The following is a 144,179-nucleotide window of genomic DNA, read 5'->3' on the forward strand; positions in this document are numbered from 1 at the left end:
TTTCACAAATTAAAATCTCTTGTGCCGAAAATGTCCACCATTACGTTGAATAAGCATTTCAAATATTCCCATGTTGTAATAGCACACCGTATTAACAAAAAAATAGCATGACTAATGAAAACAGCACGCCAGAGAGAAATACAAAAATAAAATGAGCGAATGTCCTACACATCCCTTCACAAATGACAAAATATGTAAGTAAAAAGCATTTATCATAAGAATAATACATACCAACGATGCAACATCAATGAGATGTATGCAGGAGCAGCTAATTTCCAACATGTACTGTCCAAGTATCTTTACTCTGTGACTGCTAACACTTCCTGAGTAAAGTTTTAATACAAAATTGACAAGACACTACCTGCTGTACAACAAAGTGCCAGTAGGTGGCAGTGTTGCACTTCTAATGCTCCTACTTATACAAAGTACCATAAAATTAACTAAATCAACTGCTTTTTCTTAAATAAAACCTTAAAACCAAACTTTTACAACCAGACCAGAACAATGCATTTAACTTTTTTTTTCTTCTGGTAACTCTCTTAGATACACAACTTTTTGTTTGTGAAGCACTGCATCACTTCTAGGTGAAGTATGTATAAAAATTGCTATTTTCAAAGCACCGGAATCTTTGTACACTGTAGTATTCCTGTAACCTGTCACGTTACAGTTGAAACGACAGGATATGACATATGACGTACGGAAGTACTTGAGGTCAGAGATGTCATGGGGATGCCCCGATGGAGTTCATTGACGACTGACGATTTGAGTAAACTGCCTCATTCATTATACCATAATGTAACGTGCATGGATAAGTAGACATGTTGGTCGCTGGCTGACGGGTCTGACCCTTTAGTCAAGCGGTTAGCGATGTCTCCCGCGGTGCGGGCGATACGGGTTTGCGTCCCGGCCGCGGCAGTTCCTGTGGTTGCCCCCCGAATTCGCTACAATATCAAAGAATATGACATGGTGTCGGAGTAGTTGATCGAACTCACGTCAAAGAGAGAGAAGATGGATTCCCAAGACGTTTAAACTGGACACAGGTGCTGATGTAAACACAATACCGAGAGACGTTTACGACAGGGACTGTAAAGATGTAGATCTAAGACCAGTAGAAATAAAACTCAGTGCATATGGTGGTCAAGCACTGCATGTGACAGGGATGTGTGACCTAGAGTGCAAGTGCAAAGGCACTACTGTCATGCGAGAGTTCTACATAGTCAGTACACAGGGCCCACCTGTCCTAGGCCTGCAAGCCTGCCTAGACACAGGCTTAGTCAAACTGGTGCTATCTGTCGATGCTGCACAAAATGAACATACTAACATTAGGGCTGAGTACTCTGATGTGTTTAAGGGCATTGGACAGTTCCCAGGAGAATTCACAATCCACCTGAAACTGGATGCAATACCAGTGGTGTACCCTCCACAACGGATTCCACACAAGCTTCGCAACCATTTGAAAGAAGAGCTGGATGAGATGGAAGGAGCTGGAGTCATCCAGAAGGTAACAGAACCTACAGAATGGGTAAATACACTGGTGGTTGTTGAAAAACCCAGCACTAGCAGACTGAGAATATGCCTTGATCCCAAAGACCTGAATCAGGCAATACAAAGACCACATTACCCAATGCCTACATTAGATGACATCACACCGAAACTGGCTGGAGCATAATATTTCAGTGTGCTTGATGCACGGTCAGGCTACTGGGTGATCAAACTAACAGAAGAGTCTTCAATGTTGACAACCTTTAACACTGTGGTTGGCCGGTACAGGTTTCTCCGCCTTCCTTTTGGTGTCATTTCAGCACAGGACAAGTTCCAGAGGAGGATTGATGAGACCTATGAGGGCCTCAGTGGCATTGCAGCCATCATTGACAACTTTCTGGTGTATGGCAGCACAAAAGAGGAGCACGACACAAACCTACGGGCCATGCTGCAGAAAACGAAGGAAAGAGGGGTAAAGTTAAACCCAGATAAATGTGTCATCTGTGTTCCAGAGGTTAAATACTTCGGACACAGGCTGAGTCGTCAAGGCATCAAACCAGACCCAGGCAAGGTGGAAGCCATCAGAGATATGGAGCGACCTCAGAACAAGGCAGAGCTTGAGACAATACTGGGGATGACCAACTACCTGGCTAGATTCGTACCCAGATTGTCAGAGGTTAATGCACCACTACGTAAACTACTGAAGGAAAGCAATGAAATAGGATGCAACACATGACACGGCGTTCCAGAACATGAAAGATCTCATTGTACAGGAACCAGGTCCAATCCTCATGTACTTTGATCCAGAAAAGGAACTGACACTACAAGTTGATGCATCCAAGAGTGGCCTCGGAGCAGTGCTCCTACAGGAAGGTAAGCCAGCTGCATACACCTCAAAGTCACTAAATCAGTCTGAAGAAAACTACGCTCAAATTGAGAAGGAGCTCTGCGCGATCCTCTTTGGGTGTAAGCGCTTTCACCAATATGTGTATGGTCACCACGTAGTCATCGAATCTGACCACAAGCCTCTCGAATCGATACTGAGGAAACCCCTTGCAGCAGCACCAGTCAGACTTCAACGCATGATATGCAAAGATATGACATCACTATCATGCACCGCCCTGGAAAAGACATTCCAGTCGCAGACACGTTGTCCAGGAAGTCAGTCGTCACCGACGACACCAATCTGAGTGAAGGCATGGATGCCCAAGTACACATGCTCATGAGTAACCTACCTGTGAGTGACAGCAAGCTTACGGAAATCTAGGCAGTTACATCCCAAGATGCGCAGCTCACCCTGTTGAAACAGGTAACTCAGGAAGTGTCCACCCAGTGTTGCTGAATATTGGAATCACAGGGACGAGATCACAGAAATCAATGGTGTGTTGTTCAAAGGTGAGAAAATTGTCATTCCGCACACACTACAAGAAGAAATGCTAAGACGCATACACACAGGACACGTGGGAGTAGAAAAGAGTAAACAAAGAGCTAGAGACATTCTATTTTGGCCTGGCATGAATGCACAGATAGAATATGTAGCGGAGAGATGTCCCATGTGCATAGAGCGCCGCAGCTCAAACACGAAAGAACCAATGATATCACACCCTATTCCTGAGAGGCCATGGAAGGTTGTGGGTACGGACTTGTTCACCTCTGAAGGGCAAGACTACATGGTAGTTGTAGATTACTACAGTAGATACTTTGAGATCGAAAGACTACATCACACTACTTCATCTGTAGTCATCCACAAAATGAAGGCCATATTTGCTAGACAAGGAATACTTGAGAGAGTTATCAGTGTTAATGGTCCTTGTTACAGCTCCAGGGAGTTCAAGAGCTTTGCAGAAGCATAGGAGTTTAACCACATCACTTCTAGCCCCCACTATGCACAGAGTAACGGCCTTGCAGAGAGAACCGTCCAGACAGCCAAGATGATACTGGACAAAGCCAGAGCAGAAAGAAAGGATCCATACCTCAGCTTGCTGAAGTACTGCAACACTCCAGTCGATGGCCTGAAGTCACCAGCCCAGCTGCTAATGAGTCAACGACTGAAGTCAGTACTTCCCACCACAGGTTAACAACTCCAGCCACAAGTTGTATGTCAAAAGGCTGTGCGTGCCAGGAGAGTACAGTGTCAGCACAGACAGAAGCAATACTATGACCTCAGTGCAAGACCACTGTCAACACTAGTGTGGTGACACAGTCCACATCCAACTGCTAAACGGACATTGGAAACCTGCCACTGTGACAGAGCCTGCAGACACAGAGAGATCCTACAGCATCCACACTGATGAGGGTCAAGCCTATCGTTGCAATCATCATCACCTGCTACAGCCAAAGGACAACACTACACACACAAGCTGTGAAGTACAGCCAGAACGAAATGATGGTACAGAACAAGGGACGTCAACACTGGACACTACATCTTCAGACACGTACACTACCAGGTTTGGATGTGCAGTTAACCCAAGAAAGGTCCTTGACCTGTAAATGTAAAGGGTGTAGGCGGATCGCTGCCCTTTTGGACAAATGTCCAAAAAAAAAAGTTAAAGTTTACTATTACCTGCTTATCGTGCTTATGTTGTATTTTGAATTGCACTGACCATACTGAACGCAAGATTTGAATATGATACTTACCTCTTTATCCTACCTACTTACTTAAAAGGTATACCTCGTTCGAGTGTTTTGTTTATCATAAGCTGAAAAGAAAATAGCATTGTTATGTTTTCACTGTTGTCTTGAAATATTTACAGGGTTTTAAAAAATGTGCACGTTTAGAATAATGCACTTATGTCATAACATGGTTTACTTACTGGGGCAGAAGAAATGTGATTGATGCCAAATGCACTGTATGTTATGAAGGCATTTTATTTTAAGAAGGGAGATGTAGTATTCCTGTAACCTATTACGTTAGAGTTGATATGACAGGATATGACATATGACGTATGGAAGTACTTGAGGTCAGTGATGTCATGGGGATGCCCCGATGGAGTTCATTAAAGACAAATTTGAGTAAACTGCCTCATTCATTATACCATATCAACGAATATGACATACAATATCCATTTTACTGTCTTTGCGGCATTGCTGCAAAAACAGTAAAATGTATCGCCCTGATATAGATTTCCTGAAGTTTTTTACATGCGTTGACTAGTTGTTCACAAAAAGCAGTTATTGCGGCTTTCCCTTTGATTGCTGTCTCTGCTGTGCACACGATGCTCGTGAGGGAGCTCCATACATAAACCAGTATGAAGACCTTGGTCAGTCAGAGCCATCCTGACTCGGTTATTTCATTCGGGCACTGGGATTTCTCAGGGGCTGGATAGGCTGAAAACAGAGCCTGTGGCAGACAGAGACCAGACGTTTGATCTCAGAGCGTTGGTAGTGATTGCTGATAGCATGTAATGACAATTTCGTACCTACATCATGTTTAATTGGTGTACTCCCATGACATTTTTGTGTTTAAACTGACTGTAGTTTTCTGATGTGGGAAGATGGCGGTTCGAATTCACATTCACAGCGGCCTCATCCAGTACTAGTGTGGGAAGATGGCGGTTCGAATTCACATTCACAGCGGCCTCAGCCAGTACCGTCGATGCATGTCTTTGTCCACGTCTGCGTCTAAGTTTGTATCTTCGTTTGTTGGCTGGGAGAGCTGGCACTGGATCGGCTGGGAGAGCTTGGTCTGCTGCGCTGCGCGCCCAGGGACCGCGGCCTTGCCCGGAGCTGCACCCAAGGAGGAAACACCGAGGGCAGTCTCACAGGACGCAGAAGCGGGGCAGGCTATGCTAACTGCTAGCCCATGCAGACCGGCAGTTCCGATAACACCGAGGGTGGTCTGACGGCGGCCTCACCTGGCGTTGACTGTGGTGTTTTTGATGTCATCGTGAGGAGTGCGGGGAGGTGTGTCAAGGGTGTCTGGCTGGGAGAGCTGGTGCTGGATCAGCTGGGAGAGCTTGGTCTGCTTCGTCCGGTGGGCCCGGAGACCACCGTCCCTGCGTGGAGCTGCGCCCAAGGAGGAAACACCGAGGGCGGTCTGACTGGACGCGTAATCGGGGCAGGCTAGGCTAACTGCTAGCCCATGCAGACCGGTGGTTCATCCACAGTCATCCTGGCTGGTGTTTGTTCACTTGGACAGTGATTTTATTTTATTTTTTTTGGTTTGGTTATATGTGTTAGTTTGGATATGTGTGTTCTTGTAGTTCTTTGGATGTGTTTTGTCTGTGTGTTGCACTGCTGTGGGCTGGGGAAACACCATTTCGTTTCATTTCATGTGCGCAAGTACATGAGGTGAAATAACTGTGTTCCTGACCGTGTGTGTGTGTGTGTGTGTGTGTGTGTGTGTGTGTGTGTGTGTGTGTGTGTGTGTGTGTGTGTGTGTGTGTGCGCGCGCACCAACTCCTGACCTCTCCAGTATGGGGCGCTGTTGACGTATCCATGTCAGCTGAATGCGGCATCCATGCATGTCTAGGCTAGGCCTCTTAAAGCAAGGCCTGCTGCCGCCGCTGCCACTGACATGCCTGTATTGACTGATGATCGTCTTCTTTATAATACACTACTGTCTGCCTGCCTATTTACTTTATGCGATTTTTTTTTAGTTTGGTTAAATAATCAGTAGTCTTGTGAAATAGGCACATCAAAACATCAAATTAAGATTGTTTTGAATAAGTGGACTTTGGGTTAAATTATAAATAGAATCATCATAGTATCAGTACTTATAGTATCATAGTAGAGATACTGAATAGTCTTCCACAGAGAATTGGAAATACAATTAATTATTACTAAAACTAGGAAATTTGACCATATTACACCAATTCTTGCCTCCCTTCATTGGCTTCCTGTCCATGTTAGATCAGAATACAAGGTGCTTCTGCTGATTTATAAAATCCTAAATGGGCTTGCCCCATCCTACCTGTCTGATCTCCTTAAACCTTACATGCCATCTCGAGCACATCGCTCTCAAAATACAGGGCTCCTGTGTGTACCCAAAGTTAAAAAGAAGTCAGCTGGTGGCAGGGCCTTTTCCTATCGGGCTCCATTGTTGTGGAATAACCTGCCTGCTGCCATCAGACAATCAGAGTCTGTTGAGTCCTTTAAATCCAAACTTAAAACTCATCTTTTTGCCTTAGCTTACAATTAGTTGCCTTTAAGTTGAGTGCTTCACAACCTGTACTGCATGGTGGGCCGGCTTCTGTCTCAATGAATTTACCAACCACTGTTCTGCTGACCAGATTATAGCGTATTGATTATAGATTATAGCATATAGATTATCGAGTATAGATTATAAATATAGAGTATAGAGTATATATTATAAATATAGATTAGAGTATAGAATATAGAGTACAGATTATAAATATAGATAGAGTGTAGATTATAAATATAGATTATAGAGTATATATTATAGGATATGGTTTATAGAGTCTAGATTATAGGATATAGATTATAGAGTGTAGATTATGAATATATAGAGTCTAGATTATAGGATAGAGATTATAGAGTATAGATTATGACTAGCTGATGACTTGTTAATGATTGATTATGACTAATGACTACTGCAAACTGTTGTCTTGTCTCACGTCTTTTCTCTCTCTCTGAATGATGCCTTCTCCTTTCTCTTTTTCTGTGTGTGAATGGTGTCACGTGAGTCTCCCTTGTGTGGACGTGCAGTCGGTTCTCCTCCCGGGTCTCCGTGGTGATGGTGGTCACCCCTTGGACGCTGCCTGCCATTCCCCTCATCACATTTTCTTTTTATACATCTCATAAATCCATATAATTTTTCTCTTTTTTCTACATGGTGATGCTGGTCATATGGCTTGGGTCCTGGACTGTTCCGGTGGCGTGTGGACGCTGCTTGGCATCCTGCACATCATATTCTTCATATATCTCATAATTCCATTATAATTGTGTTATCCTCTTTCAATGTTGTGTAAATTGTGTAAACACAACATCATTGCACGCTGTCCGTCGTGGAGAGAGATCCTCCTCTGTTGCTCTCCCTGAGCTTTCCTCCTGTTGTTCTCCCTGTTAAAGGTTTTAGGGAGGTGTTCCCTATCCGATGAGAGGGTCTACGGACAGGGTGCTGTGTTGCTGTAAAGCCCCTGAGGCACATCTGTGATTTGTGATATTGGGCTACTCAAATAAAACTGACTCGACTTGACTTATCATATTGAAGTAGTCCAGCGCTTCCACAGGAGAATTCTGCATGTCTAGTCTGTAGTTTTAGCAGAATTCCAGTTGCCAGACAGTTTTGCATTCTTTTGGAAAGGACTTGTTTATTTCTCTTCGATGAAGCATAGAAAGCAGAAACAATACAACCCTTTGCGTTGGTAAATTTTCTGATGGCATTTAGCAATACACAAGATGTCATAACAATCCTTGTGCCACACTCCTGGTGAAAACGCCCATAGATTAAATCATTTAATTCTTAATGTTTGACCCAAAAACAAACAAAACAAAACAAAAAGTTGCAATTTCAGCTTTTATACAGTTGCAATTTAAAAGGTACTGGAGTAAAATGAGTTCAAAATTAGGATAACTGAAGTTAAAGAACAGTACGCACTATCATTTTCAGTTTAAATGAGATTCTTTAAGTTTCTACAGTTTTGGCACAAATAGGGTCATCCCAGAGAGTTGAACCAGTTCATCTGGACTCCCAAGTGTTCATGTGGACCACCTCCACTGCTGCATCCATAGCAACGCATGTGAAGAGAGACGGCTCATCATGAGAGACCGTTGTGTCAACCTCCTCCATAATGGTGCCCCTCACCTTGTCCACAGCATCCACAGTGTTGTGAATGTGGTGTTCGTTACTGCCTCCCAGCGGGTTCAGAACACATGCCAGAAACTTAGAGAGGTTACAGGTCACTGACTTAATCATACTAACAACAGGCCGTAATGGCACACCCTGTCTATGTATTTTAGGTAAACCATACAGAGTAGGTGTAGCGCCCCCTGGGTATAATTTTTAGTACAACATTCTGTCAATAGCATTGTCCTGTTCTAACAGCTTCAGACCATCCGTCACCTTTTTCTCGTCAGAACACCCTGGATCTGGTTTCAGGGGCTCATAAGTATTTGTGTTGCTAAGTAATGTCAGAACTTTCTCATAATGGTCTGTCTGGTTTAATATAACACCGCATCTGCCTTTGTCCGCCGGAAGGATGATGATGTTGTTGTCCTTAGCGAGAGTCGTGAGAGCTCTCCTCTCGTCTCTGCTGATGTTGGACGGTGGCGGCTTGGTGTTGCTGAGGCGGGCTGGAACTAGTCTGCAGTTGCTCCACTTGCGAGTCACGGTGACGTGGTTACGGACCACTGAGTGCATTTATAAGGGTTGGGGATACCTGCAGTCAGCCGAGACGGACGAAGTGACTTGGTTAAGTGATGGAAGGTTTTTCCCACTAAACGTCCTGTCCAGATGAACTGATTCAGCTTTCTGGGGTTTCCTCCGCTGGATTATGGAGCGTGCATCACGACACATTAGGGTCACTTGCTTGGATCTGGATGAATGCTATGATGCCTGATAATTTTACCTAACACATTATTTTAAGGTGTAGAGGATAAGGTGACTGGAAGGAGGGGGACAATTCATGTAGATTTACAGCTTCAAGACATTTAAGACATGGATCAGTTTTACCGTAGACTGCTCTACTTGTTTATACCACACGTGTAAACATGCTAAGATCACAAAGTCCAATAAATGTGGACCTCGGCGTCATCTGGAATCCACACCAGGAACATCACCAGGGTCCCAATCAGTTACCCTACCAGCTAGTTTGTTCAGCAAGTAGCAACAAGTGTAATAATATAATATGATAACATACAACATTTTAAGAACACTGGTTAATGGTCTTATTTGTGAGCTCATGTTAAGCTCTGATAGGACAGCCAAAGAAGCCACGCTCATCCGGGGGCCCTCCGCCGCCCAGCACAAACGCATCTCACAACAAAATGCTCCCTGGACTCGTTTCTGCTAAAACCACTGCTTATTCACCATTCAGGTGCTGGAGATAATGTCACGTCCTTATGTTTAACTCATGTCCATTACTAGTAAATATGAATCTAATTCCAGAGAAAACAGCAACACAGCCTCCATTTCAAGAAACACGCCGTGTCTGTAGTTTGAAGGCACATTGCTTAGTTATGTTGTCATTTCTAACAAGTTTGGACAGAAGAATGAACTATCTCAGCATGTCTTTCATCCCAGCTATCAGGTGTCTGTAATCTTTCATCCCAAGTATCAGGTGTCTGTAATCTTTCATCCCAAGTATCAGGTGTCTGTAATCTTTCATCCCAACTATCAGGTGTCTGTAATCTTTCATCCCAGCTATCAGGTGTCTGTAATCTTTCATCCCAGCTATCAGGTGTCTCTAATCTTTCATCCCAGCTATCAGGTGTCTGTAATCTTTCATCCCAACTATCAGATGTCTGTAATCTTTCATCCCAGCTATCAGGTGTCTGTAATCTTTCATCCCAGCTATCAGGTGTCTGTAATCTTTCATCCCAGCTATCAGGTGTCTGTAATCGTGGACAAACTTAAGCGTCATGTAGTGTGGTTGCAGGCTTGGAAAAGGCAGGAGAGTGTAAATAGAAAGAGTGAGCAGTCTTTTGTACTGCAGGTGTGTTAGTAACATGCATTTGGCCATCTTGTCCAAGACCAAATGAGTAAGCCAAATTATACCAGTCCTCTAGCTAATGTCACCAGAGAAAGTATGGATGAAAGTCTGGATTCTTCCCTTCGTCATCGCTCCATCTTTGGTATGGTGTACCTGTAGTTCAGCAGTGCTACGATCCGTAACTGTATGCTAATGAAGCTGAGGGTCAAAGAGGAAACACTTGTTTAGACAATCACATTCGTACAAACCAAGCAGCTAAAAGCAAGACAATATCAAGTAGTATGTATCATGACAACCATCACAAGACACAACACACCACTTCAGGACTATTCTGCAGTCAGATATATGTATTCATTATTATTATTATTGCTATTATTATTATTATTGTTAATATCTGTATTATTGTTATTGTTATTATTGTTATTATTATCGTTGTTGTCACTTTAAAGACAGCTCAGCATTCAAAAGTAGATAATTTCTCCCTCATCACTCTAACAATAAAAATAAAATTCAAAACGTGGGTGTTATTTAGTGCAGTCATTGGCATTGTTTTCCTTACAGTAATATTGTTGTTGAATCAACTCAAGACAAATAACAGGGGCTCCTAAGAAGTTTTTGAATTTTAACAGATTGTTCCCCAGGGAACTAAACATTTCAAACCTGGCTGTATTCTTTTGATGGCAACGGGCCTCATTCATCAATCGTTCATATGTACAAATTTGTTCTTACACACTCATGGAATTTTTCTAGCGCTCAAGATTATCTGACAGTCAGAAGCAAAGCCCGATGGTTATTTGTATTCCCTTCCCCTTGTCTCTACCTCTTGCAACGACCAGTCACCCAGGCTTGCAAAGACATCAGCATTAGCCAATCGGTGTCTAAATTCAGGGGTTACCCAAGTTCTACACTGGTCTCTGACACAAACTTCAGGGCAAAAAAATTCCATGGATGTGTAAGAACACATTTGTACATACGAACAACTGATGAATGAGGCCCAATGATCCTAAGCTCAAGGAGACTTACAGTGCATGCTGATTAGCTGGCTGTTGATCTTCTGAAATATAATACAGATACTGCCTGTCCTCTCATTTTCTCCTCATTTCACAAACACACTCTTGAAGAACCCCTCTTTAAAAACGAGGGCACACAGTGCCTTTGATTTGAAGCGTCACTCTCCTGATTCTGTGCTAGTGGTCAGCTCCCCCTTGTGGACAATCTTCAACCTGCAATACGTTTGTGTCAGGTCCACAAGGTGCTTCGCATATAAAATCAGCCCCCCCCCCACCCACCCGTTGATGCAGTTGACAATTGGCTTTCTGTTCTAGGACAGTGGTGCCCAACCCTGCTCCTGGAGAGCTACCCTGCTGCCGATTTTCACTCCAACCCTGATTTAACACATCTGATTCAATTAATCAAGGTCTTGGTCAGTAGTTAGTTAGTAGAATCAGGTGTGTTAAATTAGGGTTGGAGTGAAAAACGGCAGGATGGTAGCTCTCCAGGAGCAGGGTTGGGCACCATTGTTCTAGGAGTTTGGCTGGCATAATCTACACCTACATTAGCAGAGTTCCCCTAGGTAGGATCCTAGACCAGCAGTGGGCAATCTTATCCAGAAAGGGCCAGTGTGGGTGAAGGTTTTTTGTTCCAACCAAGCAGTTACACACCTGTGTCTCCTAATGAAGTTCTTCAGCAAAGACTCTACTGGTTGATAAGTGGGATCAGGTGTGTTACTGCTTGGCTGGAACAAAAACTTCCACCCACACTGGCCCTTTCTGGATAAGGTGCCCACTCCTATACCCAATCATGTACTCTCTCTGTATATTCCCTCACACCTCTGGGCGCACGCGCTTCCGGTCTCACCATCCCACTTCTGACACCAATATAGCGAATTCGGAGGGGGGGGGGCAGCCGGAAACCGCCGGGACGCGAACCCGGGTCTCCCGCACCACCGGCGACTACGTTAACCAGTCGACTAAAGGGTCCGACCCGTTAGCCAAGGGCTAGCGAGTCTAGTCATTCATGATCGTTACTATATATATATAATCCAGTGAGTTGAGTAAATTCTTTGAGATAGTACAAGCCTGTTTCATGCCATCAGTATGATTTCTACCCCACCATTGGTTGCAGTGCATCGTAACAACCTATCCCATTGGTTGTAATAGTTCAAATGTTCCCTCCTCTGATAAGTTGCTATCCACCGAAATCAGGAGCGTGACACGGGGCAACGTAAACTGTGTGTTTTCTTTGTTGAATTACTTTAGCAGCTGATGAGTGCACGATGTACGAAACAAGCTTGTACGTTATCCAAAGGGATTGAATCAAGTGCAAATTGACTTGGTTATATATCCGTGAAGACGTTTCGCCTCTCATCCAAGAGGCTTCCTCAGTTCTTGCCTTTCTGACTAGACCAAACTAGTCTGACTGGCTGCTGATGAGACTCAGATTTATCCTCTTTGGAGTCAGCTTCTGTCTTCCTGTCTTTGTAAAGAACAACAGTTTGCCCTTCTTGGACTTTGACGTCCACATTGGGGAACACAGGAGCCTCCACATTGGGGTTTACAGGAAACCTACACACACAGAACAATATCTACTTTTCGACTCAATCCCACCCTCTGGAACACAACCTGGGCGTCATCAGAACTCTGCAACACAGAGCTGACAATGTGCCCAGCAGCACTCAGGCCCAACGAGAAGAACACAAACACCTGAGGGAAGCTCTAAAAACCTGCGGCTACCCCAGTTGGACCTTTTTGAAAACTGCAACACCTCCAAAAAGATCAACCGGGTGAGCGATGAGGAGAAAAGGAACAGAAGGAATAACATACATCCCGTATGTTTCTGGGGTCTCCGAGAAACTCAGGAGAATTTTTAACAAACACCGCATCCCGGTGTACTTCAAACCCAGCAACACACTCCGACAAAAACTGGTTCATCCCAAAGACCGTGTACCACACACCCGGGAAATAAATCTGGTGTATGCTGTACAATGCAATGAGGATTGCACTGACCTATACATAGGAGAAACCAAACAACCACTACACAAACGGATGGCCCAACACAGAAGGCCAAACTCCTCAGGACAAGACTCAGCAGTCTATCTACACCTAAAGGAGAAGACACACTCCTTCGAGGACAGCAACGTACACATTTTGGACAGAGACGATAGATGGTTTGAAAGAGGGGTGAAGGAAGCCATCTATGCGAAACTGGAAAAACCATCCCTCAACAGAGGAGGAGGTCTACGACACCACCTATCTCCCACTTACAATGCCGTCCTTTCATCTCTACCCAGGAGACTCAAGAAGCCTAGCCTCCAAGAACAACAGTCGGTCACTAATGGCTCCAACGACTCATGACCACTGAATGGAGCACTAACGAAGTCGAAACTAACACCCCCAACGACTGTCGTTGCTAAACATCGGAACACAAAAGAGCCATGGACATCCATAGCTCCGATAACGACTCCAAAGAGGCTAAATATCTGAGTTTCATCAGCAGCCAGTCAGACTATCTTGGTCTAGTCAGAAAGGCACGAACTGAGGAAGCCTCTTGGATGGGAGGCGAAACGTCCTCACGGATATATACCAAGTCCAGTTGCACTTGATTCAGTTCCTTTGGATAACCATGACCTGGATGAATGAGAAAATTCACAGACATGCTTGTACGGTTTTTTCCCTATATCTGTATTTATTTTCTGCTCCTCATTTGTTGAGCACTTTTATCAACACCATTGACGGTTTCCGAAACCCCCCCCCCGCTATATATCAGCCACTAGGAGGCAATGCCCCCCCCTGCAAGCTCCGTGTATGACATTGTGCATAAGCGTAGCAAGTCTTGAACACACAAGAGGACTTATAATGAATTATAACCCAAATCGTTCGGTTTAACCCAAGTCAGGTTTATATATTTAAAGTAACCTTTAAATACTTGTTCCATGCTTTACTGTTATGTGGACTGTATGCAGTTTTACTGTAGTTGCTAATGAGACCTAAATATCTCGCACACACACCTAGGGACAATTTAGTCTGGCTGATTCACCTGACCTACATGTCTTTGGGTCTGTGGGAGGAAACCGGAGCCCCCGGAGAAAACCCACGCAGACATGGGGAGAACATGCAAACTCCACACACAGGACGACCCGGTACGACCTCCTAGGTTGGACTACCCCACGGCTCGAACCCAGAACTTTCCTGTTGTGAGGCGACCACGCTAACTACTGTGCCACCATGCCGCCCCTTAATGCAGCCTGAGATCTGCTGTCCACAGGTCCAGATACATGACTAGAGTAGATCTGGATGTTGGAGCCCCCAGGCTTTGTGTCTGAATGCCCTTCGCTGGGAGCTCGTGTTAGCATATTCTGTGTCCTCTTCTCACACTCTGTTTCAGTGGTGCCTATGTGCCATGGAGGGCTGTGTGTATGTAGGTTTCATTCCAGCCCAACAACACTCCAGCTGGTTCCGCTGAGTAGTCCTCCCCTCTATGGTGCATGTTCATCAGTGAAACTAGCACGCGTAACATGGGGCTGAAATGAAAACCTGCATACACAGCCCCCCATATGACTGGGAACCACTGAACTACTCGGAAAGACCGGCATTTTGTAAGCCTTCATTTACCTTCTCTTTCCCTGTTTATCTGCTCTTTTTTCCCTTTACTATGACATTTGTGTAGCACTCAGTAGCAATGACTTTGAAAGGTGCTATATTATTATTGTTTTTATTGTTATTATAACTAGAACTACTCACTCGAGTGAAACTGGGCAGTGCAACAGAGGCCCTCTCCCCATGACGTCCAGTAGATGGGGGAAACACAAATCCTGGTGGAAGGGGGCAGGTGTGTAAGGCGAGTTGAGAGGGAAGTGGGTGGCAAATAGAGGGAGGAGCGCTGGCCGGGGAGAGAACCACTGTGGTCTTCTTCTCCTGCCCATGTGAGCCAGAAGCCTCTGAGACCGTCAGCACTGCCCTTCCAGTCAACCTGGACTGAGTCACTGTCAACTGTGGTCAACTGGAGGTCCGTCAACGCTGGTGTCACTGGACGTGGAGGAAATTGGAAGGGCGTAAAGGGAAGTGATGTTGAAGTGACAGAGAGAAGAAGGACAACGACGAATACAGGAAAATATCACAAATCAACAGCTGAAATAGAATCTGGGTTTTGGATTAAGTGTAATAGACAGATACTATGACAGTGTAACTGCCCCAGCCCCCATGGGACCCTCAGGAATGCTCCATGTAGTATGTCAAGTTTTGTTTTTTTTTGTGTTTTTTTTGTGTTTTTCCCCCCCTTTTCTCCCAAAATATACTAGACCAATTACCCCACTCTTCCAAGCCATCCCAGTCACTGCTCCTCCCCCTCTGCTGATCCAAGGAGGGCTGCAGACTACCACATGCCTCCTCCGATACATGTGGAGTCGCCAGCCGTTTCTTTTCACCTGACAGTGAGGAGTTTCGCCAGGGGGATGTAGTGCGTGGGAGGATCACACTATCCCCTCCCCCCTGAACAGGCGACCAGAGGAGGCGCTAGTGCAGCGACCAGGACACATACCCACATCTGGCTTCCTACCTGCAGACACTGCCAATTATGTCTGTAGGGACGCCTGACCAAGCCAGAGGTAACACCGGGATTCAAACCAGCGATCCCCGTGTTGGTAGGCAACGGAAGAGACCGCCACGCCACCCGGACGACCTAGTATGTCAACTTTGAGCAGAGTTGATAGCAATGATCTGACATTTAGACAGAAAATGATTTGGCTGTACCCCCATTCTTTTTCAGGTATAGACTGGGGTCAGTGTCTCAGTAAATGAGTCCTGATCACTGTTCTAGGCTTTCACGAGCCATTGCACAGCTCACCTTCCTGAGTGCACGCTCTCACTGACATGGCCTTCTCCTTCCCAGAAAAGTGCAAGGCACTTACAGTGACCAGGTAGGTGGTGTTTGGCTGAAGGTTCTGCAGTAGTGTGGAGTTCTGTCCTGCACCCACCACTATTGTGTGGAGTTTACCCCTCGGTAGGACAGAGTACTCCACCTGGTAACTTCTGACCAAGTCTGGCTGGAGAGGACCCCAGCTCACCCTCACGCTGGTCATCTTGGACTCTGAGACAGTGACTGTAGCTGGGCTCAGTACCTCTGACAGGAGAAGAGGAGGAATGAGGTAGAAATATTGAGGAAGTAAGGCAATGAAATAGAAGATGTATAGTGAAAAGAAGACCACATTTCTACCAATATTTCTGCACAAGGCATTTTATTAAACAGATTAAACTATCTGATTAGATTGTAGTAAAAGTGTAAGCACAAAGTTATGACAGTCATGCCAAAATCTACATGTAATATGTAAACCTACCTGGCTTTGTTGTGAAGGTGACAGAAAGCGGATTCAGTACGTGTTCATTTGACTGTGGGGTTAGTGTTGCTGTGTAGGTGCTGTCAGGACTCAAGCCTGTGAGCTTGACAGTGCTGGAATTTGAAGGTCGAGTTAGTCTTTGATAATGACCTCCACTGGTGCTTGGACTGGTATCAGTTCTACTTACTGCACCATCACCCCTTCCTCCTGTTGGCACGAGCCCAAAACGGATCTCGTAATAACCCCTGAGACCAGATAAAACTGGTCGCCACTGAAGCATAGCAGAGTTGGTGGAGATGTCTTGAACTTGGAGTCGCTCAGCCCGGATTATCTCTATTGATGAAAGAGGAGAAAAACACCAATATCTGAAGAATATGCACGAGTTTAGACTTCATATGATAACATGAATTCACGTGTTTTGCGGATGAAAGTTCACCTGGCACCGTTATAAAATGGTAAGATATAGAATTAAAGTGTTGCAGAGAAAAAATTAATAAGAGAGGACAGGAGAACATGGTACATCACACATCATGATACATATACATATATACATCATGATACATCACGATACATATATGTAACCCTGGTTAAATATATCAAGCCTTAAAAATGCAGAGAATAAATAATGTCATATTATTGGGAAAATAAATTCATTTAAGAGAGAAGGTTAAAATCATATAAATAGTTTTAAAAAGTAATTTCATAGAGTTTCATAATATTGAATAGTAATGTGTGTTTTACTATTTACAAGGTTTATGCTCATACGTCATAAATTCATATTTGAGCATAGTTTATTTGAATCACACATGGTCCAGCATGTGTTGTTAAGTTTAACAACCTAACCTGATTTAATCCAAATGTCATTCATTCTTTTTCTTTAGTGTAATTCGTGTATCCTAAATTATTAACCAATCTGATAGTGTGTTCAGAGGAAAAGGGGTGGGGCTTGCGGCCCCAATACTTGGTTTCCTGGGTGACGGTGGCAGACAGCAGCTGGACATGATAGAGTGAACCCGTCATTTTTGACATTGATCGTGAACTTAGTATACAGACTGTCTGGGGATTGACGACCAGTTAATTTCATCGTGTGTTTGTGTATATTGTTTCTACTAAAGGTAACTATGCAGTTTATATCCACTATTATTTGCTATGACTACTCGTTATAGTTAAGAAATGTGTGTTTTAGCTAATCGCTAGCCGCGATTAGCCTAGCATAGCAACGTTAGCTGTGTGTGTCGCTTTCGTATGTTGGCTGCCCGAGACCGGTAGCTTAGCTATATTTTATTCAAAAGGAGTCGGACAAGGTGAACGGTGAGCAGGCAAGACCTCCGTGGACAACACTGAAACGTTCTCCCGGCTGCCGTGCTACCTTGGACGGCCCTGCTGTTTCCTCGACGTGGCCTTGGTTCTCGCTCATCCTCTGGTGCTCGCTGCGCGAGCGGTTACCCTGATTCCCGCCATCGTTGCCCCTCTCCCCGGGCGCGGGGACTCGTGAGTACGACCCTCCATTCCTGCGCGTGCATTGTGTGTATACTTGGCAGTGACCAAGCGAAGTGGCCATAACATTTTGTAGGCCCCACCGCTCCCAAGCTACATGTCAGGCCTGCAACCTACCCCTAACAGTCTGGGTAGAAGTTGGACTGTGTCGTCGTTGCATCGTGTGAGTGTGTGTGCGAGTGTGTGGGCCCACTTTATTAATTTGTGTCGTTGAAAGTTGGTAATAGAGTCTAATTGGAGACTCCACTTTATTATTTTTCTAGGTTTTGAACCTACATGGCATAAAGCCATGCATTCTGTTTACATACAAATCCTACTATTGTGATTTCATATCTATATTATCATTGTCTACAATTCTTCATTTCATTTCATATTGCTTGTTAAATAAATATCTATATGTTGGTACATTTTAAGTTAAAGGTGTTGTGTCACATATTTAAGAAATAGATAATTAATGTAATTCATAAGGTAAACAGGAAGTCCTAATTCATGTTACTTCCTTTTAGTCATGGAGGCACCGCCAATATTTACAGTTTATTTACAGCATTAGGACATTTTGGTAACCAGTTGATAAGGTAAGAGCGCCATTTATTTAGATCATAAACCAGGGCCCGCCCATATTAGTAACAGACTGCAGATTTTATTTAGATAAATATGGGACAGGTGTTACATATATATACATCATGATACATCACACATCATGATGCATATATATTCATCATGATGCATCATGATACATCGTGATAAATCACACATCATGATACATCATGATACATCATGATAAATCAGACATGATACATCATGATACATCATGATACATCATACATCATGATACATATATATACATCATGACACACATATACACTACCGTTCAAAAGTTTGGGATCACCCAAACAATTTCGTGTTTTCCATGAAAAGTCACACTTATTCACCAGCATATGTTGTGAAATGAATAGAAAATAGAGTCAAGACATTGACAAGGTTAGAAATAATGATTTGTATTTGAAATAAGATTTTTTTTACATCAAACTTTGCTTTCGTCAAAGAATCCTCCATTTGCAGCAATTACAGCATTGCAGACCTTTGGCATTCTAGCTGTTAATTTGTTGAGGTAATCTGGAGAAATTGCACCCCACGCTTCCAGAAGCAGCTCCCACAAGTTGGATTGGTTGGATGGGCACTTCTTGCGTACCATACGGTCAAGCTGCTCCCACAACAGCTCAATGGGGTTCAGATCTGGTGACTGCGCTGGCCACTCAATTACCGATAGAATACCAGCTGCCCGCTTCTGCTCTAAATAGTTCTTGCACAATTTGGAGGTGTGTTTAGGGTCATTGTCCTGTTGTAGGATGAAATTGGCTCCAATCAAGCGCTGTCCACTGGGTATGGCATGGCGTTGCAAAATGGAGTGATAGCCTTCCTTATTCAGAATCCCTTTTACCCTGTACAAATCTCCCACCTTACCAGCACCAAAGCAACCCCAGACCATCACATTACCTCCACCATGCTTAACAGATGGCGTCAGGCATTCTTCCAGCATCTTTTCATTTGTTCTGCGTCTCACAAACGTTCTTCTTTGTGATCCAAACACCTCAAACTTGGATTCATCCGTCCACAACACTTTTTTCCAGTCTTCCTCTGTCCAATGTCTTTGTTCTTTTGCCCATCTTAATCTTTTTCTTTTATTGGTCAGTCTCAGATATGGCTTTTTCTTTGCCACTCTGCCCTGAAGCCCAGAATCCCGCAGCCGCCTCTTCACTGTAGATGTTGACACTGGTGTTTTGCGGGTACTATTTAATGAAGATGCCAGTTGGGGACCTGTGAGGCGTCTGTTTCTCAAACTAGAGACTCTAATGTACTTATCTTCTTGCTCAGTTGTGCAACGCGGCCTCCCACTTCTTTTTCTACTCTGGTTAGAGCCTGTTTGTGCTGTCCTCTGAAGGGAGTAGTACACACCGGTGTAGGAAATCTTCAATTTCTTAGCAATTTCTCGCATGGAATAGCCTTCATTTCTAAGAACAAGAATAGACTGTCGAGTTTCAGATGAAAGTTCTCTTTTTCTGGCCATTTTGAGCGTGTAATTGACCCCACAAATGTGATGCTCCAGAAACTCAATCTGCTCAAAGGAAGGTCAGTTTCGTAGCTTCTGTAACGAGCTAAACTGTTTTCGGATGTGTGAACATGATTGCACAAGGGTTTTCTAATCATCAATTAGCCTTCTGAGCCAATGGGCAAACACATTGTACCATTAGAACACTGGAGTGATAGTTGCTTGAAATGGGCCTCTATACACCTATGTAGATATTGCACCAAAAACCAGACATTTGCAGCTAGAATAGTCATTTACCACATTAGCAATGTATAGAGTGTATTTCTTTAAAGTTAAGACTAGTTTAAAGTTATCTTCATTGAACAGTACAGTGCTTTTCCTTCAAAAATATGGACATTTCAATGTGATCCCAAACTTTTGAACGGTAGTGTATATATATATATATATATATATGTATATGTATATATATATATATATATATATATATATATATATATATACACTGTGTCTATTCTTATACTATTTTGTTTCTCTCTCCGCAATAAGCATATATGGTGGTGCAACATTCCTCATCTCTCAAATGGAAAGGCCAGTTCACCCCTCCCTTCCGCTTTCTCTCTTTCACTCCTTTATTGTGTGCTCCCCAAGCCCTTGCTTCCCCTCCTTCTCTTTCTACCTCCAACACCAAGCCAGTGTGTCCCTCCCTCCTCTGCTGCTCTTTCTTGGCTGGCGTGGTGGGTTGTAACTTTGCCTGTGTTTGGTTAAGCAACATGGAGCGTGGTGGTGAGGGGAAAGAGCTCCGTCTTCTGCCTTTCCTCTGCCCATCTCTTCTGATGTGAACACAGTGTCACAACTACAGCAGCTCTCCTGGTGTTGGTCTGCTCATCGTTGCTTGTTTCTCGCTCCCTTTTTCCTCCTCGTATTCACAAAAGCCTGTCCCCTCACTTCCAGTCTCTGCTGCTTACATGCCAAAGGCGTTTGCTGTAAAGGTTTTAATGACAGGGTGACTGTGTTGTTCCAGGGAGGGGGATGGTGAGGAGTCTCTGCTACAGCCTGTTTGTATGTCTCTACACAACATGTGTGTATGTCTCTACAGGAAATGTGTGTATGTCTCTACACAACATGTGTGTATGTCTCTACAGGATATGTGTATATGTGTCTACAGGATATGTGTCTATGTCTCTACACAACATGTGTGGATGTCGATAAAGGACATGTGTGTCTGTCTCTACACAACATTGTGTGTATGTCTCTACAGGATATGTGTGTATGTCTCTACACAACATGTGTGTATGTCTCTACAGGATATGTGTGTATGTCTCTACACAACATGTGTGTATGTCTCTACAGGATATGTGTGACTGTGTCTACAGGATATGTGTGTATGTCTCTACAGGATATGTGTGTCTGTCTTTACATGACATTGTGTGTATGTCTCTACAGGATATGTGTGTCTGTCTCTACAGGACATGTGTGTCTGTCTCTACAGGACATGTGTGTATGTCTCTACAGGATATGTGTGTCTGTCTCTACAGGATAGATGTGTCTGTCTCTACAGGATAGATGTGTCTGTCTCTACAGGACATGTGTGTATGTCTCTACAGGATAGATGTGTATGTCTCTACAGGACATGTGTGTATGTCTCTACAGGATATGTGTGTGTCTCTACAGGATAGATGTGTCTGTCTCTACAGGATATGTGTGTCTGTCTCTACAGGATAGATGTGTCTGTCTCTACAGGATATGTGTGTCTGTCTCTACAGGATAGATGTGTCTGTCTCTACAGGACATGTGTATGTCTCTACAGGATAGATGTGTATGTCTCTACAGGACATGTGTGTATGTCTCTACAGGAGCATCACATTTGTGGGGTCAATTAAACGCTCAAAATGGCCAGAAAAAGAGAACTTTCATCTGAAACTCGACAGTCTATTCTTGTTCTTAGAAATGAAGGCTATTCCATGCGAGAAATTGCTAAGAAATTGAAGATTTCCTACACCGGTGTGTACTACTCCCTTCAGAGGACAGCACAAACAGGCTCTAACAGGTACTATTTAATGAAGATGCCAGTTGGGGACCTGTGAGGCGTCTGTTTCTCAAACTAGAGACTCTAATGTACTTATCTTCTTGCTCAGTTGTGCAACGCGGCCTCCCACTTCTTTTTCTACTCTGGTTAGAGCCTGTTTGTGCTGTCCTCTGAAGGGAGTAGTACACACCGGTGTAGGAAATCTTCAATTTCTTAGCAATTTCTCGCATGGAATAGCCTTCATTTCTAAGAACAAGAATAGACTGTCGAGTTTCAGATGAAAGTTCTCTTTTTCTGGCCATTTTGAGCGTTTAATTGACCCCACAAATGTGATGCTCCAGAAACTCAATCTGCTCAAAGAAGTGCCCATCCAACCAATCCAACTTGTGGGAGCTGCTTCTGGAAGCGTGGGGTGCAATTTCTCCAGATTACCTCAACAAATTAACAGCTAGAATGCCAAAGGTCTGCAATGCTGTAATTGCTGCAAATGGAGGATTCTTTGACGAAAGCAAAGTTTGATGTAAAAAAAATCTTATTTCAAATACAAATCATTATTTCTAACCTTGTCAATGTCTTGACTCTATTTTCTATTCATTTCACAACATATGGTGGTGAATAAGTGTGACTTTTCATGGAAAACACAAAATTGTTTGGGTGATCCCAAACTTTTGAACGGTAGTGTATATACATCATGATACATCATGCCTATCTTCCCACAGCCTGCCATTCACAAAGACAAACAGATTTGGGTGTCCAAATGCATTTATCTATTTTTTTCCTCTGTTTTGAAAAATTTCCCCCTTTTTCTTCCCAATTGTACCTGGCCAATTACCCCACTCTTCTGAGCCGTCCCGGTCGCTACTCCACCCCCTTTGCTGATCCAGGGAGGGCTGCAGACTACCACATGCCTCCTCTGATACATGTGGCGTCACCAGCCGCTTCTTTTCAGCTGACAGTGAGGAGTTTCACCAGGGGGATGTAGCACATGGGAGGATCATGCTATACCCCCAGTTCCCCCTCCCACCCCCGAACAGGAGCCCCAGCCGACCAGAGGAGGCGCTAGTGCAGTGACTAGGACACATACCCACGTCTGGCTTCCCACCCGCAGACACGGCCAATTGTGTCTGTAGGGACGCCTGACCAAGCTGGAGGTAACACGGGGATTCGAACCGACGATCCCCGTGTTGGCAGGCAACGGAATATACTTATACCGCCATGCCACTCGGATGCCCCAAAATGCATTTATTAACCCTGAAATAAGATGGCTTGAAAAAGCCAAAGCAATCAGGTCAAGGCCCAGTTAAAAAAAAACGAGCTGTAGATATCAGAATGTTCTGAGGACAGAATCTTCATGCACTCAGCAAAACAAATGGGTAATTTCTCCCGTGTTACAGACAACCTATTTATACTCTATACACGTCCTATAGCTATGTTTTGTGAGGTGCCCCCCAAGTCGTAGCGCTGTCACCCCATTTGGCTTAAGAAGCAGGCTGCCTAGCCAGCTTTGCTCTATATATAATATATATGAATGTCTGGCATAGTGGGGAAGCACAGCAGGGGAGTTGACTCATTAATCCATTAATAGACCTCCTATCTCATTACAGTGAGTTTAACACGACAAGTACACTACTGGTGTCGTCCCACTGGCTCCAATGTCTTCAGGAGTATATGTGGAGTTAAAGTCACACATTTTGGTATGAAAAACGAGCATGTAGCTTGCACACATGGTTGTTTGAATAGAAGATAATTCAGGGAAACAAATTTAAATTTGTATAATGGAGCCAGATCAAATTAACATTGCTGTCCTTCCTTAAAGAATTTTAAACATAAATGTTTAATTAATAGCAACATTAAATTTGACATTGATAATGACATACCTTTGTTATATTTTGAGACAGTTATAATATTTTTATGATAACACATTTTGAGGAATATATTGGGCAAATAATAGAAATGATACATAGTACAGGTTGTTTAAATGCAAATAACTTGCACTCAAGAGACCCTGTCAAGTATATCAGTTAGTTGTAATCCTGAAAATAAGACAAATAAGATGGTATTAAGTGGATTTTATCATTTTAAGGCATAATCAATTCTGAACCTCACAGCACTGTGACTGCACAGTACATACCAGTTCATACTTACCAATGATAGCATCCCGGAGGTCATCTGTGATGATACTCATATCATCAATGTCCACAAAGTAGAGGTGGTACTCCACAGGTGGGGTTACTACCTGTCGCAACACCTGGTAGTTCCCATGTCCAGTTGACACTACAAGCACAGCCACACCCCTCTCACGTAGCTCAGCCATGGATCCGATCACATTGCCTGGTTTAACCCCATCCGTCAACCACACCAGCACTCTTGGTAGCTCTGCTCTGGCCCCTCCTGCTCCCCCAGGTGTGAGGAGCAAGTCCTTAGCTATTGCCAGAGCTGCCCCTGTGTTTGTGTCCCCCCTCAGGGGTTTGGTGTTCCTCACAGCATGCTGGAGATCATGTTGGTTATCATAGATATCAAATCCAAACTCCAGATGTGGTCGGGTTCCAACCTGCAGAAGTCCCACTCTCACCTGTTCCTTTCCCAGCGAGAAGGGGAGGAGAAGTTCTGACAGGAATCTTTTAATTCGGGCGTACTCATAGGATGACACGCTACCTGAAGAATCCAGTAAGAAGAGGACATCACCCTCACAGCAGTTCAGCACTGTTGAAAGAATGAAGACTTGTCATCAAAACACTTCGAACATCGGAATACTTTGAAACCGTGGAAACACTTCGAACATCAGAATACTTTGAAACCGCGGAAACACTTCGAACATCAGAATACTTTGAAACCGTGGAAACACTTCGAACATCGGAATACTTTGAAACCGTGGAAACTCTTCGAACATCGGAATACTTTGAAACCATGGAAACACTTCGAACATCGGAATACTTTGAAACCGTGGAAACACTTAGAACATTGGAATACTTTGAAACTGTGGAAACACTTCGAACATCGGAATACTTTGAAACCGTGGAAACACTTCGAACATCGGAATACTTTGAAACTGTGGAAACACTTCGAACATCGTAATACTTTGAAACTGTGGAGTGCAGTATCGATATGCAACGCATGCACGGAGACAGTTCATACAGCTCATCATTCCTACAGCTTGCGTCGATAACTTGACACAAAAGAAATGGGATAGTGGGCATCGTAGCGGTCTATTCCATTGCCTACCAACACGGGGATCGCCAGTTTGAATACCCATGTTTCCGCCGGCTTGGTCGGGCGTCCCTACAGACACATTTGGCCGTGGCTGTTGGAGGGAAGCTGGATGTGGGTATGAGTCCTGGTCGCTGCACTAGCGCCTCCTTTGGTCGGTCGAGGCGCCTGTTCGGGACTGGGGGGATTAACATGATCCTCCCACGTGCTATGTCCCCCTGGTGAAACTCCTCACTGTCAGGTGAAAAGAAGCGGCTGGTGACTCTACATGTATGGGAGGAGGCATGTGGTAGTCTGCAGCCCTCCCCGAATCGGCAGAGGGGGAGGAGCAGAGACCGGGATGGCTCGGAGGAGTGGGGTAATTGGCCAAGTACAATTGGGAGGAAAAAGGGAGGAAATATCCCCCCAAAAAAAAGAAAAAGAAAAGAAGAAATGGGCTAGTAACTTGGGTATTGAGGAGACACTGTAGGAGTTCTTGAGCATGTGGAAGCTGCCATTAAGAAAAAGACAAACAATCACTCCGTCATGGCCGCCTACACACACAAGGATCAGTACAGTTCCTGTGGTTTCAGCCTTGTGATGCTACTGAGGGAACCATTCATTTACAGACACCCATTAAACTCTCACTCGGTGATTCCTTTACCCCAGGGGTGTCAAACTCCAGGCCTCGAGGGCCGCAGTGTCTGCAGGTATTTGTTGCAACTGTGCACTACACCACCTGATTTAACTAATTAGCTCACCTCCTGGATCAAGGAGGGAAAGGAACTAGTTTAATCAGGTGGTGTAGTGCACGGTTGCAACAAATACCTGCAGACACTGCGGCCCTTGAGGCCTGGAGTTTGACACCCCTGCTTTACCCTTTACTTTTCCCTTATATCCCTTCCCCTGCCGCTCCCAAACATGTCCTGTAGAGACATACACATCTATCCTGTAGAGACAGACACATCTATCCTGTAGAGACATACACACATATCCTGTAGAGACATACACACATGTCCTGTAGAGACAGACACACATATCCTGTAGAGACATACACACATGTCCTGTAGAGACAGACACACATATCCTGTAGAGACATACACACATATCCTGTAGAGACATACACACATGTCCTGTAGAGACAGACACACATGTCCTGTAGAGACAGACACACATATCCTGTAGAGACATACACACATGTCCTGTAGAGACGGACACATCTATCCTGTAGAGACATACACACATGTCCTGTAGAGACAGACACATCTATCCTGTAGAGACAGACACACATATCCTGTAGAGACATACACACATGTCATGTAGCAACATACACATCTATCCTGTAGAGACAGACACACATGTCCTGTAGAGACATACACACATGTCCTGTAGAGACATACACATCTATCCTGTAGAGACATACACACATATCCTGTAGAGACATACACACATATCCTGTAGAGACATACACACATGTCCTGTAGAGACATACACACATCTATCCTGTAGAGACATACACACATGTCCTGTAGAGACAGACACATCTATCCTGTAGAGACAGACACACATATCCTGTAGAGACAGACACATCTATCCTGTAGAGACAGACACACATATCCTGTAGAGACAGACACATCTATCCTGTAGAGACACACACATATCCTGTAGAGACATACACACATGTCCTGTAGAGACATACACATCTATCCTGTAGAGACATACACACATGTCCTGTAGAGACAGACACACATATCCTGTAGAGACATACACACATGTTGTGTAGAGACATACACACATATCCTGTAGAGACATACACACATGTTGTGTAGAGACATACACACATATCCTGTAGAGACATACACACAATGTTGTGTAGAGACAGACACACATGTCCTTTATCGACATCCACACATGTTGTGTAGAGACATAGACACATATCCTGTAGACACATATACACATATCCTGTAGAGACATACACACATGTTGTGTAGAGACATACACACATTTCCTGTAGAGACATACACACATGTTGTGTAGAGACATACAAACAGGCTGTAGCAGAGACTCCTCACCATCCCCCTCCCTGGAACAACACAGTCACCCTGTCATTAAAACCTTTACAGCAAACGCCTTTGGCATGTAAGCAGCAGAGACTGGAAGTGAGGGGACAGGCTTTTGTGAATACGAGGAGGAAAAAGGGAGCGAGAAACAAGCAACGATGAGCAGACCAACACCAGGAGAGCTGCTGTAGTTGTGACACTGTGTTCACATCAGAAGAGATGGGCAGAGGAAAGGCAGAAGACGGAGCTCTTTCCCCTCACCACCACGCTCCATGTTGCTTAACCAAACACAGGCAAAGTTACAACCCACCACGCCAGCCAAGAAAGAGCAGCAGAGGAGGGAGGGACACACTGGCTTGGTGTTGGAGGTAGAAAGAGAAGGAGGGGAAGCAAGGGCTTGGGGAGCACACAATAAAGGAGTGAAAGAGAGAAAGCGGAAGGGAGGGGTGAACTGGCCTTTCCATTTGAGAGATGAGGAATGTTGCACCACCATATATGCTTATTGCGGAGAGAGAAACAAAATAGTATAAGAATAGACACAGTGTATATATATATATATATATATATATATACATATACATATACATATATATATATATATATATATATATACACTACCGTTCAAAAGTTTGGGATCACATTGAAATGTCCATATTTTTGAAGGAAAAGCACTGTACTGTTCAATGAAGATAACTTTAAACTAGTCTTAACTTTAAAGAAATACACTCTATACATTGCTAATGTGGTAAATGACTATTCTAGCTGCAAATGTCTGGTTTTTGGTGCAATATCTACATAGGTGTATAGAGGCCCATTTCAAGCAACTATCACTCCAGTGTTCTAATGGTACAATGTGTTTGCCCATTGGCTCAGAAGGCTAATTGATGATTAGAAAACCCTTGTGCAATCATGTTCACACATCCGAAAACAGTTTAGCTCGTTACAGAAGCTACGAAACTGACCTTCCTTTGAGCAGATTGAGTTTCTGGAGCATCACATTTGTGGGGTCAATTACACGCTCAAAATGGCCAGAAAAAGAGAACTTTCATCTGAAACTCGACAGTCTATTCTTGTTCTTAGAAATGAAGGCTATTCCATGCGAGAAATTGCTAAGAAATTGAAGATTTCCTACACCGGTGTGTACTACTCCCTTCAGAGGACAGCACAAACAGGCTCTAACCAGAGTAGAAAAAGAAGTGGGAGGCCGCGTTGCACAACTGAGCAAGAAGATAAGTACATTAGAGTCTCTAGTTTGAGAAACAGACGCCTCACAGGTCCCCAACTGGCATCTTCATTAAATAGTACCCGCAAAACACCAGTGTCAACATCTACAGTGAAGAGGCGGCTGCGGGATTCTGGGCTTCAGGGCAGAGTGGCAAAGAAAAAGCCATATCTGAGACTGACCAATAAAAGAAAAAGATTAAGATGGGCAAAAGAACAAAGACATTGGACAGAGGAAGACTGGAAAAAAGTGTTGTGGACGGATGAATCCAAGTTTGAGGTGTTTGGATCACAAAGAAGAACGTTTGTGAGACGCAGAACAAATGAAAAGATGCTGGAAGAATGCCTGACGCCATCTGTTAAGCATGGTGGAGGTAATGTGATGGTCTGGGGTTGCTTTGGTGCTGGTAAGGTGGGAGATTTGTACAGGGTAAAAGGGATTCTGAATAAGGAAGGCTATCACTCCATTTTGCAACGCCATGCCATACCCAGTGGACAGCGCTTGATTGGAGCCAATTTCATCCTACAACAGGACAATGACCCTAAACACACCTCCAAATTGTGCAAGAACTATTTAGAGCAGAAGCAGGCAGCTGGTATTCTATCGGTAATTGAGTGGCCAGCGCAGTCACCAGATCTGAACCCCATTGAGCTGTTGTGGGAGCAGCTTGACCGTATGGTACGCAAGAAGTGCCCATCCAACCAATCCAACTTGTGGGAGCTGCTTCTGGAAGCGTGGGGTGCAATTTCTCCAGATTACCTCAACAAATTAACAGCTAGAATGCCAAAGGTCTGCAATGCTGTAATTGCTGCAAATGGAGGATTCTTTGACGAAAGCAAAGTTTGATGTAAAAAAAATCTTATTTCAAATACAAATCATTATTTCTAACCTTGTCAATGTCTTGACTCTATTTTCTATTCATTTCACAACATATGCTGGTGAATAAGTGTGACTTTTCATGGAAAACACGAAATTGTTTGGGTGATCCCAAACTTTTGAACGGTAGTGTATATACACACACACACACACACACACACACACACACACACACACACACACACACACACACATATACATTATGTATGTATATATATTAGTATATGTAGCAATATTTCATATTTTCCACTCATTCAAATGTAGCTGAGTCAATGATGCTGTTTTTCAAAGTGCCAGGCATGGTTACAGAAGAGAAGAAAGAGAAGGGCATCCAAGTCAGACAGATGTAAACATGCATAACAGCCCTCAGTACTTATTGACCATAAAATAAGAGTTGTGTAATTAGAAGCATCATCTCAGATATGAATCTCTCCCGTTGGAAAAAAGTGTAGGACCAGTTATTTCCTCTGGGTACATCTAACGTATGTCTGCATGTTTAACAGCGAGAAGAGGTACTATGGATACAAGTTCAAGCTAAAAAACAAAAGCAAAAAGGCAATCATACATGTGTACACAACACATGCATGCACTAACTCCCACACTGCCTCACTCTCTACCTAAAGAATGTCCTCCATCTGTCTTGTTTGGACTTTGCACAGCAGCTCCCTGAAAGGGAGGAGCTGCTGGTCTGCACCTCACACACAGTCTCTCTGCAGCCTCTGTGCAACCTCTCTGCAGCATCTGAGCAGCCTCTCTGCAGCTTCGTTGCAGCGTCTGTGCAGCCTTTCTGGAGCCTCTGTGTAACCTCTCTGTAGCATCTGAGCAGCCTCTCTGCAGCTTCGTTGCAGCGTCTGTGCAGCCTCTCTGGAGCCTCTGTGCAGCCTCTCTACAGCCTCTCTGCAACTTCTCTGCAATCTCTGTGCAACCTCTCTACAGTCTCTGTGCAGCCTCTCTACAGTCTCTGTGCAGCCTCTCTGCAGCCTCTATGCCAGTGTTTCCCAACCCAGTCCTCAAGGAACCCCTATCCTGCAGATTTTCTTTAAAGCCCTGAATAGGTACCTGTTTGTAGTTATTCAATCAATCAGCAATGAATTATGTCAGATGTTGCACACCTTGCATAATTAAGTGCTGTGAGATGATTGGTTGAGTAAATACAAGCAGGGCTACCTATGCAGGATTACAATGAAAATCTGCAGGATAGGGGTTCCTTGACTGGGTTGGGAAACACTGCTCTATGCAACCTCTCTACAGCCTTTGTTCAACCTCTCTGCAGCCTCTGTGCAACTTCTTCGCAGCCTCTGTGCAACCTCTTTCCAGCCTCTGTGCAACCTCTCTGCAGCCTCTGTGCAGCTTCGTTGCAGCCTCTCTGCAGCCTCTCTGCAGCCTCTGTGCAGCCTCTCTGCAGCCTCTGTGCAACCTCTCTGCAGTCTCTGTGCAGTCTCTGTGCAGCCTCTCTGTAACCTCTCTACAGGCTTTGTGCAGCCTCTGTGCAACTTCTTTGCAGCCTCTTTGCTGCCTCTGTGTAACATCTCTGCAGCCTATGTGCAGCCTCTGTGCAGCTTCGTTGCAGCCTCTGTGCAACCTCTGTGCAGCCTCTCTGGAGCCTCTATGCTGCCTCTCTGCAGCCTCTGCTTCCACTTTGACTGCAGCTATGTATTATTTTTACTCCATGTTCCATTTTAGAGATAGCCAATACATTGTAATCTATACCAACACTGTAGGTCTGTCCACCTGACTTGCATAAACTCATACACTCAGCCTCATGCACAGTTTTATGCTGATAATAATTTCCAACACTTGACTCCCACAGTCAGTTTTGTCACCATAAGGTTTAGCAGTCCAGAGAAACCACAATAATTAAACAATATTTTTTCAGTATGAAAGTTGAAATATTCAGATTACCAAATACAAATTTGAAACCCAGAAATTCAGACGGTAAGTAAAGTAGGCCAAAGATGAATCATCTGGGCAATCCAGAAAAAGGAGGAGAGCAGAGACAATCCCATTCCATGTCAGCCAGTCACACAGCACCTCAGCACATAGCTGCAGAGCTCCTGACGGTTCTCTGAGAGAGACCAGAAGTCAGGGAAGAGGAATGAAGACAAATGTGCATTTACTGTTTAGTGAACGATTAAAAAGTACATGTGCCAAAAATAAAATGGGTAGTTGCAGCCACAGACTGATTCCCATTGATCAGTTTTGAGTTCCAGCTGTTTTACATGAGTACAACAGCACAGCTACCCTACCTTGTTGCCGCCTGATATAAGTACTCTGCAGAGTACTGAGGATAGTATAAAATATTGTAAAATGGATATTAATTACTAAACAGTACTGTACGTATGCAGTATATTCTGTTAGTATGTAAAACGTAGCAGAGTATTTAGACAGAGCCACTTCTTGATCTTCTTTCGGCTTATTCCCTGTGTCTCAGGGGTCACCACAGCAGACTTCAAAGTTTCCATCGGGACCCTGTGAGGCCACAGCACCAATGTTGGTTGATGTTAACCCGGGCCTCGACCGATCTGGTATGGTCTTGTCAATCCACATGCTGCTTTGGCAAAATTTTACGTTGGATGCCCTTCCTGACACAACCACTAACCCTGTGGATGGGGCACAGGTAAAGAGGTGGATGCCATCCCAGTATTCATGGACTTGCGCCTGTGCCTGTTGCCAATTCAGACATGAACACTAATGGGCTATAACCCCCAGAGCATGTCACCCCTGTGTGACAGGGCACTGCACCCCTGTGTGACAGCTGTGTCTGCTGTACAAAGTATTCCTGGATGCAAGCTGACATTTCTCCATAGACTGCCATTCAATTTTTCAAAGATTTTCTCCAGTATTTATTTTCTCAGATGTAAAACTTGGCACGAATGTTCATTTGATCATGCAAATGCCTTTTCAGGATGCGGAATAATGTCAGGTCTGTCACATCGTCAGCTAATAGAGGTTTATGTTTGTGATATGTTGTAGAGGAGCTCAATCAGGAGTCGTGACAACGTTCTCTTTCGGCTACACAACGTGCACCATTTATTCCTTCCACCATTACAACAACAACAAAAACCCGCGCAGCGGAAGTGTATCATTGCAAACCTGAACTGAGAAAACAGCAGCTGTAATCAAACGTTCCTACTAGCTCAATAAGGGGAATTATGTATCCCCATAACCACTACACACGTCCCCCCAGAATTTGCCTTAATACGAAAAGTCAGTGTGGTGAGGGGGGCGGATCTCTCTGCCCCAACGGCTCTGCTGAACAGGAGCTGGGGGCTGGCTAACCGCAGGCAAAGCAGCAGAGTCCTCACAGCTGGACCGGGGAAAGGGAGGGGCTGGGGGAGCAGGGGGCGGCTCGCCGGGGGAGAGGGGAAGGGCCGGGGGGTGCCCCCGCCGTGGGGACAGGGCAAGACCAACAGGGCGGTCTACGTCCAGGTGAGCAGGCTTGAGGCGGTCCACAGAAACCCGCTCCAGCCTGTTGCCAACCTCCACCACAAAGTGCTTATCTCCAGTGTCCCGTACCCAAAATGGGCCGTCGTAGGGTGGCTGCAGGGGACCGCGGTGCGCGTCATGACGGATGAAAACATATTCCGCCGACCGCAGCTCCGTGGGGACATAGGACTGAGAGCCGCCATGCTGAGAAGTGGGGACTGGTGCAAAAGCCCTGGCTTCCTCCTGCAGCGCAGTCCGTTGGCAGCTGGCGGACCAGGGAGCTGTGGCGGTGGGAAGGAAATCCCCCAGGACCCGAAGTGGCTGTCCGTAGACCAGTTCGGCGGATGAGGACTGGAGGTCCTCCTTGGGAGCCGTCCTGAGCCCAAGCATGACCCAAGGCAGTTTGTCGACCCAGCGGTCGTCCTTGAGGGTAGCCCGCAATGCGGCCTTCATCGAGCGATGGAACCTCTCGACCAATCCATTCGCTTGAGGGTGATACGCTGTGGTGCGATGGAGCCTCACCCCTAAACCCTCGGCGATCTCCTCCCAGAGTGCTGATGTGAATTGCAACCCTCTGTCCGAGGAGAGGTCAGATGGGGTGCCAAAGCGGGCGACCCAGGTTCCGATGAACGCTCGGGCAACCTCAGGCGCTGTCGTGGACAAAAGCGGGACGGCCTCTGGCCATCGCGTGGTCCTGTCGACCATGGTGAGCAGGTATGTGAAACCACGGGAGAGGGGTAGGGGGCCTACCAGGTCCACATTCACGTGGTCGAACCTCCTCTCAGGTACCGTGAAAGGTATCAGGGGCGCTTTGATGTGCCGGAGCACGTTGGAGCATTGGCACTCCACACAGGTGTCAGCCCAGTCCCTCACATCCTTTTTGAGTCCATGCCAGACAAACTTTGCCGCCACCAACCTCTGTGAAGGCTTTCCGCCAGGGTGAGACAGCCCATGGACTGCGTCGAAGACCCGTTGCCTCCAAGCAGTTGGAACGACGGGTCGGGGCTGACCCGTAGAGACGTCGCACAGGAGCGTGGCGCCAGCGTCGTCGAAAGCCACATCCTCCAACTGCAGCCCTTTTATGGCGGTCCTGCATGTCTGCACTCCTGGGTCGGCGGCCTGGTCAGCCGCCATCTGGCTGTAGTCGAGTCCCAAATGGGTGGCACCAGCGATGGCCCGGGAGAGACAGTCGGCGACCGGGTTGGACTTCCCAGCGACATGCCTCACGTCGGTGGTAAACTCTGAGATGTAGGCCAACTGTCGCTGCTGGCGGGCTGACCACGACTCTGCCACCTTGGCCATCGCAAACACCAGCGGTTTGTGATCGACGAAAGCCGTGAACTGACGGCCCTCCAGTAGGAAACGAAAGTGCCTAACATTGAGGAAAAGGCCAAGCAGCTCACGATCAAAGGTGCTGTATTTGCGCTCTCTCAGATTCAACTGCTGGCTGAAGAAGGCAAGCAGCTGCCACGCGCCGCTCACCCACTGCTCGTAAACCGCGCCGACAGCATAGTCCGAAGCATCCGTCGTAATGGCGATGGGCGCTCCAAACACAGGGTGTGCCAGCATCGCCGCATCAGCCAGGGTGGCCTTCACATCCTTAAAAGCCTTGTCCCTCTCTGCAGACCAGTCCACGGCGTGTTTGGGGGCTGTGCCCTTCAGAGCCTCATATAGGGGGCGGAGGGATCGGCAGCCCGGGGGATGAACCGGTGGTAGAAGGACACCATGCCAATGAACTCCCGGAGGGACTGGACCGTGTGTGGGCGTGGAAAGTCTGCGACGGCCTCCACCTTAGCTGGAAGGGGGGCTGCCCCGTCCTTGGTGACCCGGTGGCCTAGGAAGTCGATGGTGCTCAGACCAAACTGGCATTTGGCCGGGTTAACTATCAACCTGTGGAGGCTGAGCCTCTCGAAAAGGGCTCTGAGGTGGGACAAGTGCTTGGACACGGAGGTGTTAGCGACCAGGATGTCATCCAGGTACACAAAGAGGAAAGGCAGGTCCCGCAACACTGAGTCCATGAGGCGTTGGAAGGACTGCGCGGCGTTCTTGAGCCCAAACGGCATGCGCAGGAACTCGAACAGTCCGAACGGAGTTGTCACAGCCGTTTTGGGGACATCAGCGGGATGAATGGGCACCTGGTGGTATCCACGGACGAGGTCCACCTTGGAAAAGATCACTTTCCCAGCCAGGTGGGCGGAGAAGTCTTGGATGTGAGGGACCGGGTAGCGGTCCGGTGTTGTTGCGTCATTGAGTTGACAGTAGTCACCACATGGACGCCACCCACTGCCAGGCTTAGGCACTATGTGGAGGGGTGAAGCCCATGGGCTGCTGGAGCGGCGGATGATGCCGAGGCGCTCCATGTTCTCAAACTCCGCCTTGGCGACAGAGAGCTTGGTCGGGTCGAGGCGCCGAGCTCGGGCATGCACCGGCGGGCCAGTGGTGACGATGTGGTGCTCAACCCCATGTTTGGTCGTAGATGACGAGAATGTGGGCTGAGTGAGGTCAGGGAACTCAGAGAGAAGATGGAGAAACACGTCCTCGTTGGAGAGCATGCTGGACAGCCTGACGGAGCCTGTATCGCTGAGTGCACACGCGTGTGAAGCGAAGGTGACGCCGTCAATCAGGCGTCGATTCCTGACGTCCACCAGCAGCCCATGAGCACAAAGGAAATCTGCACCGAGGAGGGGAAATGCCACGTCGGCGGTGACAAAATCCCAGCTGAACCGCTGTCCGTTAAAACACATGTCAATGTGCCTCGTGCCGTACGTACGGATAGAGCTGCTGTTAGCAGCTTCCATGGGAGGGCCGTGAGCGCCCGACAGGGCGTCCACACTAGATGCAGGTACGACACTCCTCTGCGCCCCAGTGTCGCATAGGAAACGCTGCCCCGAGATGGAGTCTTGCAGGAAAAGTAGCCTGTTGTCCTCCACGCCGACGCCCATGGCCACTAGTGAGCACCGGCCTTGGCGTTTCCTGACAAGCTGAAATTGCATGGGGAGTTGCACTTTTTCGCCCTGGCCCCGAACTTTGCATGGTAAAAGCACAGGCCGGGCTCCAGTCGCCGACCGGGGGTTGCCGCGGCGACCACCATGGAGTCACCAGGTGGTGGCATGTGGGGGTGGGCAGGGGTGAGCGCGGACGCGCAGTGCTGCTGTTGGCTGGCCAGGAAGAACTTGTCAGCTTCTTCAGCTAGCTTGCGGCAATCGGTAATGCTGGTGTTAGCCAAAGCGGTCCGCACCTGAGCAGGCAGTTGTCGCAGAAACAGTTGGACAAAGAGGAAATCAGGTGTGTGCGCCGGTCCCAGCAGATTCAGCATTTTGTCCATGAGCTGGGATGGCCTGCTGTCACCCAAGCCTTGCAGAGAAAAGAGACGGTGGGCCCTCTCGGCGTCGGAAAGTTCAAAACTCTTCAAGAGATGATCTTTGAGCCCCTTGTATTTGTCTGCCGCCGGAGGATTTGTAAGGAGACTCACCACTCTAGTTGCAGTGGAACACCCGAGCGCCGATACCACGTATTAGTATTTAGTAGCGTCGTCTGTTATTTTGCGGATAGCAAACTGCGCTTCCGCCTGGGCGAACCATGTCGTTGCCGATGACTCCCAGAACTCTGGCGATTTGAGAGAAACAGCGTTGATTTCGTCAACCATGTTCGTTCGAAAGATTGTCTCTGATAACTACCAAGAGACAAACGTCGGGGTCACCAGTGTAGAGGAGCTCAATCAGGAGTCGTGACAACATTCTCTTTCGGCTACACAACGTGCACCATTTATTCCTTCCACCATTACAACAACAACAAAAACCCACGCAGCGGAAGTGTATCACTGCAAACACGAACTGAGAAAACAGCAGCTGTAATCAAACGTTCTTACTAGCTCAATGGGGAATTATGTATCCCCATAACCACTACAATGTCATGATTACGCATCATGAACAGTGTGCACTGTACCGTTCAGCTGTGCAGCAGCAACACATGAGCTGTTCCTGCTGTCTTAATAATGTTTTGACCAGCATAATATAAGCACCTTTGCTCAAATTTTACCCTATACACACTGTATTTACACACTGTATTTTCTCCCCCCCCCCATACTGTTAATAGCAAGTCTGATCTTTTTTATCAGTTCAGTAACACACAGGAACTGGTGTTAAACCCTTGTGCCGATAATAAGGTGGCTTCACACAGCGTTCTGGTTCAACCAAACAACTTTGCACACTTGGCTCTAAGTTTAAAGTCGAGATGAAGTGAAAAATGCCCTTTTAAACCTTTTATATCACATCCCCGATGATATTTTGTACCTATTTAACAATATATGCCAAAACATACAAAAATCCATTTCTTTGTATTTTTATATCGAAATCCATTCATGTTTTCTTCCCGTAAAACAAAATATGATGCTTGCTTGAACCAACCAATTCCAGCCAACAATATCATGACATCCACCCATCAACCAATCTTCAGCTAGTGGCACAGAGCTAAGATTCATTAGTTAGCTAGCTAGCTAACTAGCAACACGCCCACTGTTTCACACGGAAATACGTCACAATATAAAATCAGATACTCTCGAAATGCCGTTTCAGTTTCAGGTCCATGTGAATTGTGCACATGGACCTGAAATCAATTTTCGCGGGGAACGCTGGAAATGATGTCCTTGGATGTATCGTCACCTTCCTCAGGGATACTGAACTGGTGGAGAGGATATTGACTAATCTGCCGACCAATTTGTGTGTTCCTCCATCTAGCGACGCCGCCATTACTGCGGCGTCAAATAACGTTAATTGATGGCAAACTTTGACATAAAATGTAGCTAGACTTATTGACTTTCAAGTTTTCAACGGTTAAAAAAAACCACTTCCACTATTAAACGTAGGGCTGCCAGTTAATGTTAGAGCAATTAACATTATATATTTTCACGATAACACCGGTTAGCTGGTTGAGTTAATTTATTATGTGCGGCCACCGCAGCCCAGTAACGTTAGCTAACTTAACGTAAGCTAAGCAGCGTTAGCTTAAGACGTGTTTCACCATTTTAGGCTAGGCAGCTGCATGCTAACGTTAGTCATTGTGAGATGACTATAGATTGTCGACTGTTAACCAAAACCTACCGTGCTGTTTTTATTGGGAACAGAGTCCTTTCTGCTGGTATTCTTAATCCACTTCTGGCGAATATCTTGGTCCTCTGCACGGCCAGGGAATCTATGTAAACTGTATGGGTTCAGACAGGGGCAATCTTCATGAAGTAAAGGCTTGTGTATTTCGCAGTCAGTCTTTTTCCAAACTTGAAGAAGTTTGCCACTACTGTTGGAGCAGCCGAGAACTGCACAGCTTCTTCCTAGACATCGTTGTCAAATGTAACGTTGAATAATGTCAAAAAGATAAAAGTAGAAAATTGTACACTTCTTAGCACAGCTTGCATTCAAGAGTTGTAGTCTGCAACATCGCCTTTTCAGAGCATTGCTGGAGGAAATGTCAGCGGAAGACAAAGCTGTTTTGCTGCTTAATGATGTTCACTGGTTGAGCAAAGGCTGTGTGTTGGAGAGGGTGTGCGACCTGCGCAATGAGCTTGTCATTTTTATCTGGACTGCGGAGCCAAAAAGCCCAAGAATATCAGAGGTTTTTAGTGACAATAAGATGATTGCATGCATTATTTTTTGTGTGACATCATGTCTCATCTAAATCACCGTAGTCTGCAATTACAAGGCAAGAACCCCACTGTTGCACACATGTACGAGGAGGTGAAGCGTTCTGGTCAAAGTTGAGCCTTTTGGAGAGAGATATTCATGGGAGAAAGTTGCACTTTCCACGTCTGTGTGAGCATTGTGAGAACAAAATGTGGGAGGATCCAGCGATGAAGAATTCGTGACGAGCCTGACAGAAAACTTAAACGAACGATTTGAAAGCGCCCCTAAACTCTCAGGTGACATCCCCCTCTTCCTGAGAGTCTCAGGAAGAGGAGGACGTCACCTGCATGTTACGGAGAACGACTGTCTCAGGCTGAGACAGCCATTCTCCATTTTGTCATGCTTTGGCATGTCATAAAATTTTAAATTTTGTGTCAGATCACTGTATTTTCCAACCAGGGAGGCAGAGAACAAACCTATATTATGAGGCTATAAGGTGCACTAATCACAATCACTGTTTGTATTCAATGTAATTCTGGGTTTCCTGAAACATAAAATATCAGCATTCTCCTCCAGTGACTGGACTGGACATGCCAACCTCTACCAGGGTCTGTTACATGAGTGTTCAGACTCTGCTGAACTGCTCTACCTATTTCAGAACAAAAAGGAGCTGGAGAAAAATAAACTTGAACCTGTTTAAATCAAACTGAACATGAAGCGTGTGTTGTCTTGAGGTGTGAAATCCTGTGATAAGATTTCAAAGTGCCAGTGATTGACCATACAGGCATCTGCAAGGACGGGATTAGTGAGCACGTAGCCTCCATTAAGCCTACATATCACACTGTCTGCAAGTGCTAAATGGTATTTTTCTTTAGAAAAGAGATGGATGAATTAATATGCAAAGGAGTTGAATCAAGTGCAACTGGACTTGGTATATATCCGTGAAGACGTTTCGCCTCTCATCCAAGAGGCTTCCTCAGTTTGTGCCTTTCTGACTAGCTTGGTCTAGTCAGACTAGCTTGCTTTGTTCGTGCGACCCCGCCTTCCTTTTCGGCCAGCTGTTCCTCCATCAGCTCCTCTCGCACGTCCGTGCTGCCTTGGCCAGCTTCAAGTTGTCCACCACCAGCAGCTTCCGGTAGTTCCGGAGGCTGACGGGATTTTTCTCGCCAGCCGACAGCAGTGTGCGGGCGCTCTGCAGCCTGCCCACGCTCTGAGGCTGCGGGCGTCGCCGCGGCAGCAGTTTCACATGGGCAGCAGGACTCAGGGGGACTGTGCTTCTACCATGCTAGGTTTGGAACCAAAGCCATGCACTTTCAGTGGGGCGGGAAAAGCCAGGGCCGGTGCTCAGTAGCAGCCCTGAGTGTTGGCCAGGAAGGCAGGCTACTGTTTATTCAGGACACCATCTCCGGCCGGCGGTTGCTAGTTGAGTCGGGCGCGCAGCAGAGCATCCAGCCTGTGACACCAGTGGACACGATGGCCAGCGGATTCGGCCTCCCAATGGATACTACTAACGGCACCCCTGTACGCACCTATGGCACAAGGTATGTGGAGGTGGTTTTTGGAGGTCGGCGGTTCGGCTGGGACTTTGTAATGGCGAAGGTGTCCATTGCCCTCCTGGGTGCGGATTTCCTGCGCGCTTATGGACTGTTGGTAGACGTTAAAAACCGCTGCTTGATTGACGCCGTCTCCTTCTGCTCCTATCCATGTACGCTGGGGGAGGCGGGTCCCATCGGCTTGTCTAACATGATTGCCACCGGGGATGAATTTCAGCATCTGCTCACTGAGTTTCCGGACCTCACAACGCCCATCTTCTCATCAGCAGTCACCAAGCGTGGAGTGGAACAGCACATCACCACCACGGGCCCCCCAGTCTACGCCCGTGCACGGCGCCTCGACCCAGCCAGGCTCGCCATCACCAAGGAGGAGTTTGCCAACATGGAGCACCTCGGCATCACGCGCCGCTCCGACAGTCCATGGGTCTCCCCCCTGCATATGGTCACGAAGGCTAACGGCGGCTGGCGCCCATGTGGTGATTACCGCCGCCTCAACAACGCCATGATGCCAGACCGCAACCCTATCCCGCACATCCAGCACTTCTCCGTGCGCTTGGTGGGGGCGGTCATCTTCTCCAAGGTGGACCTCGTGCACAGATACCACCAGGTGCCGGTCCGCCCGCAGGATGTGCCGAAGACGGCAATAATCACACTGTTCGGCCTGTTCGAGTTCCTGAGGATACCGTTTGGGCTCAGTGGGGCTGCACAGACCTTTCAGCGGCTTATGGACTCTGTGCTGCGAGACATGCCGTTCCTGTTTGTTTACCTGGACAACATTCTCGTGGCCAGTACGTCCGCAGCGGAACACCTGGACCACCTCCGGCAGCTGTTCGAACAGCTCAGCCAGCATGGGCTCATCGTCAACCTGGCAAAGTGCCAGTTGGGCCTGCCAGCCATTGATTTCCTCGGGCACCGGGTTACAGAGGACAGAGCAACGCCCCTCCCCGACAAGGTGGATGCCGCCCCAAGGTTCCCACGCCCGAACACAGTGAAGTCCCTGCAGGACTTCCTGGGCATGGTGAACTTTTACAACCGGTTCATTCCCCGGGCGGCTCATCATGCGACCCCTGTATGAGGCTCTGAAGGGTAAGGACCCCAAGGGCCCAGTGGACTGGTCGGAAGAGAGAAACCGGGTGTTTGAGGACGCTAAGGCTGCGCTGGCTGATGCCGCCTTGTTGGCGCGTCCATCACCAACTGCCCCAGTAGCAGTCACCACGGATGCCTTAGATTACGCCGTGGGGGCAGTGTATGAGCAGTGGGTGGGCAGAACTTGGCAGCCGCTTGCTTTTTTCAGCCGCCAGCTGCGCAGCAGTGAGGGGAAATACAGTACCTTCGACCAGGAGCTTCTTGGCCTGTTTCTCGCCATCCGCCGCTTCCGGTTCCTGCTGGAAGGCCGTCGGTTCTCTGTGTTTGTGGACCACAAGCAGCTGACATTCGCCATGGTCAAAGCAACCGAGCCGTGGTCTGGGCGCAATCAGCGCCAGCACTCTTACATCTCGGAGTTCACCCACTGACATCCGTTGCCAACTGCCTCTCCCAGGCTATGTTGAGGGCCGTCCACTTGGGACTCGACTACTCAGCCATGGCTGCAGACCAGGCAACTGACACAGAAGTGCAGGCCTACCGGACTGCTGACACCGGGCTGCAGTTGAAGGATGTGGTGTTCGACAATGCCGGGGCCACACTTCTCTGTGACATCTCCACGGGTCAGCCTTGGCCCATGGTGCCCACGGGCTGGCGGCGATGGCATCCATGGCCTTTCACACCCAGGCGTGAAGGCGTCAACGAAGTTTGTGGGGGCCAAATTCGTGTGGCATGGCCTCAGGAAGGAATCAAGGACTGGGCAGGCACCTGCATGGTGTGTCAGCGCTCCAAGGTTCACCACCACACCAAGGCACCCTTGGCGCGCTTCCCAGTGCCTGGGAGGCGTTTCGCTCATGTCAATGTGGACCTAGTAGGACCCCTTCCCTTCTCCCGTGGTGGACAGGACCACTAGGTGGCCAGAGGCTATTCCGTTGTCAACCACCACGTCTGCTGAGGTGGCCCGGGTGTTCATCAGGTCCTGGGTAGCCCGGTTTGGCACGCCATCTGACCTCACTTCTGACCGGGGCCTGCAGTTCACATCCGAGCTCTGGACCGCAGTCGCTGAAAGCCTAGGGGTGAAGCTGCACTGCACCACAGCATGCAACCTGCAGGGCAACGGTTTATGTGAGCGGCTTCATCCTTCTATGAAGGCCGCTCTTCGGGCCAGCCTCACAGACAGTAGCTGGGTCGACCTGCTCCCATGAGTCATGCTTGGCCTGCAGACCACCCCTAAGGAAGACCTCCAGTCCTCGTCGGCCGAGCTGTTTTACGGCCAGCCACTGCGGGTCCCGGGGGAATTTCTCCCAGATGGCGCAGCACCCTGGTCTGCTGCCCACCAACAGGCTGTGTTCCAGGACGCTGCCGGCGTTTTCACTCCAGTCCCAACTTCGCGGGACGGCCTCCCTCAGTTTTACATCCCCAAGGACCTTCAGTCGGCCGGGTACGTCTTCATCCGGCATGACGCCCACAGTACCCCCCTGCGGCCCCCCTATGATGGCCTCTTCCGTGTACTGGCAGCGGGGGCTAAGAATTTTGTTGTGGATGTCGGTGGTAAGCAGGAGTGGGTTTCGGTGGACCGCCTCAAGCCGGCCCGCCTGGATTTGGACAGGACGGTTCAACTGGCCCAGACCCCTCAGCATGGACGGCCCCCTGTCCCTACACCCATCAAGAGGAGCCATTTTGGCCGCATTATTCGTCCCCCGCCACGTTGATTTTTTTTTCTTTTTGTCATGGTGAATTCTGGGGGGGGGCATGTGTAGTGACCAACTTGCAGGTTACATATTCACCATGCGGGCCAAAGATGGACCCTTTAAGACAGTGGGCAGGGTTAGCAAGGGGTATTGTGGGTAGACACGAGGCTGAGGTTTTTAGCAGAATGAACTGTTGATTGAAGAGTTTGTTGGAGGAAATAAACTACCCCGCGGCTGTGTGGTCAAAAGGAGGAGTGGTCTCATCTCCTTTCTTTCATCCTCCACAATATACACTCACCGGCCACTTTATTAGGCACACCTGTCCAACTGCTCGTTAACGCAAATTTCTAATCAGCCAATCACATGGCAGCAACTCAATGCATTTAGGCATGTAGACATGGTCAAGACGATCTGCTGCAGTTCAAACCGAGCATCAGAATGGGGAAGAAAGGTGATTTAAGTGACTTTGAACGTGGCATGGTTGTTGGTGCCAGACGGGCTGGTCTGAGTATTTCAGAAACTGCTGATCTACTGGGATTTTCACGCACCACCATCTCTAGGGTTTACAGAGAATGGTCCGAAAAAGAGAAAATATCCAGTGAGCGGCAGTTCTGTGGGCGAAAATGCCTTGTTGATGCCAGAGGTCAGAGGAGAATGGCCAGACTGGTTCGAGCTGATAGAAAGGCAACAGTAACTCAAATAACCAGTCATTACAACCGAGGTATGCAGAAGAGCATCTCTGAACGCACAACACATCGAACCTTGAGGCAGATGGGCTACAGCAGCAGAAGACCACACCGGGTGCCACTCCTGTCAGCTAAGAACAGGAAACTGAGGCTACAATTTGCACAGGCTCACCAAAATTTGACAATAGAAGATTGGAAAAACGTTGCCTGGTTTGATGGGTCTCGATTTCTGCTGCGACATTCGGATGGTAGGGTCAGAATTTGGCGTTAACAACATGAAAGCGTGGATCCATCCTGCCTTGTATCAACGGTTCAGGCTGGTGGTGGTGTTGTAATGGTGTGGGGGATATTTTCTTGGCACACTTTGGGCCCCTTAGTACCAATTGAGCATCGTGTCAACGCCACAGCCTACCTGAGCATTGTTGCTGACCATGTCCATCCCTTTATGACCACAGTGTTCCCATCTTCTGATGGCTACTTCCAGCAGGATAACGCGCCATGTCATAAAGCTCGAATCATCTCAGACTGGTTTCTTGAACACGACAATGAGTTCACTGTACTCAAATGGCCTCCACAGTCACCAGATCTCAATCCAATAGAGCACCTTTGGGATGTGGTGGACCGGGAGATACGCATCATGGATGTGCAGCCGACAAATCTGCAGCAACTGCGTGATGCTATCATGTCAATATGGACCAAACTCTCTGAGGAATGTTTCCAGTACCTTGTTGAATCTATGCCACGAAGGATTAAGGCAGTTCTGAAGGCAAAAGGGGGTCCAACCCGGTACTAGCCAGGTGTACCTAATAAAGTGGCCAGTGAGTGTATGTCCATATAGCCCAGTCATACATTGAAGTTACTGGCATTTGCAGTGTATACCTACCTGTGGGCTATAACAATAAATGTACTGCACATAATGAGTGTACAAATTTTCGATGTCAACATTGGCAATACTTGTACAAAATATATGACAATCACGCTCTTCTTGCCATATTGTCAAAATTACTTTTTTAAAACTTTTTTACTACTTATTTATCCCCGTGGGGAAAATCTTTCTCTGCATTTAACCCATCCTAGCTGTGTAGCTAGCAGCAGTGGACAGCCGCTGTGCAGCAGCCGGGGACCAACCCCTGTTTGTCTTGCCATTGCCTCGGTCAGGGGCACAGACAGGAGTACTAACCCTAACATGCATGTCTTTCTGACATGTATGCAGACAAGCTCAGAAGTAAATGCAAATGACTGTCAATAAGGCAAGTGTAACCAACTAGCTTCAGAGATCAGAATAAAATTAATTTTCGCAATGCGGACACATACACTATATGTACAAAAGTATTGGGACACCTGGCTATTACACCTACAGGAGCTATTATGACATCCCATTCTAAATCCATAGGCATTAATATGGAGTTGGTCTCCCCTTTGCAGCTATAACAGCTTCCACTCTTCTGGGAAGGCTTTCCACAAGATTTTGGAGCGTGTCTGTGGGAATTTTTGCCCATTCACCCAGAAGAGCATTTGTGAGGTCAGGCACTGGCACAATCTCCATTCTAGTTCATCCCAAAGGTGTTCGATGGGGTTGAGGTCAGGGCTCCGTGCGGGCCAATCAAGTTCTTCCACACCAAACTCACCCAACCCTGTCTTAATTGACCTTGCTTTGTGCACTGGGGCACAGTCATGCTGGAACAGATAATGGCTCTCCCCAAACTGTTCCCACAAAGTTGGAAGCATAGAATTGTCCATAATGTCTTGGTATGCTGAAGCATTAAGATTTCCCTTCACTAGAACTAAGGGGCCTAGCCCAACCCCTGAAAAACAACCCCATACCATTATCCCTCCCCTACCAAACTTTACATTTGGCACAATGCCGTCAGGTAGCTAAAGTTCGCCTGGTATCCGCCAAACCCAGACTCGTCCATCAGACTGCCAGACAGAGAAGCGTGATTGGTCACTCCACAGAACACATTTCCCCTGCTCCAGAGTCCAGTGGCAGCGTGCTTTACACCACTCCGTCCGACGCCTGGCATTGTGCATGCAGCTGCTCGGCCATGGAAACCCATTCCATGAAGCTCCTGGCGCACAGTTTTTGTGCTGATGTTAATGCCAGAGGAAGTTTGGAACTCTGCAGTTATTGAGTCAACAGCATGTTGGCGACTTTTACGCACTATGCGCCTCAGTACTCGTTGACCGCGCTGTGTGACTTTACGTGGTCTGCCACGTCGTGGCTGAGTTGCTGTTGTTCTTAAATGCTTCCACTTTTCAATAATACCACTTACAGTTGACCGTGGAATATCTAGCAGGGAAGAAATTCCACAAACTGACTTATTGCAAAGGTGGCATCCTATGACAGTACCACACTTGAATTCACTGAGCTCTTCAGAACAACCCATTCTTTCACAAATGTTTGTAAATGCAGACTGCATGGCTAGCTGCTGGATTTTATACACCTGTGGCAATGGGTCTGAATGAAACACCTGAATTCAGTGATTAAGAGGTGTGTCCCAATACTATTGTACATATAGTGTATATTCAGGACACATTTGGGAACTAGTGCAGTAATGATGGTATGGCATTGATGGTAGAGTTGAAGAGGTTACTCAGAAAGTGCCTCCGGCCACATAAACACAGTCAATACGAGCTTTTGGACAAGAGGAACTTTTTCATAGTTCTAAGAACCGTTTGAGGAACTACCCCCGTTTTATTGTGTCCACACCGCATGATTGGGAACACTCGTAGTTCCTTGAACGCTGTTTCGATGGACTTTTTTTTTATCTCCCACTTCAGGATATATATTCTCCCAGCCCAAGAGGAACCTTGAGTGACAAGTTTACGGTGATTGGTCCAGATGTAAGTATACGTTGATTGGTCAAATACATGAGCCAATGCAGCGCTGGCATCGCCATTTTTAAAAACCTGTGTAAAACGTTAGCCGTGTACACAACAGCTTTAAGAGCATGGAAAAATGGACTGACGGTGAAGACTAGGCTTTATTGAGCTTGTATGCAGTCGCTTAGTCTACATTCATACGTTTCCTTTTCAACTCCATTATTATTGTAACCACCCGCTGCGGGATTCGAACTGGGGTTGTACTGCAACGCGGGGCGACTGAAAGTGGCCAACCCCCCGGCGACCGGCCAGTGAGTCTTTTGAAGGTTACAGTAGCCACCCTCCCGCGCTCCGAAGAAACTTATTAAGATCTGCACGCTTCCGGATCCCACCGCTGCCACCAATGTAACCAAGCTTATTTCCGCCCGCTGCGGGATTTGAACCAGATTTATACTGCACCACGAGACGACATCGCTAACCGCTCGACTAAAGGGGGCCGACCTTTGACTAACAATGCAGAAAAATGATGCTGGTATACAAACTGCCACCTTACGTCACGTCATCATTCCTGGCCGTGTGAATGCAAACAGAAAAATTCCTTGGAATGTTTGTAGTTCTCGGGGAACCTCCGCAGTGGGTAGTTCCTCTCAAAACAAAGTCCCCAGAACAGTTTGGTCTGAAAGTGCCTAATGCTGAGGTATCCGGCAAGATCATTTTCAGAGTCGAATCCTTGCAGTTTTAAAACACATACAGCGTTGTGTCATTTAAACAGCTGTCTGCAGATTACACTTCACTCTCACCCCATTCATCTCTCATCTTCGGCCGCTTCTCCGGGGTCGGGTCGCGGTGGCAGCAAGCTCAGTAGGGCACTCCAGGCGTCCCTCTCCCCAATAACGCCCTCCAGCTCCTCCTGGGGGATCCCAAGGCGTTCCCAGACCAGATTGGACATGTAGTCCCTCCAGCGAGTTCTGGGTCTACCCCAGAGTCTCCTCCCAGTTGGTTCTCCTGCACCAGTCTGCGATGCCGGAAGTCGGCACGCCCCTGTCCCCACCTTTGCTAGTCAACCGGCCTGCATTGCACCCTACCCCACGCTTCACTTAACGCGACAAAAATAGACTCGAAGTGTAAACAACGCGGAGGGGTCGCGTGGCTTGATATATTTAATAAAACAGAAGCATATCTGTTCCGTGAACCGCGTGAGTGGCGGACATCAAAAATGCCTTCTAAACGCGTGCTCATTAGTCTTTGATATATTAACTATATACATTTCAAAATTCCATGGAATAATAATAATCTAACTAAAATGGAAGGAGTCTCTGTCTGTCTGTCTGTTTGTCTGTCTGTCTGTCGTTAGAATTCCTCAGCAACCATTGATCGATTTCACACTTGGAGGGTTTGCTGTGGGTCTGGAGGGTCTTGTGCTTGTTTAAATTACCATCCCCCCCTTAAATCGTTCGTATTTTAGGAGAAAATTAAGTGTTCCCTGCTGAACCAATACGGAGTGTGATTTGTTCCGTATTCTCCCAACCAGAGAAGGGAGAAATACACAGAAAGTGCCTCCATATTTCTTCCTTCTCTGGTCTACTGAAAATTGTGGTGGTTTACCAAAGCAGGGTACCAGGGGCACATGGCCTAAGTCCTAAAATTATATATTTATTATTAAACCAAATAACATTATTTTGCTAAGAAATAAAAAAAAAAGTACATTGTACATTTGCACAATAGTATACCATGTTATGGTCATTAAATTTATTTGGTGTTGCTTTTGTTTGCCAATAAAGCACTTAACAGAAACATTATGTAGGCTACGTGTGTTTTCTAGAAACTGAAACATTATGCAGATGACATGACTGTTATCTATAAACGGAAACATGATGTAGGCTGCATGTCTATTTTCTAGAAAGTGAAACAATATGTAGGTCTCGTGTCTGTTTTCTATAAACTGAAACATGATTTAGGCCTCATGTCTGTTTTCTAGAAACGGAAACATGATGGAGGCTGCATGTATATTTTTCTAGAAACTGAAACATGATGTAGGCTACATGTCTGTTTTCTAGAAAGTGAAACATTATGCAGGCCTCATATCTGTTTTCTAGAAACTGGAACATGATGTAGGCTGCATGTCTATTTTCTAGAAACTGAAACATGATGTAGGCTACATGTCTGTTTTCTAGAAAGTGAAACATGATTTAGGCCTCATGTCTGTTTTCTGGAAACTGAAACATGAAGTAGGCTACATGTCTGTGTAACCCACATGATTACATGTACCCTGTGACGTATGTAAGTTCCACTAGTAGCCTCTAGGAGGCACACGAGCTACAGAGTTTAAACCATACAAACAACCGTCAACAATAGAGAAGAGAAATACGGATATTTAGAAATACGGACAACTTTGACTATGGATACTTGAATTATTGATATTTGAACTACGGATATTTGAGCTACAGGACATTTGAACTACGACAAAAAGATCCCTCCCACGAAGCTTCCTTGGTGAGCCGCTAGCCAAAGCTAAAAAGTAAACAGCTTTCTGTGTTCCATGTAATCCTAGCCATTTACGTAGGATATCTTGATTTTATCCAAAGACAGATGATCTCCTGTTGAAGGAAGAAGGAAGACTCTTTTCTCTTGTGTTTTGTACGCTGCTGGAATCCTGGTGAGATAAGAGTTTAAAATCTTGAAATCTAAAGACTGACAATTTTCCATTGGTTGCTAAGCTAAGCTAACCCAGCTAAAACGTATATCTATGATCCTTAGCAGTTCCCATATGATTCAGAGCTTTAAAACCAGTCAGGACACTCGGTCCATAGGGTTTATTTGATGTAGGAATGTTAGACATTTTAATATAATAATATGCTTGTTGTTAAAAAAAACTGTAAGCTCCAGTTGCCACTAGCCACCGAGCCAACTCGGGCTACATGGCATGCATGGAACCCATAGCAGCCAGCTAGACGTGAATTCACGTTGATAGTGCCGCAGCCTGGCTGTGATGAAATTGTTTTTAACTGTTCTTACAGCAATAGGCTGTTGTCATTCAGCCGCATATTAGTTATATGTAGGAAATGATTTAACTCTGAGAATTGACTCTAGATTTGGGTATTTTTATTTTGTTTGTAATTGTTTGATAGAGATTGCAATTAATAAGGAATCTGTACAATTTTGTGCAGACTGGTTTTTTAGTACCCCGAACAACCCCCCTTGCTACACCTTTTGGAACCCTTGGATACCCCCTTTGGATTGCCCCCATCATCGCCCTGGATTTGGATTCATCATCATCGCCTCTACATTAACTTGCCCCTGTGATTGTGGTAGGATCTGGACATTGCACCTTGCACAGACTGGAAGACTGAATCATTCCCCCTTTTCTTTTCTTTATTATTTTCTTTGAGTGCACTCATACTTTATTTTGGATTATTTTCTTTAATTTGTTAGTGTAGAATATGGCTGCATAAGTAATATATTAGAAGGGTATAAAAAGAATATAGATAGATATAGACAACAAATAGAATATTAGGAAGAACTTTTAAAAAGTATAATAGAGTAATATATATATATATATATATATATAACACATCTCATTTAGTATTGATATTGAAATAACTTTACTTTGAAGTGTTGAAATAAATTGTTTTTTTTTTTTTTTTGTAAACTATACCCACACAAGAGTGTGTGTGTTGTCTTTGGGGTGAGTACTAGAATCTGGTCTAGAAAAAAACCTACACCAATCTCCACTGAACTTAGACATTAGACTGTAAACTGTCCCTGCGCAAGTAAAGGCCCATTCCCCTGTCGTGCAGGTTACATCTGCTTTCTAGAAACTGAAACATTATGGAGGCTACATGTCGTTTTCTGTAAACTGAAACATGATGTAGGCCTCATGTCTGTTTTCTAGAAACTGGAACATGATTTAGGCTGCATGTCTTTTTTCTAGAAACTAAAACATGATGTAGGCTACATGTCTGTTTTCTAGAAAGTGAAACAATATGTAGGCCTCATGTCTGTTTTCTATAAACTAAAAGATGACTTGGCCTCATGTCTATTTTCTAGAAACTGGAACATGATGTAGGCTGCATGTCTGTTTTGTAGAAAGTGAAACAATATGTAGGCCTCATGTCTGTTTTGTAGAAACCGAAACAATATGTAGGCCTCATGTCTGTTTTGTAGAAACCGAAACATGATTTAGGCTACATGTCTGTTTTCTAGAAGCTGAAACAATCTGTAGGCTACAAGTCTGTTTTCTAGAAACTGAAACACGATGTAGGCTACATGTCTGTTTTCTAGAAACGAAACCATTATGTAGGCTACATGTATTTTGTTTCTAGAAGCTGAAACATTCTGTAGCTACAAGTCTGTTTTCTAGAAACTGAAACATGATGTGGGCCTCATGTCTGTTTTCTAGAAACGGAAACATTATGTAGGCTACATGTGTGTTTTCTAGAAATGGAAACATGTAGGCTACATGTCTTTCGTAGAAACTGAAACATTATGTAGCCTACATGTCGTTTTCTGTAAACTGAAACATGATGTAGGCCTCATATCTGTTTTCTAGAAACCAGAACATGATTTAGGCTGCATGTCTATTTTCTAAAATCTGAAAAATGATGTAGGCTACATGTCTGTTTTCTAGAAAGTGAAACAATATGTAGACCTCGTGTCTGTTTTCTATAAACTGAAACATGATTTAGGCCTCATGTCTGTTTTCTAGAAACTGAAACAATATGTAGACCTCGTGTCTGTTTTCTATAAACTGAAACATGATTTAGGCCTCATGTCTGTTTTCTAGAAACTGAAACAATATGTAGGCCTCATGTCTGTTTTCTAGAAACGGAAACAGTGTGTGCTCCATAGAATCAGGGAAATGTTAATTTATTATAAAAACCTTTCTATTGATGTGGGGGTCATGGGCACTGGGTAGGTAGTTTGTAGGAGCTGAGATGGGATAGGGTTAAGTGTTCCGTATTTTTCTGCGCTCAAGGTGGCAACAACTACTGACGGGCTACCCAAATCTGTCTCTGTTGCACCGTCTTTTACTCTGGCTTGCACGTAGGGTGACCAGATGCCAACAAACCACGTGTGACAAATAGTGTGTTTGTGTGGGACAATGTGGGAGACGTATAGGCATAGTCTATATTTTAATTCAGAATCCATCGGCCTACTGCCCGAACTTCTTTAATTATGTTCTTTTTGACAGGTCAGTAGGTGGACACCTGATTTGTTGATTAAAAAACGCGGTAGATACTCTTAAGTCATGTAGCAGGCCTAAAAGAGAGGGTGGGTGTGGGTACCTTTAATCTATGTGTTTAAACTAAAACAGCATCGCCTGTTTGCCTTTTTGTGAATTAAAAGCTTGATGTCCCCAGTGAGGTGTGGTGAGGTCAGTAGCTGGGTAGGCAGTGAGGTGTGGTGAGGTCAGTAGCTGGGTAGGCAGCGAGGTGTGGTGAGGTCAGTGGATGGGTAGGCAGTGAGGTGTAGTGAGGTCAGTGGCTGGGTAGGCAGTGAGGTGTAGTGAGGTCAGTAGCTGGGTAGGCAGCTAGGTGTTGTGAGGTCAGTGGCTGGGTAGGCAGTGAGGTGTGGTGAGGTCAGTAGCTGGGTTGGCAGTGAGGTGTGGTGAGGTCAGTGGCTGGGTAGGCAGTGAGGTGTGGTGAGGTCTAGCTGGGTAGGCAGTGGGCATTCACAAACCCAAATTACATCCTTTTGTGCTTTATGTTTTATAAAAATCTGATCCTTCTTCATTCTTCCAACTGCCACAGAATTCTGCAATATTGCGCCCCCTGGCTGAACTACATTCCAAATGAAAACCTAAACAAAAATATTGTCAAAGTATTTGTCTCAGCATTCTTATTAGTGGTAATCTAGTTATTTGTGGTGATTTTGCGCCATCTAGCAGCTTCCCTTAAAATAGAAATGATTTCGTAAATACGTGACGTCGCCGGTCAAAGTTCATTCTAATTCAGGAAGCTGATTGACAGAAGTGTGATTACGCTGTTCTCTAGGAAATCTTTTAAATTTCCTACTAACTCTCTTGAAAGTGTTCATGCCTCGGGAAGGCTTTGCTTGTAAGCATTGACTTAGAAATGTATTTAAGAATATATCGATAGAATGTTTTGAATGCTCGTTTAAATCGCGTTAGCCACGTTAGCTTCGAACGCTATTCTGTGTATCCTGGTCGATAGGCTAGGCTAGTGCATATCTGTTTGTATGGAATATGAGTAATGACAAGACACATTTATAATGTACTGTAACGTGCATAAGTAGACACCTGGCCGCTGGCTGACGGGTCGGACCCTTTAGTCGACTGGTTAACGTTGTCGCTTGTGGAGTGGGAGACATGGGTTCGCGTCCTGGCTGTGGCGACGGTCTCATAGACTGCCCCCTGAATTCGCTACATTGGTGTCAGAAGTGGGATGGTGAGACCGTAAGGCCATCGGAACTGTATGCACCCAGAGAAGTGAAGGAGCTGATATGCTTAAGCGCGGGGACGCGCTTCCCGAAGGGGGAGGGGTGGTGGTGGTAGTGTAACGTGCATGGATAAGTAGACGCGCTGGTTGACGGGTCTGACCCTTTAGTCGAGCGGTTAGCGATGTCTCCCGCGGCGCGGGCGATACGGGTTAGCGTCCCGGCCGCGGCAGATCCTGTGGTTGCCCCCTTAATTCTCTACAGTACATTTTGTGTTTGCAGTTTTACAAAAAAAAAAAGAACAACACTCCACTCCACTGAAGACAAGTAAAATCCTGGAAATTACATCTTGCCTTTGAAGTTCATTGGATGTGTTAGCTGTTAGCTGTCTGTCTAGTTGAGCGAATGGGCGTGAAATGAGGACAGAACAGTAAAAACGTGGCCAAGGAATGCAATACAGCCATCCAGTGCGGAGAGTGTGAAAGTGACAACCACATCTCTGCTCTTAATCCTGGACCGCCGCCGTCTCCACTTCCTGGGCATGGCGGGGAGGGAACAGAAACAACACCTCAGCCTCCTGTCTCGTCAAACTACATTGAAGTCTGTGGCGAGAGTCAGAGCACAAGGTCCTGCTCCAAGATCTGCGTAGTGAAGTTCTTCCCTAAAGCACACCTAGAAAGAGTGACGAGCATATGCTGTGCTTGACAACTAAAGTAACTGGTCTCTTGCCAGGTCTGACTTCTTTGACATGTACAGCATCAAGGGGACTGACTCGCCATTTACACACTGTACGTGTGCTGGAACAACAGAGATGACCGGGAGAAGGGCTATAGGCTTTATGGTGGAATCAATACATGGAGCTACAACAGTCACACTGCCTACGCTGATCGAGTGCAACAACATTCTAAGTGACAGAGCTGAAATACCAACTCCTGAGGCGGCACTACATCACCCTCACCTCAAGCCAATAGCACACTCTATCCCACCTCTCGATCCTAAAGCTAAGATCCTCCTACTCCTGGGTCGAGACCTACTTAGAGTTCACAAGGTGGGAGAACAACGGAATGGTCCACACGATGCCCCATATGCACAGAGATTAGACTTGGGATGGGTTATTGTAGGCAACGTCTGCTTAGGGGACACTCACAAGCCTGCAGCTGTTCATATTTACCGCACCAACATCCTTGAAAACAAACGCCCTTCCTTCTTCAGCCCATGCCCAACAAAAGTTCGTGTCATAGAGAAGTACAGGTCAAAGGCTGAGTACAGACTCTTCCCTGTCCCTGAAATGCTTACATCTTATGAATGCACTCTAGGAGCAACCGTCTTTAATACCTTCAAGGACGACAACAAAATAGGGCTCTCTGTTGAAGACAGACCTTTCCTGGATGTCATGAACAGAGAGATGTACATGGAAGATGGCAACAGCTGCGTGGCGCCACTCCCTTTCAGAACACCCTGCCAGCGCCTCTCTCACAATCGGGACCAGGTCCTTACACGGCTGGCCTCTCTCCAGCGCACACTGGAGAGAAGGCCTGAGATGATGAACCAGTTTGTCACCTTCATGCAAAACATCTTTGACTGTGACCACGCTGAGCCTGCTCCTCCACTCCAAAAGGGAAAGGAATGTTGGTATTTACCCATCTTTAGTGTTTACCATCCGCAGAAGCCAGGCCAGATCAGAGTGGTTTTTGATTCAAGTTCAAAGTGTCATGGTGTCCCCCTCAACGATGTCCTCTTGTCTGGACCCGACCTAAATAACGTCTTGGTAGGAGTCCTGCTGCGGTTCAGGCATGAGGTCATAGCAGTAACTGTGGACATAGAACAGATGTTTCACAGCCTTGTCGTAAGAGAAGACCATTGAGATTTTCTCTGCTTCCTGTGGCATGAGCACAATGATCCTACTAATGACATCTGTGAGTATCAAATGAAGGTTCATGTGTTCGGCAACAGCCTGTCCCCTTCAGTTGCTATATATGGTCTTCGTCGTGCTGCAGCTCATGGTGACGGAGATTCGGGTCAGATGCACGACGCTTCATTGAGAGAGTTCTATGTTGACGACGGACTCTTATCGAGGCCCACAGCTAATGAAGTCATCGATCTGCTGAAGCGGACGCAGAAGATGCTCGCCACATGCAACCTTCGTCTTCATAAAGTTGCATCTAACAGCATCGAAGTCATGGAAGCATTTCCTGTCGATGACCGCACCAAGGGGCTTAAAGATCTAAACCTGGATGCTGAAGCAACAGCCATTCAGCGAAGCCTCGGACTTAGGTTGGACCTAATGAAAGACACTTTCACCTTTCAAGTTGCTGACTCAGCAAAACCCTACACGCGCAGAGGTGTCCTAGCCACCATCAATGGACTTTTTGACCTGTTAGGATTTGCTGTACCAGTAACCATCCAGGGAAAGATGCTGCTCAGGGAGCTCTCAAGCGAGGCCTTAGATTGGGACTCGCCACTGCCCATAGAAAGGGAAGCAGAGTGGAATGCATGGAGAAGCTCTCTCAGTGATCTCAAACAGCTACACATTCTGAGACCATATGCTGCTGCTACAATTTCAACAGCCACCAGAAAAGAGCTACATGTGTTCTCAGACGCCTCAGTCAAAGCCATTGCAGCAGTCCCCTACCTCAAAGTCATTGACGCAGAAGAGAAGCCTCATGTAGGGTTTGTACCAGGAAAGGCCAAATTAGCTTTACAGTGTGCTCTTACAGTCCTGAGATTAGAACTCGGTGCTGCTGTTTTAGCTGTAGAGATTGCAGAGCTCATCACCAGCGAACTGAACTTTGTTCTCGATGCTACTGAATTCTACACAGATAGCAGTGTAGTCTTAGGATAATAAGCAACCAGACAAGGAGGTTCTATGTATATGTTAGTAACAGAGTGAAGCGTATCTGAAGAACCTCAGAACCAACGCAGTGGCGCTACGTCTCCACAAGCCGTAACCCAGCTGACATAGGCACACGCTCTGTACCTGCAGCTATGTTGGGTGATAGCGCCTGGCTCAAAGGACCTGCCTTCTTGTTACAAGCCAGCAGAAAACCAGAAGCTGAAGCATATGACCTTGTTGACTCTGATTCAGACACTGAAATACGAGCACTTGTCACTCACCTGTACACTTATGACTCTCAGCTCGGATCTCAGCGTTTTGAGCGTTTTTCTTCATGGAAGAAGCTGATCAGGGCCATAAGCTTGCTCATTCACATCGCTGAGTCCTTTAAAAGCAAAGATCAAGACCAGACTTGCAGTTCATGGCATCACTGCAAACAGCCGCCGCGCACAGTCGAAGAGCTGATGAAAGCAGAGGTCGTCATCATCAAATGTGTGCAGCAAGAGGCCTTTGAAGATGAACTTACCTGCATAGCCAGCGGAAAGGATGTTCCTGAACACAGTCCTCTACACAAGCTCAGCACCTACTGTGATGAAGATGGGAAGATCAGAAAGATCGAGGTGAAGGTCTCCAAAGATGGAGCCGTCAAGACTTGTGTCCGAGACGGTGCTCCTCATGTCACCTAAAGACTGACTGTTGCATAACTGTGTTTATGGTGAAGTTAATGCATCAGTAGTTCAATTGATAGTGGTATCTCACAATACCAGGCGGGGAGTGTCATGGCATTCTTATTTTAGTGGTAATCTAGTGTTATTTGTGCCATCTAGCGGCTTCCCTTTAAATAGAAATGATTTCGTAAATACGTGGTAGTCAAAGGGCCGTGACGTCGCCGGTCAAAGTTCATTCTAATTCCGGAAGCTGATTGACAGAAGTTGTGTGATTACGCTGTTCTCTAGGAAATCTTTTAAATTTCCTACTGACTCTCTTGAAAGCGTTCATGCCTTGGGAAGGCTTTGCTTGCAAGTATTGACTTAGAAATGTATTTAAGAATATATCGATAGAATGTTTTGAATGCTCGTTTAAATCGCGTTAGCCACGTTAGCTTCGAAAGCTATTCTGTGTAACCTGATTGATAGGCTAGGCTATTGCATATCTGTTTGTATGGAATATGAGATGTAATGACAAGACACATTTAATGTTTGTTTTCAGTTTTACAAAAAAAGAATAACACCCCATTGCTGAACTGAAGACAAGTAAACGCCTGGAAACTACCTCTTGCCTCTGAAGTTCATTGGATGTATTAGCCGTCTAGTAGGGCGAACGGGCGTGAAATGAGGACAGAACAGTATTTAAGAAGTACTTTTTTCTTGTTTTATGTGGGTTTTGATAGCTGTGAAATGACTAAGTCACACCATTGCCTTTCCTTAGAGCTCCCAAACCAGTGGATTTCACCGCGCCACTACAAACAGCAGGTATGACACGCTATTCATAAATATTGTCGAAACATTACCTGAAAGAGGAACACAAAGGCAACACAAAGAAACATTTGTGGTAAAAATGTGGAATTTAATATATAAAATATACAAATACATTTATTTAAATGATGTACCATTTCATCAATTCACTTCCAATATTATGTATAATAAAATGACTGATAGCAGAACGGTGAGATCATGTGTTGAGATCACCTACAGTCAACTAAAAACACTAATTTTGAAGCAATACACGTGAAAATAGCAATTAGTCACTTAGGGCATGCTTTTACCCAAAACCATGTAGAGACAAACTTATAAAATACAGAGTCGTCAGCATATTGGGAGACTAATGGTGAGAAGATAAACATTGTAATAGCATGTGTTGTTACGTCATACCAGAGGGCAGAGTAGCGAAACCCACAGGACAGACGGACACAGAGCACCGAGAAAACCCGAAGGCCGTTTTAATGCAGGAAAATAAATAGCACTGCCACAGGGATGATAACAGGGGGATCTCAGGTGGGGGGTTGTTATGACGATGTGCGTGCGCCTGGCTACCAAAGTCCGAATCCGTAGAGCGAGGGGCTGTCCAAGGAAGTCCGGGTCCGAGATCCAGGAATTCAAGTCCGAAGGGAGAGGTCCAGGGAGAGAGACGCGGGAGGGAGATCGCTGAAGAGGTCCGGGGAAAACGTGAAGGTCGCTGAGGAGCGAGGGAGACGCGGGGAGCTGTGGAAGTCGCGGAGGGAGGGTCTCAAAAACAGCGAGACGAAACACACATACACACACACACACACACACACACACACACACACACACACACACACACACACACACACACACACACACACACACACACACACACAAAACAGGAACACGGGAGTTCGATACTGAGGAACAAAACAACAGCGTGGGAAAAGGCAGGAGAAAAGGGTAAGCAGGTGTGTAACCACAACACATATCCCGTCATTACTGCTGCTCCTGTGCACTTAGATCCCCGTCCAAGTTCAGCTACATCCTATAACAACTTGTACACATTTTATTTGGTATTGAGGTAATCCAAAAGTAACGGAACGTAACCAAATTACATTACTTTAATATTGTGATACTTAGAGTAAGTTACTTAATACATTTTTGTATTGTAACGGGATACATTTATAAAGTAGCCCTGCCAACCCTCATTATTTCATTCATTATTTTTTCCCTTCTCAGTAAACATTATATTAATGGTATTATTAGTTAGTGCATATACAGATAATTTTACATCAAAATATGACACACACACACACACACATATATATATATATATATATGTGTGTGTGTGTGTGTGTGTGTGTATTTAGCTAGCCAATTACCCCACTCTTCTGAGCCGTCCCAATCACTGCTCCACCCCCTCTGCTGATCCGGGGAGGGCTGCTGACTACCACCCTTCTCCAATATACACTCACTGGCCACTTTATTAGGTACACCTTGCTAGTACCGGGTTGGACCCCCTTTTGCCTTCAGAACTGCCTTAATCCTTCGTGGCATAGATTCAACAAGGTACTGGAAACATTCCTCAGAGAGTTTGGTCCATATTGATATGATAGCATCACGCAGTTGCTGCAGATTTGTCGGCTGCACATCCATGATGCGAATCTCCCAGTCCACCACATCCCAAAGGTGCTCTATTGGATTGAGATCTGGTGACTGTGGAGGTCATTTGAGTACAGTGAACTCATTGTCATGTTCAAGAAACCAGTCTGACATGATTCGAGCTTTAAGACATGGTGCGTTATCCTGCTGGAAGTAGCCATCAGAAGATGGGAACACTGTGGTCATAAAGGGATGGACATGGTCAGCAACAGTACTCAGGTAGGCTGTGGCGTTGACACGATGCTCAATTAGTACTAAGGGGCCCAAAGTGTGCCAAGAAAATATCCCCCACACCATTACACCACCACCACCAGCCTGAACCGTTGATACAAGGCAGGATGGATCCATGGTTTCATGTTGTTGACGCCAAATTCTGACCCTACCATCCGAATGTCGCAGCAGAAATCGAGACTCATCAGACCAGGCAACGTTTTTCCAATCTTCTGTTGTCCAATTTTGGTGAGCCTGTGCAAAATGTAGCCTCAGTTTCCTGTTCTTAGCTGACAGGAGTGGCACCCGGTGTGGTCTTCTGCTGCTGTAGCCCATCTGCCTCAAGGTTCGACGTGTTGTGCGTTCAGAGATGCTCTTCTGCATACCTCGGTTGTAATGAGTGGTTATTTGAGTTACTGTTGCCTTTCTATCAGCTCGAACCAGTCTGGCCATTCTCCTCTGACCTCTGGCATCAACAAGGCATTTTCGCCCACAGAACTGCCGCTCACTGGATATTTTCTCTTTTTCGGACCATTCTCTGTAAACCCTAGAGATGGTTGTGCGTGAAAATCCCAGTAGATCAGCAGTTTCTGAAATACTCAGACCAGCCCGTCTGGCACCAACAACCATGCCACGTTCAAAGTTACTTAAATCACCTTTCTTCCCCATTCTGATGCTCGGTTTGAACTGCAGCAGATCGTCTTGACCATGTCTACATGCCTAAATGCATTGAGTTGCTGCCATGTGATGGGCTGATTAGAAATTTGCGTTAACGAGCAGTTGGACAGGTGTGCCTAATAAAGTGGCCGGTGAGTGTATGTGGAGTTGCCACCCGCTTCTTTTCACCTGACAGTGAGGAGTTTCGCCAGGGGGACATAGTGCGTGGGAGGATCACGCTATTCCCACCAGTTCCCCTTCACCCCGAACAGGCACCCCGACCGACCAGAGGAGGCGCTAGTGCAGCGACCAGGACACATACCCACATCTGGCTTCCCACCCGCAGACACGACCAATTATGTCTGCAGGGACGCCCGACCAAGCTGGAGGTAACATGGGGATCGAACCAGCGATCCCTGTGTTGGTAGGCAACGGAATATACCTCTACGCTACTCGGATGCCTTTTATTGCCTCTTATCAATCCTTGTGTTTATATGTGAAGATTGTTGTGTTGTAGTGTTATTCTATGTTAAGTACACTGAGAGAGCCATGAAACCGGAGTCACATCCATGTATGTGCAGACCTACATGCCCAGTAAGCATGATTCTGATATGTACAATATATAAGACAGTCAGGTGAAGTTGGGGGGGGGTTGTTAATGTAGTTACAGGACATAGCCCACTAGATTTAGCATCATAGTCCTTGCTGCTAATGATATACACTCACTGGCCACTTTATTAGGTACACCTTGCTAGTACCGGGTTGGACCCCCTTTTGCCTTCAGAACTGCCTTAATCCTTCGTGGCATAGATTCAACAAGGTACTGGAAACATTCCTCAGAGAGTTTGGTCCATATTGACATGATAGCATCACGCAGTTGCTGCAGATTTGTCGGCTGCACATCCATGATGCGAATCTCCCGGTCCACCACATCCCAAAGGTGCTCTATTGGATTGAGATCTGGTGACTGTGGAGGCCATTTGAGTACAGTGAACTCATTGTCGTGTTCAAGAAACCAGTCTGAGATGATTCGAGCTTTATGACATGGCGCGTTATCCTGCTGGAAGTAGCCATCAGAAGATGGGAACACTGTGGTCATAAAGGGATGGACATGGTCAGCAACAATACTCAGGTAGGCTGTGGCGTTGACACGATGCTCAATTGGTACTAAGGGGCCCAAAGTGTGCCAAGAAAATATCCCCCACACCATTACACCACCACCACCAGCCTGAACCGTTGATACAAGGCAGGATGGATCCACGCTTTCATGTTGTTAACGCCAAATTCTGACCCTACCATCCGAATGTCGCAGCAGAAATCAAGACCCATCAGACCAGGCAACGTTTTTCCAATCTTCTATTGTCCAATTTTGGTGAGCCTGTGCGAATTGTAGCCTCTGTTTCCTGTTCTTAGCTGACAGGAGTGGCACCCGGTGTGGTCTTCTGCTGCTGTAGCCCATCTGCCTCAAGGTTCGACGTGTTGTGCGTTCAGAGATGCTCTTCTGCATACCTCGGTTGTAATGAGTGGTTATTTGAGTTACTGTTGCCTTTCTATCAGCTCGAACCAGTCTGGCCATTCTCCTCTGACCTCTGGCATCAACAAGGCATTTTCGCCCACAGAACTGCCGCTCACTGGATATTTTCTCTTTTTCGGACCATTCTCTGTAAACCCTAGAGATGGTGGTGCGTGAAAATCCCAGTAGATCAGCAGTTTCTGAAATACTCAGACCAGCCCGTCTGGCACCAACAACCATGCCACGTTCAAAGTCACTTAAATCACCTTTCTTCCCCATTCTGATGCTCGGTTTGAACTGCAGCAGATCGTCTTGACCATGTCTACATGCCTAAATGCATTGAGTTGCTACCATGTGATTGGCTGATTAGAAATTTGCGTTAACGAGCAGTTGGACAGGTGTGCCTAATAAAGTGGCCGGTGAGTGTAGTCTTGTTGTTGACAGGTGATTCTGAGTGTATGCAAAGGATTTTGTGATGGAAAGTAGCATATGTCTATTCCACTATTCCAGGACATATTTCAGTAGCGAGACTTGTATTGTAACGCGCCACCAGCCTGTTTTAAATAGTAACAAGCAGCCTATCAGTGGGGTCATTTTGTAACCACAAGTCGCAGCAGTTTTAACTGAACATGTAGCCTAGCCTATAATTTAACGTCCATCTTGACACTTCAGCCTGTTTCTCTTAAATACCGGTGCTGGCCACTAGAGGGTGCTGATGGCCAAACAGTATGTCGATTTTTTTCCTCCCCCCCATGGCGCGCGCAACTGCCACCGTGGGTTATGTGTTGCGAAGACCTCAGAGGGACGTGTCGTAGGACGTGCTCTTAACTCATGTATGGACACACGGAGGACAACAAATAGCGTTACAGAGGTGAGGACATGGCAAAGCTAGCTAGCTATAGAGTTAGCCTGGTTTTACTCGTGACACTTTTAGGATATGACTAATCCCTGGAACATAATCGCTACCTGCTGGTCCCTCGCCTTCTCACCGAACACTGCCTTGCTCCGCCTCCACACATAACACAGGTGTACCGTGGGTCTGGCCGGGTTCGTGCTTGCTTACGTTTGGAAGCCTTGTAATGGCTGCTTCCTTTTTCTCTTTGTTTCGGCCCCTCTTTTGCTTTTTGAGAGTTTCTTGTCCATGGCTTTCTTTGGCAATGTCACTGCTGCGCGCTACTTTTGCATTAGTCTAGAACGTTAAAGCGCATTAACTAGCTTGGTTGTGATTGGCTAGTGAGCCCAGTCCCGGAAAACGCACGCAGCACGCGCTCATGCTTACCCCGCATGACAGGCACACAGGACCTGCGTGGATGTTTTGTGATGGTTCACCGGCCCACCGATGCGGCGGGCCACGACACCACTGATGGACTGCGCAACATTAACAAGTCAGTAAGATTCAGCTAACATGCAGAGAGCGAAATGGAGGGGCAGCGGGCATGGATGCTGAAATTACATTACTTTAATATTGTGCTACTTAGATGATCACAATAGACATTTTTCAACAGGTAATTGTAATGGAATACATTTAAAAAGTAACCCTCCCCCCAACCCATCCATCCATCCATCCATCCATCCATCCATCCATCCATCCATCCATCCATTATCCAATTCCCTCATTATCCCTCCCAACCCTGCCCTGGTAAATATCCTCCAGGTCTCCTGAAGCGCCGTGCTGAGGACCTCTGGTCCTCTAAATATGTGTTTCATGGTGTGTGTGTGTGTGTGTGTGTGGGGGGGGGGGATTTCTGCTTTTCCCTGGTGGCCCAGATGCTGAATTCACCCTTGACCGACACTTAAAACACGAACTTCCCAGATTTAAATCACATATTCTGGGAATTTATGGATATGAATTTTTCAGATTTAAATGTGGAACCTGAAATTTGGAAAGTTTAATTTTTAAAACAAAAAAAGAGTTAAAATATTCAACTCTATTAATTCGCTCCATCACAAAGAATATCAACTCACATATCACACATAAATAATAAAGATATCAGGAATTAAGAACACTTTGCGTTCCTGGTATCTTTATTATTTATGTAATAATAAAGATATAAAACCAATGAATAATATAGTAATATATAAATAATAATAAATAAATATCAAACTACATAATATAAACAATAATATAAACAATAAGGACCTAAAGAAAGGGATCCAGAGTTCTGTCAGCCATGTGACTGCACATTAGTCAGGCTCTCTGTGTGACACGACACCTGGACATTTGCTGCATGCTAGACTTTAGCAGTTCGACAGCGTAGCACCTGGAAAGTAAAGCGGTCATGGACAGTGCTGGTTGGCTGGCTGGCGCAGTATCAACCCCACCCTGTTATGCAGACAACACCTTAACATACACCTGCGGTGCTTACCTCCTGCAGGTAAGGGCTCCTGTGTAGCGGACGGCCTGAGCAGGAAGCAGGCCAGCACACAGACCAGCCACACGCCTCTCCTCTCCATGCTGGCTCCTCTGCAGCTCTGCTGACACAACAACGCCACAGACGCTTGGGGGTTTGTTTCTAGAGCTCCGCAACACAGCGCGATCCGGATCAGAGTTCAGGTCTCACTAGCAAATGTCATTACTTGTTATTTGTCAAATTATAAACGACTCGGTAATTGGTCCCAAAAATAGTCGATCTATTTCTTGTGTCCCTGTGAATTAAGTCCGTGTTTGGTCTAAGTCTTGATGTCAGTCTCGTTTTTTTCCAGTCCGCTGTTGCTGCTTTAAATTCGGGTGCGCTGTCATCCCCAGCGAACTGATTTGACATGCAGCTTTCTCCCGTCCGCCTCGCCCCGCCCCTTTCTGCCGCCCGCCTCGCCCCGCCACGCCCCTTTCTGCCGCCCGCCTCGCCCCGCCCAGCCCCTTTCTGCCGTCCGCCTCGCCCCCTCCCCCTCCCCAGTCTTCAGTCCTCAGAATAGCAGCGCCGCGTCCGCTTTCCCGGCGTCGTCTGTCTGCATGTGGGAGAGACGTCATGTCACTAGACAGGCTTCTGCTGCTGCTCCAGTCTACATTCTACTCTAGAACATTAATGTAACGCATTCAGGATCATCTTTAGAATCGAACGTTTAAGATCGTGTTTTTAGATCGTAACTTTGATGTCAAATCGTCAAAATGCACATATAACTTGTTAAAAAAGAAGAGTTGTATGAATTGTGTTATGAATGAGCCTCCAGCTCACCACGGGGGACCAGAAGTAAATGTTGAGCAGTGCATGATTCACAACATAATTCACAACATGAGTCATAACACAGGCGTACAGAGTGAAAGATCAGATGCTTGTACATGTTCACCGCTGCCGAATGGCCACCACTTACAGCTCTGTTTGAATACATACCGCTTATTTTAATATACAAGCCCCAATTCCAATGAAGTTGGGACGTTGTGTAAAACGTGAATAAAAACAGAATACAATGATTTGCAAATTCTTTTCCACCTATATTCAATTGAATACACTACAAAGACAAGATATTTAATGTTCAAACTGATAAACTTTATTGTTTTTTTGCAAATATTCACTCATTTTGAATTTGATGCCTGCAACACATTCCAAAGAAGCTGGGACAGGGGCATGTTCACCACTGTGTTACATCACCTTTCCTTTTAACAACACTCAATAAGCGTTTGGGAACTGAGGACACTAACTGTTGAAGCTTTGTAGGTGGACTTCTTTCCCATTCTTGCTTGATGTACGACTTCAGTTGCTCAGCAGTCCGGGGTCTCCGTTGTCATATTGTGCGCTTCATAATGCGCCACACATGTTCAATGGGAGACAGGTCTGGACTGCAGGCAGGCAGGCCAGTCCAGTACCCGCACTCTTTTACTACGAAGCCCCACTGGTGTAACACGTGCAGAATGTGGCTTGGCATTGTCTTGCTGAAATAAGCAGGGACGTCCCTGAAAAAGACGTCGCTTGGATGGCAGCATGTTGCTCCAAAACCTGTATGTACCTTTCAGCATTAATGGTGCCTTCACAGATGTGCAAGTTACCCATGATGCCATGGGCACTAACACCCCCCCATACCATCACAGATGCTGGTTTTTGGACTTTGGGTTGATAACAATCTGGATGGTCCTCTTCCTCTTTAGCCCGGAGGACACGACGTCCATGATTTCCAAAACAATGTGAAATGTGGACTCGTCAGACCACAGCACACTTGTCCACTTTGCATCAGTCCATCTCAGATGAGCTCGGGCCCAGAGAAGCCGGCGGAGTTTCTGGGTGGTGTTGATATCTGGCTTTGGCTTTGCATGGTAGAGTTTTAACTTGCACTTGTAGACGTAGTGACGAACTGTGTTAACTGACGATGGTTTTCCCAAGTGCTCCTGAGCCCACGTGGTAATATCCTTTACACAATGATGTCGGTTTTTAATGCAGTGCCGCCTGAGGGGTCGAAGGTCACGGGCATTCAGTGTTGGTTTTGGGCCTTGCCGCTTATGTGCAGAGATTTCTCCGGATTCTCTGAATCTTGTGATGATATCATGGACTGGAGATGATGAAATCCCTAAATTCCTTGCAACTGTACGTTGACAAACGTTGTTCTTAAACTGTTGGACTATTTGCTCACGCAGTTGTTCACAAAGTGGTGAACCTGGCCCCATCCTTGCTTGTGAACGACTGAGCCTTTCGGGGATGCTCCTTTTATACCCAATCAGGACACTCACCTGTTTCCAGTTAACCTGTTCACCTGTGGAATGTTCTAAACAGGTGTTTTTTGAGCATTCCTCAACTTTCCCAGTCTTTTGTTGCCCCTGTGCCAGCTTCTTTGGCACGTGTTGCAGGCATCAAAATCAAAATGAGTGAATAGTTGCTAAAAACAATAAAGTTTATTAGTTTGAACATTAAATATCTTGTCTTTGTAGTGTATTCAATTGAATATAGGTGGAAAAGGATTTGCAAATCATTGTATTCTGTTTTTATTCACGTTTTACACAACGTCCCAACTTCATTGGAATTGGGGTTTGTAATACATACAGCTTATTTTAATACATACAGCTTATTTTAATATACATACAGCTTATTTTAGTATACATACAGTTTATTTTAATATACATGCAGCTTATTTTAATATACATACAGCTTATTTTAATACATACAGCTTGTTTTAATATACATACAGTTTATTTTAATATACATGCAGCTTATTTTAATATACATACAGCTTATTTTAATACATAGTTTATTTTAGTATACATACAGTTTATTTTAATATACATGCAGCTTATTTTAATATACATACAGCTTATTTTAATACATAGTTTATTTTAATATACATACAGATTATTTTAATACATACAGCTTATTTTAATATACGTACAGCTTATTTTAATACATACAGCTTATTTTAATACATACAGCTTATTTTAATATACATACAGTTTATTTTAATACATACAGCTTGTTTTAATATACATAGTTTATTTTAATGTACATACAGCTTATTTTAATATACATACAGCTTATTTTAATACATACAGTTTATTTTAATATACATACAGTTTATTTTAATATACATATAGCTTATTTTAATATACATACAGCTTATTTTAATACATACAGCTTATTTTAATACATACAGCTTATTTTAATATACATACAGTTTATTTTAATACATACAGCTTGTTTTAATATACATACAGCTTATTTTAATACATACAGCTTGTTTTAATATACAGCATATTTTAATACATACAGCTTGTTTAATACATACAGCTTATTTAAATACATACAGCTTATTTTAATACATAGAGCTTGTTTTAATATATACAGCTTATTTTAATACATACAGCTTATTTTAATACATACAGCTTGTTTTAATATATACAGCTTATTTTAATACATACAGCTTATTTTAATACATACAGCTTGTTTTAATACATACAGCTTATTTTAATACATACAGCTTGTTTTAATACATACAGCTTATTTTAATACATACAGCTTATACAGCTTGTTTTAATATACAGCTTATTTTAATACATACAGCTTATTTTAAGATATAGCATGATGCAACATTTACTATATAATGGAATGTGTGCACAGAATGGAAATGGCACAACCTGCACAATGTGTTAATTTATATGGGCCTTATATGAGGATACATTGATTTGATGTGTGTGATGTGTGTGTGTGTGTGTGTGTGTGAGAGAGAGAGAGAGAGAGAGAGAGAGAGAGAGAGAGAGAGAGAGAGAGAGAGAGAGAGAGAGAGAGAGAGAGAGAGAGAGAGAGAGAGAGAGAGAGAGAATGTTACGGCTCGCCCAGCCGGGCCCCCTTCCGAACGTGATCTCGCTGGTACGCCCGGGACCTCTGAGCGCGCGGCCAGGGAGCTGCGCGCTTGGCAACGGGAACGAGCCAGGCGCGCTCCGTCTCGCACCTGAAGCTTGTCGGCTCATCCCGCACCTGCAACTAATCAGCTCGTCAAGGCTCGGCTTAAAGTTTGCTGGTCTCCCAGAGCTCGTTGCAAGTTCGTGCCATAACCTCCTCGTTGAAGTGGCTACTCCTACCTCCCTGTGCATCCTCTCCGAGTTTATCTCAGCCCTTGGATTTACTATTTTCTCTGTGGAGTTTTTTTCCTGTGCGATTGTTCTGCCACGTTGCCAATTTGGATTACCAGTGCGTTTTCTTGGACTTCCTGTTTTCTAAGTTGCTCCTTGTCCTCCTGTGTTGACCTTCGTTCTGAACTATTTATAAACTACGCCGGTTTTCGGCTAACTCTTTCTCTGCCTGGTGTCGTGCGCTTGGGGTCTTCCACAAACCCTAACAGTACGAACTTGCCATGATGACCCCAGCCGGCACAGAGAGCATACTGACCAGTCCAGTTCAAGCAGATCCATCTGACCAACTCCCACTCCCAGCGGCTAGAGGCGGCCTCTGTTGCTGTGAGGGATCTTCAGGCTCAGGTCCAGCCCCCCCAGGCCTCTGTGGAAACCCTAATTAGCCAGCAGGCGGCGTTGGCGAGCCAACAAGCCGAGATCCTGCGGCAGTTGCAGACCATCACGGCGGCTCTCACCACCCAGCCGCCGGGCCAGCTTGCCCCTGGAGTCGTGGGTAACCCACCCCCTGGGCCTGCTGCTTCGGTTAACCCTGTGGGGCTCAACCCAGTTCCCCGGGAGCCCTGCCTCTCCAGTCCACGACCATTTGATGGCAACTTCGAGACCTGTGCCACGTTCATCATGCAGTGTGAGCTGGTCTTCACGCATCAGCCTAGCATGTTCACGTCTGATGCTGCCCGTGTCGCTTACCTGCTCACAGGCCGAGCAGCTCAGTGGGCCACTGCTTCCTGGTCCATGAGGGCCAGTTTCTGCCTCACCTACGGGGACTTTGTGGCGGAACTACGGAAGGTATCCCACCATCCAGTCTGTGGCCAGGACCCTGGTGCTCGGCTGAGCAGTATCCAGCAGGGCAGTGGCAGTGTCCCGGATTACTCAGTTGAGTTCAGGCTGGCCGCGGCTGGAACGACCAGTCACTTCGGGTCACCTTCCGGAGAGTTCTCAGCGAGGCTGTCAAAGACCAGCTAGCCACCCGGGAGGAGCCCACCTCCCTCGATGACCTGATCAGGCTCGCCATCCGCATCGATGGACGCCTCTGGGAGAGGAGGCGTGAGCGAGCCCTGCTTGGATCCCCACCCCTTCCCAGTCGTCCAGCACTCCTGACAGGACCCCTATGCCTGCTCGCCCCACTTTCCCTGTGGCCGTTTCTCCCTCCGCGCCCCAGACCACGACGGGGGAGGAACCTATGCAGCTGGGGCGCACGCGCCTTAGTCCGGTCAATGCCTGTACTGCGGCCAGAAAGGACATCTGATCAGCAGTTGCCCCACTCGGCTAAAAACACTAGGCTCACTAGGACCCCGGGAGATCCTAGTGAGCCGCGTTTCCTGTTCCCGCCGCCCAGCTCCACAGAACCATCTGGTTAGCATTACCCTGGCCTGGGCTGACCAGCGGCTCACGTAGGGTGCACTCCTCGACTCGGGAGCTGATGAGTGTTTCCTGGACTCGGAGTTTGCTGCCCAGGCCAACATCCCGCTAGAGACGCTGGAGAAGCCCATGGAGGCCTTCGCGCTGGACGAGCGCTGCCTGGCCAGCGTCACCCAATGTACCCACCCCGTCTCTCCCGCCATAGCAGGGAACCATGTTGAGAAACTTCGGTTCTTCATCATCCAGTCCCTGTGATCCTAGGACGCCCCTGGTTCGTGCAGCATGAGCCACATATCGCCTGGGCCTCCGGCACCATCATGGAGTGGAGCTCCTCCTGTCATGCCCAATGTCTCCAGGTTGCTCCCGGCCCGTCCCCCCGACGTGCCCCTCCTCCCGACCTCTCCTCTGTTCCCCCTGAGTACCATGATCTAGGTGAGGTTTTCAGCAAGACCCGGGCCCAATCCCTTCCTCCTCATCGGCCTTATGACTGTGCTATCGACCTCCGCTCTGGGGCACCCCTTCCCAGCAGTCGTCTGTACAGTCTGACCATCCCCGAGAAGGCTGCGATGGACGAGTACATCTCCGAGTCCTTGGCAGCGGGGCTCATTCTGCCCTCGTCCTCCCAGGTGGCAGCTGGATTCTTTTTCGTGAAGAAGGAGGACGGGGCCTCCGACCCTGCATTGACTATCACCAACTCAATGAGATAACCATCGGCAACAAGTATCCCCTTCCCCTCATGAGTTCCACCCTTGAGCCCCTCACCCAGGCTACTGTCTTCACTAAGCTGGACCTCCGGTGTGCCTATCGTCTGGATCAGGAAAGGGGACGAGTGGAAGTCTGCCTTTAAGACGCCCCAGAGTCATGAGTACCTGGTCATGCCGTTCGGCCTCACCAACGCCCCGGCGGTATTCCAGGCTCTCATGAATGACATTCTCCGCGACATGCTCGACGAGTTTGTGGTGGTCTACCTCGATGACCTCCTCATCTTCTCCAGGACCCTCGAGGAACATGTCCGCCGGGTACTCGAACGTCTCTCCGGAACCGGCTCTTTGTCAAGGCAGAGAAGTGCCAGTTCCATTCCCCTTCCATTGACTACCTGGGCTTCATCGTTGAGAAGGGACAGACCCGAGCCGACCCCCGCAAGATCCAGGCTGTGGTGGACTGGCCCGATCCCACATCACGGAAGAATTCGCAGAGCTTCCTCGGGTTTGCGAACTTCTACAGGAGGTTCATCAGGAGCTACAGCCGCATGGCAGAACCTCTCACCAGGCTGACCTCCCCCTCCCAGCCGTTCATCTGGTCCCCAGCTGCCCGCTCTGCGTTCCAGTCCCTCAAGGAGAAGTTCACCAGCGCCCTGGTCCTGCTCCACCCCGACCCCAAGAGGCAGTTCATTGTGGAGGTGGACGCTTCGGACACCGGGTTGGGGGCTGTCCTCTCCCAGCGGTCAGCGTCTGACCAGAAGGTCCATCCATGCACCCTCTTCTCTCGCCGGTTCCTCCCCGCCGAGGAGAACTACGATGTCGGGAACCGGGAGCTGCTGGCAGTGGTGGCTGCTCTGGAGGAGTGGCGCCATTGGCTGGAGGGGGCGGAACAGCCGTTCACCATCTGGACTGACCATAAGAACTTGACATTCATCCGAGCGACCAAGCGTCTCAATGGTCGGCAGGCATGGTGGGCCAGCTTCCTCAGTCGGTTTGACTTGACGCTGCCTTATCGCCCCGGGTCCCGCAACACGAAGGCAGACTCCCTGTCCCGACAACACCCAAGGAGGGAGCCAGCTACAGAGGAGCCGGCTCCCATCCTTCCTGAGGCCAGGGTGGTTGACGTGGTTAACTGGGGCATCGAGACTGTCGTCAGGCAGGCATTGCGCTCCCATCCTGCCCCGAGTCACGTGCCTCCACACCGTATGTTTGTCCCTGACTCAGTCCGGTCCCGGGTTCTTCAGTGGGGCCATGCCAGTCAATTTGCTTGCCACCCGGGTGTCCACCGCACCTTCACCTTCCTGGCTCAGCGTTTCTGGTGGCCCACCTTGAAGGACGACGTCAGGGACTTCGTAAAGGCCTGCTCCGTCTGTGCTCGCAGCAAGGCCTCTCACCAAGCACTCGCGGGTCTGCTGCAGCCCCTCCCAACTCCAAGCCGGCCCTGGTCCCATGTGGCATGGATTTCGTCTCCAGACTGCCTCCCTCCCAGGGTAATTCAATTTTATTTGTATAGCCCAATATTACAAATTTGCCTCAGTGGGCTTAACAGCAACACAACATCCTGTCCTTAGACCCTCTAATTGGATAAGGAACAACTCCCTGAAAAAACCCTTTAAAAGGGAGAAACAATAGGGAGAAACCTCAGGGAGAGCAACAGAGGAGGGATCTCTCTCCCAAGACGGACAGCGTGCAATGGATGTTGTGTTCACGCAATTTACATAATACAACATTGAAAGAGGATAACAGAATTAAAATGGACATAAAATTTATGAAGAACATGATGCACAGGATGCCAAGCAGTGTCCACATGTCAACGGAGCAGTCCAGGACCCAAGCCACACGACCAGCATCCTCATGTAATAAAAGAAAAACTTATGTGAGGAGTGGAAGGGCAGGCAGCATCTAAATGGCGACCACCATCACCACGGAGACCTGAGAAGAAAACCGACTGCACATGCATGCAAGAGAGACTCACGTGACACCATTCAAACACAGAAAAAGAGAAAGGAGAAGACATCATTCAGAGAGAGAGAAACGACATGTTAGAGAAGAGAACAGTTTGCAATAGTCATTAGCCATAATCAACTAAGTCATCAATTAGTCATAATCTATACTCGATAATCTCGTTGGCAGAACAGTGGTTGGTAAATTCACTGAGACAGAAAACCAACCTGCCATCCAGTACAGGTTGTGAAGCGCTCAACTTAAAGGCAACTAATTGTAAACTAAGGCAAAAAGATGAGTTTTAAGTTTGGATTTAAAGGACTCAACAGACTCCGATTGTCTGATGGCAGCAGGCTGGTTATTCCACAAAAACGGAGCCCGATAGGAAAAGGCCCTGCCACCAGCTGACTTCTTTTTAACTTTGGGTACACACAGGCGCCCTGTATTTTGAGAACGAAGTGCTCGAGATGGCATGTGAGGTTTAAGGAGATCAGACAGGTAGGATGGGGCAAGCCCATTTAGGATTTTATAAGTCAGCAGAAGCACCTTGTATTCTGATCTAACATGGATAGGAAGCCAATGAAGGGAGGCGAGAATTGGTGTAATATGGCCAAATTTCCTAGTTTTAGTTAGGATTCTAGCAGCAGCATTCTGAACCATCTGAAGACTTTTAATACTAGAATGTGGCAGACCTGGGAACAGAACATTATAGTAATCAAGTCTGGATGAAACAAATGCATGTATTAGAATCTCTGCGTCAGCCATGGAGAGAAAAGACTGAATTTTTAGCTATGTTACGTAAGTGAAAAAAGGCAGTCTTGGTGATTTCTTTGATGTGCTAATCAAAGGAAAGGCTGGGATCAAACGTAACACCGAGATTTTTGGCTGCCACACTTTGTCAAACCACAGAGTTGTCGATTGTTATCGTTACTTGATCAAATTGGTGTCTGTGTCTAGCAGGGCCAATGACTAGCATCTCGGTTTTATCTGAATTTAAAAGCAGAAAGTTAAGTGACCTCCAGTTTTTCACAGTAGCCAAGCAGGCCTCTAAGTTAGTGATTTGAGTATGATCATCAGCCCTTACAGGCACATACAACTGAGTATCATCAGCATAGCAATGGAAATTTATTCCATAACTGTGTATAATTTGGCCAAGAGGTGTGATGTAAAGAGAGAAAAGTAGAGGACAAAGTACTGAGCCCTGAGGCAAACCATATTTAATGTCAGAAAATGTTTATATAATATTATAGCAGACACAATGTGGTCTTCCAGATAAGTAGGACTTAAGCCAAGAGTGAGCTAAGCCAGAGACACCAAAATTACAATTTAATCTATCTAAAAGTGTACAGTGATCAATGGTGTCAAAGGCTGCACTGAGGTCCAGTAGTAGAAGCACAGAAGTGGAATCAGAGTCGATAGCCAGTAGAAGATCATTTACCACTCTGGTCAGAGCAGTTTCAGTGGAGTGACAGGGCCTGAAAGCCGACTGAAAAGGTTCATATAGATCGTTTTCTTTTATATGGGTCAAAAGTTGTTGATACACAACTCTCTCTAGTACTTTAGAGAAGAACGGAAGATTAGAGACTGGCCGATAGTTATTAAGAGACCCTGGATCAAGGTGCGGTTTTTTAAGTAGAGGTTTAACCACAGCTGTCTTAAAACTGCTGGGAACAATGCCAGTAATACGAGATACATTAACGATGTCTAGCATTGTAGGTCCAAGAAAAGGCCAGAGGTCTTTAAAAAGTTTTGCTGGTAAGGGATCAAGTAGGCAAGCAGTTGGTTTAGAAGCTGACACGAACTTAGTCAAAGTATCAAGTGAGATAGTCTCAAAAGCTGTAATAACTGGAACTGTCAGTGACTGCAGGTCCGCTTAAGAGCACGTGTCTCATCATTAAACCAGGGTGTAGGCCTCTTTAGTCGCCTAGCTCTGGTAGTGAGAGGTGCAACTGAATCGAGGAGACTAGACAGGGCCAAATTTAGGTCAGTAGTGAAATTTTCAACAGAGTCATTTACCACAGTGAAAGGAGCCAAGACTTCAGGCAGCTGCTGGCCAAATGCAGCTACAGTGGAGGGACCAATATGGCGAGTGGCAATTACATCTGTGCTGACATTAACTGGACAGGCCAATAATGCTTCAAATTTGATGAGAAAGTGATCAGACACAGCAGATGTGGTTGGTAAGACATTCAGATCAGAAACAGCTATTCCTTTAGATAAAACCAAATCAAGGGTGTTACCACTGCAATGAGTCGACTCTTGAACAAACTGATTGAACCCAAAAGTATCAACTAGTGCCAGAAAGGCTTTACTTAGAGGATCAGCAGCCTTATTCAGATGAATATTGAAATCACCTAGAATTAGAATCTCATCAGAGTGAGTAACAAGGCCTGAGACAAATTCTTCAAGAAATAACGAGTAACAGCCAGGAGGCCGGTAGAGTATTACAATTTGGAGTGAGCCGAGTCTATTCATGGCTGAGGGAGATGGACCAAGAATAAGAGACTCAAAAGACTGGAATTTAGATTCAAGTCTAGAAGTCAGATTGAAAATAGATTTATATATTAAGGGCAACACCCCCGCCTTGTTTATTTGCCCGAGCTACATGGGCATAAGTATAGTCAGGTGGGGAAGCCTCATTTAAGGGAAGGAAAACATTTGGTTTCAGCCATGTTTCACATAACCCAATCATAACAAAACTATGTTCAAGAATCAGATCATTTATTAGTAAGGCTTTGGTAGACAGTGATCTGATATTTATGAAACCAAATTTAAGCATCTTGTGGAAGTGATCAGTAGTAGGCAGAGCTTTAGAGCTACTAATAGGTGAAAGATTAATTGGAATTAGACACCTTGTTGAGAGTTTTGGCCACCAATGCTTTGGACGATATGTGGTCACATTCTTGAAACCATTAGCTGTTTGGTTTTGTAGATTATTAGGTACTTTGTCGTACATCTCACCACTACCAGTGGTAGGAATAATTACTAGATTATTGTGATTCACACATTTAGGAAAGGAGAGCTTGGGAGCAATACAGCAGGGTAGGGAGACAGTCTCAATGTTATAGACCAAGCTATCAGGCTGATAATCTACACTATGAGAAATTCCCTGACTAACATTAATTAAACTACTTGACTCCACATCCGCACTAGATTTAAACCTAGCAGGCTCTCTAATCACCTGCAACCTGCTGAATGATAAGTCCCTAGTGTCAAACTAAACGTAAACAACTATCTATATTGCTAGACAAAAGAGCGGCGCCGTCCCCAGTAGGGTGAATGACATCCGCTTTCAGCAGGTAAGGGCGGCCCCAGAAAGAAGGCCAGTTATCAACGAAGCCGAATCCCTGCTCATTACAGTAACGCACCAGCCAGCGGTTCATTGAGGTGAGCCTACTGTACATCTCATCATCACCCCTCACAGGTAAGGGACCAGAGACAATTAATCGATGCCGACACATCTTTCTGGCAAACTCTAGCATTCTGACTAGGCTGGCTTTTGTGATCTCTGATTGCTTCATCCTTGCATTATTGGTGCCGACATGAATAACAATGTTGCTGAAAGTGCCTGGGTTCCATGACTCTCCCTCCGTGATGCCAGCACCCTAAGATTAGCTTCTATGTCGGAGACTCTGGCCCCGGGTAAACAGTGAACCAAGGCTGGCGAAGCTAATCTAACATTGCGGGCAATGGAGTCTCCTATCACTAGCGTGCGTTGCCGTCGGGAGAGGTGACTGCAGACCAGGCCACACGATCGATGGCTTGCTCTTTCGAGCCTTCCCACGCCGGTAAACAGAGACAAACTCCGCCGCATCTGCCGACGAAGCTGAGCTAGTGCTAACAATAGCAGGCCTGCTGTCAGGCCCGGGGCTAAGGCTATCTGGAGTGCCTGTCACATCTAACGTAATCCTAGCCGAAAGCAGCTGCTCTAACTCACGGACACGTCTCTCTAGTAGAGACAACCTATCTGTAACTACGGAGCAGTCAACACAAACCATCGTTTTAACGAGGCTGCTTTGACTGCGAATGTAATAGAGCTAACTGCTAAGCTAGGCTAAGCTCAAAGCTAGTAACAAACAGGGAACAGGAAGCTATCTACTAAACACAAGATTCGTATTAGAAAGAAACTAGATAATCTAGCGATTAGTGAACTAAGCACAGAAAATAGCTAAATCAGAACAAAATGAGGAGGTTAGGGCAGAATATAAAGAACTAATAAAAGAAAAACAAAAGTTGTCAATCTCACGAAGCCGCTGCTCATGAAGGCGGAAGTTGAAACAGCTGGCAGTGATCAGTCAACTCGGTGGAAGTGGGCGGATCCACTGTGGTCCTGACAGTGGTGGTCTGCTTCAGTAAGGGAGTGCACTTGGTGGCCCTCCCCAAACTCCCATCGGCTTCTGAGACGGCGGACCTCCTGACGAGCCACGTGTTCCGTCTCCACGGCCTTCCCCTGGACGTCGTCTCGGACCGAGGGCCCCAGTTCGTCTCCCAGGTATGGCGGGCCTTTTGTAAGGGGTCGGGTGCCTCTGTAGCCTCTCCTCTGGATATCACCCACAGACCAACGGGCAGATGGAGAGGATGAACCGGAGCGTGGAGTCTGCCCTCCGGTGCGTTGCCGCCAAGAAGCCCAGCTCCTGGAGCCGGTTCCTCCCCTGGGTCGAGTATGCCATCAACTCCCTGGTCAGCTCTGCCACCGGCCTCTCACCTTTTGAGGTGTCCCTGGGCTACCAGCTGCCTCTCTTTGCTGCGCAGGAGTCGGAAGTGGCAGTTCCCTCCGTGCAGACCCATCTGAACCGGTGTCGTCGCATCTGGGAGGTGACCAGAGCTGCTCTGCTCCGGGCAGTTGAGCGCGCCAGTTGGGGAGCCAACCGACGCTGGTCCCCAGCGCCTACGTACCACCCAGGCCAAAGGGTGTGGTTGTCCTCGAAGGACCTCCCGCTTCAGTCCACCGCGAAGAAGCTGAACCCTTGGTTCGTCGGGCCCTTTGAGATCAGGAAGGTGCTCAGTCCCGCGGCGGTGAGTCTGAAGCTTCCATGAAGATCCATCCCGTTTTTCATGTGTCTCGGGTTAAGCCTGTCTCCAACAGTCCTCTGATGCCTCCGGCCCCAGCTCCGCCTCCCCCTGAGATCGTGGATGGGCACCCCCAGTGGAAGGTCCGCCGGCTGATGGACGTCCGGCGCCGAGGACGGGGGTTCCAGTATTTGGTGGACTGGGAAGGCTACGGTCCGGAGGATCGTAGCTGGGTCTCCCGTCAGCTCATCCCGGACCCTGGGCTGCTCACCGAGTTTTATCCCTCCCATCCCGACAAGCCTGGCAAGTCGCCTGGTGGCTCCCGTGGAGGAAGGGGGTACTGTTACGGCCCGCCCAGCCGTGCCCCCTTCCCAACGTGATCTCGCTGGTACGCTCGGGACTTCTGAGCGCGCGGCCAGGGAGCTGCGCGCTTGTCAATGGCAACGAGCCAGGCGCGCTCCATCTCACACCTGAAGCTTGTCGGCTCATCCCGCACCTGCAACAAATCAGCTTGTAAAGGCTGGGCTTAAGTTTGCTGGTCTCCCAGAGCTCGTTGCAAGTTTGTGCCGTAACCTCCTCGTTGAAGTGGTTACTCTTCCCTCCCTGTGCATCCTCTCCGAGTTTATCTCAGCCCTTGGATTTAATATTTTCCCTGTGGAGTTTTTTCCTGTGCTATTATTCTGCCGCGTTCCCAATTTGGATTACCAGTGCGTTTTCTTGGACCTCCTGTTTTCTAAGTTGCTTCTTGTCCTCCAGTGTTGACCTTCGTCTGAACTATTTATAAACTACGCCGGTTTTCGGCTAACTCTTTCTCTGCCTGGTGTCGTGCGCTTGGGGTCTTCCACAAACCCTAACAGAGAGGGAGCGAATAGATAGGAAAATATCAGGAAAATAGATACCAGTTAACTCTAGGTAGCATCACCTTAGACCATACGATGCAGTATACTTACCTTGATCTAATTATTACAGCATCGGGGAGTTTCAGTAGGGCAGTGAATAACCTAAAACAAAAAGCTTGCAGAGCTCTATATGCAATTAAAAATAAATTCTTTAACATTGATATACCAATCTCCATCTGGTGCAAACTGTTTGATAGTGTAATTCTGCCCATTGCGCTATATGGAAGTGAGGTATGGGGTCCACTCAGTCTTTCCAGCTACACTAGATGGGACAAGCATCCAGCAGAAATCCTGCAAGCTGAATTCTGTAGAATGATTCTGAAAATACAAAGGAAAACAAGCCCAACAAATTCATTGCACTTCAAAGTTATAAAAACCCAAGAATTGAACCCCGAAAAGAGTCCCCTGAAGCAGCTGGTTCTGAGACTCACTAACCCTTTAACAAATACTAAGACCAACCAACCTCAGGCCAGCACTGCATTCCAAACAAACATGAGGATAAATCAGCTATAAAACAAATTAACATGATGATAAATCAACTATAAAACAAACAAACATGAGGATAAATAAGACTATAAAACAAACAAACGTGGATAAATAAGGCTATAAAACAAACAATTTGTACACAAACGTATGTCATGCCAATAAAGCAAATATTGAATTGAATTGAGACAGAGAGCGAAACGAGAGAGGCAGAGAGACAGAGAGAGAGACGAGAGAGAGAGAGACAGAGATGAGAGAGAAACGGAGAAGAGAGAGACAGAAAGAGAGACAGAGGGAGAGACGAGAGAGGCAGAGAGAGATGAGACAGAGACAGAGACAGACCAGAGACGGGGAGAGAGAAAGAGAGAGAGAGAGAGAGAGAGAGAGAGAGAGAGAGAGAGAGAGAGAGAGAGAGAGAGAGAGAGAGAGAGAGAGAGAGAGAGAGAGAGTAGTAAAGTAGGTGTGAAACAGGGCTGCTTTCTCAGCCCCACCCTGTTTAACATTTATATTGATGAACTGGCAACATCTCTAGAACAATCACATATCCCTGGTCTCACCATCTGTGACACAGAAATTAAATGCCTTCTTTTTGCAGATGATCTAATATTATTAGCTCCATCTAAGGAGGCATTACAACAGCAACTGGATCGTCTGCAAAACTTCTGTCAGACCTGGGCTCTGACAGTTTATCTGAAAAAAACAAACTAGAATTATGGTCTTCCATAAACGACCCAGGTGTCAAGGAAACCCAAAATAGGTTCTTACTAGGCTCCACTGACATGGAACACACACACAGCTACAAATATTTGGGCTAATAATTACCTCTACAGGAAATTTCGATCTTGCTATTAATGATCTCAGAGACAAGGGAAGAAGAGCTTTCTATACAATAAAAAAGTCTTCAAACATAGACATACCTGTTAGAACATGGTTCAGAATATTCAAATCCATAATTTAATCAATGTTACTATATGGTAGTGAAGTGGGACAAACACCCAATTAAAACCCTGCACACTGAGATTTGCAAGAGCGCTCTCAGAGCACACAGGAGCACACCCAACAATGGATGCCGAGCAGAACTGGGCCAATTTCCCCTGTTAATAACAATGCAAAAAAGATGAATCAAATTCTACCAACACCTAAAAAAAGCAAGTGACCCCAACTCCTACCATCACAAAGCTCTCCATCACCAAGAGGAGAACAAAGAGAGGAGTCCCCTCAGCCAGTTGGTCCTGAGGCTCAGCTCAACCAACAGCACAAGTCATCACGACAGCCCTCACACAATCTGGCCCAACCACATTATAGCTAAAGAAAAACAAAATTACATTAACCATTGGAGACCTATCACAAAAACTCAAAGCAAACTTCAATGTTATTTGGCTCTAAACAGACGGTACATGATGGAAGACTATCTGACCACTGTGACCGATCAGAAACTGAGAAAGACATGAACTATGCACAGACTCAGTGATCACATCTTGGCCATAGAGACTGGCTGACACAGACAGACCTGCTGCCTAGAGAAGACAGGCTGTGTCAGCTCTGTCCACAGAGAGAAAAAGAGAGAGATAGAGATAGAGAGAGAGAGAGAGAGAGAATTGAATTTTAAACCAAGTCTTTATTTAACAGAAAAAAATAGACAAAAATCAGACTTGAAATTCCCCCGAACATAAACAATACTTGTCGAGGTATAAACAATCAATAAGCATTTTTTAACAAGCCCAAAAAACAATCATTCACCGACAACTCAAAAAATAAAAAACAGGTAAGACCCCTTTTATCCAAGTTCTTTAGAAAAGACCAGCTCATCTTTTATGGTGGAACACAGCAGCCCTATAACACCACAAGGTTGTGAATGTGACCAGGTCTTTCATTGCCTTGTAGTAATTGAAGTCTACTTTTATCCTGGCCTTGACCATCCTGCAAAACAACAGTTCAACATGACATTCTATACATTCTTTAATTCTCTTTTTCCGTCTCACATAGATAGCCATCTTTGCCTGCCCTGCAATAAAGTTTAAGAGTTGACATTTATATTTTACACGTTGGCTATATTTGAAACCGAAAATGAAATTCTGTTTGCAGAAACTTTCCCCAGATGATCTAAATAAGCAGTCTAGTAGCAGGAACAGGGGTGTAAGCCTCACACATTCTGAAAAGCAATGAAACACTGTTTCTCTCTGGGCACAATAGGGACAGTTGTCATTCACATTAGGGTCTAGCAGAGAAACAAAAGCATTGACCGCCACTATGCCATGCAAGACCCTCCACTGCAGATCACCAGCTTTTTTAATTAACGGTGGTTTGTATAAGCCCCTCCAGACTGGCTTCACATTCTCCCCCAAGCCCAGCTGGGCTCTCCAGGGTGTGTCAGTCCGACCACTCAGTTTATCTTTATTCAAGACTTTTACAAGCATATTATACATGGTCTTACCTTTAAGTACATTCAGCTTTTCATTAAGAACATTTCCCAAATCCAAAAGTGGCCCCATACAATTTTTCAGATCAGGAACAACCTTTAAAACAGGAAATGGATCCTCACAATTGGGATGAGTAGAACCACTGCAGTATTATGTCAAAAGCCCCCGTTCTATTGCTGTGAGCTGACCGTTCCACTTAAGTAGTACCCGACTAAGGAGGCGTGTAGATTTCACTCCCAGGTGAGATGCTAGAGCAGCATGCTAAGCCAGCTCAGAGAGTCAGAACAGCCCATTCTCTCCTTCTTGAACATATTCCACACTCTTATGAGCCCACGACAAAATCCAGGCAATCTGTTGAGGTCTGAGTTCTTAATAGCCATTAGAAACAAGGGCAGGTCTATTCCGAGTCCACAACACCGTTGAAGTATTGCACAGGCTGCTGGTCGCCACACTAGATCTCTAGGCTCAGTGAGCAATCTTTGAATGAACTGGAGGCGGAAGGCTGCACCCCTGCTGGCCAGATGGATTAGCCCTTGACCCCCCTCATCTTTAGGAAGGTACAGCACACTGAGGAATCCAGTGCAAGTTGTCCCAGAAAAAGTTCACCAGCACAGCCTGAATCTTGGCCAGGAGGTTGGTTGGAGGATCAACGCATGTTAATCGATGCCATAGCGTTGATGACACCAGGTTGTTGATTACTAACATGCGCCCCCTATACGACAGTTGTGGTAGAATCCATTTCCACTTCCTAAGACGCCCTTCTACTTTTTCCAAGACATTCTCCCAATTCTTATTTGAAAAGGTGTCATTCCCCACAAACACTCCCAGATATTTCATCCCTCCCCTTTTCCATGTCAATCCCCCAGGTAACATGAATTTACCGCTCAGTCCCTCTCCTACCATCAGTGCCTCACTTTTTCCCCAGTTTACCCTAGCAGATGATATCTGACCAAACTTGATAACATTTTTTACTAAGACATCAACATCTCTTTGGTCTTTTACAAAAACAGCTACTTCATCGGCATAGGCAGAGAGCTTAAAAGTTGCGCCACAACCAGCAAAAGCAACTCCAGACAACTCACACCTCAATTTATGCAACAGGGGCTCAATGGCCAGGGAGTACAACATTCCAGACAAAGAACATCCCTGCCTGATTCCCCTTTGAACCTTAAAAGGAGCACTCAAACCACCGTTAATTTTAAGTACACTCTCAATGTCACTACAAAACCTTGATCATAGCTATAAAACCTGGGCTGAGACTGAAAGCTTTCATGGTTTGCCACAAGCGCTGGTGTTCGACCCGGTCAAAAGCCTTTTCCTGATCTATGGAAATAAGACCAGTTTCAACTCCCAATGAACTAGAGATGTCCAAAACGTCCCTAATTAATGTAATGTTGTCAGTGATCAGCCTACCGGGCACACAGTAAGTCTGGTCAACATGGATGACCTCCTTCATCACCTTTCTCAGTCTGTTTGCTAACACCTTAGAAAAGATCTTGTAATCGGTGCAGAGCAAGGACACTGGCCGCCAGTTCTTAATGTCCTGCAGATCCCCTTTCTTCGGCAAGAGAGTAATGACGGCCCTTCTGCAACTCTGAGGCAATCGCCCCTCAGTTGTACTGTTCCTCAGTACAGTCAACAAATCCCCTCCGAGCACCGGCCAAAAAGACTTATAGAAGTCAACAGGTAACCCGTCTATACCAGGTGCCTTGCCACTTTCCAGACTTTGCAGGGCGTCATGAAGTTCTTCAGGGGACAGTTGAGCCTCGAGGTCTGTATTGTGTGATACCTCAACCTTTTTTAGCCCATGATAGAATGACTCAGCCCCCAGCACATCCTGCCTGAATTCGCTCTTATAGAGGTCACTGTAGAACCCTGCTGCGTATTTCAGAATTCCAGAAAAATCTGACAGCTGCACACCAGTGTTAGTACGCAGAGAGTGAATGGTGTTTCTCTGCCATTCTTGCGCTCTAGATTAACGAAAAAGTGAGAAGGAGCATCCATATGTGTGGCGTTCAGAAAGCGTGAACGGACCAGTGCCCCCTGTGCTGTAATACCCAGCAGGCTAGCCAACGCAGACTTTCTGGATTTGAGAGCCTCTACATGGCCTCTGTCTCCTGTGGAATCTGCCAAATTCTGTAGTTCCACCATTTCATCCTCTAGATCTCTCATCGATCTGGCTATGTCTCTGGTGACATTGCGAGTGTACTCCCGGCAAAACTGCTTTATCTGACACTTGCCAATGTCCCACCATTGCTGCAGAGAACTAAATTCAGACCTTCGGCTTCTATATTGGCCCCCAGAAAAACTTAAAAGCATCTCTAAAGTTGTTATCATTTAGGAGGCCTGTGTTAAAATGCCAGAAAGCACTATTTGTTTTAACACTTCGTATGAAAACCGAGCACTGTACAAGAGAGTGGTCAGAGAAACAAACTGGAAGCATGTTACATTGTTTAAACACATTAAAATGATGTTTAAAACAATAAAACCGATCAAGCCGTGCCATGGATAGTGCGTTATCTTTTAGATGTGTCCATATGTACTGCCTCTGGGTCCCATAAAAAGCTCTCCAAACATCTTTCAGTTCACACGAATTAACCAAGCGTGTGAGCCGACTAAGAGATGCAGGATGTGGTTCCTGATGGTTCCTGTCCAACTTGCAATTCTCTGTACAGTTAAAGTCCCCTCCCAGAAATAAATACTCCTCACTGTCACATTTACTAATAACATCAAATAACACATCCAGAAAAACTACTCTTTCAGGGCCAAGGGTTGGACCATAAACATTTATAAAAACTAGTGTTGTGTTTTCATACTGCGCTCTTACTTTCAGTAGCCGGCCTTCGACTACTTCCTCTACCTCAAGGGAGCATGGCAAAAAATCTCGTGAGAAAAGAATCCCGACCCCACCACTAATATTTGATTTATGACTGAGAATCAATTTTCCAGTCCAATCCCTCTTCCATTCAGTTTCATTATCTGCTGTGCTATGTGTTTCTTGCACAAGCAAGACATCTATTTTCTTCAGCTCAACCAGTTTAAACACAGCAGCTGTTTTCATGTCATCTCTTGCTCCATTCAGATTTAAAGTGCCTAATTTTATATTACACATGAGGAGAGTGGGGCTGAATTGTGCCAGAAACAAGCTTACACTGACCAAAAAGATAAAAACACCCAAACTTGTCTTAAACATCATCATGAAGTTGCAATTTTACCTTCTGAACAAGTTTTTTCAGTCTGAAGACTTCCTGCTCAGTAAATGTGTTCACCTCCAAGTCCCCTGTGTTTTTCATAAAGCATTTAACTGAGTCAATAAAAAGCTGCAAGTCTGGAAAATAGTTTTCCACCTTGACTGCCATCAAACCCTTGGTAACCTGCAAAAACTTCCTGATCTTCAGAAAGGCATAGCTCCCTTCCGTGTCCACCTGTTTATGAGGAGAGGAACCTAACTCACACTCACTTTCGTCTGTGTTCTCATCAGACAAAGAGGAGGATGGCTTTTTATCCTTTGAAGCCCTCTTCACTTTTAAATTTTCCTGTCTACCTTCAGTCGGCTTCCTTTTAATTGATTTTTTTGATTTTATTTCATCGTCCAACATAATCTCTGCCTCTTCTTCAAGTACAGACTCTGCCACTCTAATAGCAGTCTGCTGTATTTGCGTCCTCCGACCACAATTCGTATCTGGCCCAGCCAATTTGCTATGATCCCTGATCTCACTGTTTTCATCTTCCGTTTCATTCTGTTCAACGTCCGCTACCTTCTCATCCTGGCCATCAGCTGTGACCTGCCCAAGTTCTGTTACCTTCTCAGTATGCTCAACGTTTTTAAAATGCTCAGCCTGCACGCCTCCTTCTCCTGCCTGCTCAGTCCGTCCATTTTCCTTATGTTCCTCAGCCTCGGTCTTTTTCTGTGTCACCACCTGGTCTGTTTCTCCCGCCCCTCGCTTCCCAGCCTCCTGTCTGCCCTGTGCCGACTCGGCCGCGCCATCTCGCGGCGGCATCGGGGACGAAGGCGGCCCTTGAGGCTCAGACCTACCCTCGCTCCTTTCGGGACAAGACCTTACTAAATGCCCCTCTGACCCACAGCCAAAACATTTCATCATACCAGAAGTAACAAATACAATAGAATCAAAGTAATCAATCCTGAATTTCAGCTTCAGATCCAAATCCTCTGCATTATTTTTCAAAATCATGAAACCTTGCCTCCTATGGGACACAACGTGTTTCAAGTGAGGAGACTGGCAACCGGAGGAGACCATTTTTGTCGGGGACACTAGTTGTCCGTATCTTGCAAGTGTAACCAGGTTAAAATTAATGTTTTTATTTTATTTTGTTTGAGTATGAAATATCACCAAATCCTGTCTGTGTGCTGTTATTTGTGTTTACTACATTTTTTTATGTCATTATTTACTTTTATGTATGTTTTACAACAACCGTCATATACGTGTACTGTCGCTTTAAGAGAGAGGTCTTGTGGGTACACGGAAGAGGGAACGCGGGAGAGGCCATTTTTTGTTTTGTGGGAGGAGTCTCAAGCAGCGATCGAGCCGAGCCACGCGTGTTTCTTACGGTAGGACAGTTTTGCTGGTTGAGGAGAACGTAACCTTGAGTATCCCTGTAAGAAGATACTGGAAGCTGTGGGATAAAATACTTGTTTATCCTTTCTTACATCGGAGTCCCGTGGACGGTTTCTCCTTCCAACGCACACGAGTGAAGTCCAGGCAGTGGTTGAACTTCGACCCCCACGTCCGTAAGAAACACCGCTCTCGCTGGAGGACTGGACGTTTGTCGAAGGGTTTGAAACCAAAATAAATGGCAAGGTGGGCCAAATAGAGTCCTGTGTGTCCCCCCTCCTTCCTTGATGATGATGATGATGAGAGACTGAGGGCCCCCCACAACACCTGGGGCCCCACCCAACTAGAACACAACGCAGAGCTAATGATGAGAGTGACGGGCATGCAGCAGGCTGACCAGCACAGAACAGCATAGGACAACCCCGTTACATTGGTGCCGTGACCCTCCTGGATTCTGAGAGTGACATCAGTTGCTCGCCGCGGGAGGCTGCTGTCGTCATCAAGCCCCAGACGTCCTCAGGTATTTCTACAGACTGTACACTCATGTTACAGTGGACTGGAGTTGAGCTGTGTGGACACTGGACAGTCATAGCTGTGGTTACCATGGACTGGGCTTGTGAACAGGACATTTGTATATACTGAAGGAAGAAAAACACACGAAAAAAAAAGGAAGAAAAGGTTAATGTTGATGTGATTGAAGGACTCGTGTGAATAATCTATTGATCTAAACTACTGGATATGTGCATATGTGATTAATCTGTTGGTGAATTTGTTGATTGTGTGTGATTGTTTCAATCTCTTAGTGATTTCTAGATTCAATTATTTAAATGAATTGAGCTTTTCACTTTTTTATTTTATTTTTTATTTTATCTGAGTGTTAGAGGTAGGAACATGGCAGAGGGTGGTTCGTACGTAGGTGGGGGTAACATTGCTGATCAGGATCTTTTGGATCGCCAGTGTGCTATGGAGAGGGGGTACCAGTTAGATGTGGGTGGGGGTTTACGGCTAGGTGTAGGTAGGAGTTTCGGGCAGCTCTTAGAGGGCGGGGAACCAGACACCAGAGCACCAGGACCTAGAGACCCGACCACATTTGGCACTCCTCAGTTCACCTCCACACGCTACATAGAACGGGCCAGGCCAGGTATCAGCGAAGGGGCTGTGCTGGGTAACAGCGAGCAGCCAGTGGGTGAGTTAGCCATGCTCATTACTCGGTTAGCAGAGAAGATAGGAGAATCAATCACTGCTAAGCTGCAGGAAACACAAATGCTTAGAAACACACACACAGACAGTGCTAGGTCTGCTGAACAGCGTTTGGAGACAGCTCCTAGTGTTAGAGTAGTAATGCAGACAGACGCTAGGGAGCCTCCTATTTTCAGGGGCGACAGCTCTGATACGTTTACAGTTCATGAGTGGGAGAGCCTTATGACTTTGTATTTGAGGAAGCGAGCCATTCCAGTTAGTGAGCAGTCACATGAGATTCTAGCTAAGCTTATGGGAAAAGCAGGGGATGTGGTAAGGATAAAGCTGCGCAACACATCTGTCGACCACATAGCGAACCCCCACATTATTTTTGATGTACTGAAGCTACACTTTAGTGACCTCACATACTCGAGCATGCCTCTGGCGGACTTTTACAGTACGCTGCCCAAGCCAGGTGAGGACGCTATGGAGTATTTGATTAGGCTTAATAAAACAGTGGAGGTGGCTGACGAATGCTTGAAGTGGCAGGGCCGTAGTATTGAAGAGCCAAGCCACGAGGTAAGCATGATGTTTATCAAACACTGTCCAGATCAGTCTCTTGCCAATGTTTTTAAGTTCAAGTCCGCAGGGAAATGGTCTGCTAGCGAGATCCAGGAGAGGCTTGATGAGCACATGCTGGAGAGGAAGTCCCGTGTTGCTGCAGGTGGACAACGTGAAGCAGGCGCGGTAGAGCGTAGGTTCCATTCACAGGTTCATGTCCCTGTAGTCGACATGGCTCCCGACTTGAACACGACCGTGCCGGTGGTGCCATCTCCCGTTCCGGCTCATGCGTCATCTCCTATACCATTTTGTGCAAGGTCTCCTACACCGTCTCCCGCACCGTCTGCCGCACCTGTCTCTGGCGGTGATGACTATATGAGGAGTTTGGTGAGCTTGCTAGACCGTTTGGTCACAATGCAGACTCAGGTTCCAGTTAGCGCTGCAGTCCGGACACCGACGCTGACTCAACCGTCAGCTAATGCCGCAGGGCGGGTGCCAGACGCACCACAGAGGTTGTGCAGGGTTTGTAAGTCTCCGGATCACTCCACATTTTCCCACTGCAGCCGGGAGAACCGATGTATAAACTGTTTGTCAGGGACTGTCCTCACCCTCAGCCGCCCAACCAGCTCCGTTCTCAGCCTGGTGGAAGAGGTGGTCGTCAGTCTCGTCCGTTAAACTACTAAACCCACACCTAGAGAGGGATGGTGTGGGTAATGTAGATGTATCCCTCACTGATGTCTCCGACCTGGCTCACTTGTATGAAGACAAGTGTGCCAAAGCACCTCAGGGTTCGCGTATGGTCATTCAGGCGACACAGAGGATTCAGGCTTTCAGTGACTTGTTCTATGCTCCTGTTCTTGTCAACCAGAGTGTGCAGCTTAATGGCATGTTGGATACTGGCTCTATGTCATGCAGTATCAGTGAAAATGCAGTAGAGAAGCTCCGCTCTGGGGGTGTTTTACCTGAGAAGCAGCAGCCTGAAGAGAACATTGTCTTGATTGGCTGCGGTGGTCTGGAGACTAGGCCTGATGGTTTTTATGACCTCAACATGCAGCTTTATGGTGTTTCCTTTGTCATACCCACTCTGGTCGTGCCCGGTCAGCATGATGATCTGATAGTCGGCACAAACGTCATTAAACATGTGGCCCATGTACTCAAGAGTGGTACTGAGTACTGGGACATCGCGTCCAGACAGGAACATCCGTCTAGTCCTGACGTTGAACAGTTCTTGTCCATGTTCACGAATGTAGAGCGCTGGAGGGGTGGTGCAGTTCCTGAGAAGATAGGTACTGTTAAGCTCACCCAGGCCGTGACACTCTTACCGAGGCACGAGCACTTAGTCTGGGGCAGACTTCCTGCTAAGGTGCCTATGTCAGCTGGAAGCACTGTTGTTGTGGAGCCGACAGACTCCAAGGCCATGCCACGCAGTGTCCTCGTAGGTCGACTTGTCACACCGCTCTGGGGTGATAGGTGGGTACCCATGACTGTTGTCAATCCATCTGACAAAGCCATCACATTGAAAAGGAACTGCAAGTTGGCTGATGTGTTTCCATGCTTGGCGATTGAGGACTTTAATGTTTTCCAGGGACTGCAATCAGTTGCAGGGAGGCATGAGTCCAACGCCACAGATAGTGCCTGTCCCCCTGTCCAGCCGGCTAGGAGTTTGTCAGAGCTCGGACTCAGTGACATTGACCTCAGCTCCTGTCAGGTTAGTGAGGCATGCAAGTCCCAGCTCACTCAGCTGCTCACCGAGTACCATGACATCTTCTCCAGGGACTCTCTGGACTGTGGCGAGGTCACAGGATACACACATCGCATCCATCTGGTGGATGAGCGCCCCTTTCGCTTGCCCTACAGGAGGGTTCCTCCAGCCCACTATCAGAAGTTGAGACAGGTTCTCACTGATATGGAGGAGAAAGGGATTATCCGGAAGTCCTCGAGCGCATACGCTTCACCGCTGGTTATGGTATGGAAGAAGGATGGCGGGCTTCGGATCTGCACTGATTTCAGATGGCTGAATGCTCGGACCTTGAAAGACGCTCATCCCTTGCCACACCAGTCGGACTGTCTTGCCGCGCTGGGTGGTAACTGCCTCTTTAGTACGATGGACCTCACCTCTGGCTTCTTCAACATCCCAATGCATGAAGATGACAAGAAGTACACTGCTTTCACGACTCCCCTTGGGTTGCATGAATACAATCGCATGCCACAGGGCCTTTGTAATAGCCCTGCAGCCTTCATGAGAATGATGATTGGGATCTTTGGGGATCTGAACTTCACGAAGCTTTTGTGCTATCTTGATGATCTTCTTGTCTTCGCGCCGTCAGAGGTTGAGGCTCTGTCGAGGCTCCGCACTGTGTTTCAGAGGTTGAGGGAGAACAACTTGAAACTGGCTCCGAAAAAGTGTCATCTGCTGCAGAAGCGGGTGCGGTTTTTGGGCCACGTGGTTGATGGCGGAGGTGTGTCTGTCGATCCCTCCAAAGTAGAGGTCATCTCCAACATGACAGTGCAGGATCTCATGGAAGGTGATGGGTGCACGCCTTCTGTTCGTAGGATCAAATCTTTCCTTGGTATGGTATTTTACTACCAGCATTTCCTCCCGAACTGCTCCTCCGTGGCTAAGCCCCTGTTCGCCCTTACAGCTGGACAAAAGAGGAGGGGGAGGTCGGCTAAGGATAAGAAGCCCCATGGCAGCTTCCGTAAGCTTACCTCCGCAGACTGGACGGTGGAATGTGGGGAAGCATTTGATCTGTTGAAGACGATGTTACTGGAGTGTGTGGTGCTTGCCCATCCAGACTTTGAGGTGCCTTTCATTTTGTCGGTCGATGCGTCTTTGGACGGACTCGGCGCGGTGCTGTCTCAAGTGCCCCGAGGGGAGTCCAAGGCCAGACCTGTTGGTTTTGCAAGCAAGTCCCTCAGTGCCTCACAGCGGAAGTATCCAGCTCATAGACTGGAGTTCATGGCGCTGAAGTGGAGTGTTTGTGAAAAGTTCAGCCACTGGCTGAAGGGTCAAAGCTTCACCGTTTGGACAGATAATAATCCGCTGACTTATCTCCTAACGAAGCCGAAGCTTGACGCGTGTGAGATCCGCTGGGTGTCTAAGTTGGCGTCTTACACCTTCGATCTCAAACACCTGCCAGGGAAGAAAAACGTGGTGGCGGATGCATTGAGTCGCGACCCTTTTTCCAAGCCCGTCAGTCAGAGGCTACTTAGGCAGCCCTACCCGGCCCTTGTTCAGGAAGCCGACGGGGTTGAGGGGGACTCTGTGCAGGATGTTTTCAGACTCAGTTGCCAGTCCCAAACACTGAGTAGTGCGCGATCTGGGTTTGCTTGTGATGCAGCTGAGGTCAGGGCTTTTTGTCAAGCCAAATGTGACTGGCCTGATGCATCAGTATTCACAGCACTCAGTTTGGTCCAGCACGTTCAGCATCTGTCGGGTGGTCAGGATACACTGCCAATGTTATCCACCGAGGAGCTCAGGTTGAGTCAGGAGCAGGACCCCTGCATCTCCAAGGTGTTGCCCTTTGTCGCTGTTCGGAAGCGGCCATCGAGGCGTGAGAGGCATGGTGCTGACCAGAAGGTCCTCAGGCTGTTGAAACAGTGGGAGAAGTTGGAAGTCAATGATGGTGTCTTGTACAGGGTGACAAAGGACCCAGTGTCCAAGCAGAGGAGGTCTCAGTATGTTTTACCTCTGAGTCTGAAAGACAAGGCACTGTCTGGCATCCACGATCACGCTGGTCATCAGGGCCAGGACCGTACTCTCTCTCTTGCAAGGCAGCGTTTTTATTGGCCTGACATGGAGAGGGATATCAGAGCATATGTCAGATGCTGTCGGAGATGTGTGTTTGGGAAGACCCCAGAGCCAGCTGCTTGCGCGCCCCTGGAGAGCATTAAAACTTCCGCACCGATGCAGCTTGTGTGTATGGATTTCTGGTCCGCTGAGGACAGTAAGCAGCGGTCAGTCGATGTCTTAGTGGTTACTGACCACTTCACTAAGCTTGCTCACGCGTTCCCCTGCACCAATCAGACAGCGAAGCAGGTCGCCAAGAAACTCTGGGATCATGTATTCTGTGTTTACGGGTTTCCGGAAAGAATACATTCTGACCAGGGCACAAACTTTGAGAGCAACCTGATTGCAGAGCTTCTCAAGTTGGCGGGTGTAGCGAAGTCCCACACGACGGCCTACCATCCTATGGGTAATGGCGGGACAGAGCGTTTTAATCGCACGATGGGGAATATGCTCCGTTCCCTTCCACTTCAGCAGAAGCAACAGTGGCCTCAGCAGATCCATTCTCTCACGCTCGCGTACAATGCCACTGTTCACGAGACCACGGGTTATGCACCTTTCTTCCTGATGTATGGGCGTGTCCCAAGACTGCCGGTGGATGTTATGTTCAGGCAGGTTTTGCATGATCCTCACGTTGTTGACTATGACTCTTATGCTCAGTCTCTGCTTTCCTGTCTAAGGAGTGCAATGGAGATCGCTCAGAAGCACTCCACGGCTGAGCAGCAGCATCAGGCGCGACAGTACAACAGACATGCCAAGGGCACTGTCCTGTCTGTCGGGGATCGTGTTTTGGTTGCGAACCAGAGTGAGCGAGGGAAGAGAAAGTTGGCTGACAAATGGGAGAACGGAGTGTACACGGTTGTCGGTGTCAACCCCAATATCCACGTCTACAAGATTCAGGATGCAGAGGGGCACACCAGAGTGGTGCACAGGAACCGTTTGTTGGAGGTCAACTTCTTGCCCCTTCCTGAGTTAGATCAGGGTGAGGAGTCCAGTACAACCAGTCAGTTGCTTGACTGCGCAGAGTCCGATGAGGAGGACAGTGCAGATGGCCTGACGGTCTCAGGGGATGCAGTGGGGCTAGCAGTCTCATCACTTGGAGACTCGCCTAGATCTGAGTGGGCAGAAGCGGAAGAGTTCATTCCGTCTAGTCTGGTAGTCAGTCCTGTGGGGGCCACTGCTCAGACTCCACCCAACACACACGCACCACACAACACACATGCACCACACATAGAGGCATCACACTCACTCGATGTTGGTGTTATATCTCACACTGATTCGCACACAGAAGCACCACACTCACTCGATACAGATGTTGCAGCTCGCACTGTCTCACGCACACAAGTAGAGAGCGATGGTCGGGTTAGGACACGCACAGGGAGGGTGGTGAGGTCAGTGAACAGGTTAATAGAATCTATGGCTCAGATGCCATTTCTACGGAGTGTGAGGGTTTGAACTTTGATGGAGGTTGGAGTCATTCAAACTAGTTTAATGTGAGTTATTAGGTGTCTATCAGACAGAGTTGTTTTGGGCCAAGTGCATGGTGTGGCGTATCAGGCGTCACATTGATCTAGGGGAATACTGAGACTTGATCAACCTCATTATTTTCTGAACCTCGTAACCGAGGTAGCTCCTAAGTTGACTGGAGGACTAGGTCCTTCTTTTCACTTGTGCCAGTAGTCAGTGATGGGCTTTTCCTTTCCTCTTTCTCTTTTTATCCTGCTGTCAGGATGTTGGTGAATTTCAGGAGGGGTGAATGTAACCAGGTTAAAATTAATGTTTTTATTTTATTTTGTTTGAGTATGAAATATCACCAAATCCTGTCTGTGTGCTGTTATTTGTGTTTACTACATTTTATTTTATGTCATTATTTACTTTTATGTATGTTTTACAACAACCGTCATATACGTGTACTGTCGCTTTAAGAGAGAGGTCTTGTGGGTACACGGAAGAGGGAACGCGGGAGAGGCCATTTTTTGTTTTGTGGGAGGAGTCTCAAGCAGCGATCGAGCCGAGCCACGCGTGTTTCTTACGGTAGGACAGTTTTGCTGGTTGAGGAGAACGTAACCTTGAGTATCCCTGTAAGAAGATACTGGAAGCTGTGGGATAAAATACTTGTTTATCCTTTCTTACATCGGAGTCCCGTAGACGGTTTCTCCTTCCAACGCACACGAGTGAAGTCCAGGCAGTGGTTGAACTTCGACCCCCACGTCCGTAAGAAACACCGCTCCCGCTGGAGGACTGGACGTTTGTCGAAGGGTTTGAAACCAAAATAAATGGCAAGGTGGGCCAAATAGAGTCCTGTGTGTCCCCCCTCCTTCCTTGATGATGATGATGATGAGAGACTGAGGGCCCCCCACAACACCTGGGGCCCCACCCAACTAGAACACAACGCAGAGCTAATGATGAGAGTGACGGGCATGCAGCAGGCTGACCAGCACAGAACAGCATAGGACAACCCCGTTACACAAGCTCCTTCTCAAAAGCTGCATTTCTCATGAACGGGGGAGCATTGGAAATGGTGATTCTCTTGGCTGGGTTAACCAGCGGCAGAACGTGAGTCAACGTGTCCCTAATCACCACACCGCTTTCCACCACCTGGTTGACCTTATCAATACTGTCAATAAACATTACTACTGCACCGTTCATCCTGGACGCCGATTTGATGCTCCCATAGCCCACATGCTCACCTACTGCGAGGCGGCGCTCCTCCACCGAGCATTTGACCACGGAGCCACTTTAATCGCGTGCCGGCGTGTCAACTTCTCGAACGCCGTTCCTCCACCTCCCACAGCGGCCATATTTCCCCGCCGGGCCGGTAGCACCGCTACCGAAAATAAAACTCCGCTTAAACCTACCACCGAGAAAAACTAACTAAAAAATAAGCAACAACAAACCCACAGAAAGCACGTGAACAGGACCAGACAAAAAAAGTCCAAAATTCAGAAACTCACTCACACCGAAACAACACGCTGCTGCTCCGTACACTCACTCGCACTTCCGCTCAGAGAGAGAGAGAGAGAGAGAGAGAGAGAGAACTTGACCTTTAACCAAGCCTTTAATGTTCCAATTCTTTTTTCACATCAAGATAACAACATTAACACAAATACTCATATACATAGTGAAAAACACAAAAATTGCCATACACAGTAAAAACAAAAGGACACACACCTTCCCCTATTTTTTCCGAAATTAAGAAAAAGCACTTGGTTTTCTACAGTGCACAGCACACCCCCATGTCCCCAAATAGAAATAAATCCTTCCAAGTTTGAACTAAGTTTCAAAAACATGAATTCAATTTTCAGCCGAGCAGCCACTAGACCCCTGAACATGAGTGTAGAATCTGTGGACCCTTTGCCTTTCATTTTGTTCCTTCTACTAAGCCAAATGCTAATTTTTGCCTGACCTATCAAAATATTAACCAAGGTGACAAGTCTGCACTGTGCTGTCGTGTACCTCGGACCAAAGACAAACAGGCTGTCTTCGAGAACTTCTCCTAAACCTCTGAGCCACTGCTGCAGTACAGAGAAAAGAGGGCTCAACCTGGGACATCTGAGCCATAAGTGCTGTAGAGTTTTCTCATCGTTACAGAAAGAGCATTGACTCCCTGCCCTAGGATCAATGTGTGCCACATGTCTGTTTGTAGCCACAGCCCCATGTACCACCCTCCACTGTAGATCCACAGTGCGTTTCTCTATGGGGGGTTTGTACAGGACAGCCTGGGGAATCCAATGTAATTCATCCAAAAAAAAAAACAAAAAAAACTAAAACAGCTTGAATTCTTGACAGTAAATTTGAAGGGGGGTCAACACAAGCTAAACTGTGCCGTAATGAGAAAGACACTAGATTGTTGATTACAAGTGTCCTCCCCCTGTAAGACATGCTTGGCAAGAGCCACTTCCATTTTTTTTAAGTCGGCCTTCTATTTTTTCTAAAATATTCTCCCGGTTCTTTTCTAACACAGATTCTTCACCCAAAAAAACTCCAAAGTACTTCATCCCTCCTTTTTTCCAAGTTAGCCCTCCCGGTAGAACTAAATTGTCTGGTGGCCTTTTCCCAACCATCACAGCTTCACTTTTCCCCCAGTTTACCGTAGCAGACTGTAGATCAGTCACTGTGTTATTGCTGATGTTCATTGAGCCACTGCAGACACCGTACTGAGGAACACTCAGTTATACAGGTTACCGGGTGGGTGCCCGCGGAGTGATAGTGCTGGATGCCAGCTACCTGTATGTTGTCTTATTGCATCCTCGTCGTGTTGGTTAATAAACCAGGTTATGAATACTAACCCTGCGTCATTCATGAGAACACGAAACATGGTGTCAGAAGCGGAAGATTTTGGAACTCTAACGCACATTTTTCGGCCGATACTTTTTATGTTTTCTAGCGAGGACAACGGAGCCACTTAGCCTACGGAGCTAATCAGCGAACATGGCGGACGGATTTCGGCGGCCCGACCCTCTCGTCTTTGATGGCAACATCAGTGAAAACTGGCGGATCTTCGGACAGGAATATGACATTTTCGTCACGGCGGCAGCGGCAGCGGCACTCTGACAAGCCAGCCCGCACCCGTGCACACATTCTCCTCAACTTAGCAGGACCGGAGGCCATTGGACGCGAACGGTCTTTTGTGTATGCACCAGAAGTGAGAGCACCCGGCGAGGGAGGACAAGTCCTCGTTACCGCTGAATCCAAGGAGGATCCCGAACGCCTGAAAAGACAGTTTGGTGAGATATGCAGCCCACGATCCAACATTACAATGGAAAGACACAAGTTCAACACACGCAATCAGATGGCTGGTGAGTACATTGAATTATATGTCAGTGACTTGAGAATAAAAGTAAAAAGCTGCAACTTTAGAGATCTATGTGAAGAGCTCGTTCGGGACAGATTTGTCTGTGGCATAAATAATGACAATCTGAGGAAAGTGCTATTGCGTGATAGTGACTTGACGCTAGCCAAAGCAGTCTCTGTCTGTCAAATACATGAGATGACGGAAGAGCACAACAAGACACTAGCCTCACAACAGCATTATGCTACAAATGTTGATGCAGTCCAACCTAAATTCATGAGAATAAAAAAGCATGATAGAGACAAAGTGGACAATCAATCAGAAAAATATGTCAAACAGAGCAAAGCTAACTGCAACAACTGTGGAGGCAGTCATGCGGCCAGGAGAGACAAATGCCCAGCTTTTGGTTAACAGTGCAACGCCTGTAAAAAATGGAATCACTTTAAAAGATGTTGTAGATCTGTACACCAGGGCCACAACAAGCTAAAATTCAGGAGAGCAAGGGGGATTGTTTTCTGGCTTACAATGACAGATGACATCGATAAAGAAATACGGTCATGCTCAGTGTGTAACAGCACAAAACCACATCAGCAGAAAGAACCACTCCAGCTACACCCGGTGCCAGATCTTCCCCGGTCCACTGTAGCAACAGACATCTTTGAGTGGTGTAATCAGCTGTACTTAGTTTTGGTAGACTCATATTCAGGCTGGTATGAGATTGATCTGCTCCGTGATGCTACATCGGCAACAGTCATCACCAAACTCAAACGAAATTTCTCAGTTCATGGGGCACCACACACACTCATAACTGACAATGGTAGACAGTTCACAAGTCAGCGCTTTAAGGACTTTGCTACACATTGGGATGTCACTCATGTCACGAGCAGCCCAGAGTATCCTCAATCTAATGGTTTAGCTGAGAGGGCTGTTCGCAGTGCAAAACAGCTCATGGAAAAGTCTCATAGAGATGGAAGTGATATCTTTCTCAATCTGTTAAATCTCAGAAATGTACCACGTGACACAAAACTTGGATCCCCTGCACAAAGACTGATGTCAAGGCAAACACGCACCACTTTGCCAGTCTCAAGAAAGCTGCTTGAACCAGAGGTGTACAAGCCACTGGAGGTAAAGGCTCAGCTTCTTAACAAAAGACTGACACAGAAGTTGTACTATGACAGAACGAGCCGACCTCTTCAACCATTGATGGAAGGACAAGTTATCAGAATGCAGACCCCTCAAGGCTACAATCGAACAGGAATGGTAAAGGAGATCTGCAAGGAGCCCAGATCCTATCTCATTCACTCAGAAGGAAAGCTGTACAGGAGAAATAGGCGCCACATTCTGCCGGTTGTCGAGCCTGCTCCAGCACAGCACTACCCAGATGACAGTGAATGTCAGGACAGTGGACATGAGCTTAACAACCAGCACACTCCGACAAAAGTGTCACACAACACGCTGGACACTGAACAGTCGCATATGAAAACACCTACAGCTGTGCTACCTGCTAAGACAACTGGAAGTCTGTACACAACACGCTATGGTCGTGTCAGCAAGCCAAATCCTAAGTATAAAGATTGAGTCAATTTGTCAGCTCAAAATTTTGAAGGTTGTGTCATTTAAGTTGATTCTCTGATTTGCTAAGAGCTGACATTAAAGTATTTGGGTTTCGTTTCAGGTATCTTTAAATATAAATGACCGCATTTTGTGTTAAAGTATAAATATATGCTTTGCTAAGACAACTATTTTCATATTATTCATTAAGGGCACATTGTTTTCTTTGTATGTGATAATTCTCACTCTGTGATTATTGAACAGTTGTTTAATGTATGTTATTTGAAGGTTTGTTCAATATATGTTATTCAGCAAGTATTGATAATTGACAACATGGTTTTGTTATGGTATGAGCAAGAGCTAAGAAAGGGGGATGTAGATCAGTCACTGTGTTATTGCTGATGTTTATTGAGCCACTGCAGATACCGTACTGAGGAACACTCAGTTATACAGGTTACCGGGTGGGGGCCCACATGGTGATAGTGCTGGATGCCAGCTACCTGTATGTTGTCTTATTGCATCCTCGTCGTGTTGGTTAATAAACCAGGTTATGAGTACTAACCCTGCGTCATTCATAAGAACACGAAACACAGACGAAATACTATTGAAAAGATCTAAAGTCCCCTCCAAGGTATCAATATCTCTCTGTTTGTTAATCATTACCATAACATCATCTGCATATGCTGAGATTTTTACAGCTGAAGTACAACCTGGGAAAAAAAAAACGCCTGAGAGTTCTTTTCTGAATTTGTGAAGAAAAGGCTCGATGGAAAGGGAGTACAGCATTCCAGAAAGTGCACATCCTCGATGTACTCCCCTCTGTACAATAAAAGGTGCAGCCAAACCACCATTAATTTTTAGTATACTCACAATGTCACGGTGCAGTACCTGGATCATGGCTATGAAACCTGGGCTGAACCCAAAAACATTTAGCGTCTGCCACAGATACTTGTGTTCAACCCGGTCAAAAGCCTTTTCCTGGTGTATGGAAATGAGACCAGTATCTATACCCAATGAGCCAGAGATTTCCAAAACATGCCCAATTAGGGTGATATTGTCACTTATCAATCTGCCGGGCACACTAAGTCTGGTCAACATGAATGGCCTTACTCGTCACCTCACTAAGTCTAGAGGCTAGAACTTTAGAGAGGATTTTATAGTCCCCACACAGCAGAGATACTGGTCTCCAGTTCCTCAGGTCTTGTAGATCTCCCTTTTTGGGCAGCAAAGTGATAACTGCCCTTCTACAGCTGAGCGGTAGTTGTCCTCTGCACAAACTATCCTGAAGCACCTCCAGCAGATCTTTGCCAATCACAGACCAAAAGGACTTAGAAAATTCAATGGGCAGTCCATCAATGCCAGGTGCTTTTCCATTTCCCAGGCTCATGAGAGCAGTATACAGTTCATTCAGGGACAGTTCTGCATCCAACACCGCCTTGGTATCAGCGTCCATCTGAGGTAGCCCAGCATTAAAAGAACTAGCCAACTCTGAATCCTCCACAAATTCACTTTTAAACAAATCATTGTTAAAAGGAGGTGGCATATCTGTGGATCTCAGGGGTTCCCGTTATCGTGGTTCCATCTTCAGAGCGTAACGAATGAATGATCTTCTTCTGACCATTCCTTCGCTCCAAACCAAAAAAAAACAAAACCTGTGATGGGGCATCCATTTGAGACACATTCATGAAACGTGAACGGACCAGAGCTCCCTGTGCTGTAGTGGCCAACAGGTTGGCTAAGGCAGCCTTTTTAGCTTTAATGGCTTCACTATGCCCTTGATTTCCTGTAGAATCCACTAAACTCTGTAATTCTACTACTTCAATCTCCAGTTCTTTAAGAGATCTGGTAATGTGCTTAGTGACAATGTGAGAATACTGCTGACATAATTGTCTTATTTTGCTCTTTCCTATATCCCACCATTGCTGTACTGAAGAGAAAGTGGCTTTGCTTTTTCTATGTAAAGCCCATAGAAATTCAAAAGCCTCTCTGAAAGATCTATCTTGCAAAAGACCAGTATTAAAATGCCAATATGCACTCTGTACCTTAACATTGTCAATGAAAAAAGAGCACTGAACAAGACAATGGTCAGAAAAACCAACAGAAGTTATTTCACTTGATTTAAAGATACCAAAGTGATGTTTAAAACAATAAAAACGATCAAGTCTGGCCAGAGATAACAAATAGTCATTGGAGTGACTCCAGGTGTACTGCCTGTCACTCCGGTTAAAACCTCTCCAAATATCTTTTAGGCCATAGGTTTCAATCAACCGCTTAAATTTGGCAGAAGAAGCGGGGTGAGGCTCTAGATGGTTCTTGTCTAGTTTGGCATTTTCCATACAATTGAAATCTCCTCCCAGAAACAAAAAAACCCCCCATCAGTACAATTGTGAATTACATCACATCAGATGTTCAGCAGTCCCATTCTCTCAATGCCTGAAACTGGGGCATAAACATTCACAAAAAATATTTTCACACCTTCATATTGTACCGTCACTTTTAGAATATGACCACACACTATTTCTTCTACCTCAGAAGAAGAGGGACTAAATCTCTTTGAGAAAAGCACACCAACGCCACCACTGTTAGTTAATTTGTGGCTTAGGATGACCTCCCCAGGCCGCTCCTTCCTCCAGTCACTTTCATTCATGGCGTCACTGTGAGTTTCTTGAATAAAGACCACATCCAACCCTTTCATTTCTACCAATTTGAGAAGAGAAGCTCTTTTCACATCGCTTCTTGCTCCATTTATATTTAAAGACCCTATCTTCAAATCAGCCATGAAAGGGAAAGAAGTTGTCTCTACAACAAGGAAAACACATACAAACATTATGTGGAGAACCAATTTTGTCTTAATCATCGATTAGCTGTGCTTTGACTTTTGTTGTAATTTTCTTGAAGCAGTAAACCTCTTGGTCACTGAAAGCCCCCTCGTCCTTCCTCAGCTGTGCCACAGACCTGACAAAAGAGCTCAAATCGGGGAGGAACTTTCCGGTTTTAACCGCCCTTTGCCCTTTAGTTTCAGTTAAAAATGTCCTTATTTTCTCAAGGGGACAAAAAATGGTGTCATCCTCTTGTGATGGTGTCCACTCACATTCCTCATCAGAAGAATCATCCAACACTTTCTTGGCCTCGGCACCACCGTTTTCATTTATCAGTTCATCACTGACCGCACTTTGACCGCAGTTCATTTTATCTTTGTTCCATGTCTTTTCCTCTGTCAGCTTAAATTTTTCGGATTTCTCGGCCAGTCTGGGCATTATCGGCTTCATTTCCCCTCTTAGCTTGGTCCTGTTTCTCAGTCTGCTCCCTGTCCTGCATGTCTGCCTTGGTCTCCTCTACTTTCTCTGCAGACTGCCATGCACCAGGTGAGTCAGACTCGGCTTCAGGCTGCGGCGCTTTAGGCGGGTTCGAGCTGGTCTGCTCTCCGGCCTCAGGGCAAGACCAAACCAAATGTCCTTCTGCACCGCAACTGAAGCATTTCATCGTCTCAGAGGTTTGGCACCTCTGAGACGATTGTAACTAAAACCGTCGGTTGTAACTAAAACACATTGTAACTAACCGTCAACTTTGAAAGTGAAAGTCAGGTTTAAAGCACGCGTGCTGTCCTTGAGGATCACAAAGACCTGTCTTCTGTGACACACAACGCATCTTAGTTTTGGTGACTTGGACCCCAGCAGAACTAATTTAATGGGGGACACCAGCTGCCCGAAACGTGACAGCTCCATGGCCAACACTTCATTTTTAATAAACGGAGGTGCATTTGAAATGGTTATCTTTTTAACCAGGTTCACCAACGGGAGAACAGGGTGAAAGAATCACGAACCACGATGCCATTTTCCACCACCTCTTCAACTTTGGCCACGTCATCTAGGAAAATGACAGTAGCTTTGTTCATTCATGAAGCAGACTTCACACTTTCAAAGCCGACAACCTCTCCAACAGCATAGCTGGCCTCCTCCACCCAACAGCATAGCTGGCTTCCTCCACTGAACAGCATAGCTGGCCTCCTCCACCCAACAGCATAGCCGGCCTCCTCGACCCAACAGCATAGCTGACCTCCTCCACCCAACAGCATAGCTGGCCTCCTCCACCTAACAGCATAGCTGGCCTCCTCCCCCCAACAGCATAGCTGGCTTCCTCCACTGAACAGCATAGCTGGCCTCCTCCACCCAACAGCATAGCCGGCCTCCTCCACCCAACAGCATAGCTGGCCTCCTCCACCCAACAGCATAGCTTACCTCCTCCACCCAACAGCATAGCTGGCCTCCTCCACTGAACAGCTGACCCTCGGTAATATTTTAACCGCATGTCGGCGTGTCAGCTTCTCCAGCTCTGCACAACTACTGACAACAGGCATAGTGCCCGGCTGCCAACCGCACCACCAAACTACACCCCAAAAAAAATAACCACTACCACCTAACAAAAACAGAGTAAACATGAAAATAAACACAGAAAAGAAAGATAAAGAGAAAGCATAGATTTTTCTGTTACACCAAAGTAAAAAAAAACGCTGTCACTCTGTTCACTCACTCGCAGTTCCACTCACTTCCGCTCGAGAGAGAGACAGAGACAGAGAGACCTTTGACCTTTAACCGAGCCTTTAATGTTCCAATTCTTCATTCACATCAAGATAACAACATTAACACAAATACTCATATACATAGTGAAAAACAGAACAATTATCGTACACAGTAAAAACAAAAGGATACACACCTTCCGCTATTTTTTCTTTTTCAGAAATTGAGATAAGCACTTGGTTTTCTACAGTGCACAGCACACCCTCATGTCCCCACATAGAAATTAATCCTTCCAAGTTTGAACTGAGTTCGAAAAACATGAACTCAATTTTCAGCCGAGCAGCCACTAGACCCCTGAACATGAGTGTGGCATCTGTGGAGAGAGAGAGAGACAGACAGACAGACAGACAGACAGACAGACAGACAGACAGACACACACACACACACAGACCTGCTACACCTTCCGCTATTTTTTCTTTTTCAGAAACTGAGAAGAAGCACTTGGTTTTCTACAGTGCACAGCACACCCCCATGTCCCCACATAGAAATGAATCCTTCCAAGTTTGAACTAAGTTTGAAAAACATGAACTCAATTTTCAGCCGAGCAGCCACTAGACCCCTGAACATGAGTGTGGCATCTGTGGAGAGAGAGACAGACAGACAGACACACACACACACACACACACACACACACACACACACACACACACACACACACACACACACACACACACACAGACCTGCTGCCTAGAGAAGACAGGCTGTTTCAGCTCTGTCCACAGAGAGAGAGAGAGCGAGAGAGAGCAAGAGAGAGAGAGAGAGAGCAAGAGAGAGAGAGAGAGAAGGCAATCCCCTACTTATTAGGTGAGAAAGCCCAGTGTTCATGGTTGGCAACAAAGTGTGTTGCAGCTGCTATAAAGTGAGGGACAACGAGTGACTAAAATCAATTCATTAATATATGTCTGTTTGTTTGTGTATTTGTTTGTTTTCGGCTGTCTTATCATGTATGCATTGTTTGTTATGACTAAGTATTGTGTATCCTATGTTATTAATGCTTTGGCAATATGAGAATGCTTGCCATGCCAATAAAGCAAATTTGAATTGAATTTGAATTTGAGAGAGAGAGAGAGAGAGAGAGAGAGAGATTTTGATTTGAAAAAGGTACATGTATTCAGAATACATAACAGTCCAACAGCTGATACTCAAACACAATCATCTCTTTATCATCCAGCTCATACAAAAAAAAGTGTCAGGGAAAAAAGACCATTGAGTAGTCTAAACAAGTATTTGCAAAAACAGAAATTCAAAATAAAACAGCCCAACATAAACATAAATTCACCTCAGGGGGTTTGCAGCAACACAACGTCCTGTCTTTAGACCCTCGCATTGGATGAGGAACAACTCCCTAAAAAAAAACCTTTAACAGGGAGAAAAAACAGGAAGAAACCTCAGGGAGAGCAACAGAGGAGGATCTCTCTCTCAAGACACACAATGTGCAATGATGTTGTGTCTACATAATTTACATACCAAAGAAATAAAATGAAACAAAGCCAATAATACAGCCAGCACTTTCCCTCATTACACGAATTAAAAAAAGAAAAACAGATCTTCATCAACTCCCACTATGCACAATACCACACCCCCAGTTCTGGAAAAAAGGCCACTTCTGTGTAGAAGCTCTGCTCTGTAGGGTGATGCTCGTGGTGGGAACCAGTTTCTGGGAAAGTCCTGGAGAGCACCATTGGTGGACATCCAGCCTGGCTCCATGAATCAGTGGCTCCTCCAGCAGCAGTAAGAGGAAGATCGCCCAGTGCAACACACTCGTCCACCAAACTTGTCTTAAGCATCATCAAGGAGTTGCAATTTTACTTTCTGTACCAGTTTTTTCAGTCTGAAGATTTCCTGGCCAGTAAATGTGTTCACCTCCAAATCTCCTGTGTTCTTCATAAAACGTCTGACTGATTCAACAAAAAGCTGCAAGTCTGGAAAGTAATTTTCCACCTTGACCGCCCTCTAACCCTTGGTGACCTTTAAAAACTTCCTGATTTTCAGGAAAGCATAGCTCCCTTCAGTGTCCAGCTGTGTGTGAGGAGTGGAAACTCCCTCTCAGATGAAGAGGAGGATGGCTTCTTACCTTTGGAAACCCTCTTTGCTTTTAAATAGTCCTGTCTACCCTCTGTGGGCCTCCTTTTAATAGACTTTTTAAATTTTACTTCATCATCCGACAGCATCCCTTCCTCTTCCTCAAGTACAAACTCTGCCACTCTAACAGCAGTCTGCTGTATCTGCTTCTTCCGACCACAATTCACATCTCGCCCAGCCAATTTGCTACACTCCTCGTTCTCACTGTTTTCATTTCCATCAGCTTCCACATGTTCAAGTCCTGTCACCTTCTCATCGTGATCACCTTTTTTAATCTGCTCAACCTGCCCACCTTCCTCTCCTGCCTGCTCAGTCTGTCCGTTTTCCTTGTGTTCTCCAGCCTCTCTGTCTGTTCCACCACCTGGTCTATTTCTCCTGCCCCTCGCTTCCCGGCCTCCTGTCTGTACTGTGCCGACTCGGCAGCGCCGTCTTCAGCCGGAGATTAGCCGCTCGTGGAAGCATCAGGAGACGAAGGCGGCCCTTGAGGATCAGACCTTCCCTCACTCCTGTCGGGACAAGACCTTATTAAATGCCCCTCAGACCCACAGCCAAAACATTTCATCATGCCGGAAGTAACAAACACAATGTAGTCAAAACCGTCGATCCTGAACGTAAGCTTCAGATCCAAACCCTCCGCATTATCTCTCAGAATCATGAAGCCTTGTCTCCTATGGGACACGACGTGTCTCAAGTGAGGAGCTCTTGCAAGCTCCTTCTCTAAAGCGGCATCCCCCATGAACGGGGAAACATTAGAAATGGTGACTCTCGTGGCAGGATGAACCAGCGGCAGAACGGGAGTCAACATGTCCTTAATCACCACACCGCTGTCCACCACCTGGCTGGCTTTATCACCACTATCAATAAACATGACTACAGCACTGTTCATCCTGGATGCTGATTTGATGCTCCCATATCCCACATGTTCCCCTACCGCGAGGCAGCGCTCCCCCACCGAGCACGTGACCACCGGAGCCACTTTAATCGCTAACCGGCGTGTCAACTTTTCAAACGCCGCCCCTCCACCTCACACAGCGGCCATACTGCCCCGCTACAGGAAAAAAACAAAACAAGAAACAACTCCACTCAGACCTATCAGAAAAAAACTAACTAAAAGAAACAAAAAAGCGCATGAAAAAGGCGGGTAGAAAAAAAAGCTCACTTTAGAAACTCGTTTATACCGAAGCAACACGCTGCTACTCCGTCCCCACTCACACTTCCACTCCGCTACGAGAGAGAGAAAGAGACAGAGACACAGAGAGAGAGAGACGGAGACAGAAGGAGGGAGACAGAGACAGAGAGAGACAGAGACAGAGACAGAAGGAGGGAGACAGAGACACAGAGAGAGAGAGACGGAGACAGAAGGAGGGAGACAGAGACAGAGAGAGACAGAGACAGAGACAGAAGGAGGGAGACAGAGACAGAAGGAGGGAGACAGAGACAGAGAGAGACAGAGACAGAAGGAGGGAGAAAGAGACACAGAGAGAGAGAGAGACAGAGACAGAGACAGAAGGAGGGAGACAGAGACAGAGAGAGAATCAGCAGATAGGTAAATCAGATGGCGCAGGAAGAAAGAATTCTAATGGGATTGAACAAAATCTGGATTCCTGTGTGATGCATTGTATCCAAACATGTGTTGTTCCAGTGAGACGACGACAACACACACACCCCTCCCAACACACACACCTAGTAACTAAAAAGTGAAACTACAATGCACCTAGAAATGAAAACCTGTCAATGAGCTGTGAAAGAGTGAGACTGGCTAACCGGCTGTGACAGTGTGAGACTGGCTAACAGACTGTGAAAGAGTGAGACTGGCTAACAGACTGTGACAGTGTGAGTCTGGCTAACAGACTGAAGGAGTGAGACTGACCAACAGACTGTGAAAGAGTGAGACTGGCTAACAGGCTGTGACAGAGTGAGACTGGCTAACAGTCTGTGAAAGAGTGAGCCTGCCTAACAGTCTGTGAAAGAGTGAGCCTGCCTAACAGGCTGTGAAAGTGCGAGACTGGCTAACAGGCTGTGACAGTATGAGACTGGCTAACAGATTTTGAAAGAGTGAGACTGGCTAACAGGCTGTGGCAGTGTGAGACTGGCTAACAAACTGAAGCAGTGAGACTGGCTAACAGGCTGTGAATGAGTGAGACTGGCTAACAGGCTGTGGCAGTGTGAGACTGGCTAACAGGTTTTGGCAGTGTGAGACTGGCTAACAGGCTGTGAAAGATTGAGACTGGCTAACCGGCTGTGACAGTGTGAGACTGGCTAACAGACTGTGAAAGAGTGAGACTGGCTAACAGACTGTGACAGTGTGAGTCTGGCTAACAGACTGAAGGAGTGAGACTGGCTAACAGACTGAAAGAGTGAGACTGGCTAACAGGCTGTGACAGAGTGAGACTGGCTAACAGTCTGTGAAAGAGTGAGCCTGCCTAACAGGCTGTGAAAGTGCGAGACTGGCTAACAGGCTGTGACAGTATGAGACTGCCTAACAGGTTTTGGCAGTGTGAGACTGGCTAACAGGCTGTGAAAGAGTGAGACTGGCTAACAGGCTGTGGCAGTGTGAGACTGGCTAACAGGTTTTGGCAGTGTGAGACTGGCTAACAGGCTGTGAAAGACCGAGACTGGCTAACAGGCTGTGACAGTGTGAACTGGCTAACAAACTGAAGCAGTGAGACTGGCTAACAGGCTGTGAATGAGTGAGACTGGCTAACAGGCTGTGGCAGTGTGAGACTGGCTAACAGGTTTTGGCAGTGTTAGACTGGCTAACAGGCTGTGAAAGAGTGAGACTGGCTAACAGACTGTGAAAGAGTGAGACTGGCTAACAGACTGTGACAGTGTGAGTCTGGCTAACAGACTGAAGGAGTGAGACTGACCAACAGACTGTGAAAGAGTGAGACTGGCTAACAGGCTGTGACAGAGTGAGACTGGCTAACAGTCTGTGAAAGAGTGAGCCTGCCTAACAGGCTGTGAAAGTGCGAGACTGGCTAACAGGCTGTGACAGTATGAGACTGGCTAACAGATTTTGAAAGAGTGAGACTGGCTAACAGGCTGTGGCAGTGTGAGACTGGCTAACAGGCTGTAAAAGAGTGAGACTGGCTAACAGGCTGTGACAGTGTGAGTCTGGCTAACAAACTGAAGCATTGAGACTGGCTAACAGGCTGTGAATGAGTGAGACTGGCTAACAGGCTGTGGCAGTGTGAGACTTGCTAACAGGTTTTGGCAGTGTGAGACTGGCTAACAGGCTGTGAAAGAGTGAGACTGGCCAACAGGCTGTGGCAGTGTGTGACTGGCTAACAGGCGGTGGCAGTGTGAGACTGCCTAACAGGCTGTGGCAGTGTGAAACCGGCTAACAGGCTGTGGCAGTGACAGAATGGCTAACAAGCTGTGGCGTTCGTACCACCAACCTCTAGTAGTGCTGCGTTTCACTGCTGTCATTAGAACCTGTATTATTTCCCAGTCAAAGAAATACTTTGGCAGCAAATAAAGACAAAAAAATCTGAATAGGGAAGTTCTGAGTCTAGTACTACAGCTGATTCAACCAGAGCGTAATCACACTGCACTATGTACACTCAACAATAATTTTATTTCTGATTATTGTGTCCTCTTCCTAACAGAACCTGTTTGAGGATTTAGATCCCGGAGCCTCACAGCCTTGTGATCACTGACATGCTGCTGGCCGGATGTGGCCACGTGCACTTTGTCATTTAAACCAGTTGGATGCCAGCAGTCAACCTGCCCGTGGAGCTGTGTTGAACAGTTACTCATCTGTGAGGGCCTGTCCAGGGTGTAACCCCACCTGCCACCTAGTGACTGATGGGATACGCTCCAGCATCCCCGCGACCCTGAGAGCAGGATAAGGGTTTGGATGATGGATGGACAATTAATCATGTCTAACAACATCCAAACTCCTAACAAAAAGGAATAGAAGGAAAAAAGGAGGATATTGTAAAGGGGTGGAAGAAGAGTTTCTGGCTTATCAAAGCATGCATGCTGTGATAACATGAACATCTAGAAAACAGCAACATTATTTTGGATGTTTGAGCATTTTTTTTTGTTGGATCATTTATAAAATGAGCATTTCATCATACTAGTAAGAAAGCGGGCTAAAACCACAATATACATGTGATGTTAACACAAATAGACAGACAACTTATTCTTTCTTTTTACATTTATTTCTGAGTTTTCCCTTTTTTTCTCCCAATTTAGTGGCCAACCGCTCCCTATTTTAGCTCAAACACCCACCCTCGTACTGCATGCGTTCGCCAACTGCAACTCTCCGGCCGGCAGTCTCGAAGGAGACGCCTCCCCACTTCCGTGACAAGGCGGATCTAGCCGTACTCTGAACTACAGTGTCTGACTAACTGAGCTCGAGGGTTCTATCTCACGTAAAGCGTGACTGCACATGACGGCAATACGTCACTATCGTAAATATTAATTACTGTAATGTTGTGCATGTCCGTAAACGTTACAGTCTCCTGAAGCGTCGGCGTCGTCCCATAGCTCCGCCCTGCATTGATCAGCTACGACAGGGGTCCCCAATAGGCGGCCCGCGGGCCACGTCCGGCCCGTGACGGGTTGATTTATGGTCCGCGAGAATTTTTGGAGAAATGCCAGAAGGAAGAATTTTTTTTAATTTCCCTACCAAAAAAAAACAACCTTTTAAATGTTTTTTTAGAAATAAAAAATTGTTTCTTCCTTCTGGTATTTCTACACATTTTGTTTGGGAACACTATTCCAAACATAATTTCAGCAATCAATCCAACAAGAAACGCTACCTTGTAACTATCAATTCCACCCTGCATTTCCCCTTGTGGGCTAGTCCAGCCCCCCTCACTTGCGCGTCACATGACCTTATCAGCATTACTGAAAATACTTCAGTTATGGTGGGCTAGAATCGAGAATCGAGACAGACGCATAAGACCAAATAAGTAAGTTCCCAATTGCAATGGCTACAAAGAAACACAAAGTTGACACCGAAAATAGACTGTTTAATGAAGATTGGACGGATCAATTTTGCTTCATTCTACCTGAACATAACAATGCTAAGCCAACTTGCTTGATCTGTTCGCAAACGGTAGCGGTCAGCAAAGTTGCTAACATCAAACGCCATTTCGAAACAAAACACAGCAGCTTCAATAAAAGATTTCCACCGAAATCAGATACCAGAAAGCAGAAAATAGCTAGCTTAAACTCTGCTTATGTTCACTCTGTTAAAGTTATTCATAAAACGGCTGCTGCTCAAGAAAATGCTACCGCAGCATCTCTCCGTGTATCATGGCGTCTCGCAAAGAGCAAAAAACCTTGCTCAGACGCAGAGCTTTTGAAGACTTGTGCTGTGGACATGCTGGAGGAAGTGCTCAGTCACGACGAAAAAACAAAAAAATCTGTGACAGAGTTAATCAAACAAGTCCCGCTGTCTGATAATAGCGCAACAAGAAGGATAGAAGTTTTAGCCGAGGATTGCTTCTCATCCCTCCTTGCCGATCTCAAAAAGGCAGATTCCATGCCACGAGCCGTCGACGAGTCCTGTAATGGAACTGACGTTGAACAGCTTTCTGTTTTTGTGTGTTTTTTTGACGAGAAGTCTTTTCGAGAGGAGTTGCTATGTTTGATCCCATTACATGGGCACACTACAGGTGAAATTATTTTTACAGAACTAACCCAGTTTTTTGAAAAGAATGATTTGGACATGAGCAAAGTTACAATTGTAACAGACGGAGCTCCGGCCATGATTGGTTCTCAAAAGGGTCTGGTAAGCAGGCTTGCTGCCGTTAACCCAGCGCTCCTGTCATTCCACTGTATCATTCACAAGTCCGTTTTGTGTGCAAAATTGTGTGGGACGATAAAAGAAACCATGGATACTATGATGCGGCTCGTAAACTTTATTCGCGAGAACTCCAGTCTGCAACACAGACTTTTCAGGGCTCTATTGGAGGAACGGTCAGCGGCACACAAGGACTTGCTGTTGCACAATGATGTACGTTGGCTAAGCAAGGGCCGGGTACTCGAGAGAGTGTGCGAACTGCAAGACGAAATACTCATCTTTTTAGGCAGCCTGAAAAGCCAGAAGGCACAAACATTTCTTGACGTTTTGAATGACAGCAGTGCTATGGTAAATGTGCATTTTCTGTGCGATGTCACATCCCACCTCAACCAGCTCAATTTGCAAATGCAGGGCAGGAATCACACTGTTGCTGACCTGTACAAGGCTGTTGAAGCTTTCCGCCTCAAACTGAACATTTTTGAGAGAGATCTGCATGGGAGAATGCTCCACTTTCCTCGCCTCCAGCAGCACTGCGAGAAGAACCACACACAGGCTGCGCCACAGATGCATGCATTCATGACGCGACTGATCGAGAATTTCAAGGAACGCTTTGACAATTTCAAACTCTCAAGCGAAATCCTGATGTTTCTCCGCCAACCCTTTGCTGTGAAACCAGACGGACGGTGGACTACCGAGGCTAAAAGGCTGCTTCCATCGCTGCAGGGAGCATCTCTCCAGTTAGAAGTCGTGGAACTTTAAAATTCGGATTTACTGAAAGAACAGCATAAGAATGTCAAACCTGCCGAATTCTGAATCAATGTGCCCAAAAAATTCAGATTCGCAAGAGCCATTGCATTGTTCTTGCTCACATTGTTTCCATCCACTTACATCTGCGAATCATCATGTTCAATGATGAATATGATCAAAAGCCAAGAAAGAAATCGGCTGACCAACGAACATCTTGACCAGTGCCTTTGCATAGCAACAACGGAGTACGAGCCCAACTTCAGGACCATGGCCGCTTCCCGACGCTGTCATTTCTCCTAGTGCTACGAGCACTGAAGGCTGCAGAGGACGCGGACTACCAGTGTCAGTGGTGGAGTGAATGTCACAGCTAACTTCTCAGTTTTTTGTTCTTCCATCTGCCAACCCCCCCTTTTTTTCTCCCCAATTGTAGATGGTCAACTACCCCACTCTTCCGGGCCATACCGGTCGCTGCTGTGCCCCCTCTGCCGATCCGGGGAGCGCTGCAGACTACTACATGTCTCTTCCGATACACGTGGAGTCGCCAACCGCTTCTTTTCACTTGACAGTGAGTAGTATCACCAAGGGAACGTAGCACGTGAGAGGATCACCGTGATTCACGCTATTCCCTGCAGTGCCCCCCCCCCCGAAAAGGCGCTCCGACCGACCACAGGAGGTTCGAGTGCAACGACGACGACATATACCCACATCCGGCTTCCCACCAGCAGACACGGCCAACGGTGTCTGTAGGAACGGCCGACCAAGCCGGAGGTAACACGGGAATTCAAACGGGCGATCCCCGGGTTGGTAGGTAACGGAATAGACTGCCACGCCCCCTGGATTCCCGTCCACCTGCCATTTCAAGGTTGTTGAGATTTGGTTTTTGATTTATGCTGCTTTGGAGAATTGTAGAGAGTTGTAGGCGTACAAAGGAAATAGCTCGACGCTGTCCATAAACCTAAACAGCAACTGTAAGGAAAGAGATGAGGGAAGACGTGAGGGACAGTGAAAAAGAGATGATGGGAGAAGTGAGGGGCATAAAGAAGAAGAGATGAAGGAAAAACTGAGGGACAAAGAAAGGGAGATGAGGGGAGAAGTAAGGGACATAAAGAAAAAGATGAGGGAAGACGTGAGGGACATAATGAGAAAGAGATGACGGGAGAAGTGAGGGACAAAGAAAAAGATGAGGGGAGAAGTGAGGGACATAATGAGAAAGATGATGGGAGAAGTGATGGACAAAGAAAAAGAGATGAGGGGAGACGTGAGGGACATAAAGAAGAAGAGATGAGGGGAGAAGTGAGGGACATAAAGAAGAAATGAGGGGAAAAGTGAGGGACATAAAGAGAAAGAGATGAGGGAAGAACAGAGGGACAAAGAAGGGGAGAAGAGAGGGACATAAAGAAAAAGAGATGAGGGAAGAAGTGAGGGACATGAAGAAGAAGAGCTGAAGGGAGAAGTGAGGGACATAAAGAAAAAGATGAGGGGAGAAGTGAGAGACATATAGATGAAGAGATGAGGGGAGAAGTGAGGGACATAAAGAAGAGATGTGGGAAGACGTAAGGGACAGTGAAAAAGAGCTGAGGGGAGAAGTGAGGGACATAAAGAAAAAGATGAGGGGAGAAGTGAGGGACATATAGATGAAGAGATGAGGGGAGAAGTGAGGGACATAAAGAAGAGATGAGGGAAGACGTAAGGGAAAGTGAAAAAGAGATGAGGTGAGAAGTCAGGGACATAAAGAAGGAGAAATGAGGGGAAAAGTGAGGGACATAAAGAAAAAGATGAGGGGAGAAGTGAGGGACATAAAGAAGAATAGATGAGGGAAGAAGTAAGGGACAATGAAAAAGAGATGAGGGAAGAATTGAGGGACAAAGAAAAGGAGATGAGGAGAGAAGTAAGGGACATAAAGAAAAAGAGATGGGGAAGAAGTGAAGGACATGAAGAAAAAGCGATGAGGGGCGAAGTGAGGGACATAAAGAAGAAAAGCGAAGACATGAGGGACATAAAAAAAGAGATGAGGGGAGAAGTGAGGGACACAAAGAAAAAGAGATGAGGGAAGAAGTGAAGGCCATGAAGAAAAAGAGATGAGAGGAGAAGTGAGGGACATAAAGAAAAAGGGATGAGGGGCGACGTGAGGGACACAAAGAAAAGGAGATGAGGGGAGAAGTGAGGGACATATAGTTGAAGATATGAGGGAAGACGTGAGGGACAGTGAAAAAGAGATGAGGGGAGAAGCGAGGGATATAAAGAAGAAGAGATGATGGGAGAAGTGAGGGATAAATAAGAAGAGATGATGGGAGAAGTGAGGGGCATAAAGAAGAAGAGATGAAGGGAAAACTGAGGGACAAAGAAAAGGAGATGAGGGGAGAAGTAAGGGACATAAAAAAAGATGAGGGAAGACGTGAGGGACATAATGAGAAAGAGATGACGGGAGAAGTGAGGGACAAAGAAAAAGATGAGGGGAGAAGTGAGGGACATAATGAGAAAGATGATGGGAGAAGTGATGGACAAAGAAAAAGAGATGAGGGGAGACGTGAGGGACACAAAGAAGAAGAGATGAGGGGAGAAGTGAGGGACATAAAGAAGAAATGAGGGGAAAAGTGAGGGACATAAAGAGAAAGAGATGAGGGAAGAACAGAGGGACAAGGAAGGGGAGAAGTGAGGGACATAAAGAAAAAGAGATGAGGGGAGAAGTGAGGGACATAAAGAAGAGATGAGGGAAGACGTAAGGGACAGTGAAAAAGAGATGAGGGGAGAAGTGAGGGACATAAAGAAGAAGAGATGAGGTGAGAATGTCAGGGACATAAAGAAGGAGAAATGAGGGGAAAAGTGAGGGACATAAAGAAAAAGATGAGGGGAGAAGTGAGGGACATAAAGAAGAAGAGATGAGGGAAGAAGTAAGGGACAATGAAAAAGATGAGGGAAGAATTGAGGGACAAAGAAAAGGAGATGAGGAGAGAATTAAGGGACATAAAGAAAAAGAGATGGGGAAGAAGTGAAGTACATGAAGAAAAAAAGATGAGGGAAGAAGTGAAGGACATGAAGAAAAAGCGATGAGGGGCGACGTGAGAGAGATAAAGAAGATGAGATGAGGGGAGAAGTGAGGGACATAAAGAAAAAGAGATGAGGGGCGACGTGAGAGAGATAAAGAAGAAGAGATGAGGGGAGAAGTGAGTGACAAAGAAAAAGAGATGAGGGGAGAAGTGAGGGACGGTGAAAAAGAGATGAGGGGAGAAGTGAGGGACATAAAGAAAAAGAGATGAGGGGAGAAGTGAGGGACGGTGAAAAAGAGATGAGGGGAGAAGTGAGGGACATAAAGAAAAAGAGATGAGGGGCGGAGTGAGGGACATAAAGAAGAAAAGGGAAGACGTGAGGGACATAAAGAAAAAGAGATGAGGGAAGAAGTAAGGGACAATGAAAAAGAGATGAGGGAAGAATTGAGGGACAAAGAAAGGGAGATGAGGGGAGAAGTGAGGGACAAAGAAAAGAGATGAGGGAAGACGTAAGGGACAGTGAAAAAGAGATGAGGGGAGAAGTGAGGGACATAAAGAAGGAGAAATGAGGGGAAAAGTGAGGGACATAAAGAAAAAGATGAGGGGAGAAATGAGGGACATAAAGAAAAAGAGATGAGGGAAGAAGTAAGGGACAATGAAAAAGAGATGAGGGAAGAATTGAGGGACAAAAAAGGGAGATGAGGGGAGAAGTGAGGGACATAAAGAAAAAGAGATGGGGAAGAAGTGAAGGACATGAAGAAAAAAAGATGATGGAAGAAGTGAAGGACATGAAGAAAAAGGGATGAGGGGCGACGTGAGAGCGATAAAGAAGAAGAGATGAGGGGAGAAGTGAGGGACATATAGATGAAGATATGAGGGAAGACGTGACGGACATAATGAGACAGAGATGAGGGGAGAAGTGAGGGACAAAGAAAAAGAGATGAGGAGAGAAGTGAGGGACAAAGAAGAAGAGATGAGGGGAGAAGTGAGGGACATAACGAAGAAATGAGGGGAAAAGTGAGGGACATAAAGAAAAAGATGAGGGAAGAAGTGAGGGACATAAAGAAGAAGAGCTGAGGGGAGAAGTGAGGGACATATAGTTGAAGATATGAGGGAAGACGTGAGGGACAGTGAAAAAGAGATGAGGGGAGAAGTGAGAGAAATAAAGAAGAAGATATGAGGGGATAAGTGAGGGACACAAAGAAAAAGAGATGAGGGAAGAAGTGAGGGACAAAAAGAAAAAGAGATGAGGGAAGACGTGAGGGACAGTGAAAAAGAGATGAGGAGAGAAGTGAGAGACATAAAGAAAAGGGGATAGGGGCGACGTGAGGGACACAAAGAAAAGGAGATGAGGGGCGAAGTGAGGGACGGTGAAAAAGAGATGAGGGGAGACGTGAGGGACAAAGAAGAAGAGATGAGGGAAGAAGTGAGGGACATAAAGAAGAAGAGCTGAGGGGAGAAGTGAGGGACATATAGTTGAAGATATGAGGGAAGACGTGAGGGACAGTGAAAAAGAGATGAGGGGAGAAGTGAGAGATATAAAGAAGAAGAGATGAGGGGATAAGTGAGGGACACAAAGAAAAAGAGATGAGGGAAGAAGTGAGGGGCAAAAAGAAAAAGATGAGGGAAGACGTGAGGGACAGTGAAAAAGAGATGATGGGAGAAGTGAGGGGCATAAAGAAGAAGAGATGAAGGAAAAACTGAGGGACAAAGAAAGGGAGATGAGGGGAGAAGTAAGGGACATAAAGAAAAAGATGAGGGAAGACGTGAGGGACATAATGAGAAAGAGATGACGGGAGAAGTGAGGGACAAAGAAAAAGATGAGGGGAGAAGTGAGGGACATAATGAGAAAGATGATGGGAGAAGTGATGGACAAAGAAAAAGAGATGAGGGGAGACGTGAGGGACATAAAGAAGAAGAGATGAGGGGAGAAGTGAGGGACATAAAGAAGAAATGAGGGGAAAAGTGAGGGACATAAAGAGAAAGAGATGAGGGAAGAACAGAGGGACAAAGAAGGGGAGAAGAGAGGGACATAAAGAAAAAGAGATGAGGGAAGAAGTGAGGGACATGAAGAAGAAGAGCTGAAGGGAGAAGTGAGGGACATAAAGAAAAAGATGAGGGGAGAAGTGAGAGACATATAGATGAAGAGATGAGGGGAGAAGTGAGGGACATAAAGAAGAGATGTGGGAAGACGTAAGGGACAGTGAAAAAGAGCTGAGGGGAGAAGTGAGGGACATAAAGAAAAAGATGAGGGGAGAAGTGAGGGACATATAGATGAAGAGATGAGGGGAGAAGTGAGGGACATAAAGAAGAGATGAGGGAAGACGTAAGGGAAAGTGAAAAAGAGATGAGGTGAGAAGTCAGGGACATAAAGAAGGAGAAATGAGGGGAAAAGTGAGGGACATAAAGAAAAAGATGAGGGGAGAAGTGAGGGACATAAAGAAGAATAGATGAGGGAAGAAGTAAGGGACAATGAAAAAGAGATGAGGGAAGAATTGAGGGACAAAGAAAAGGAGATGAGGAGAGAAGTAAGGGACATAAAGAAAAAGAGATGGGGAAGAAGTGAAGGACATGAAGAAAAAGCGATGAGGGGCGAAGTGAGGGACATAAAGAAGAAAAGCGAAGACATGAGGGACATAAAAAAAGAGATGAGGGGAGAAGTGAGGGACACAAAGAAAAAGAGATGAGGGAAGAAGTGAAGGCCATGAAGAAAAAGAGATGAGAGGAGAAGTGAGGGACATAAAGAAAAAGGGATGAGGGGCGACGTGAGGGACACAAAGAAAAGGAGATGAGGGGAGAAGTGAGGGACATATAGTTGAAGATATGAGGGAAGACGTGAGGGACAGTGAAAAAGAGATGAGGGGAGAAGCGAGGGATATAAAGAAGAAGAGATGATGGGAGAAGTGAGGGATAAATAAGAAGAGATGATGGGAGAAGTGAGGGGCATAAAGAAGAAGAGATGAAGGGAAAACTGAGGGACAAAGAAAAGGAGATGAGGGGAGAAGTAAGGGACATAAAAAAAGATGAGGGAAGACGTGAGGGACATAATGAGAAAGAGATGACGGGAGAAGTGAGGGACAAAGAAAAAGATGAGGGGAGAAGTGAGGGACATAATGAGAAAGATGATGGGAGAAGTGATGGACAAAGAAAAAGAGATGAGGGGAGACGTGAGGGACACAAAGAAGAAGAGATGAGGGGAGAAGTGAGGGACATAAAGAAGAAATGAGGGGAAAAGTGAGGGACATAAAGAGAAAGAGATGAGGGAAGAACAGAGGGACAAGGAAGGGGAGAAGTGAGGGACATAAAGAAAAAGAGATGAGGGGAGAAGTGAGGGACATAAAGAAGAGATGAGGGAAGACGTAAGGGACAGTGAAAAAGAGATGAGGGGAGAAGTGAGGGACATAAAGAAGAAGAGATGAGGTGAGAATGTCAGGGACATAAAGAAGGAGAAATGAGGGGAAAAGTGAGGGACATAAAGAAAAAGATGAGGGGAGAAGTGAGGGACATAAAGAAGAAGAGATGAGGGAAGAAGTAAGGGACAATGAAAAAGATGAGGGAAGAATTGAGGGACAAAGAAAAGGAGATGAGGAGAGAATTAAGGGACATAAAGAAAAAGAGATGGGGAAGAAGTGAAGTACATGAAGAAAAAAAGATGAGGGAAGAAGTGAAGGACATGAAGAAAAAGCGATGAGGGGCGACGTGAGAGAGATAAAGAAGATGAGATGAGGGGAGAAGTGAGGGACATAAAGAAAAAGAGATGAGGGGCGACGTGAGAGAGATAAAGAAGAAGAGATGAGGGGAGAAGTGAGTGACAAAGAAAAAGAGATGAGGGGAGAAGTGAGGGACGGTGAAAAAGAGATGAGGGGAGAAGTGAGGGACATAAAGAAAAAGAGATGAGGGGAGAAGTGAGGGACGGTGAAAAAGAGATGAGGGGAGAAGTGAGGGACATAAAGAAAAAGAGATGAGGGGCGGAGTGAGGGACATAAAGAAGAAAAGGGAAGACGTGAGGGACATAAAGAAAAAGAGATGAGGGAAGAAGTAAGGGACAATGAAAAAGAGATGAGGGAAGAATTGAGGGACAAAGAAAGGGAGATGAGGGGAGAAGTGAGGGACAAAGAAAAGAGATGAGGGAAGACGTAAGGGACAGTGAAAAAGAGATGAGGGGAGAAGTGAGGGACATAAAGAAGGAGAAATGAGGGGAAAAGTGAGGGACATAAAGAAAAAGATGAGGGGAGAAATGAGGGACATAAAGAAAAAGAGATGAGGGAAGAAGTAAGGGACAATGAAAAAGAGATGAGGGAAGAATTGAGGGACAAAAAAGGGAGATGAGGGGAGAAGTGAGGGACATAAAGAAAAAGAGATGGGGAAGAAGTGAAGGACATGAAGAAAAAAAGATGATGGAAGAAGTGAAGGACATGAAGAAAAAGGGATGAGGGGCGACGTGAGAGCGATAAAGAAGAAGAGATGAGGGGAGAAGTGAGGGACATATAGATGAAGATATGAGGGAAGACGTGACGGACATAATGAGACAGAGATGAGGGGAGAAGTGAGGGACAAAGAAAAAGAGATGAGGAGAGAAGTGAGGGACAAAGAAGAAGAGATGAGGGGAGAAGTGAGGGACATAACGAAGAAATGAGGGGAAAAGTGAGGGACATAAAGAAAAAGATGAGGGAAGAAGTGAGGGACATAAAGAAGAAGAGCTGAGGGGAGAAGTGAGGGACATATAGTTGAAGATATGAGGGAAGACGTGAGGGACAGTGAAAAAGAGATGAGGGGAGAAGTGAGAGAAATAAAGAAGAAGATATGAGGGGATAAGTGAGGGACACAAAGAAAAAGAGATGAGGGAAGAAGTGAGGGACAAAAAGAAAAAGAGATGAGGGAAGACGTGAGGGACAGTGAAAAAGAGATGAGGAGAGAAGTGAGAGACATAAAGAAAAGGGGATAGGGGCGACGTGAGGGACACAAAGAAAAGGAGATGAGGGGCGAAGTGAGGGACGGTGAAAAAGAGATGAGGGGAGACGTGAGGGACAAAGAAGAAGAGATGAGGGAAGAAGTGAGGGACATAAAGAAGAAGAGCTGAGGGGAGAAGTGAGGGACATATAGTTGAAGATATGAGGGAAGACGTGAGGGACAGTGAAAAAGAGATGAGGGGAGAAGTGAGAGATATAAAGAAGAAGAGATGAGGGGATAAGTGAGGGACACAAAGAAAAAGAGATGAGGGAAGAAGTGAGGGGCAAAAAGAAAAAGATGAGGGAAGACGTGAGGGACAGTGAAAAAGAGATGAGGGGAGAAGTGAGGGACATAAAGAAAAAGGGATTAGGGGTGACGTGAGGGACATAAAGAAGATGAGAAGAGGAGAGAAGTGAGGGACATAAAGAAGAAAAGATGAGGGGAGAAGTGAGGGACATAAAGAAGAAGAGATGAGGGGAGAAGTGAGGGACATAAAGAAGAAGAGATGAGGGAAGAAGTGAAGGCCATGAAGAAAAAGAGATGAGGGGAGATGTGAGGGACATAAAGAAAAAGGGATGAGGGGCGACGTGAGGGACACAAAGAAAAGGAGATGAGGGGCGAAGTGAGGGACGGTGAAAAGAGATGAGGGGAGAAGTGAGGGACAAAGAAAAAGAGATGAGGGGAGAAGTGTGGGACAAAGAAAAAGAGATGAGGGGAGACGTGAGGGACAAAGAAGAAGAGATGAGGGAAGAAGTGAGGGATATAAAGAAGAAGAGCTGAGGGGAGAAGTGAGGGACATATAGTTGAAGATATGAGGGAAGACGTGAGGGACAGTGAAAAAGAGATGAGGGGAGAAGTGAGAGATATAAAGAAGAAGAGATGAGGGGATAAGTGAGGGACACAAAGAAAAAGAGATGAGGGAAGAAGTGAGGGACAAAAAGAAAAAGATGAGGGAAGACGTAAGGGACAGTGAAAAAGATGAGGGGAGAAGTGAGGGACATAAAGATAAAGGGATTAGGGGTGACGTGAGGGACATAAAGAAGATGAGAAGAGGAGAGAAGTGAGGGACATAAAGAAGAAGAGATGAGGGGAGAAGTGAGTGACAAAGAAAAAGATGAGGGGCGACGTGAGAGAGATAAAGAAGAAGAGATGAGGGGAGAAGTGAAGGCCATGAAGAAAAAGAGACGAGGGGCGACGTGAGAGAGATAAAGAAGAAGAGATGAGGGGAGAAGTGAGGGATATAAAGAAGAAGAGCTGAGGGGAGAAGTGAGGGACATATAGTTGAAGATATGAGGGAAGACGTGAGGGACAGTGAAAAAGAGATGAGGGGAGAAGTGAGGGACAAAAAGAAAAAGATGAGGGAAGACGTGAGGGACAGTGAAAAAGATGAGGGGAGAAGTGAGGGACATAAAGATAAAGGGATTAGGGGTGACGTGAGGGACATAAAGAAGATGAGAAGAGGAGAGAAGTGAGGGACATAAAGAAGAAGAGATGAGGGGAGAAGTGAGTGACAAAGAAAAAGATGAGGGGCGACGTGAGAGAGATAAAGAAGAAGAGATGAGGGGAGAAGTGAAGGCCATGAAGAAAAAGAGACGAGGGGCGACGTGAGAGAGATAAAGAAGAAGAGATGAGGGGAGAAGTGGGGGACATAAAGAAAAGAGATGAGGGAAGACGTAAGGGACAGTGAAAAAGAGATGAGGGGAGAAGTGAGGAACATAAAGAAGAAGAGATGAGGTGAGAAGTCGGGGACATAAAGAAGGAGAAATGAGGGGAAAAGTGAGGGACATAAAGAAAAAGATGAGGGGAGAAGTGAGGGACATAAAGAAAAAGAGATGAGGGAAGAAGTAAGGGACAGTGAAAAAGAGATGAGGGAAGAATTGAGGGACAAAGAAAGGGAGATGAGGGGAGAAGTAAGGGACATAAAGAAAAAGAGATGGGGGAAGAAGTGAAGGACATGAAGAAAAAAAGATGAGGGAAGAAGTGAAGGACATGAAGAAAAAGGGATGAGGGGCGACATGAGAGAGATAAAGAAGAAGAGATGAGGGGAGAAGTGAGGGACATATAGATGAAGATATGAGGGAAGACGTGAGGGACATAATGGGAAAGAGATGAGGGGAGAAGTGAGGGACAAAGAAAAAGAGATGAGGGGAGAAGTGAGGGACAAAGAAGAAGAGATGAGGGGAGAAGTGAGGGACATAAAGAAAAAGATGAGGGAAGAAGTAAGGGACATAAAGAAGAAGAGCTGAGTGGAGAAGTGAGGGACATATAGTTGAAGATGTGAGGGAAGACGTGAGGGACAGTGAAAAAGAGATGAGGGGAGAAGTGAGAGATATAAAGAAGAAGAGATGAGGGGATAAGTGAGGGACACAAAGAAAAAAAGATGAGGGAAGAAGTGAGGGACAATGAAAAAGAGATGAGAGAAGACGTAAGGGACAGTGAAAAAGAGATGAGGCGAGAAGTGAGGGACATAAAGAAAAAGGGATTAGGGGTGACGTGAGGGACATAAAGAAGATGAGAAGAGGAGAGAAGTGAGGGACATAAAGAAGAAGAGATGAGGGGAGAAGTGAGGGACATAAAGAAGAAGAGATGAGGGGAGAAGTGAGGGACATAAAGAAAAACAGATGAGGGGCGACGTGAGAGAGATAAAGAAGAAGAGATGAGGGGAGAAGTGAGTGACATAAAGAAAAAGAGATGAGGGGAGAAGTGGGGGCATAAGGAAAAAGAGATGAGGGGCGACGTGAGGGACATAAAGAAGAAGTATTAAGGGAAGACGTGAGGGACATAAAAAAGAGATGAGGGGAGAAGTGAGGGACATAAAGAAGAAGTATTAAGGGAAGACGTGAGGGACATAAAAAAGAGATGAGGGGAGAAGTGAGGGACATAAAGAGAAAGAGATGAGGGAAGAACAGAGGGACAAAGAAAAGGAGATGAGGAGAGAAGTAAGGGACATAAAGAAAAAGAGATGAGGGAAGAAGTGATGGACATAAAGAAAAAGAGATGAGGGGAGAAGTGAGGGACATAAAGAAAAAGAGATGAGGGGAGAAGTGAGGGACATATAGATGAAGATATGAGGGGAGAAGTGAGGGACATAAAGAAAAGGAGATGAGGGGAGAAGTGAGGGACACAAAGAAAAAGAGATGAGGGAAGAAGTGAAGGCCATGAAGAAAAAGAGATGAGGGGAGATGTGAGGGACATAAAGAAAAAGGGATGAGGGGCGACGTGAGGGACACAAAGAAAAGGAGATGAGGGGCGAAGTGAGGGACGGTGAAAAAGAGATGAGGGGAGAAGTGAGGGACATAAAGAAAAAGAGATGAGGGGCGATGTGAGGGACATAAAGAAGAAGTATTAAGGGAAGACGTGAGGGACATAAAGAAAGAGATGAGGGGAGAAGTGAGGGACAAAGAAAAGGAGATGAGGGGAGAAGTGAGGGACATAAAGAAAAAGAGATGAGGGCAGAAGTGAGGGACATAAAGAAAAAGAGATGAGGGGAGAAGTGAGGGACATATAGATGAAAAGATGAGGGGAGAAGTGAGGGACACAAAGAAAAAGAGATGAGGGGAGAAGTGAGGGACATATAGATGAAGAGATGAGGGGAGAAGTGAGGGACATACAGAAGAAGAGATGAGGGTAGAAGTGAGGGACATAAAGAAGAAGAGATGAGGGGAGAAGTGAGGGACATAAAGAAAAAGAGATTAGGGGAGAAGTGAGGGACATACAGAAAAAGAGATGAGGGGAGAAGTGAGGGACATAAATAAGAAGAGATTAGGGGAGAAGTGAGGGACATAAAGAAAAAGAGATGAGGGGAGACGTGAGGGACATAAAGTTAAAGAGATGAGGGGAGAAGTGAGGGACATAAAGAAGAAGTATTAAGGGAAGACATGAGGGACATGAAGAAGAGATGAGGGACATATGGGTGAAAGGTTGATTAAAGGAGGATAAACTGAGGAGAGGACAGGAACGTGGACAAAATACTCAACACAAGCTGCTCAAAGTCAGAGGTGAGCAGCAAGTTGTGTGTGTGTAGTGATGGTGTCTGGTGGGTCCCCCCCTCCAGGAGACATGCATGTTAGGGTTCATACTCCTGCTGCCTGTGCCCCTGGGAAAGGCAGTGGAAACAGAATGGAGTCGGTCCCCGGGCGCTCTAGCTGCCAGCTGCTGCTGTCCAACAGGATGGTGACATGCGGAGGACACATTCACTGTAAGAACACAATGACGAAATCAAGTGGTTTGTTCTTCTTCTGCTTTTCTTCTTCTCTCCTATGTATGTTTTGGGTTTGGGCACCGAACATAAGTGACAGCCATTAAAGTAGATGGAAAACATACAGGGGAAGTCAGAGGGGTTTTCCAGGACTTGGACCTGATGAAATCCTTCATCTTGTGAAGTGCCCACTGGACTCCTGACAGCGTGACCTTTCCATTCCTGTGTCAGTGGCGTCTTCCTGCGCTCGGCGCCTCACATCCTGTGTACATCATGTTTGTGGCTCTTGTTATTTAGGCATCATGACAGGGGCTTTTCTGAAGTTGTTGCCTCGACATCTGAGGTTTCGCACGTGTTCCTAAAATATCAGCAAGTCAGTCAGCCGTAAGGCAGAACCGAGGGATTCTAACTTACGACAGATACACAGTAAAGTGTTTATTTTTTAATGTCGTGGGATGGTGTATTCATTCAATTCTTCATCACTGTAGCAGTAATAGGGGTAGTAAGTAGTAGGAGTAGTATGAATAGTAGCTGTAGTAATTGTAGTAAAAGCTGTAGTAATAGTAGTTTATTCAGTCACAGTCACGTTTTTACAGAAGAACTAAATTGAATATGTATTTAAATGTGGACAAGTGCTGACACATCTGCTCACCGCCTCGGAGCAGCTGGGCGTAGCTAAAGCCACTTCACCAGTCGGAACATCTGTTTTTCAGTAATCTGCAATGTGTCTTGGCACAATATGTCGGCGCGGCCAACACCCACAATGGAGCTAGCGCTGCAAGTTTCCACCGCCAAACGTCAAAACCTCCGATTCTGTAAAGCGGGTTCACTTGAGTTCTTTCTATACCTGGCCTGGCTTTTCTTGAGAGGTCTGCTCAGACAATGGCCTTACTGTGAGAAGGAATATCTTGGAGTGTGTGTGTACAGGGCACAGCTGTTTTTACTGGCCTCTTATGAGTTAAAAGGAATCATAATTTACTTTAAAATTATACAAGATCTACATGGCAGGTTTAATTGCGGTGTGGAAAATGATCACATGAGTTACAAAACAATGAGGGCGTTTGGAATAAAAAGGCTCAAACACACTCGGTATGTCACTGATTGTTTTTAGAACTGGCAATGACTAACACAAACCCAATATGTCCCATTGAAAGCCATATGTCTCGAATAGTTTTATTCTGCAGACCTATAAATCTCAATTGTAAAAAAGATTAATTTACAGCAAACATACCTCAGTGTTTTCAGTGCTCTCAAGTGAAGGGCTTAAACCAGATTACTGGAGTGCCTCAAAGGACCTCAGATAACTGCCTTACTTAAAACTCCTTGGCTAGTAACCACAAATGAAAGGTAAATGGGAATAGATCGACATTCCCATTTATACATGTTCTGCTGTGTTGAAACCTCCTCTATTCTCTTTCCTGTTTACCTCCATGTCTGCATCTGGTCTGTGTCTACTGTTGTGTATTGTTTATTTTTGTGCAGTTATAGTATTTATATTTTTACCACTTTATTGATCCCGTGGGCAAATTCTTACTCTGTATTCAACCCATCCTAGCTGTGTAGATAGGAGCAGTGGGCAGCCACCATGGAGCGGTGGGCAGCCGCTGACCAACTCCAGTTCGTCTCGCCATGCCTCGGTCAGGGGCACGGACAGGGGTATTAACCGTAACATGCATGGGGAAAACCGGAGCACCTGGAGAAAATCTACCGCAGACACGGAGAGAACATGTTACCTCCACGCAGTATTGCCTATCGTGACTAGTTGCATAGCTTTCTAGTGTGTGCATTTTGCACAGGGTGATGTGATGCATCTAGTGCAGTAGTGCAGTAGTTACAGGGAAGATGCATGCTTGCTTACTGCCTGTTTTTTTAACTTCTTGCTTATATCTTGCTGCCACTGACTAGCGCTTGTGGTGAACAAGGAAGCAGCCCAGTGCGTAAGCCTTCCCCTGCCAGTTCATAGCCTCTCCTTCACTAAGACCTCTGCCAGGCCTCGTTGTGGCCACACACAGTAACTGGGTGCCTCGTGGCCTCAGGCAAACCTGGTAGGGGATCTTGGAGTTGCAGTGGACCACAGCGGCTGTTCATGGCCAACCACTGCCCTGCTGCCTTGTGGGAAGTCTATTGAGACAAAGGCTAGGGGAGCACACCCTGAGAGAAAAGCAAAGTGTTTGGCAGCACACATTAGGTGGTTCTTCGATGGTCTTGAGTTTCCGGCAGCCTCCTGCAGTCATGATGGGTGACTGGTCATCCTAGGTATGAGTCCTTGCCACCAGGACCAACCTGTCATGGTAAAGACAGTGCTACTGATGACTGCACACCCCCTGTGGCACTCTAAAACCTGCTTGCATAGGTCTTCATCTCTGACCATAGTGTACAATATCCGGCCTTACATCCGGTTGAAGTCTGGTGGCATTGGGGTGTCTGGTGATGGGAGTAGGGTAGAATAGCCTGGGGGCTCCTAGTCAGAGCCCTGTACATCAGCGACATGGGGTATATGGTCGCCAGCAGCTGGGATTGAGTGGCAGCTGCTTTCGCCAGACCCCATGTGACTGAGCAGCCCTATTTAAGGACCACACTGCTCACCCCAATTGGGAAGGGGCCTAGAAAAGGTGGCCTAAAAACTGTCCACTCAACCGAAGTCCTGGGTAGGTTACCACACCTACTGGGAATTCCATCCTGTGGTAAAAACAAGAAAATGATCCCATTAAAATTGGCAACATGGAATGCTAGGACCTCCTTGATAATGATGGCAACAGACTACATCGAAGGACCACGCTGATTGCTGAGGAACTAAGACACTACAACGTGGACATCGCTGCTCTCAGCAAAACCAGGCTCTGGGATGAATGAGAGGAATGTGGAGGGTACACCTTTTTCTGGAGAGGCTATCCTCCTGGCAGACAACATCAGCATGGTGTTGTACTGGCATTCAGGAAAAGCATTCTACCCGGCTTCACTGAAACACCCACTGAACTAAGTGAGAGGCCAATGATCCCCTTAGCAAAAGCATGCTATGCCACTCTGTTAAGTGCATATGCACCAACACTACCGTCTGACAATGGTGTGAAGGACAGCTTCTACTAGCAACTAGATGAGGCCCTTCATCACATCCCACAAGATCCTTCTTCTGAGAGACTTTAATGCTAGGGTAGGAAAGGTCAATGCAAATGGTCTGAGGCTGCTAACACTCTGTGCAGAGCATGAGCACCATTACGAACACACTGTTTCAGCAGAAGACCATATACAAAACACCCTGGCTGTACCCACGATCCAAACACTGGCACCTGATTGATTATATCATAGTAAGATGCATTGAGACTAGTGATGTCTTGCCTGGTCTGGGCCACGAGAGGTGCAGAATGCTGGATGGATGCCTGATCATGACAAAACTCCACATCAAAGTGCGCCCCCCACAGCGTCTAAACCCATAAACCCATAAAAAACCTAAACCCATAAAAAAGCAATTTAACTCTGATGAATTGAAGTAAGCTCCAGCACGGGATGAGTTCCGTCGCTCTATAGGCACGATGGTACAAGAATTTGAGGCCATTCTAAGTTCTGACAATTCCATGGATCAGAAATGGACCTTCCGAACCGTATTGTTACATCAAGTTGCAGTCAAATCTATAGGCTACAGAGCCAGAAAACATCAGGACTGGTTCGATGAGAACTCTGACACCATCAAAACCCTAGTGGAAACCATGCGTAGGGCACACAGGGCTGCTCTTAACTGCCCTGCATCCACCATCTTTCAGCAGCAGTGGCAAACAGTACGTAAGGAGGTACAAACAACCTTGCGCACCCTGCAAAATACACGGTGGATGAACAAAGCTCACGAGATTCACTCATATGCTGACAGAAATGGTATGCACAAATTCTACAACTCTATAATGACTATATAGTCTTTATAGAGTTCCTAAGCAGTTGCTAGGATCTCCATAAAGACCCCAAACTCCTAAAACAAGGAGGATACTTGTGCACCAGAATTATCATCCTGCATCCTGCATGTACATCCTGCATGTCTGGGACCAGGAGAGTGAACCACAACAACAGAGGGATGCTAAAATCGTCACCCTGTGCAAAAACAGGGGTGACAAGTCCATCTGCAACAACAGTCGTAGCATAACCCTTCTAGCTGTTGCAGGCAAGGTCCTAGCAAAGGTCATGCTATGCAGGACGGTAAAGCACGTGACAGAACGTCTGCTGCCAGTGTCGCAGTGTGGTTTCTGGAAGAACACGAGTACTCAGGATAAGATTTTCACACTAAGAAAGCTTCAAGGAAAGTGCTGCGAACATCAGGACGTTTCATGACTTTTGTCGACTTCTCCAAAGCTTTTGACACTGTGAATTGAGAGCTACTTTGGAAAATCCTGAGAAAGTTTCGCTGTCCAAGCAAATTTGTGAACATTGTGTCACAGTTCCATGATGGGATGGAGGAGGACAGGAATCGGCGCCCTTTAATGTATGCACTGGAGTGAGGCAGGGGTGTGTGCTGGCACGGGTACTTTTCCTCCTATGTGTCACATAGCTTTTTCATAAAGATCTGGAAAGCAGTAGTGGGATCATAACAGACTTTATGCTAGATTGAAACCTCTTAAACATTTGAAGTTTCTAGGCAACCACCAAGTTGTCAGCAGTGCAGGTCCTTGACGTGCAGTACGCTAATGACTGCGCTCTTGTAGCTCACACACCAGAAGACATGAAAACCATCCTTGCCGCAGTTGTGAATGCCTACAGCAGGCTGCGTCTATCAGTCAACACCACCAAGACTGAGGTGTTATGCCAATGGCGATTCAGCCCCCCACCCACTATGCCTGTCTTCACTATAGAACACCAACCACTCTCAATTGTTCCATCATTCCAATAACTGGGCAGCATCCTTTCTGAGGGTTGCAATACTGATCATGAAATTCACAATAGAATCAAATAAGCCTCTCTAGCCTTCGGCAAACTCCGACGTAAGGTCTTCCAAAACAAACACCTCCACTTGCACACCAAAATTGCCATTTACAAAGTCATCTGCATCACAACTCTCTTATATGTCTGTGAATGTTCTCATTCATCCAGACCATGTTTGGCCGCGCCCGTCGCCATCGGAGCTATTGATGGCGGAGCTCCGATGGCGACGGGTGCGGCTGGACATCGGTACACAAAAGAGCCACTCATATCTATGGCTCTGTTAGCGACGGACATTGGTAAACATTGGGACACAAAGAGCCATGGACATCTGTAACTCTGACAACGACTCCAAGAGGATAAATTCTGAGTCTCATCACCAGCCAGTCAGACTAGCTTGGTCTAGTCAGAAAGGCACGAACTGAGGAAGCCTCTTGGATGAGAGGCGAAACGTCTTCACGGATATATACCAAGTCCAGTTGCACTTGATTCAACTCCTTTGGATAACTCTCTTATACAGCTGTGAAGCCTGGGTCACACACATATGCCACCTAAGGTTGCTGGAGCAGTTCCATATAAGGTGTCTGCAGCGAATCATGGGGCTCACATGTCGTGACCGTGTTCCCCATGCCGAGATTATTGCTAGCACAAACTGCAAGAGCATAGAGGCCACGGTCACTGAACACCAACTATGCTGGCTTGGGCATGTCATCAGGATCAGAATCATAATACTTTATTCATCCACCGAGGGGAAATTGGGTATTAGGATGCCGCAAGAACGCCTGTCACGTCATTCTCTATGGACAGTTTCATCTGGGTCGCCAGTCCGCAGGTGGTCAGAAGCAGTGATACAATGACCAGCTAAAAACTTCACTGGAGAAATGTTGCATCGACCCCTTGAGACTGGAGCACCTGCCATCAACCGTTCCAACTGGCAGGAGATCTGCCACAGAGGTATACAACAGCTGGAATCGGTTCGTTTGTGGTATAAATGTGATCCGATCTAGAGCCGACCCAACTGCAGGAAGCATTGTGCATTTTTTGGGTTAAACAAGGGTTGATGCTAGATCCAACGGGGTGTAGGCACGGAAGTAGACGTGATTGGTTGTTGGTTAGGGTTAAGGTTAGAGTTTAAACTCTTTGAATTTCCATTGTTAGCAAGCATTAACGTTAGCTATCGTTACAGTACAATCTGGCAATGTTAAGGTCAGTTGTAAGCCAGCTAGCTAAATGTTTCAGTGCGCACCGTTTGTTTCAAGTCAGTGTGCGTCGAGGTTCCGAGCTGTCTATTGGCCGACGCAACAGCCAATCATGGCTACTTCCATGCCTACACCCCGTTGGATCTAGCATCAACCTTAAACAAGCTCCCGTTGCATGTCTTCTTTGCGTAGCATGAAGCAACACGTTGTTCTTTAGACATTGCCTTGAAGTGCGTTCAAATGTGGCATTCTGCTCACATGGCGTAAGGCTCAAACGATGACCGCAATTCTTAACAAATGCCAGTTTTGCTGATGGTCCATTTTTGATTTACTCAATTTCCCCTCGCCTCGGGGATGAATAAAGTATTCTGATTCTGATAGCTATCCCGGAAGAAAAACAAACTGCTTTCTCCGTCCACCAGCCCCACAAGATTTCTGACCAGTGAACCGGATGACAGCTCCCACGTGGCTCTTGTTGATACAGTTTGTTTTGCTTGACATTTTGCTGTGTGAAACCAAACCGAACCAAAGATAAAATGCAACAAAGTAGCAACTAATCAACTGATTCGGACAAAAGTAAACGAACTACAGGTTTGAAAACGTCCTTAATCTTAGTCTCGTCCCCACGCAAGACAGAAACACTCACCTCCCCATGTGATGGAGACACGACAATGACTTGAATTAATCAACTCTCTCTCTCTCGGTCTGACTGTCTCTCTCTCTGTCTGCCTCTGTCTGTCTCTTTCTTTCTTTCTTTCTTTCTTTCTTTCTTTCTTTCTTTCTCTCTCTCTCTCTCTCTCTCTCTCTCTCTCTCTCTCTCTCTCTCTCTCTCTCTCTCTCTCTCTCTCTCTCTCTCTCTCTCTGAGCGGATGTGCGAGTGAGTGTACGGAGCAGCAGCGTGTTGTTTCGGTGTGAGTGAGTTTCTGAATTTTGGACTTTTTTTGTCTGGTCCCTTTCACGTGCTTTCTGTGGGTTTGTTGTTGTTTAGTTTTTAGTTCGTTTTTCTCGGTGGTAGGTTTAAGCGGAGTTGTTTATTTTCGGTAGCGCTGCCACCGGCCCGGCGGGGCAATATGGCCGCTGTGGGAGGTGGAGGAACGGCGTTCGAAAAATTGACACGCCGGCACGCGATTAAAGTGGCTCCGGTGGTCAAATGCTCGGTGGAGGAGTGCTGCCTCGCGGTAGGTGAGCATGTGGGCTATGGGAGCATCAAATCGGCGTCCAGAATGAACGGTGCAGTAGTCATGTTTCTGGACAGTATTGATAAGGTCAACCAGGTGGTGGAAAGTGGTGTGGTGATTAGGGACATGTTGACTCCCGTTCTGCCGCTGGTTAACCCAGCCAAGAGAATCACCATTTCCAATTCTCCCCCGTTCATGAGAAATGCAGCTTTTGAGAAGGAGCTTGCAAGATACGGACAACTAGTGTCCCCCATAAAAATGGTCTCCTCCGGTTGCCAGTCTCCTCACTTGAAACACGTTGTGTCCCATAGGAGGCAAGGTTTCATGATTTTGAAAAATAATGCAGAGGATTTGGATCTGAAGCTGAAATTCAGGATTGATGACTTTGATTATATTGTATTTGTTACTTCTGGTATGATGAAATGTTTTGGCTGTGGGTCAGAGGGGCATTTAGTACGGTCTTGTCCCGAAAGGAGTGAGGGTAGATCTGAGCCTCAAGGGCCGCCTTCGTCCACCGATGCCGCCGTGAGCGGCGCATCTCCGGCTGGAGACGGCGCGGCCGAGTCGGCACAGGGCAGACAGAAGGCTGGGGAGCGAGGGGTGGGAGAAACAGACCAGGTGGTGACACAGAAAAAGACCGAGGCTGGGGAACATGAGGAAAATGGACGGACTGAGCAGGCAGGAGAAGGAGGTGTACAGGCTGAGCATATTAAAACCGTTGAGCACACTGAGAAGGTGACAGAACTTGGGCAGGTCACAGCTGATGGCCAGGATGAGCAGGTAGGGGAGGTTGAACGGAATGAAACGGAAGAGGAAAACAGCGAGACCAGGGATCATAGCAAATTGGCTGGGCCAGATACGAGTGGTGGTCGGAGGACGCAAATACAGCAGACTGCTGTTAGAGTGGCAGAGTCTGTACTCGAAGAAGAGGCAGAGATTATGTTGGACGATGAAATAAAATCAAAAAAGTCAATTAAAAGGAAGCCGACTGAAGGTAGACAGGAAAATTTAAAAGCGAAGAGGGCTTCAAAGGATAAAAAGCCATCCTCCTCTTTGTCTGATGAGAACACAGACGAAAGTGAGTGTGAGTTAGGTTCCTCTCCTCGTACACAGGTGGACACAGAAGGCAGCTATGCCTTTCTGAAGATCAGGAAGTTTTTGCAGGTTACCAAGGGTTTGAGGGCGGTCAAGGTGGAAAATTATTTTCCAGACTTGCAGCTTTTTATTGAATCAGTTAAATGCTTTATGAAAAACACAGGGGACTTGGAGGTGAACACATTCACTGAGCAGGAAGTCTTCAGACTGAAAAAACTTGTACAGAAGGTAAAACTGCAACTTCATGATGATGATTAAGACACGTTTGGGTATTGTTATCTTTTTGGTCAGTGTACGCTTGTTTCTGGCACAGTTCAGCCCCACTCTCCTCATGTGTAATATACAATTAGGCACTTTAAATCTGAATGGAGCAAGGGATGACATGAAAAGAGCTGCTGTGTTTAAACTGGTTGTGTTAGGGTTTGCACCCGACCCCAAGAGCACAAACACAGAAGGCACAATATAGCGGGACCAACAGGCTAATTTATTGAAGAGAAAACTCAGGAAGTCCACTCTCACCAGGAAACGCGAAGTCCACCTTTAAGCCGGGAACCGTGGAGTCGCCCTTTAATCCGGGAACAGTGGAGTCGGCCCTTAATCCAGGCAGGAGGGGGGGGGGTAAACAGGAGGATACCAAAGGAGAACGGAAAATCACAGCAGCGCTGGAGTGAAGAAATCCTCTTCGTAAACGGAAAGCAGCGCACAGGGGAAGGGGAGCAACGAGGAAGGTCCAACAGAGAAATCTCCAGGGAAGATCCAGGTAAGTAAACAAACTTCGATGAGCAGGACAAGCACAAGTACTCTCCCAGGGAACGGCACGAACTGGCAACAAGCTGAGAGTGACACAGCCAGATATAGGGAGGTGATTGCCAACAGGTGAGTGGAGGGGTAACGAGGAAACAGGCATCAGGTGGAGTTGGCAGAGCTCCGGGTACGCTTACACTGCAGAGCGGGTGTGGAGCGGGGAGACGTTGAGCCTTGGCCAAGGTTACACTGCAGAGCGGGTGTGGAGCGGCGAGACGTAACAGTACCCCCCCCCTCTACGGGAGCCACCTGGCGACTGACCTGGCGCCCCCGGGTGGGCACGGTAGAAGTCGGCGAGGAGAGAGGGATCCATAATGAGCTTCCGCGAAATCCAACTGCGCTCCTCAGGTCCATAACCTGCCCAGTCCGCGAGATACTGGAACCCGCGGCCGCAGCGCCGGACTTTAAGCAGCCGGCGGACCTTCCATTGAGGATGACCATCTACAAATTCCGGAGGCGGAGGCTCAGGAACCGGGGGCATAAGAGGACTGCTGGAGACGGGCTTAACTCGAGAGACGTGGAAGACAGGATGAATGTGCATGGAGGAAGGCAGCTTCAGCCGAACAGCTGCCGGGCTCAGGACTTTCTGGACTTCAAAAGGACCAATGAAGCGGGGCGAGAGTTTCTTGTCGGTTGTCTGGAGGGGAACGTCCTTCGTGGACAGCCAGACCCTCTGTCCCTTCTTGTACTCCGGCGCAGGGGTACGTCGCCGGTCAGCCCCTCTGCGAGCGCGCTCCCCAGCCTTGAGCAGTGCTGTCCGGATGGTCCTCCAGACACGCTGACAGCGTCGCAAGTGGAGCTGTACGGAGGGAACGGCCACTTCATCCTGCTGTGGGTCGAACAGGGGAGGTTGATACCCCAGGGATGCCTCGAATGGAGAAAGTCCAGATGCAGAGCTGACCAGGGAATTGGTGGCGTACTCTACCCACGGTAGGTAGTCACTCCAGGTGGAGGGCTTGCTGTTACATACACAACGCAACGCTGTCTCCATGCTCTGGTTTGCCCTCTCGGTCTGACCATTTGTTTGGGGGTGGTAGCCCGAAGACAGACTTACTGTGGCTCCGATGCCTTTACAAAATGCACGCCACACTTGTGAGGTGAACTGAGGACCTCTATCGGAGACTACATCTGATGGCAGGCCATGAAGCCGGAAGACATGTTGCATCAAGAGGTCCGCGGTCTCAGCAGCCGAAGGAAGTTTGGGAAGGGCTATCAGATGGACGCCCTTGCTGAAACGGTCTATGATGGTGAGAACCACAGTGTTTCCCCGAGAAGGTGGTAGTCCGGAAACGAAATCCAAAGCCACGTGAGACCAGGGGCGGCTAGGAATAGGGAGTGGCTGCAACAGACCAGATGGCGCCTGGTGAGAGGCCTTGCTGCGGGCGCAAACAGTGCAGGCCGCTACAAAGCTCTTGACATCCTCCCGCATAGTTGGCCACCAGAAGCGCCGAGCGATGAACGACTGGGTACGACTAACTCCTGGGTGACAGGAGAAACGACTGCTATGACCCCACTGAAGAACTCGAGACCGAACAGCATCTGGGACGAAGAGGCGACGGGGTGGCACGTTACTCGGAGCGGGTTGAGCACGTTGGGCAGTGCGAACAGCCGACTCAAGACCAAAAGTGACCACACCGACCACTCTAGCCGCAGGGAGGATGGGTTCAGGCTCTTCAAACGCGCCTTCCTTCGGGTGTAGCCGAGACAGGATGTCAGCCTTTACGTTGCGTGTCCCAGGACGGCAAGTCAGAACATAGTTGAAACGACTAAGGAAGCCAGCCCACCGAGCCTGACGACTGTTGAGACGTTTGGCTGCCCTCAGGTGAGTCAAGTTCTTGTGGTCCGTCCAGATGAGAAACGGGTGCTCAGCGCCCTCGAGCCAGTGGCGCCATTCCTCCAGAGCAGCCACTACAGCCAGTAACTCCCGGTTTCCAACGTCATAATTCTGCTCGGCCGGCATAAATCGGCGGGAGAAAAAGGCGCAAGGATGGAGTTTCTGGTCCTCAGCCGACCGCTGGGAGAGCACCCCCCCTACGCCTGAATCCGAGGCATCAACCTCTACCACGAATTGTCTCTTGGGGTCAGGATGGAGCAGCACTGGGGCCGAGGTGAACCTTGTCTTGAGGACTTGGAAAGCAGAGCTGGCAGCAGGAGACCAGATGAAGGGTTTGGCTGGGGAGGTCAACGCAGTAAGCGGTTCTGCCAGCTGGCTGTAGTTGCGAATGAATCTCCGGTAGAAATTTGCGAACCCTAGAAAACTCTGCAGCTCCTTACGGTTGGTAGGTTCCGGCCAGTCCACCACTGTCTGGACCTTGCGGGGATCTGCTCTGGTCCGTCCCTTCTCTACGATGAATCCCAAGTAATCCACAGAGGGGGAGTGAAACAGGCACTTCTCCGCCTTGACGTAGAGTTGGTTCTGGAGGAGGCGCTCCAGTACCCTGCGAACATGCTGGACGTGTTCCTCAAGAGACTGGGGGAAAATGAGGATGTCGTCCAGGTAAACGACGACAAACACATCCAACATGTCACGGAGTACGTCGTTCATAAACGCCTGAAACACTGCTGGTGCGTTTGTGAGTCCGAACGGCATCACCAAGTACTCATAGTGGCCTCGGGGTGTTTTGAAGGCGGTCTTCCACTCATCGCCTTCCCTGATTCGCACGAGGTGGTAAGCGCTCCTCAGGTCTAGCTTGGTGAAGATGGTCGCCTGTGAGAGAGGCTCAAAAGTCGAACTCATAAGTGGAAGCGGGTACTTGTTCTTAATGGTGATTGCGTTCAGTTGCCGGTAGTCAATACAAGGTCGAAGTCCCCCGTCCTTCTTCTTCACAAAAAAGAACCCTGCAGCAACAGAGGAAGACGAGGGCTTGATGAGACCTGCAGCAAGGGACTCGGTGATGTACTCATCCATGGCCGCCTTCTCAGGGGGTGACAAGTTGTAGAGGCGGCTACTGGGAAGAGTAGCCCCAGGACGGAGATCAATGGCGCAATCATACGGGCGGTGAGGCGGGAGTGACTTAGCACGGGTCTTGCTAAATACCTCACCAAGGTCATGATACACAGGGGGCACGGAGGAGAGATCAGGAGGCAGGGGAGTAGGCGAGCTCAAAGGCGTAGCACTAGGAGCTGCACGAAGGCATTGGGCATGGCAAGTAGAGCCCCATCCAAGGACTGTGCCTGTGGACCAAGAGATGTGGGGTTCATGGTGTCTGAGCCAGGGGCGTCCCAAGATAACTGGATTAAGCGGGGAACGTATGATGTAAAATTGCATTGTCTCTGTGTGGTTACCTGCAACGGTGAGAGTAACGGGGACGGTCCGCTGTGTGATACAGGCTAATCTCCGGTCATCCAAGGCAAACGCATCAATGGGGGTCCCAAGAGACTCAAGGGGAATGTCTGCCTGCGAGGCAAAGTCAAGGTCCATAAAACTATCATCTGCTCCGGAATCAATCAGGGCTCCAAGGGAAAGTCTCTGGCCCGCCCAGACTAAAGCAATAGGAACAAGATGGCCGCGAGATTCGGACCCACGGGAGAAGGAAAGGCGGCTTACTAGGATCTCCCTTGGTCCTGGTAAGCCTAATCTTTTGGCCGTGAGGGACAGTCGCGGAGTCGGTGCCCCTTAAGACCACAGTACAGGCAAAGACCTGCCTTGAATCGGCTCTCCCGTTCAGCAGGAGTAAGTCTAGCACGTCCTACCTCCATCCGCTCTTCTACATCCCCAGGTGGCGTTGTCGCGAAAGAGTCAGAGGAGGGATTGGCCGGGGAAACGGGAACAGCGGTTCGGTCTGACGCAGAGGTAGTTCTGGGATTGAAGGAAGTTCCACGCAAGGCCTTCTCACGCTTTCTCTCCCGGATACGTCCATCAATGCGGATAGCGAGAGCAATGAGGTCATCCAGAGATGAGGGTTCTTCTCGGGTAGCAAGTTGATCCTTCACCGCCTCGCTCAATCCTCTACGAAAAGTGGCACGCAGGGCCTGGTCATTCCATCCGCTCTCAGCGGCAGCCAGGCGGAAGTCGACGGAGTAATCTGTGACGCTGGCGCCGCCCTGCTGGATGTTATTCAGTCATGAGTCAGAATCCCGACCGCTTACCGGATGGTGGAAAACCTTACGTAGCTCTGCGACAAAGTCTCTATAAGAGTTACAGTAGCTGGCCCCCATGGACCAAGAAGACGTAGCCCACTGCGCTGCTCGACCACTGAGCAGGTTGGTCACGTAAGCGATCTTAACAGCATCACTGGAGAACACGGTGGGCTGGTGTGTGAAAACAAGCTCACACTGCATAATGAAGGTAGAGCAAGTTTCAAAGTTACCGTCAAATGGGCGTGGACTGGTAATGATGGTTCCACGGGGTAAATAAACAGGAACCGGAGGATCTACTGGAGCGGCGGCCACAGGGGGCGCACTTGCTGGCGGTACAGGCTGGTTCAGCTGCTGGTTGGCAAGAGCTGCTGAAATGGTCTGCAGTTGTTGCATGATCTCTGCCTGCTGACTCGCCATCGCCGCCTGCTGGACAGCTAAAGCTTCCACAGAAGCTTGCAGGGGTTGAACTTGAGACTGGAGACCCTGCACAGCAACCGAAGCCTCTTGTAATTGCTGGGAATGGGCGTTGGTAATCTGAATTTGTTTTACTAGGGCTGCTTGCACCGGATTGGCTGTGGGTGTGCCGTCTGTGCTGGCTGGGGTCGTCATGGCCAGTTCGTACTGTTAGGGTTTGCACCCGACCCCAAGAGCACAAACACAGAAGGCACAATATAGCGGGACCAACAGGCTAATTTATTGAAGAGAAAACTCAGGAAGTCCACTCTCACCAGGAAACGCGAAGTCCACCTTTAAGCCGGGAACCGTGGAGTCGCCCTTTAATCCGGGAACAGTGGAGTCGGCCCTTAATCCAGGCAGGAGGGGGGGGGGGGTAAACAGGAGGATACCAAAGGAGAACGGAAAATCACAGCAACGCTGGAGTGAAGAAATCCTCTTCGTAAACGGAAAGCAGCGCACAGGGGAAGGGGAGCAACGAGGAAGGTCCAACAGAGAAATCTCCAGGGAAGATCCAGGTAAGTAAACAAACTTCGATGAGCAGGACAAGCACAAGTACTCTCCCAGGGAACGGCACGAACTGGCAACAAGCTGAGAGTGACACAGCCAGATATAGGGAGGTGATTGCCAACAGGTGAGTGGAGGGGTAACGAGGAAACAGGCATCAGGTGGAGTTGGCAGAGCTCCGGGTACGCTTACACTGCAGAGCGGGTGTGGAGCGGGGAGACGTTGAGCCTTGGCCAAGGTTACACTGCAGAGCGGGTGTGGAGCGGCGAGACGTAACAGGTTGAGCTGAAGAAAATAGATGTCTTGCTTGTGCAAGAAACACATAGCACAGCAGATAATGAAACTGAATGGAAGAGGGATTGGACTGGAAAATTGATTCTCAGTCATAAATCCAATATTAGTGGTGGGGTCGGGATTCTTTTCTCAAGAGATTTTTTGCCATGCTCCCTTGAGGTAGAGGAAGTAGTCGAACGCTGGCTACAGAAAGTAAGGGCGCAGTATGACAACGCAACACTGGTTTTTATAAATGTTTATGGTCCAACCCTTGGCCCTGAAAGAGTAGTTTTTCTGGATGTGTTATCTGATGTTATTAGTAAATGTGACAGTGAGGAGTATTTATTTCTGGGAGGGGACTTTAACTGTACAGAGAATTGCAAGTTGGACAGGAACCATCAGGAACCACATCCTGCATCTCTTAGTCGGCTCACACGCTTGGTTAATTCGTGTGAACTGACAGATGTTTGGAGAGCTTTTTATGGGACCCAGAGGCAGTATACATGGACACATCTAAAAGATAACGCACTATCCATGGCACGGCTTGATCGGTTTTATTGTTTTAAACATCATTTTAATGTGTTTAAACAATGTAACATGCTTCCAGTTTGTTTCTCTGACCACTCTCTTGTACAGTGCTCGGTTTTCATACGAAGTGTTAAAACAAATAGTGCTTTCTGGCATTTTAACACAGGCCTCCTAAATGATAACAACTTTAGAGATGCTTTTAAGTTTTTCTGGGGCCAATATAGGAGCCGAAGATCTGAATTTATTTCTCTGCAGCAATGGTGGGACATTGGCAAGTGTCAGATAAAGCAGTTTTGCCGGGAGTACACTCGCAATGTCACCAGAGACATAGCCAGATCTATGAGAGATCTAGAGGATGAAATGGTGGAACTACAGAATTTGGCAGATTCCACAGGAGACGGAGGCCATGTAGAAGCTCTCAAATCCAGAAAGTCTGCTTTGGCTAGCCTGCTGGGTATTACAGCACAGGGGGCACTGGTCCGCTCGCGCTTTCTGAACGCCACACATATGGATGCTCCTTCTCACTTTTTCTTTAGTCTAGAGCGCAAGAATGGGCAGAGAAAAACCATTCACTCTCTGCGTACTAACACTGGTGTGCAGCTGTCAGATTTTTCTGGAATTCTGAAATACGCAGCAGGGTTCTACAGTGACCTCTATAAGAGCGAACTCAGGCAGGATGTGCTGGGGGCTGAGTCATTCTATCATGGGCTAAAAAGGGTTGAGGTAGCGCTCAATACAGACCTCGAGGCTCAACTGTCCCCTGAAGAACTCCATGACGCCCTGCAAAGTCTGGAAAGTGGCAAGGCACCTGGTATAGACGGGTTACCTGTTGACTTCTATAAGTCTTTTTGGCCGGTGCTCGGAGGGGATTTGTTGACTGTACTGAGGAATAGTGCAACTGAGGGGCGATTGCCTCAGAGTTGCAGAAGGGCCGTCATTACTCTCTTGCCGAAGAAAGGGGATCTGCAGGACATTAAGAACTGGCGGCCAGTGTCCTTGCTCTGCACCGATTACAAGATCTTTTCTAAGGTGTTAGCAAACAGACTGAGAAAGGTGATGAAGGAGGTCATCCATGTTGACCAGACTTACTGTGTGCCCGGTAGGCTGATCACTGACAACATTGCATTAATTAGGGACGTTTTGGACATCTCTAGTTCATTGGGAGTTGAAACTGGTCTTATTTCCATAGATCAGGAAAAGGCTTTTGACCGGGTTGAACACCAGCACTTGTGGCAAACCATGAAAGTTTTCGGTCTCAGCCCAGGTTTTATAGCTACGATCAAGGTTTTGTACAGTGACATTGAGAGTGTACTTAAAATTAACGGTGGTTTGAGTGCTCCTTTTAAGGTTCAAAGGGGAATCAGGCAGGGATGTTCTTTGTCTGGAATGTTGTACTCCCTGGCCATTGAGCCCCTGTTGCATAAATTGAGGTGTGAGTTGTCTGGAGTTGCTTTTGTTGGTTGCGGCACAACTTTTAAGCTCTCTGCCTATGCCGATGATGTAGCTGTTTTTGTAAAAGACCAAAGAGATGTTGATGTCTTAGTAAAAAATGTTATCAAGTTTGGTCAGATATCATCTGCTAGGGTAAACTGGGGAAAAAGTGAGGCACTGATGGTAGGAGAGGGACTGAGCGGTAAATTCATGTTACCTGGGGGATTGACATGGAAAAGGGGAGGGATGAAATATCTGGGAGTGTTTGTGGGGAATGACACCTTTTCAAATAAGAATTGGGAGAATGTCTTGGAAAAAGTAGAAGGGCGTCTTAGGAAGTGGAAATGGATTCTACCACAACTGTCGTATAGGGGGCGCATGTTAGTAATCAACAACCTGGTGTCATCAACGCTATGGCATCGATTAACATGCGTTGATCCTCCAACCAACCTCCTGGCCAAGATTCAGGCTGTGCTGGTGAACTTTTTCTGGGACAACTTGCACTGGATTCCTCAGAGTGTGCTGTACCTTCCTAAAGATGAGGGGGGTCAAGGGCTAGTCCATCTGGCCAGCAGGGGTGCAGCCTTCCGCCTCCAGTTCATTCAAAGATTGCTCACTGGGCCTAGAGATCTAGTGTGGCGACCAGCAGCCTGTGCAATACTTCGACGGTGTTGTGGACTCGGAATAGACCTGCCCTTGTTCCTAATGGCTATTAAGAACTCAGACCTCAACGGATTGCCTGGATTTTATCGTGGGCTCATGAGAGTGTGGAATATGTTTGAGAAGGAGAGAATGGGCTGTTCTGACTCTCTGAGCTGGCTTCTAAAAGAGCCGGTGGTGTATGGTGGGCGTATGGACACGTTCTGCGACTTTGGACCCACGGTATCAAAGCTGTTCTGCCAGGCAAAGGTCGTCACATTGGGTCAGGTGGTGGAGCTGGCTGGGCCCAATCTTGACAACGCTCCCACTCTAGCATCTCACCTGGGAGTGAAATCTACGCGCCTCCTTAGTCGGGTACTACTTAAGTGGAACGGTCAGCTCACAGCAGTAGAACGGGGGCTTTTGACATCGTACTGCAGTGGTTCTACTCATCCCAATTGTGAGGATCCATTTCCTGTTTTAAAGGTTGTTCCTGATCTGAAAAATTGTATGGGGCCACTTTTGGATTTGGGAAATGCTCTTAATGAAAGGCTGAATGTACTTAAAGGTAAGACCATGTATAATATGCTTGTAAAAGTCTTGAATAAAGATAAACTGAGTGGTCGGACTGATACACCCTGGAGGGCCCAGCTGGGCTTGGGGGAGAATGTGAAGCCAGTCTGGAGGGGCTTATACAAACCACCGTTAATTAAAAAAGCTGGTGATCTGCAGTGGAGGGTCTTGCATGGCATAGTGGCGGTCAATGCTTTTGTTTCTGTGCTAGACCCTAATGTGAATGACAACTGTCCCTATTGTGCCCAGAGAGAAACAGTGTTTCATTGCTTTTCAGAATGTGTGAGGCTTACACCCCTGTTCCTGCTACTAGACCGCTTATTTAGATCATCTGGGGAAAGTTTCTGCAAACAGAATTTCATTTTTGGTTTCAAATATAGTCAACGTGTAAAATTTAAATGTCAACTCTTAAATTTTATTTCAGGGCAGGCAAAGATGGCTATCTATGTGAGCCGTAAAAAGAGAATTAAAGAATGTATAGAATGTCATGTTGAACTGTTGTTCTGCAGGATGGTCAAGGCCAGGATAAAAGTAGACTTCAATTACTACAAGGCAATGAAAGACCTGGTCACATTCACAACCTTGTGGTGTTATAAAGGGCTGCTGTGTTCCACCATAAAAGATGAGCTGGTCTTTTCTAAAGAACTTGGATAGAAGAGGTCTTACCTGTTTTTTATTTTTTGAGTTGTCGGTGAATGATTTTTTTTTGGAATTGTAAAAAATCCTTATTGATTGTTTATAACTCGACAAGTATTGTTTATGTTCGGAGGGATTTCAAGTCTGCTTTTTGTCTAAATTTTTCTGTTAAATAAAGATTTGGTTTAAAATTCAAAATTCTCTCTCTCTCTCTCTCTCTCTCTCTTTCTCTCTCTCTCTCTCTCTCTCTCTCTCTCTCTCTCTCTCTCTCTCTCTCTCTCTCTCTCTCTCTCTCTCTCTCTCTCTCTCTCTCTCTCTCACATACACATACACAAAAACCGTACTTGGAGCCTTTGTCAAATGCTGGTAATCTTATCCAAGGTCATAAATTCTCTAGTATTCCTGGGGAGAATTCAGTGTATCTCGCCCCAACTCTCTACACAGCCCGGTATCACGCCAAAGCGTATAATATACACGCTGGTCTAGCGTGTCAGTGTCACGGTTTGCCTCGATCAGGCGTGAAAAGTAGACGCGTGTATGAAGTTGCAGTGCCAGCAGGGGGCGATGATTAACTCAATGCCAGCAACTCCCCACGGAGGAAAAGAAGCATACAGCATTTTCCAAAATCCCTCGCCTAACCCTAACCCTAACCTAACCCTAACCCAACCCTAACCATAACCCTAACCCAACCCAACCCTAAACTTAACCGTAACCATAACCCTAACCCAACCCTAACAAGAACCCTAACCCTAACCTAACCCTAACCTTAACCTTAACCCTAACCCTAACCTGCCTTCACCTCTTAGTCATCGCCCCCTGCTGGCACTGCACCTTCATACACGTGTGTACTTTTCACGCCTGAGCGAGGCAAACCGTGACACTGACACGCTGGACCAGCGGGTGTATTACACGCTTTGGTGTGATACCGGGTTGCTCTACATGTCTGAATCAATGCGAATTAACTGTTTGATCATCTAGTAATGTCTGTGAATGTTCCCATTCATCCAGGTCATGGTTATCAGAAGGAGTTGAATCAAGTGTAACTGGACTTGGTATATATCAGTGAAGACGTTTCGCCTCTCATCCAAGAGGCTTCCTCAGTTCGTGCCTTCCTGAGAAGACCAAGCTAGTCTGACTGGCTGGTGATGAGACTCAGAATTTATCCTCTTTGGAGTCGTTGTCAGAGCTATAGATGTCCATGGCTCTTTGTGTCCCGATGTTTACCAATGCCCGTCGCTAACAGAGCCATAGATATGAGCGGCTCTTTTGTGTACCGATGTTTGGCCGCGCCCGTCGTTATCGGAGCTATAGATATGCGTGGCTCTCCTGTGCTCCGATGTCCAGCCGTGCCCGTCGCCATCGGAGTTATTGACTTGTATTTGTTAGCAGCGACGGTCGTTGGGGGTGTTAGTTTCGACTTCATTATTCAGTGGTCATGAGAGTCGTTGGAGCCGTTAGTGACCGACTGTTGTTCTTGGAGGCTAGGCTTCTTGAGTCTCCTGGGTATAGATGAAAGGACGGCATTGTAAGTGGGAGATAGGTGGTGTCGCAGACCTCCTCCTCTGTTGAGGGATGGTTTTTCCAGTTTTGCATAGATGGCTTCCTTCACCCCTCTTTCAAACCATCTATCTTCTCTGTCCAAAATGTGTACGTTGTGTACATTAAAGGGGAGCTTTAAAAACCCGCGGCTACCCCAGTTGGACTTTTTGAAAGCTGCAACACGTTCCAAAAAGACCAACCAGGTGAGCGATGAGGAGAAAAGGAACAGAAGGAATAGCACAGTCATCCCGTATGTTTCTGGGGTCTCCGAGAAACTCAGGAGAATTTTCAACAAACACCGCATCCCGGTATACTTCAAACCCAGCAACACACTCCGACAAAGACTGGTTCATCCCAAAGACCGTGTACCACACGCCCGGAAAAGCAATCTGGTGTATGCTGTACTATGCAATGAGGATTGCACTGACCTATACATAGGAGAAACCCAACAACCACTACACAAACGGATGGCCCAACACAGAAGGCCAAACTCCTTAGGACAAGACTCAGCAGTCTATCTACACCTAAAGGAGAAGACACACTCCTTCGAGGACAGCAACGTACACATTTTGGACAGAGAAGATAGATGGTTTGAAAGAGGGGTGAAGGAAGCCATCTATGCAAAACTGGAAAAACCATCCCTCAACAGAGGAGGAGGTCTGCGACACCACCTATCTCCCACTTACAATACCGTCCTTTCATCTATATCCAGGAGACTCAAGAAGCCTAGCCTCCAAGAACAACAGTCGGTCACTAACGGCTCCAACGACTCATGATCACTGAATAATGAAGTCAAAACTAACACCCCAAAGATCGTCGCTGCTAAACAAATGCAAATCAATAGCTCCGATAACATCGGTACACAAAGAGCCACTCATATATATGTCTCTGTTAGCGACGGGCGTTGGTAAACATCGGATCACAAAGAGCCATGGACATCAATAGCTCTGACAACGATTCCAAAGAGGACACATTCTGAGTCTCATCACCAGCCAGTCAGACTAGCTTGGTCTAGTCAGAAAGGCACGAACTGAGGAAGCCTCTTGGATGAGAGGCGAAACGTCTTCACGGATATATACCAAGTCCAGTTGCACTTGATTCAACTCCTTTGGATCGTCTAGTAATCCAGTTAATATTACTCAGCAAATGTTCATTCATTCGTTCATCATCAGCCGCATCTGCGCGGTCGGGTCATGGTGGCAGCAAGCTAAGTAGGGCACTCCAGACGTCCCTCTCCCCAGCAACGCCCTCCAGCTCCTCGTGGGGGATCCCAAGGCGTTCCCAGGCCAGATTGGACATGTAGTCCCTCCAGCGAGTTCTGGGTCTACCTCGGGGTCTCCTCCCAGTTGTACGTGCCCGGAAAACCTCAGAAGGAGGCGCCCAGGAGGCATCCTAATCAGATGCCCGAACCACCTCAGCTGACTCATTTCAACGCGAAGGAGCAGCGGCTCTACTCCGAGCTCCTCACCCTATCTCTAAGGCTGAGACCAGACACCCTACAGAGGAAACTCATTTCACCCGCTTGTATCCACGACCTCACCCTTTCGGTCACTACCCAAAGCTCATGACCATAGGTGAGGGTTGGAACGAAGATTGACTGGTAAATTGAGAGCTTTGCTTTCCGGCTCAACTCCCTCTTCAAAGAATTCCTTTTTCTTTGAAAATGTGTTTCCATCCATCCCCCGAACCGCTTATCCTGCTGTCGAGATGCACGAGCCCATCCCAGCAGTCATTGGGCGACAGGCGGGGAGACACCCTCGACAGGCCATCACTCTCTCTCTCTCTCTCACACACACACACACACACACACACACACACACACACACACACACACACACACACACACACACACACACACACACACCAAGGGACAATGTAGTACGGCCGATCCACCTGACCTACATGTATTTGGACTGTGGGAGGAAACCGGAGCACCCGGGGGAAACCCACGCAGACACGGGGAGAACATGCAAAATCCACACAGAGGACAACCCCCAAGGTTGGAGTACACCGGGGCTCGACCCCAGGACCTTCTTGCTGTGAGGCGACCGCGCTAACCCCTGCGCCACCGTGCCGCCATGAAAATGTGTTTATGACATGTATTCATGATGTGGGTGTGATAATCTGCTGTCCCTCTTCAAGCGAATAAGGCTTGCTATAGTACTTATGCAGGTTTAAACCTGGGTAAGTGGGAGGAAGACTTCGTGTTTACCCCGCTACTTCCGGGCTTCACGTGAACCAAGAGCGTCTCACATATATAACACTTAACCTACAGCGCCCCCTTGCTACCAGAATATACATTAA

The 144,179-nt window shown here is 46.7% G+C and overlaps 1 protein-coding gene across 1 annotated transcript; it reads right to left on the reverse strand.

Annotated features, from left to right (window-relative positions):
* Nucleotides 1-7,874: 7,874 nt before the first annotated feature.
* Nucleotides 7,875-63,673, reverse strand: vwa1 (von Willebrand factor A domain containing 1). The gene is made up of 6 exons (XM_056274203.1): nt 63,302-63,673; nt 24,144-24,701; nt 16,426-16,758; nt 15,936-16,211; nt 14,834-15,118; nt 7,875-10,292 (listed from the first exon to the last, which is right to left on the reverse strand). Exons 1-6 carry the CDS (start codon nt 63,387-63,389, stop codon nt 10,264-10,266), a joined length of 1,569 nt encoding a protein of 522 aa, XP_056130178.1. The 5' UTR covers nt 63,390-63,673; the 3' UTR covers nt 7,875-10,263.
* Nucleotides 63,674-144,179: the final 80,506 nt, after the last annotated feature.

The sequence above is a fragment of the Lampris incognitus genome, chromosome 2 (genome assembly GCF_029633865.1).
Source record: "Lampris incognitus isolate fLamInc1 chromosome 2, fLamInc1.hap2, whole genome shotgun sequence".
NCBI lineage: Eukaryota > Metazoa > Chordata > Actinopteri > Lampriformes > Lampridae > Lampris > Lampris incognitus.

Bases quoted from the DNA above. Each gene is read 5' to 3' on its own strand.
- vwa1 (XM_056274203.1), bottom strand. From the start codon at position 63,389: ATGGAGAGGAGAGGCGTGTGGCTGGTCTGTGTGCTGGCCTGCTTCCTG. The intron at 16,759-24,143 runs GTAAGTATGAAC...TTTCATCAATAG, and splicing joins CCTCCGGGATGCTATCATTG to AGATAATCCGGGCTGAGCGA. The intron at 10,293-14,833 runs GTGAGTAGTTCT...TTTGACCCTCAG, and splicing joins CACTGCCCAGTTTCACTCGA to CTTCATTAGCATACAGTTAC.